The 144,179-nt window shown below is 38.6% G+C and overlaps 6 protein-coding genes, 2 long non-coding RNA genes and 2 pseudogenes across 21 annotated transcripts in view; 3 read left to right on the top strand and 7 right to left on the bottom strand.

The window, feature by feature from the left end:
• Positions 1–11,617: 11,617 nt before the first annotated feature.
• LOC148723329 (uncharacterized) lies at positions 11,618–14,847 on the bottom strand (annotated as a pseudogene).
• A 3,177-nt stretch (positions 14,848–18,024) lies between these two features.
• LOC111334598 (uncharacterized) lies at positions 18,025–20,634 on the bottom strand. The gene is made up of 3 exons (XM_088734425.1): positions 20,279–20,634; positions 19,732–20,056; positions 18,025–19,533 (listed from the first exon to the last, which is right to left on the bottom strand). Exons 1-3 carry the CDS (start codon positions 20,632–20,634, stop codon positions 18,025–18,027), a joined length of 2,190 nt encoding a protein of 729 aa, XP_088590551.1.
• Positions 20,635–29,365: 8,731 nt separating this feature from the next.
• Positions 29,366–97,562, bottom strand: LOC111347088 (uncharacterized). Of its 5 annotated transcripts, XM_088733206.1 has the most exons (49): positions 97,360–97,559; positions 84,650–84,760; positions 83,839–84,012; positions 82,348–82,806; positions 81,825–82,217; positions 81,293–81,408; positions 80,063–80,345; positions 79,619–79,809; positions 78,425–78,591; positions 76,422–76,594; positions 75,798–75,884; positions 75,105–75,280; positions 74,374–74,440; positions 73,938–74,027; positions 73,477–73,742; positions 73,087–73,189; positions 68,231–68,455; positions 67,810–67,920; positions 67,382–67,477; positions 66,528–66,665; positions 65,870–66,129; positions 65,344–65,443; positions 61,761–61,844; positions 59,668–59,948; positions 59,143–59,251; positions 58,408–58,557; positions 57,099–57,266; positions 52,819–52,962; positions 52,115–52,355; positions 51,691–51,836; positions 50,702–50,941; positions 45,030–45,298; positions 44,437–44,545; positions 43,764–44,111; positions 42,779–42,808; positions 42,252–42,369; positions 34,786–34,857; positions 34,517–34,588; positions 33,943–34,014; positions 33,565–33,636; positions 33,398–33,469; positions 33,140–33,211; positions 32,959–33,030; positions 32,387–32,464; positions 31,727–32,111; positions 30,936–31,089; positions 30,468–30,662; positions 30,153–30,304; positions 29,366–29,699 (listed from the first exon to the last, which is right to left on the bottom strand). In XM_088733206.1, the coding sequence occupies exons 2-49, from the start codon at positions 84,732–84,734 to the stop codon at positions 29,592–29,594; spliced, it is 7,773 nt and encodes a 2,590-aa protein (XP_088589332.1). In that variant the 5' UTR covers positions 84,735–84,760; positions 97,360–97,559; the 3' UTR covers positions 29,366–29,591. The 5 variants fall into 5 exon arrangements, with proteins under 5 accessions (XP_088589332.1, XP_088589329.1, XP_088589331.1 ...); XM_088733203.1 differs by having other exon boundaries at positions 30,468–31,089; XM_088733205.1 differs by lacking the exon at positions 97,360–97,559 and adding an exon at positions 92,021–92,160 and having other exon boundaries at positions 30,468–31,089.
• LOC148723330 (uncharacterized) lies at positions 68,727–70,002 on the top strand. Its single transcript, XM_088733274.1, has one exon. The coding sequence runs from the start codon at positions 68,950–68,952 to the stop codon at positions 70,000–70,002; it is 1,053 nt and encodes a 350-aa protein (XP_088589400.1). The 5' UTR covers positions 68,727–68,949.
• Positions 97,563–102,451: 4,889 nt separating the features above from the next.
• Positions 102,452–105,726, bottom strand: LOC148723331 (uncharacterized). Its single transcript, XR_015991746.1, has 2 exons — positions 105,512–105,726; positions 102,452–103,460 (listed from the first exon to the last, which is right to left on the bottom strand). It is a non-coding gene; the product is annotated as an uncharacterized LOC148723331 (long non-coding RNA).
• On the top strand, positions 103,414–114,006 carry LOC111343829 (uncharacterized). 6 transcript variants are annotated; one of them, XM_022951019.2, is made up of 6 exons: positions 103,414–103,496; positions 107,400–108,378; positions 109,344–109,851; positions 110,345–110,538; positions 110,780–111,124; positions 112,711–114,006. In XM_022951019.2, exons 2-6 carry the CDS (start codon positions 107,414–107,416, stop codon positions 113,144–113,146), a joined length of 2,448 nt encoding a protein of 815 aa, XP_022806754.1. In that variant the 5' UTR covers positions 103,414–103,496; positions 107,400–107,413; the 3' UTR covers positions 113,147–114,006. The 6 variants fall into 6 exon arrangements, with proteins under 6 accessions (XP_022806754.1, XP_088589439.1, XP_022806753.1 ...); XM_088733313.1 differs by having other exon boundaries at positions 103,480–103,496; positions 107,397–108,378; XM_022951018.2 differs by lacking the exon at positions 103,414–103,496 and adding an exon at positions 105,865–106,003 and having other exon boundaries at positions 107,397–108,378.
• Positions 114,007–117,309: 3,303 nt separating this feature from the next.
• Positions 117,310–121,016, bottom strand: LOC111343826 (uncharacterized; annotated as a pseudogene).
• A 2,067-nt stretch (positions 121,017–123,083) lies between these two features.
• On the bottom strand, positions 123,084–125,456 carry LOC111343825 (melanocortin receptor 5-like). Its single transcript, XM_022951013.2, has one exon. It carries the CDS (start codon positions 124,433–124,435, stop codon positions 123,494–123,496), a length of 942 nt encoding a protein of 313 aa, XP_022806748.2. The 5' UTR covers positions 124,436–125,456; the 3' UTR covers positions 123,084–123,493.
• A 5,258-nt stretch (positions 125,457–130,714) lies between these two features.
• Positions 130,715–144,179, top strand: part of LOC148723332 (uncharacterized) — a 19,915-nt gene continuing 6,450 nt past the window's right edge. Inside the window, exons 1-3 of one of the 5 annotated variants that reach the window (XR_015991714.1) lie at positions 130,715–130,852; positions 142,407–142,521; positions 143,412–143,972. This is a non-coding gene — a long non-coding RNA (uncharacterized LOC148723332). Of the gene's footprint in view, positions 130,853–134,155; positions 134,300–137,960; positions 138,506–139,853; positions 139,920–140,185; positions 141,235–142,406; positions 142,522–143,411; positions 143,973–144,179 lie in introns of those variants that run through there. The other 4 variants (XR_015991715.1, XR_015991716.1, XR_015991718.1 and 1 more) reach the window with 4 other exon arrangements.
• Positions 131,950–143,846, bottom strand: LOC148723333 (uncharacterized). The gene is made up of 19 exons (XM_088733215.1): positions 143,714–143,846; positions 142,982–143,110; positions 142,395–142,814; positions 142,153–142,236; positions 141,660–141,695; positions 141,320–141,376; positions 140,613–140,731; positions 140,151–140,233; positions 139,577–139,659; positions 139,054–139,140; positions 138,417–138,504; positions 138,036–138,111; positions 137,490–137,636; positions 137,234–137,359; positions 136,780–136,815; positions 136,264–136,327; positions 135,732–135,763; positions 134,317–134,359; positions 131,950–133,870 (listed from the first exon to the last, which is right to left on the bottom strand). Exons 1-19 carry the CDS (start codon positions 143,826–143,828, stop codon positions 133,626–133,628), a joined length of 2,070 nt encoding a protein of 689 aa, XP_088589341.1. The 5' UTR covers positions 143,829–143,846; the 3' UTR covers positions 131,950–133,625.

Below are 144,179 nucleotides of genomic sequence, written 5' to 3' on the forward strand. Positions count from 1 at the left end.
CCAATTTGGACCCTTTGATATACAAAGTGTCACCTTTTACCGGAGGAATACATTGGTACTCCAAGTACGAAGAGTTGCCTCTCTTTGAACACACAGAACTGGTAGATTCATCGCTTTGATTGCGTGAAAAGATCGACACTGTGAGAGGTCCGAGGATAATTGTGTTCTCGGAATTTTTTATGGTCACTTTGTAGATGTAGAACCTCTTCCCTAGCTTTATTTCGAGCCATGGAGCCTCTTCCTAGCCACAAATGTTGAAAAAACATCAGTATTGCTTTATGTAAAACAAACTCAAAAATGATGTTTGAATAGGCATCGTTTGTATTTTCTTGGGTTTCTCTTCAGTTTTAGGCGGTAAAGGTGATATTTTGGTCAGCAATACGATCCCACCTCTTGATTGGTGACATGCTGCTCTGGCATGACTTTCTACTCTAATTAATGAGTTGCCAGTAATCGAGTCCGTGTGTTTGCGTAAAGATTTCTGGCAAACCTTCTCATCGTCGCAGAAGAATGGGTTAGTTTCAAGCCGACTGTCCAAGCTTATTCGTGGTAATTGTTCACAACAAAGAACCAATGTAGGAGTTTAATCACTTTATCGCGATAACATTAAATGCACAACCACATAATTTCAATTGCCCGCTGCCTCGAAGTCGGTGTTGTAGCGCTCTTATGTGATACCAAGCCAAGAAAAGAGCTAGAAGGAGACTTAACACATGGTGAATGAAACTGAAAAGGCTCTAATGAGTTATTGTTTGGCGATTTATAGCAAATTTTTCTAAATTTTGAGAGATCATTACGCGATATCAATTTCGCACTAAACTTTATGCATGGACAAAGTTTATCAGTAGATTTTGTTTCATATTTCATGGCTATTCAAACAAAAACTTACGCTTCCCTTGTATCAACATAACCTAAATCCATTTCATAATAAAAAAGCGGCGAAAAAGGGATGATTCCTGTCCAAAATTGTTTATTTGGACGTCAAATAACCTTTCGCCATATATTTCCTTCTAGCAACTTGCAACGCTTGCCACGAGGTCATCCAAGAAATCTTTGCGCAGACAAAGGATACGATTACCAGCAACTCATTCACTGATTGGCCTTCTTGATCCTCGAGCAACGATGGTGTAAGGGCGCTTACCAGGTTAAAAATATACCAAGGTATGTAGATGTTTCTACTCTCTTACCACTTCAGAGAAGAAACAAGTCGTAAGATTGTCATCCACTGCAAATGACGAAATGCTTCCTGTCGCCAAACTTGAGTGGTCTGTGACACTTCCAAATGCAACATTTGCTATGATAGCTGAAATAAAAGAAATTATGAAGAGGCTAGAAGATTGAAAGATCATCCAGCATTTTTTGATAATTTACTTTATAGTTGAATTCTGCATTCTTTAACTGTTCATACTCCAATTTCACAGGGGGCAGTTTAATTGGTTCATGTCTCTCGCGTCGTGAAATCTAAAAAAATTAAACTGGCTTAGTATTTTTTAGGCTATGACCATCCCACCTCTTGGTGCTATTTCTGTCCGCCTCGTACCTTTCAAATAAGCCAGTTGAGCCTGATGAACACAAATGGACTCTTTAGGCACTGTTTTAGAAAGGACATTGAAGCCTTATCGACATTTCATAAATAAACAGACGAAAGGTAAAAAAGAATTTCCCAGTACTGATACAGTCTTGTAATTACCAAATCCAAGGTATAAACCTGTTCACTTACCTTGAGCACTTTGACAGGCGTAGGAATAAGCATTGTTGCACCCTGCATTTTTTATGTCAGGAGTGTACCCAGAAAACGCTATACAATTTTCCTCCCTGTCCCTTATCTTGGGATATCCAGTTTGAAAGAGAGATACATCAACTGATGCTCCATCAAGCCATGACCAGCTGCTCAGATTCCTTACAAGTCCAACGAAAAAGCTACTTGGCCACTTCACCGTTGCTAGAAGTGAGGCAACACTTTCAAGTTTTTCTTTGGTGTTGATAACTGCTAAGCTGCTATTTTCGGTTGAGCAGTCCCACTGGGCATCCTCCCAGACAAGACGAGGAGTGGTGACTATCTTATAGCAGCGATCCTCTCCTACTGAATAGCCTTGTTGGCAGGTTCTGTTGGCTGAAAAAAAACTTGGTCCTCAAGCTTCTTTACTCCAGATCCTAATACTACTAACAACTCACCGAGACACTCTTTATACAAGCAATGTTTCATTAAGAGTAAAATGTATAAAAATCCTTAAAACTTACTCAATGGAGACTCGCAAATGAAAGCCCTTCTTATCTTATCGCAGGGCTTTGTTGCTAACCACCAACCACAGCCTCTGTCAAACAACCTCTTTCCGAAATTCTCAACCACTCCACATCTCCTATGTACTATTTTTGGTTCTCCGTTTCCCCAAAGAGCTGGATCAACCTCAGTACCGTCAAGCCATTTCCAGCGAGGATTAAAATCCTCCCTTGATCCTAAAAACAGAGGTCTACGTAAAATAACTCCAGTTTCGTAGTACATGGATAGTAGTCCTTTTAAGTCTGCTTTATCTCGCACGATCATGAGGTCCGCTCCTTTCTCGTTGCATTTCTCACGCGCCTTTCTCCAAGGGGTAACGCCATCTTCATCATTAAGATCGAGACGAGCGGGATTTTTTCCTATGAAAACGCAGCTGCTTTTAAGACGGTACCACCCTGAAGGACACCAGCTTTGTTGTACTAAGCAAAGAAAAGGATAGATCAATGAAGCGAAAAACGTTCATCAGGTATTTTTGTCAGTAAAGGAATACAATTGGGGAGAATTTCCCATAACGCGTGTCTAGCAGGCTACCAGCCAACTCCCTTTCAAGGACCTTGTAGCTGAAACAGAATTCGTGTTTAGGAGCCATAAAAAGGCCAAGTACCGATTTGGAATACGTTTTTTCGGTTGTCAAATATTGTTCAAGTATTTTTTAGAAGTAAAGTTCTACCTATGGGAGATAATTTTCCGAGGTGGAACAAAAACACTTTTTACACAGCTCACGCAAAAAAGTGATGATAGCAAGAGTTATCAAGGTCTTTGTTTGTTTTATTTGCCTTAGCTTTGGCTCCAAGAAAATAATACAAACCATTACATTTATTGCGCTTGCATGGGGGCTCGGCGTTAACATTGGAGAGAGTGGCAGAAACCTCGCAAAAGGACTGACTGAATACAGACTGGTGACGAGGAAAGATGATGTAGACAATCACACTGCTGAACATCATCGACGAACCACAACATTGACTGGGACTCTGCGCAATGCCTAACCAAAAGCACTAACTACTTTCAATGACTGACTCTAGAAGGCTGGTTTACTAACTTAGAACAGACTCCCCTAAACAGGTGTCAACTACTACTGGCTCCATACAAGCGACTCATTCACGACATTACCATTACAAACGAACCGCACAGAACGACCTGACTTTACCGACGGATCGAAACAGACCAATCACGACCGACTTACGCCACTTGAGTCTTACAGCCAATAACATCACGGCAAAACCGCTCAATCATCTTACACGAACTGTAATAAGAACATTCTACTGACAACAACTATTCATTTGACTCTGATAATGACTTACGAACAGGTTGTCGAAACGTCAGTCAACACCACCGCCAGCAGTCCTTCTCAGAACTACACTCACCCGGACGATCACACTACACTGTCAAACTTTATAACTGCAGTAAACTTTTAGCTCATCAAAGATATAAATTTAACGATTGTATTTCAGTTTCTGGCATGGTTGATCCACTCTCTGGATCATCTATGTGAGGTTGCTGTCGATTCCCAATAACCTCCATATACATAAAGATGGTGTCACGCGATAAGAAACTAAAGTAGAGGGAGTTTACCACTTGGCGTTTTATAGGAATTGATCACGTGACCGATCTCCCCATAGCAACCCCATGCTGACTGGCAAGCTATTCTCCAGTATTGCATGACAACCAGCTGTTATCTTTGTATCGAAGTGTCTTTCAATGGCGTTTAAAGTGATTTTAAGGTCGATCCTAATCCTTTTTTCTTACAACTGTATAATCTCTTATTGCCAGTGCTTAGTATATCGTGATTTTTTTGAGAGTTTTGACGAGGTTTTGACTTTGCGATGTGAGCACCAACAAGACAAACATGACGGACACAACAACGAGTAAGTATCGCAATTTTTTCCGTATCTCTCAACTTTTTTGAAGTGTTTTGTAAAAGAATAGTAAAAACTTATAAAACGATCTCTCTTTTAATAGCTAATGGGACTCAATAATTGTCTTTCAGTATTCCGAATTTAACGTTCCCAGACGTCGAAACTTACGCCAAACAAAAGTCTGGATGTCAAAACACAGTGAAAGCGTACAAATTTTTCGCCGAACCTGGGTTCTACATGGAATAAAAAGGTATTTATTTACGACTGAAATATAGGATAAAGGCTTTACATTATTTAATTTTTAAGTTACAACGTGATCACAAAACTTTTGGAGCGAGCTATTTGAAAATCCCTTTTCCGTTCGTGAGGCACTATTCTGATAAGCGTATTCAGCCTTTGTTTCACTTACTTACACAGCTGACTATGCTGCTCTATCGGCCAAATGCTTTAGATCAATGAGAAAAACTGAGTCCCGCATAATATCTCAGCAAATGTCGAGTTGACAGATTGATCATCGAGCGGGAAATGCAATTGTGGTGCTGGAACAGATTAGTATTGTTATTACGTCATTAATTTGTTTTTCTACCTGGCACTCTGAAAACAACTTGGTCTTAAATCTCTGCCTGATGACTTGAAATGTACTAATATGAGATGGAGCATTCCAAGAGAGAAAAAAATCGAACAAAAGCAAATTCGAGACATTCTAGTTAAGAAACCTAAAATAAAGGCAAATTATTCAAAGTTGTACTGTTGTCTCGATGACGTCCTCGGACGTCGAATCGGGATCCAAAGGCAATTCTCGAGTCCCATTACCTGTTAAAAGAAAGATTGTTCTATTAGTTGTTACTATTCTTTATAAAACATTTCGAAAAAAGTTGAGAGATTACAGCAAAACTTGCGATACTTACTCGTTGTTGAGTCCGCCATGTTTGTCTTATCGGCGCTCACATCGCGAAGTCAAAACCTCTTCAAAACTCTCTTACATTCGTCAAAACTCTCACAAAAGTCATAGTATACTAAACACTGGCGATAAGATATTCCAGCTGTAAAAGAAAGGGATTGGGATTGACGTTAAGATCACTCCGAACGCTATTGAAAGACACGCTTCGATACAAAAATAACAGCTGGTTGTCATGCAGTACGGAAAACAGCTTGCCAGTCAGCATGGCGTTGCAATGGGGAGATCGGTCACGTGATCAGCTCCTGCAAAAGGCCTGTTAAAACAAGATAAAGGACTTCCCACAACCACAGTATTCCGATTGTCCGTCTTAGGTTAAATTGGAAGTTGTGGCACACCAAGGTCTCCCGGCTGGTCTATCACCCGAACAGTCGGTGTATTGTCTGGCACTGTACTCCAATGGAAACACACACCACTTCCCCGATTGCAGGAGAAACCTGCCTGATTGTTTTCAAAGTCAAAGAAAAAAAGACTGGTTAATAATTACCCCAAGTGTGGTTTGCTTTGCAGCTGACAACAAATTAATTAAATATACCTTGCGTCAGACTTCTTGGAATCCATAGAGCCCACGGTTTTTTTTTTCTTTCTTTTTTTTTTTTGTTTTCATTTTTTTATTGATCATAATGGTTTGTTTGAGCTGTGTGCGAGGGCATATTTGCATGCATGCTCTCTTGTTGTTAAGTTTCCTGTTATACAAAGTTGATGTTATCCCTTGTTGTGAGTGGTGTTTGCGTATATCCGTCGTTTCTTTTGGGTTCATCTTTAGCGGCATTCAGATTTGTGGCTTAATGCTCTCTTCCTGATAGCTTTAATGTAAGGCTTCCTGTTTTGCATTGTTTACTCAACTTTTCCATTATATTGAGGCGCCTACACTTTTTGGATTAAATTTCATATTTTCAGAAGCGGGGTTGAAATATGAAACTTTATCATATTATAACTAGACACTTTTTTTATTGTTATTACTTTTAATCCTTAGTTAATTTATTTTAATTGTACTCACTTGCAGCTGAGGAGGCAGTCACCAGAGACAAGGTGAAAATGACAATACTTTGAAAAACAAAGCAAACCTGGCGACCACGCGGCATTTTCAATTATGGACTGTTTCAATTCTCTAAGAAAAAAAAAACAACAATCCATAAAAATAGAATACAACCCTTGATTAAGCTCTCTCCAGATTTTTCGACTGCACGAACAGCATTAATAAAATGGAGGATCCCAATTGTCATCTGTTCCTCTACAGCCCCCAACTCCACAGAGAGTTGGATGCCGATTAAAAGAAGGCTACAAAAATTGTTAAAAACAAAACAAAAAAACCAAAACATTGCTTCTCTTAGTATTATCAAGAATGACCTTAATTCTGTCAACTTACAGTATTAGTATAACATCCAAAATCCTACTTCGCAGTTTCGCAGTTTATAAATCTTATGATTCCAGGCTGTTGCTCTGATACGGAAATAACTTTTTCAGGGAATTTCAATTGCCAGCGAGTTTTGAGATTGATAAGGAAAAAAGCTGTCATTGAAAGAAACACGATGGTGTTGATTACGCTAAAATACTGTAAATCATCTTATCATATGAAAAAATAGCCTATTCAGTGTTAGGTCAAATTCGTTCCTTCAAATTATCTGCCATAGCAAATTTGACAGTTTTGTGGATCAATTTATGTTCCTGAGAAACCGAGCTCGATATACATTTGGCGTATTCGATTACCATTCTTGTTCGATAAGCAAACTACGTCAATCAATGCTGCCCTCTGGGCACGGCACTCGAAATTGAGTACAACGAGCACGTTAAAAAGCGATTATTTGAGGAATAGAGAGAAAAGCGCATAGAATAATTCTTCAAAGATATGCAGTTTATTTTACAATTTATTACTACATCATCACGTTGCTGCTGAACTGTCTTCAAAATCAGTCCATGCCGAAAACCGGATGCAGACACTTAGAATATTAACTACCGCCCATGATAAGTATGTATTGATTTTAGCTAAGAATGATCTGTGCATTAGAAAGGAGATTAAATTCAACTGTACATATGCGTTTTTGACACAAAATAAGTTGTAGCGTTGGAATATTTGCATATTGGCCGAGTGCATCAGTTGTTATTTTTTTAGTGTTTATTAACTGAGACCGTGCACTTAACCTACAGCTGTTCACTCGCTCTGGTATACATAATTAGGCGTTTAAGGATTAAGTTTGATTACCTATTACCTTTTTCATGACCCAAGTCAGTTTAATGCTGTGGTTTTTAGATTAAAAATAATACTTAAAAATGCAGTGAAAAAATAAAGTAACGTAGATCCCCCTAAACTGGCTTGTTGGTGAAATATCGTGAAAGAACTTTAATAATGTTATTTATGTTTTCCACTAACTAAATAATCTTAAATCACACGTAAACTGCACTTTCCGAGCCATGTTTACTGGGCAGGGAGACAAAGGAAACAAGCAAAAGTTGGAGTAAAATGGCTGCAGGCCTTTACCTGCAGCCGTGTTTTAAAGTGCACCTAAACCCAAAAATTTTTTTTCGCTTAACGAAATAAGCTTATTTTTTGGAGTATTTCTGTGCAAAAATTTTTTAATTTGCTTAAATCTTTAATTTTCTGTGCCTAGTCAAAATACGGAAAATCGGCCGCCATCTTGCCCCACGACCGAGTTTAAAGAGGAATGGCTCTAGCGGATAATGTGACGTCAAATCGAGAACACGAAAGTCTGCTTTTCACACATTTTCACTTGTTTGGGAAGGTTGTGGTCGATATTGTCCGAAATATGCCGACCAGGTGTATTGTATGAGGAATGTATGAAGCGTGATACCCTCTTGCAAACTTCGCACGTTGCTACATCCTCCTATAACACACTTAGTCGGCATATTTTCGGACAAAATCGACTACAACCTTCCTAAACAAGCGAAAATGTGTGAAATGCAGACTTTCGTGTTCTCGATTTGACGTCACATTACCCTCTAGAGCCATTCCTCTTTAAACTCGGCCGTGGGGCAAGATGGCGGCCGATTTTCCGTATTTTGACTGGGCACAGACAATTGAAGATTTGAGCAAATAAAAAAATGTTTGAACAGAAATACTCCAAAAAATACGCTTATTTCGTTAAGCGAAAAAAATTTTTTGGGTTTAGGTGCACTTTAATCAAGATACAATAAATTGAATAACAAGAAATCGTTGCAAATTCTGACAAAGAGAACAGTGACTACTGCCCAGTGAAGGTGAGAGCAAATTAATCGCCAAAGCAAAATGACAAATGAAATCATTCTGCAGCCCCACCCGAGCAAAATGCAGCAAAGAAAAACAGACACCTCAAATAATTAGGGAATAAAACATGAGACGGTGGCCCCTGCTAACAGCCCATGAACATTACTATTCACAATCGCATTGAAACCATGTAAGAATCGTACGCACTCAGAGATCAAATATTCAATAATGACAAGGCTGTCACCTTTCGAACAGCCCATATACACTAGAACATCGCAATGTATAATCAGAAATAAACACTTGATAATAATATGTACAAAATCGAGAGTATAACTTTAAATTAACGATATTCAATGAGACAAACACGAGACTGTTACCCCTGCTAACAGCCCACTTATGTAACCAAATCATGTATAATCATCGGAAATTATTTTAAAATATTTGATGAAATAACAGTAGATACCAATGGCAAAGCAAAGAGACAGATAGTAGTGGTGCCGCCCTATATCAATCCTTACCATCCCAGTATTACATTGACTATATAGCTCTAGACATAGGACTGATCACCCCTGTCAATCAGTCAATAAAGTCTCTAATGTTAATTGATATCATATAAAATGTATGTCAAATATTTAAGATCATGAAGTTAAGTGCTTGCATACCAGAGAGAGAAGTGACTGATCACCCCTGTAAATCAGTCAGTTTCCCCTATATTGAGGTATGAATGCCAAATTAAATTAATGTTGATCAACTAAATTAGGTAGACAACGAAGGAATCCTGATATATTTAATAAATGCATCGGATTGCCCTCCCCCAGAGTACGAATTTGAGAATCAGAAAATCCCCTGTCTGCAGCATAAGAGGCAGCAGCGATACGAAAACTGTGACCTTTATATCGTGCCGAGTCAAGACCGCAAGATTTTACAGCCCACGAAAGCTGTTCAACAAATAAATTACGATTGATGGGTTTTCAACAATCAATGAAAAGTGGACCCGGTGCAGGACCCCTGTGCTTCAAGTAAAGTAAGACTGACTCAACTGGGCAATGAGATGGCTGGCGGTTGATGACAATGGAAAAAGGGGGGCTTATTATAATTGTGTTTGTGATCAGTGAAAGTAAGTGTGAGTGACATGATCTTTCCCGTAGATTCAACAAGTTGAGTCAATTGACATAATTGAATGGGGGGGAGGGGCATGCTCCCCGAGTGGGTGCAGTCATCTCACCAACTCGCAGGAACGCATAAAAGGCTAATGAGCACATAGCACTGAACTGAACTTTGGTAAAATTTGGGCAAGAAAAACTCTCAGTCGAATCAATAAGTTTATGAAGAATAGGTAATGTAATCGGTAATCTGGGATCAATGCGTTGCCCCTTCTTCCTATATCCTTTTAGCATTTTCATAATGAAAAAACACTTAGATGGGTCAGCCTATGGGCTTCCAGTTCCTTAGCAATTTTGGCATTCGCAACAGATGGATTTTCCATGGCAAAAATCAAATTATTGGAATCACTGGAAAAATGACTCCCTTCAAAGTGGATAGAAAAACCATTTTTAAAACCACGAAAAAGAGATTCAGATATGGTTGATTCATAACCTGTTAAAAGATGTTTAAGCCGTTCCGGATTTACTGGGATCGGAAGACTTAGTGTTGGGGCGATGGGATCCACGAAATGCTGTTTTGTTAGAGGATGGAGACCTGGCAGTCTGGGGGGTGAAGGCAGTTTAAAGCAATTGTGGCTGTCTGCACAACTGTCACAATGCCCGCCCTTGTGAAATTTGAAACAGTAACCAGTAGGGACTCAACTTCTGCTTTACTGAAAAATGTATAACTGGCTTGCGATTATTCGCAAAACTAGACTGTGCACGTAGCCACAGTTCGCCATGTATTGTTCCCCATGGCATAGAGGAAGACTGTGATTCACGTAAGAATTTGAAATTTTCATCATAAAATCTCCTGTCGTGTCCCCGGCTCTACCAGATCCCTTCTTATTTCACCATACTTCATCAAACTTGGTGCTTCTCAAGGAAACTTACCGGTATAAACACGAACGAAAACCAAAAACCAAGAACTCCATTGATCAATGGTAAATATTTTACGCGGTTTAGATGCTGACTCCAAACATAAAGAAGGCGCACCACTACCATCGACCGCCTGAACAGCAATTTTAAACTTGTTTTCAAAATTCGGATTTGAAAGTAAAACCCCCAAAATCAATAAACTCATTTGCCCAGATCTTGGCCCGCACTGTATCGGAATCTTTACAGTCAATTGGTAAACTGCAGGAGTGGAAAATTCTCCCTGGAACAGGGTTTTGCTCGCTTGCCAAGGACTATCTGACGTGAAATACTGAGTGCTCCACCAATGACTTGGTTTTGTTTTGGGGGTCAGCAACTTCCTGGGCTGGTTCATGTCTGGGAGGCTGCTCCTCAGAGTTCAATGGTTCTGGATTCTGTGGTTGGAGGCGGCGAGTCACCTTGTCTGCCACTCTGCTGACAAGGGTTTCAATTAAAGCAGGGGGGGGGGGTCGTCAGTGCTGGGCAAGCTGTGGTTTGATCAATTTCCACGTTCAAACTTTCATATACACGCTGCCACTTTTCCTCTGACTCTTTATTGGTCTCAGCTGGCCGCTTGGGAGGCATGGTTCTATAGAAAAACTAAACACTGCAGAATCAAATTTTCACCGAAAAAACTGGGGGAGACCATGTCAAGACAATAAACTGCTGACGCAGAAGCTTGATAAATAAAATGTGAGTACAAAACTGTTACCTTATTATAAACACAAATCCTCCCAGTTTAAAACCGCAAAATAGGGGAACAAAAGTGTTACTCCCTATGATCAACCTCAAAATATTGGGACTAAAGTGTTAGCCCAGGTTGCAAACGAGAGCTGCAAGGATCAAAAATTGTCACCCTTGATATAAGCATCAAATTATGGAGGCAAAACGGTTAATTACAATTATAGACAAAAGGAATATGGGGACAAAAATGTGACCCCAGTTATGAACAGTTAAATAGGGGAACAAAACTGTTAACCCCAGTTGTCAATAACAGGTAGGCGGGGACAAAATTGTTAACCCCAGTTGTCAACGATAAGAAGATGGGGACAAAAATGTTAACCCCAGTTATAAACATTTAAACAGAGGAAAAAAACAGTCAACCCCAGTTGTCAACGATAAGGAGATGGGGACAAAAATGTTAACCCCAGTTATAAACATTTAAATAGGGGAAAATAACTGTTAACCCTAGTTATAAACATTTGAATAGGAGAACAAAACAGTTAACCCCAGTGAGAAAATAAAGTAACGTTATAGATCCCCCTAAACTGGGTTGTTGGTGAAATATCGTGAAAGAACTTTAATAGTGTTATTGAAAATGTCTGCCTCTCCTCTCTAGTCTCACCACATATGCTCATTGAGGAAAAATTGCAAATCATAATTCCTGACGCCTTTCCTCACTTTAACTTTGTACTTAAACCTGGACCAAGCCGACTCCACTTCTTGCGTATGCACACCAGTAACCGGGTCCACAAAATTAGCGGCATGCACTACAATTGGGTAGATCTGGACAGTTGGTCCATGGTCTCTTAGGTTGAAAAAAGCCCCCTAGTCATGACTGTGGACTTTTCCTTCGGGAAGCAAAACCCTCTGCAGGATGGGTGTCAAACTGGCTTTATCTCTACACTCCACAACTTCGAAATACCCTCGCCTGTTGAAACCACGCCAGACACCCAGTTTTCTCTTCTTGCTCTTCGTCCTCGGTTTCCCTGTATAAATAAAGATAAACATATATATATTATAAATATACTTATATAGATATACTTATACTTATATAGATATACTTATAAATATATAGATAAACTTATCCCACAAGGAATATCACTTGGAGAATTCACTTTTGCCGTGTGCTGGAGTTCTATGTTGTCCGAGTCAAAAATTTTCACATTTGAACTTCTATACGGTCTTTGGAGAATGTAGAGTTGTTGTACTCCGTGTCACTCGATATGTTTTATTAGTATACATAGATAAGCTTCACCAAAGTAGATAATTCCTTCAAAATGAAATGTTACCAAAATTCACAAGAAACTCTTCTAAATATGAAGTATCTTTTAAACAACGTTCAGTCTTTGACGCAAGTACGGCATAGTAAGATCCATAAACTACACCGTTATGTCCTCTTCCCCATGTTTCCTAGCTCATTGAAGTTTTTTTACATATCGCTATCATCTTTGCTTTGTGGTTGAATTTACTTTCGTCCACTTTTGCCACGAAAGGAGCTCCAAAGGGAATAATGGGATACTGCTAGAGGTCCCATATAACCACGTCTCTTAGCAACTGACACATTTTTGATATTTCACTGGGATTGATCTTCAGCATGCGTGCTGCCGTGGCTTGCCTCTCGTCATTTGACCACAGTTACAAGAAGACCACGACTTTCCCTAGTGGTAAGGAATTAGACCTTAAACTTCTCTTCTTTCTGCATCCTCTACAGAGCCTTGAACAATGATTAGTTTATCGAAAAGATGGATTTTAAAAATGTATCTTGAGCTCTAGTTGATGTCTACTATGTACAAAATGGCTCGTGTATACATCTTTTTCTATTATATATTATGAACATTTATTCTGAGACTGAAATCGAACATGTTGTGAAGCTAATCTATCAGTACGTATAGCGAATTCTTTAGTCGCATTTTCCGTGCCTGGTGTTCTGGTATTAGTAAGTTTACATGATTCATCAAGTTTTTCAAGAATTTTATTTAAGAATGGAGTAACGTTTTGATCGCTGAGCGCCGAAAAGTAAAGAGAGGTCAAAACCTGGACCAGAAACACGTTCATAGCTCACCATCGCTGCTTTATCACTTCTTACTTCACACCTGAAAATAAAACACCTTAACCCTTGAACCTCGCATTCCTTATTAAAACAGTTGGTAGCTATCGTTTGAAGTCAGTTTTCGGCTTTTTTATTTAGATATTTTAATTGGCCAATATCTGCTATATCATAAATATTTTAACTATAACATTTACCACTGATAGCCATCGACGTGATCTGCATTTCGAGCAGAAATAACCAGATATAGGTTACAATTTCCACAAAGAAGCGGACTTAGCAGCAATCCACTACCTTGCAACCTTATAAACTCTCTTATGTCCTCGTCTGCCAATGCTGAGATTTCCGGTAAATTCATAGCCTCGGGTTGATCACAATTATCGTGTAGCGTGAAATATTTGCTGGACTTTTTCCAGGGGAGTGGCGATTTTTGAGGTATTCGGGAACAAATTTTTGCCGCTCGAATAGACTGAAGCTTCGGCTAGGAACTAATTTTTGCGGTTTTTTTTTTTTTTTCAAGCAGCACGATATCAACAAGAAAGGAAATGTAGTATCTTTAACTTTTATAAATCTATGTGATGATTAATAACAATTCCCATAGGGCAGCCTTATCGTTGCTCCAGAAATTGTTCATCACCTTGCCTGTAACAGTCGATCTTGGGGGACCTCAAGAATATTTTGTCCTGTAACGCTTACCCTGTCGGAATTGTTAACTATTCACATGAATGATGTCATATTTTTTAATAATTTTAGCTAAAAACCGTGGCCCCCCAAATATTTTCTCACCTTGCCTTACGCGTTTAAAATATTTTCACAACTTCGCCTGTTCCTGTTCGTAAGTCCGGCCAAGCCCCTATGGTCATTGGCTCCCGTAATGGCAACTAACTTTGGCTTATAAGTACCGGTGTTTATTAATACTTGTAAAACTCCCTAAAAAAGTCTACGACAGGTAGACGAAACGCGTCGGAGAATAAAGAAGTTTTACAACTACTGTTCGCAGAAGTGCTGCTAACTAGGTCATATTTAAAAAATTAAAACATTTTTTGGTAGACTGATTGGTATGTCCTGTTCTGTCATCTTCATTCCGGATATTATTGATCTTGCGACTAAAGAATCCAGCTATGTCATCACCTAGAGCGCGATCATCACGATAATAAGGAAAACAGAGATTAGTCGTCGGCGCGAGGTGTGCTTTCATTCCTCTAAACGGCTTTCCAAGATCACAGCTATTGTCATCTACAAAGTCGGTACAAAATGTTTTCCGTGCGTTATGTATAATAGGGACGACATAATCTCTCTTTTTCTTGAGATTTAGGAAGTCCGATGTTAATTTGGTTCTTCGTCAGGTCTTTACTGCTTTATATCTTTCAGCTGTCTTTTCCCCACTGCGATCTCCTCGTTGTACCAGGGAACTTACGGCCTTGTCGTTACCCTCTTAGTCTTGATTGGTGCATGATGGTTAATCTGAAGGAACTCTGTTTTTCCATAGTTTTCAACCAACTTGTCCAAATCGTCAGGGCTACACCTTTCACTGTAATCATTACTACGCAACTCAGAAGAGGCTTGATTGTTGTGAAGATCAGCCGTGTTAACAGGTTTAAGCTTTCTATATGTGACAATTTTGACTTTGGAGACAGTCCTTTTAATCCTAAGATCACAAACATTTGAGGCATGATCAGAAAAGTACTGGTGCACCCTTGGTAATTTTTGAATGATAGTGCTTGTCTTAAATATATGTGACGAAAAGGAGGAAAGTATCAGAAAAGTACCGGTGCACCCTTGGTAATTTTTGAATGATAGTGCTTGTCTTAAAATATGTGACGAATCCGCGCCACAAAGGTGGGTGCCCCCTAACACAAACAAAACACAGAACATAAACGAGTCCGAGAACACACGCCACAATACAACTAAACGTAGGCCTAGAGATATTTATTATGCTAATAAAACAATAAAGCGACTAACAATAACGATAATACAATGATCTAATTAATTTACAGGAATACGCTAACTTAAACTACAGTACGCTAAAACTATTTACAAGATTATTACTATTAAGATAAAGAAAAGGTTTTTTTAGTTCAGTTCGGTTGGGTTTCACCTTACGCCCGCGTCCGTGTTCTTCTCTTGTCCACAAATCACCACGCTCCACCAACAAACAGTGCCCTGCCAAACCAAACTCCCGTTTCTCCAACCAGGTTCCTGTCTCACCAGTTCTCAACTTTGCTCGTTTCCTTCGTTTCAACTTTGCTTCGTCTTCTGACAACTTTGCAGTTTTCAACTTTTTACTTCTCGTAACTTGACTCGCTCAGACTTGTTATTGAATTAGTTACTATCTCTTCTTCCTTTAGCTCACAGTCTGGTAGATTCTTTGCACACCCGTTCCCCCGCAAATGGTTTTCTACCGTGAAATGGAACGATTGTTCTGAATGAATTTCTCAGAAATGATACTGTGCCGAGTCTCCGTTGACTCAAATTTTTCCACGCTCTTCGCTCGTAACTCACAAACCTTCACCTCACTTCTTCAAAAAAAAAACCACCCCGTACCAAACCACCCAAATCCTTAAATACACATGGACGCAAGGTGCCCGAAAAGAATGAAGAAAACTATTTGATATACACAATAAAGGTTAATTACACAACAGTTTACACAAGTGAAGAATAAAAATTACGTAACAGATACAAATAATCACGAACTACACTGATCCTAAGAGAATAAAAAAAATAATTTACATTTAATAAATAAATTCCTAACACTTCCATGACACCTCCCCCCTTAAATAGCTATTTTTTGGGGACATGGAAACACAAAAATAGTGCTTAATTAAAGATTACATTAATATACTGTAGAGCAATATGAGGTATTTACGCCCTACTAAGGGCATCTACGTTACAATTTTGCTTACCACTCTTATGTTCTATTTTTATGTCGTACTCCTGTAAGGTAATGCTCCACCTTAATAGTTTCCTACTCTTGTCGCGAACCTGATTTAACCACACAAGGGGATTGTGATCCGTTTGCAGCTTAAAAGTGCGGCCATATAAATAATAGCGAAATAGCTCTACAGCCCAAACAATTCCTAAACATTCTTTTTCTGTGGTAGACAACTTTTCCTCTCTAGGCTGTAACTTTCTACTAGCATATGCTATGGGGTGTTCCTCCCCGTCCTGATCTTTCTGACTTAAGATGGCCCCAAGACCTCTATTTGACGCATCTACTTGCAAAATGAACTCGTCATTCCAGTGTGGTGGCCTCAAAACAGGGGGAGTCTGCATTGCAACTTTCAAATCCTGAAAAGCTGATTCATGATTAGTACTCCATTGAACCTTAGAGGGATTTTTACCCTTAGTGAGGTCGGTAAGGACAGCAGCCCGTTCCGAAAAATTTGGGATAAATTTCCTATAATACCCGATTAAGCCAAGAAAAGATCTTACCTGCTTCTTAGTTTCTGGTCTGGGATATTCTTTAATGGCTTGAACCAAAGCTGTGCGGGGCTGAATTCTATCACCTCCAACTCTGTGACCAACAAAATCGACCGTTGACATCGCGATCTTACATTTGGACGGCCTAGCATTAAGTTTGCACTCTCGTAAACGTTGTAAAACCTGTTGGAGCTCAAAAAGGTGTTGGGGAAAAGATGTTGACGTGTCAACCTCGACATCATCAATGTAGGCATCTGCAAAATCTAACCCCTGCAAGACTTTCTCAGACATCATCCTCTGAAAGGATGCTGGAGCTGTTTTCATACCAAATGGCATAACTAAGAACTCATACAAGCCTTTGGTAGTAATAAATGCGGACTTTTCGATGGTAGAGGTCTCCAAGGGAATCTGCCAGTAACCTTTTGTGAGATCAATTGTACTAATGTACTTAGCAGAGGCAATCTTCTCAATCATACGTTCCATGGAGGGAATAGGATAAGCATCCATCTTTGTGACAGAATTCATTTTTCTGTAATCAACACACAGTCGTATTGTACCATCTGGTTTGGGAACAATGACAACAGGGGCCGCCCATGGACTAGTAGAATGGCGTATTATGCCCATTTCCAGCATATTTTCAATCTCTTTGTTAACCTCCTCCTCAAGTTTTTGAGGGACCTTATAAGGGGCGCACCTAATGGGTGGGGAATCACCCGTGTCGATTTTATGCACCGCTACATTGGTTAAATTTGGTTTTCCTGAAAATACATCAGAATACTCATGTAGCAAGTTTTTTACCTGTCGTCTTTGATCTTCCGTCAAATTATCAGAGATCACTACATCTTTACAAGTCTCATCGTGACCAAATGGGAAAACGTTGCTTTCGTGCGGCAGTGGCATCTCTGGGGACTCCGCCATTACTAAAGCAGCCATTTCATCACGGCTCTGCCATTTGCTAAGCAAATTAATGTGATAAGTGCGATGCTGTTTGTACATCTTGCCTGTATCAAGCTCATAATTCAATCCGTCCTCTAGTGCTCTAGTGACTTTGAAGGGTCCTCTTGCCATCTCATTTCTAATTTACTCCCAGGGGTGGGAAGCAAAACTAAGGCTTTGTCTCCAACTTCTAAGTGTCGTTTTGAACTATGAATATCATACAACCGTTTCTGCTTACCTTGGGCTTGCTTCAAGTTTTCTTGAACAACTTGTTGCATCGTTGCAAGTCTTCTTCGGATCTCAAGGACATGAGTTATCAGATTGTCTTCTAAAGATGATCCTTCCGACCAAGTCTCCTTGATAACGGCGAGGGGTCCTCTCACCGTATGTCCATAAAGTAATTCAAAGGGCGAGTAACCAGTGGACTCACAAGGAATCTCTCTATACGCAAAGAGTAAGTATGGGAGATACTTGTCCCAGGTTTGAACCCGCTCTCGAACAAACTTCCTCAGCATACTCTTTAAAGTGCCGTTGAAACGCTCCACTAACCCATTTGCCTGGGGTGGTATACTGATGTCTTAATCTTAGTTATGCCTAATTGCTCATACAGCTGGGCCATAAGCTTACTCATGAAATTGGAGCCCTGGTCAGACACTATCTTATCGGGGATACCCACCCTAGAGAAATACTGAATCAATGCATCTGCGACCGCTTTTGAGCTCGTTGACCGTAAAGGAATGGCCTCTGGGTACCGTGTAGCATAATCTACGATTGTTAAAATGTACCTGTAACCCGTTGTTGTCCTGGGTAATTCTCCTACAATGTCGATGGCAATTTTCTTAAAGGGTTCAGTAACAATATCTACAGGCCTCAAGGGTGCCCTTTTTGACTTCAGCTTCCTGGCTACCACCTGACATTGCGGGCAAGTTGCGCAATATTTGCGAACATCAAAGCTTAGACCAGGCCAGAAAACATGTGCGGTTATGCGTTCAACTGTCTTCTTGCTACCCATATGACCTGACAAGGGGATTGTGTGACCAACACGCAGGATTTCATTCCTATAGGATTCTGGTACTACAATTCGATCAACAAACCTTGTTCCATTATGTTCCTCGGGAAGATATTTACGGTGCATCAGGAGGTCGTTAGTGAAGAAGTACCCATCCGATTCTTGTGGTGCCATTTTGGATGATTCCTTGCGTATTTTCTCGAGAGTCACGTCTGACTTCTGATCCGCTATCAGCTGGTTTCTGTCTCTATCTAGGATGTTTACTGGAGGTTTAACTTTACTAGGTTCTATTATCAAAGTATCACTCTCAGGATTCTTCTTACTTGTCTCTTCCTGTACCATGCCCTCAAATAACCTTTGCAAATCTCCTTCCTCTGGAGCTTCAGGCTTTATTTCTTTCTTCGCTAAACTCTTGACGGCGAGTGAATTTTCCCTGTCAATTAGCTCGTCTGCTTTCAATTGGGCTTCTTGTAATGCTTTCTGTCTCCTAGTCATCACGAAGGCCTCATCTCCACCAATGTCATCAGCTAGAACATTTCTCTCCCATTGGTCCAAAACATTTTGTCTCGACAGTGTTCTTCCAAAAGACGACCTGCCAAGTAAGCAATCTACGGGTAGCCTCTCCAATACTCCTACTAATTCTACGTGTTTACCTTCTTTGCTGTCAAATTCAACGTTTGCAAGTGGGACTGTAAGACGTTCTCCCGCAGCTGTTAATACTGTGATATTCTCCCCTGTGAAGGCTGTATTGTTTACATATCTTTTCTGGACTAGAGTCCTAGTACAACCAGAATCAATGACCATTTCTGCAATTTTCCCGTTTATTTTACCTCTAACATTGCAAGGAGGGAACTGAGATTGTTCTGACGTTAGGGGTGTCATACACAGGAGGTATCCCTGTGAAGGCTTCCCACGGCCCTTTCCACAGTTGAACGACATGTGACCTGGTTTACCACATTTGTAACATTTAATTTCAGGCCTCGTGGTTCTACGGGCTGGAGGGGAGGATGGTTTGGAGGGTCTTACATGGTATTGGTCTTGTTTCTGTTCAGACAATAAGTTATCCGCCTTAACATCTGGCCTCTTCTTTTTCCCAAATTTCTCATAACTAGCGGTTGACATATACTTACCATCAACAAGTGGCCCTTTCCTAGATTGAACATGTAAATTAGCAAGGTTGCCAAGTTCTTCAGCAGTTTTGGGCTTTTGCTCCTTTAACCAAGCTCTAAGCTCAGGACTTACCGCATCAAGAAGTCGCTCCATCAATACCTGTTCAATTATCTTATCCGCATCACCAGTAGCCTCGGCAACAGCTATCCAGCGGCTGAGATACCTTCGGGTTCTGTTTCCCCACTGGACGAAGTCCTCGTCGGGCTTTTTCTCTGAGGTTCGAAACCTATATCTATAGTGATCTGCGGTTAACTGGTAGGCTTTAATAATGCTTGCCTTACTCTCGTGGTAATCCTGGCATGCAGGGTCTGGGATTTCTAAATAAATAGACTTAGCCTTTTCAGTGAGCTTGGGTACTAAATTACCAACCCATTCCCCCTCGGGTAAGGATTGCGCCCTTGCAGTCATTTCAAAAATCCGGAAAAAATCATCTATATCTTCACTCTCCCTCATTTCCCTGATTTTGATAAACTTGGGCCTTTTAACCTCATTGTCACTTACCTGTTTCCTTTCAAACTCCCTTACAGCAAATTCTTCCTTTTCAGCTCTAAGGTTTCTGAGTCTCTCCTCCTCTCGTACCAAACGCCTTTCTTCTTCTTGGGCTTTTTGAGTTTCAAACTCCCTTCTCTCCCTCTCTAATTCCCTTTCAGCCTGACGCCTTTCTCTCTCCACCTCCCTTTCTAACTCCCTCATTTCTCTGTGTTCCTGACTAATTCTCTTCCGCAGTTCTAACATCTGCAGCTCACGCTCTTGTAACTGTAATCTCTGCTCAAAACTAAGACCAGTCTCCAAAGTTTCCTCCGCAAGGTTTTCTTCTGGTGCATCGAAACTCTGACCTATGCGATCTGAAGTTCTGAGTTTGCTCGCTAAAGTCTTAACACCATCCTTAGGAGAAAAATGAATACCTCGTTTGATAGCCTCAGCTCTAAGATCTTTAAGGACCCAGGAATCATAGCCGATCGCTGCAGTAGCCATATTAAATAATCGTCTACTATTACCTTGCGTGTCTCCTGTTGAGCTGTTTATGTAAACTGTTAAGGAGCAATCCCACTCCTGACACCAAAATATGTGACGAATCCGCGCCACAAAGGTGGGTGCCCCCTAACACAAACAAAACACAGAACATAAACGAGTCCGAGAACACACGCCACAATACAACTAAACGTAGGCCTAGAGATATTTATTATGCTAATAAAACAATAAAGCGACTAACAATAACGATAATACAATGATCTAATTAATTTACAGGAATACGCTAACTTAAACTACAGTACGCTAAAACTATTTACAAGATTATTACTATTAAGATAAAGAAAAGGTTTTTTTTTAGTTCAGTTCGGTTGGGTTTCACCTTACGCCCGCGTCCGTGTTCTTCTCTTGTCCACAAATCACCACGCTCCACCAACAAACAGTGCCCTGCCAAACCAAACTCCCGTTTCTCCAACCAGGTTCCTGTCTCACCAGTTCTCAACTTTGCTCGTTTCCTTCGTTTCAACTTTGCTTCGTCTTCTGACAACTTTGCAGTTTTCAACTTTTACTTCTCGTAACTTGACTCGCTCAGACTTGTTATTGAATTAGTTACTATCTCTTCTTCCTTTAGCTCACAGTCTGGTAGATTCTTTGCACACCCGTTCCCCCGCAAATGGTTTTCTACCGTGAAATGGAACGATTGTTCTGAATGAATTTCTCAGAAATGATACTGTGCCGAGTCTCCGTTGACTCAAATTTTTTCCACGCTCTTCGCTCGTAACTCACAAACCTTCACCTCACTTCTTCAAAAAAAAACCACACCGTACCAAACCACCCAAATCCTTAAATACACATGGACGCAAGGTGCCCGAAAAGAATGAAGAAAACTATTTGATATACACAATAAAGGTTAATTACACAACAGTTTACACAAGTGAAGAATAAAAATTACGTAACAGATACAAATAATCACGAACTACACTGATCCTAAGAGAATAAAAAAAATAATTTACATTTAATAAATAAATTCCTAACACTTCCATGACACGAGTAATGACGAGTTCAAGCGTATGACCGTGAATGTGTGTGGTCATATTTACATCCTGGTGAAGACCAAATGAGTCTATCATATCCAGGAACTTCGAGGCGTCAGAATCGTCTGGGACATCCGTCCGAGTGTTGAAGTCACCAATGATCAGCAGGTGTCCCTTTGAAAGAATGACAAAGTCTAAATTGATAAGGAATTCATCGAGAAACACATTCATGGCTACCCTTTGACCAACCAGGCACTTTTAAATGCGCTCGTGCACGATGCAAAACGTGTCCTTTCAGTCACAACACTGACAAAATATCGGGACCTAAGCGACCATTAAGATTACCGATCACTTCACGTGCACCTCCGCCAATGTAATTTTATTGCATAACTTGCACTTATTGCAAAAATATTTACATCGGCGAAACAGGCAGAAGACTAGGTGACCGATTCTGAGAACACCTTCGCGACGTGGAGAGGAATGACAAGGACACATCGATACCAGTCGCTCGACATTTTAATTTACCTAATCATTCTAAACAACATATGGAAATCTGCGGTCTTTCCTTACACTTAGGTAGCACGGAAAGCCGTAAAACTCTTGAACAAAAGCTCATCTTTCAAACCGGCAGTCTAAATCCCACAGGTATCAACGAACGCTTTTCATTCCACTAATTTATTCGTGTTTTTCCCGTTGCCATGTTCCCACCAATAACGTAGCTCCATTTTCTGCCTTTAAAAGCACACACAACCCACAATTCATCTATTCGCTCCGACGAAGGGCTAACGCTCGAAAGGTCAGCTTTTATAATCGTAACGGTACCCTTTGGTCAGCCGAGTACGTTGTTCAATAAACAATGATAACCCTTAGATTATTCGAAGCGGAAGGAGACACTATCCATTCTGAGCGCTCAAATGACTCTAGCTGTCCACAATTGAACGAAGTGACCTTTAAAGAATCCTTGGAAGGGAGTGTAGTTCCACCACCCCGATAGCCAACCCGATGCTTATCCAGAAACCTGTAGCCACAAGAACATAGCGGAGCTCTTATAGAATATAACCAAGTATACGTGACTACAACAAGATCGAACACTTGTCCACAGACGTAGTCCATGAAATCCGCTGTTTTGTTTCGATAGACTGAGTGTTCATCAAGCAAAAGGACAAAGAATGATTAACGTCATTTAGAGAAGGCTCACAGCATATGTTGACAAGGCCAGCCGAATTACGTGACTGGGTTTGGAGCATCCTTTGTGGTCTGTAACACGTTCCACCAATAGGGCTGAAGTACCTTCAGCGCTTTCTAATGATGGTCGTGCTTTGTCTATTCGTTCCCCGTTGTTTTTGTCTCTTTATTCCTTCCAAGATGTCACAGCGAGGAATTTAACCCGGGTTTACAAACATAACTATCCAGGAAATCGATTCGGCGAATATTTGGCTCGGAAATGTACTAAATTGCAAGAAACCTCGCTTTTAAAGTCTCGGTCACCAAAACCTTGGCCAGTTTGCTAACACAGGTCTGATGAAGCGGAGGCGTTACAAACGTCCATGTGTTTATTATGCAAACACCACCGCCACATTCCCCGTATTATTAGAGGATGATTTGGTTCTTAAACTAAATCCTGGCCCTGCTACTGAGCAAATAAACTCTATTGTCACAACGCGATGCAGACCATAAAGGATGCTTTCAAACTGTGCACGTAATTTTGCCAACCTCGTCAAGATTATGCTGAGAGCCTTCTGCAAGAGTGGTAAATTACGCTAGCTCTATAGTCTGGGAAGTGTTCATGAAAGAGTGGGTAGAGAGCTACAGACCAATGATAGATCTCTCAATTCTATGGCCGCAGGAGATCTGTTTTTGTCCAACGATTAACTTGGTAGGGACACGAGTATACAAAAATTCTATAAAAGTGTTGGACTTGAACCAGCACAGGTTTATGATTACGGAAGCGACTTGGAAAGTGAATTCATGGAAAATGAAGACGAACAGTTGAGAAACTCTCCTATAATTAGAATTTCCCCTACAAGATCTGGAACTCAAATCGAGGCTTCAGCAAAATTTGATCTTTGAATATACCTCACCAGTCCTTGTCGCAGCGTTCAAAAACTATTTAGAATCAATACTCTTGTGCTGTACCACCACTTGAACTGGTACCATCATAAAGTTACGCCATAACACACCATACATATATGTTATTGACCAGCATAGGTCGATCCGTATTGAGAAAAACTGTGCCCGAGGTCTTGAATACCGCCCGAGGCCGTAGGCCTCGGGCGGTACTCAAGACCTCGGGCACAGTTTTTCCCAATACGGATCGACCTATGCTGGTCAATAACATTTTTATTTTTTTCTTACACATAAAAAAAATGATTGCCATAAGAACCCGAATGATTTAGGGCTACAATTACGAGTTTAATTACGGGAAAATCCTCCATTAACTTAACACTTCGATAGCGAGTGGATGATAAAGAAAACAGACGTTATCCAAATTAAAGAGAAAACTTTCACCGAAACATTTTTATTTGTAAAGGTAACTTAAAAGGCTTCCAAACAAACTTTGAAATATTTTTTGATAAGTAACTGTCAAGATGCGACACCTGCCAATTGAAGAGGAAAAAATCGTACGCCTCCAAACAACAACAGTACTGGTATGACAAACACGCTCGAGTTAAATGACCATGCGACGATCTTCTCGTAAAAAAAAAAAAAAACACGCGGAGATCTTACGAAAAGTATTGTTTATTTCTAACGACGATTAATCTTCGAAAATTTACCTCTGTTCCGTTTTAAAATGTCACGGAAAGTCAAATTGTAAGTGAATGCAAATGTGTGCTTTGGAGTTGTCAGTCTCCTTGTTTGTTTTCTGTAATGGTGTGTGTAAATCGGTTTTTCTTCCACCGAAAAGCTGAAGTCATTGAGACTCTTTCCAGCTAGAAACAAGGGGATTTAATGCGACTTTTATTCATCGAATTCCTTCGGTTACTGTGGTGAAATTTATGGTAGAAATGTCCAAATTCAAGGGACTTGCAAAGAATAGGCGAAAGTTTATTTATAGAAGAACTCAAAACTTCGCTCAACTTTTAACAAACGAACAATTTGTGTTGAAGAATTCAGATATCAAAGATTGAGAGTCACATTGATTAACGTAATCGTTAACTGCAACTACTTCTCCTTTTAACTTTCTGAGTTACTTTTTGTGAAGGACTGTCAAATAACAAATCGTTTTTAGGCCGCGTTTCAATCTTTTTGTGAACAAACCTAGTACCACAAAATCTATTTCGAGATCAATTTTTGCCGAAAAACCAAAGTGATTTGAGAGCGAGAGAGAAGAAAGAATTAATATTATTTATCGCCAAAAGGTTGTGATCGAAGTCTTTGCCGAAAAAATTCTGCCCAGCTGGCAAAATGAGATATATTTGTGGAAAATTGCAAAGAAGCTTGAGATGTTCTGAAAAACAACTCAAGCGAAACGGATACCGCCCGGTGTGAGCGGGCCGGATGGGGAGAATACTGCTCGCTCTCGGAACCAATCAGATTGCAGGATTCGTAGAATACTGCCCGCTCACGAACTGAGAAAAAAATAAGTCAACTTTATCCACCTTCCATAATGAATCAGATAAGATGAAATTACTACGTCAGCAGTGAAGCTAGTATGGTAATTGGAAAAAGGAAAGTAAGTAGAGTCGACTTGGAAGTTTTGGCCGTGTCATTAGGATGGGTGACAACAGCTCAGAGATGGCACTTATGTCGAGTGAAATGTCCACGAACTGTCACGATATGAAGGCGTTCTCGAATATGATGTTACTGATCACCAAACGGAATAGCTGCAGAAAACCGTCTTGACAAAAGCAGCTTGAGGAGTCAGGTCTACAAAAAAAATCTGCTAATTTCGTTTTGTAACAGCAGGAAATAAAGTATTGTTTGAAACTATTCATAAATTATTGTTAGAGGTTATGGAGCTCACTCCATTACGTCATAGGAAGACTGAACAAGTCTAAAAATAGTTAACAATTTATATCAAATGATGAAAAACTTAATATTAACAAACTCATCGAAGAAATATATTTCCAATTACCGTAAGCCCTTAAATTTAAACGTCAGCCGTCAAAAACCCTCTAATTTAACCATCATCTGTCACAGTTGGATAAATTAACCGTCAAAGCTACCCCCCCCCCCCCCCATTGAGACCCTCATTGAAGTCTCATAAACTCCGTTTTCGAGATGGTTTGGCACAAACCGCCGTTGCAGGCTCTAGTATTTTCAATGTTAGGTTTAAAACTCGCTGGCAGAGTGTGATAAAACAAAGCAATAGCACAAACAATAACTTCTGAGACCTTTGTTTCGTAACTCCGCCCTGACAAGCTAATGAGCTACAGCAGTGGAAGAAAGGACGGAAGAAAGGACGCAAGATCTCGTCCAATGAATAGCAACCAGTGTATGCTTCGCCGCTAATATTACAGATCTATAACTTTTTTGCAACTGCAAATAAATGTCGCGAGAACAATAGGCACTCTGCCCAATGTTGATACAATTTTCCTGCCTAAAGTTGTTGACGCAATCTTTGTTCAAACTTAGCCTCTATATTTAGGGAAAGAAGTCTCTATTACAGAAAAAGCATTTATAGCACTTGACGGATGGATGTCTTTATTCAGCATCCAAAAAGCCTTCAGCAACCAATAAAGATCGCTCGAGGCTACAACAGGAGACTTATTTCTCCTAGTACCATTCAAAATTACGTTAGTTTGAATCAGTAGCATATCCTTCAAAGAATTTGCCATCACGTCAGTTACTAATAGAAAGTCAGGATTTAAGCAAAGTGAAAGTTAGTTAGATTAAGAAAGATATTATTCGCCATGTCATAGGCGGCCCTGAGTCCTTTAAGAAATGAACCCCAGACCTTCGTATTCTGCGCTCAGGTGACCACTGGACCACAATAGACAATTCTATGATGAGTAAGGCCATTACCAGGTTCACGTATGACAACCTTCCCGCTTAAGGATTAACAAAGGTCTTCAGTTTCTCCTGTTGGTCCCATGCTTGTGAGAAAACGAAAAACATCTTTCTTTATTACATTACCAAGCTCAAAATTGCTCATCTTTCATATTCAATTGTTGTTCAATTGTCTCACGTCTAGTTTATCAAAACAAAACTCTATTTTTGAGTTTCAATTACACTGAAAAGTTCAATTGGGCGACCACTTTACGCAGTGCAGCCTCCAGCATGAAAACTAATGTTCTATGCCATGACAATTTGAGTTAAATCTAAAATTGTGTTTCCTTGTCTTGGATTGGTGTTCACAAACAAAACAAACAACGGAAATGACAAGCTCAGAAAGAGTAATAAGTCAGTTACTCATGATAATGTTGCTCAGTTCTCTTTTTATATATACATATATATATATATTTATTAAAAACTAGATCATTGGATAATGCAATTCAAGACTTTTTATTGGCTTAGCCATTATGGTATATCAGCCAATATACCATAATCTACAAATATGGCAAGCGGACGTGTCAGCTTAAAATTAAAAGGGAGCTAAAAATTTAATAAAATTTAATAATTTAATTTAACGTTTTTAATAAAACAATTATTCCACTCGCGCTTGTTGGATATGAGATGATTATAGCCAACGAGGCGCGTAGCGCCGAGTTGGCTATCTATCATCTCATATCCAACGCGCGCTCGTGGAGTAATTGTTAAATATATATATATATATATATATATATATATATGCGCATGCTCGCTGGTTTACTCTAGTTTGAGCACTCTGGCATGGCTTAGACGATACCACAAAGGTTGGGTCGTTTGGGGTGACCGTCTCGGTTCTCCCCCATCCTAGCATTAGCACTGCACTGATGAGACCCACGTCTCGCATGGTAAGTGTTGCTTCATACTCTTGTAGTTTGAAGTTGGTTCTGGTGTTTTTCGAGGTCTGAGTTGGATAAGTGAGTACCTGCCGGGAGGGAAAACTTGCGACTTTTTCCTCCCTGGCAGTGGTTGTTTTCTTTGGTTCCGTTTTGGTCGCCCATCCCTTTTTTTGGATTTCTCGGTCGATCTGAACTTGCTTTCCTTTTTGCTTTTTCTCTGTTTCGGTCACCCATCCCTCTGACTTGTCTTTGGGTTGGGTCCGAGTTTCAGCATGGTCGTGTCCTTTAATAGGACCATCGACGTTGACTGTCAGGGGCTCCCTGAGGAGGTACTTTTCTCGGAAGCGGTTGGTTTGTTGCTGGGTTTTTTTGACCGTGAGTCTGACCATCGGGTGGCTGCGGTGCAGGCATGTCCTGGCCGTGTTGCGAGAGTCACTTTTGCTGAGAACGGCGATGCTGCTAAGTTATTTTTTGAGGAGCTAGGTGTCATCAAGTTGGGCGATGTAGAGTGTAGGGTGGTTAAACCCCCTCCTCCTCCTCCCCAGCTTACTACTGTTGTAGTCTCTTGGTTTCCCTTTGAGGGATCAAACGACGCCATCAGCACAGCTTTGTCCGCATATGGTACGGTCAAATCTGTTCGCAATCAGGTTTGGCCCGGAAGGCCTTCAGTGTCCACCGGGTCACGCATTGTCCAAATGGTTATTAGGAATGTCATTTCACCGTTTATTTCTATCCGTGGCGTCCGCTGTAAAATTTGGTATAGGGGGCAACCCCTCCAGTGTACTACTTGTCATAAAGTTGGTCATAAGTCGGCGGAGTGTCCCCTTAGGGGCAAATGCTTCCGATGCCGTCAAGGTGGACATCTAGCTAGGAACTGTCAGGCGACCGTGGGTGCTCAACCTGCTGTAGACACATCAGTAGAGATGGACATACCCTCGTCTGTAGCTCAAGAAAAGGATGTGACAGCTGAGACAATTGCTCCCGTCCCTAATGACGTTGTTGCTGAGTCTGAAGAGTGCGATTATAACCTTGAGGCCAGCGAGGACCGTTTTCCAACCTGCACATCGGTTGACCAAGTACCATCAGACAATGTCTCCCGTAAACGCGCTGCTCCCCAGACTTCTCCGGCTTCAAAAGGAACTGTAAAGAAGCCTGCTACAACGGATACAACCCAGTCGATTTCCGTACCAGTCGCTAATAAGATAACCGCGCCACCCTCCGTTACGTCGGTCATTTCTTCCAAGTCCAGAAGTGAAATTCTCGAATTGCTATCCACACCTCCTGGCCTTTCAGGTGATAGAGTAGACCTCCTACGGTTAACATCACACCTTCAAGTTCCTCCTGGTTCAATTGCCTTTGTTCTCAACCCGCAAAATGGTCCTCCTAGACATGTGCTAAAGTACACTCCGAAGAAATAGTTTAATATTAGTTTAAAAATTTAAAACCTAAAAATGAAAACTAAAAAGTAGTTTAAGTTATTTAAGTTATCGAGTGTGTGTGTTCAATTTTTGGTGTGAGTGTGTTAATTTTTGTTGAGGTGGGGTTCGATTCCCCAGCGAGTTTGGTGTCTGGTGACCCTCGTTTCTGGTGGACCCCAACCCTAAGGCATTGCACGCAAGCCATGGGTGGGATTAGTCCTGTTGGTCGGCGGGCATTGCACACGCCCTTCATCGGGGGCCCGGCCGTCCACCTTAAACATAAAAAAACTGCACTGATGAGGCCCAGAAGGCCGAAACAGTACTGTCTGCAGTTAGTTATATATATATATATGTAGATTTACTAATAAGCGTTATCCATGTCTATGTCAGATTACCCAGTTTCACCTCCACGCTTCACTTTAAGTTGTAGAATGATGAGTTTTAATTAGAAATCTTTCTCAAGACATTGAGATGATTAGGATACTCACACAAAAACAACAAGAAAGCGGCAAATATTCGTGAAAATATTACTGCAAACGAGGATTGCTGGCGACTGAGTTTTCTCTACATAACGTAATCATGCATAAGATATACAGAGTTCCAACGATTATCATGATCAGAGTGAGAAAATAAAGCTTATTGCCTCAGAGGCGAGTGTCGTAAGTAGCACTCGAATTATCTTGTGAGGAGCCATTTTCTACCAAAGCCAGACGATTTCCATTTTCTGGGGGCGAAGTATCGTCTTGAAAACCCTAGTGAAGAGAAAATTCACACGCAAGCTAATCTTATGAAAAATGTTCATATCATTTAATATGTACCGTAAACTTTAATGACTCACTGTTACTTTAAAAATGAGGGACTGGCAGACGTGTTGCTTTGGCTAATAAAAAGAAGGTCGTGGGCGTAAACTCATACTTTCGCCAATCAAGGAAACTGCAACTTTAAAAAGTTCTTGGGGTGCGCTACCCATTAATTTTACGGCACAGTGTGTCCCATGCAAACCAAAAAAGGATTACCCTGAATATTTGACTATCAAATCCGATACAATGTCTAAGTAACAGTGAGCTTTGAGTGGAAAAAAAGAAAGGCGATTAAATTATTTGTACTCCTTTAACCCTCATATCTAACGCGGTATGTGGAAGTTCAATCTTTTCGAACCATTGATCCGCTCAATGAGAGGTTAGAAATATGCTCTGGCAACCTACCTTATTGATGCATCCACTACGTTCCAGATTGGCGACGTTCAGTGAAGGCAAACTAAGCTCAGTCGTTGTTATTTTAGTTGCAGGATTGCTCGCCGTCGCGGATAAAAGGGCTCCTGGTTTACGCAGATAGTGAACTCCTCTTTTTCCATGCTCTGAGCAAGACAAAAAACCAGATTTTGAAATATAATTGACCACCATTTTTAAAAGGTATTTTTGTCAGAAATCTCTCGCGTAAAACCATAACGAAAAATATATGGAAAGAGGAGATGAACTCATCGCTTCTGTTGACCATGACTAGTTATAAATGGCACTTACCTTTACTTTTGGAATGCTTACAAAACCAATCCCGCATTTGAGGCGTGGAAAGAGTATACAGTATGGGATTGACAGAGGAATTGAAGGGAAGTACAAACACCGCCATCCATACATATGCTTTCTTCTCGGGATCATGGAAACTTCCACTCAGCGATAAGATACCAATGATAATCACAGGCATCCAGCAACAGAAGTCTGTTAAAATGATAAAAGCGACTCGTTTGGCGAGGGTTGATTCTCGTTTAACATTCGTGGATCTTATCGAACTGGATGATTTCACAGCAGACAAAAATATAGCTACATAGGAACACGAAATGAACAGAAATGCAAGTAAATTGAGGCCGATGAATATGCTGACAGAGTATTCCCAGCCAGGCGGCCTGTCATTGGACAGCTGAAGAGCCAGGCATACAGTTGATCTTCCATAGAAGCCATTCCCCTTCCCTTCAACATTGAAATAGCTCAGACCTGACATTGGTAGAAAGGACATGACGAAGCCCAGTAACCAGACCACTAAACAGATCAAATAGCACATCTTAAGACTCAAAGGCTGTACACGAAAATGGAACACGATACAGATGAGTCTGTCGGCGGTGATGGCTGTAAGAAGCATAACCGATACCTGATTAAGAATAAAACGAATTTGATTACCTGTGCGGAAAATTGATACTTTAAAGGCAACCCTAGAAAAACGATCATTTGTCTCCTGTGTTTCTTTCTTTGTCTTAATACAAACACTACCGAGACTGATAATTTGACTCTGATGTCTCAATGCCGTTTAGTATAACCCTCTTAATCAAGGCTATGTCAGCGATCCAGTTGTGTCCGTATCGGCAGATTTGACCATAATAACCTTGCAAAAATTCTGGAACTTAATATCTAAAACGTAGACCGCTGGATCCAAGATACTTTAGTGCGTGCCAGGGATTGCCTTCTTGCGAGGTGTTCCACACGCGCCATTCCTTCTTTTTTCTTCTTTTTCATCCCCTCTTTTTAGAGACTTACGTCTTGTTTTATTTTGTGGCCCTCCACCTGTTTGCCATGAGCAAGGCATTATGGTCCAACCCTTCGTTTCTTAAAAGGTACAGAACTCTCGAAAATTATGAAGCAACCATCGAAAAGCCTATAAAATAGCCTAGTGTAGTACCTTCAGTCATCCGAATCTTTTTCACATTGTAGCCCGTCGTTTCATTTAAAGTAAGAAAAATTAATGACTTTTGAGGACAAGGATTAAAAAAAAAAAACAGACACAAAATTACCTCACCAGAGAGCATGGACAAAGCACCCGTCACCTGACACAATGTACCACCTCTCCACTGCACGTCATGCTCGAAATACTCTCCCTGCCAGCGAGTGTCCTGTACAGCTAAAATAATGAGGTAGACACCCATAAGAAAGTCGGCCACTGCCAAGTTTTTTAAAAGAAAGGACTGAACTTTGCTGTCTTCGCCATAGAAAAGCCTCCAGAAAATCACTGACAGATTGCCGACTAACGCTACAATGCCAAGAATCCAAAGGCAGAACCTAATGATTGGGTTCTTCATCATATCCTCGCAACTGGAAAACTCGTTTTGAGGAGTAACACACATCAAGCCCTCTGTAGCTTTTTTAGCATAACAGCAGACAATGAAGCTGTCCAATGATCTAGTTAAAAAAAAGAAATAATTGTTATATTGGAAGGATGGGCAACGTCATTATAGTTCGGATTATATTTCAAATTCACCCTCAGTTCATATGGGTGTGGGAGACTCACGAAAAGAGACGAAAAAATCTGTTCCAGTTACATTGAAGTTTTCACCCAGTGTGGGAAGAAATATGTCCTTAGCACTGGTGAAGATGGCGTGACATGTCAAATAATCATTGATTGATGAATTTTAATGCCTCGTGTGCAAAGGACCTGGTCACTTTAGCATACTTACAAAATCCTCAGTTTCACCAGACCCTCGAAGATATCTGTCGCAATTTCACTTTCAAGAATGCCATTTTCGTGAAGACGACTGTGAAAGTATTACATACTTCAGTAACATACTAAAATATATAATTATGAGCAGATGACATAAGCTCTATTCTGCCACTTTTGTCGTTCTCGAAAATCCATGGCGTAGTCATTTTCTAAAACTTTTGATATCATCGAGCCATGTCATAAATGAGAAAGGAAGAAGCACTTTATCGACCAAGATTAACAAACTACTTACGTGGGTGTCTATGTTTTCTGTAAGATGAAAACGTAAAACTCTTCTTGTCGAATAACGAAAAAGAGCCGTTTTACATTTAAACAAAGGTTACAAACGCTATTCTTACTCCCCACACCCTACTCTTATGACAGAGAGAATCAAACCGTCAATTTCATGACTGGCTTAGGCACGACCCTCGTGTCCATGATCACCGAACAAAATTAAAGACTAATCTCTTCATTTTAAGCGATTTAACTGATTGAGATACATCACATATATGTATTACCTAAACATAGCCACAAAAACGATAAACTTACAGTGCTGTGAGTGATACCAAGCCAATGAACACTCCTTTAGAAAGTCGTTTCAGTCGATTATTGTGCAAATGTCTGAACGCCATAGAGGAAAAAAAAAATATTTCTTTTAGGAAAGTACTATTTGGTAATCATTGTATGAGCTGCTATTACCAATTCTGTAAGGTAACAAAGCAAAACTTACAAGTATTTCAGTCGTGAGAGAGACGCAAATGCTTTTTCTTCAATCATAGTTATCAGGTTGTGATTAAGATATCTGGAGAAAGGAAAAGAAGTATAGGGACGTGAGATAACCAAATATTCATTTATCTCTGTTTTGGCAAAGCAAAGAGCAACAATCAAAATCGGAAACAGCTAAATCTAACTTTTCTTTTTTATAACCAATGTTCATTCTACGTACAACCGGAAGGGCAATAGACAAGACAACTTGGAAAACACTTACAGATGAGTTAAGTGTATTGTGTGTTTAAAAACGTCTCTCTTGACCTGTCGGATACTGTTGGATCGCAGGCTTCTAAGAGTAAAATGAAAAGAAAGCAAATAGCAACTTTCACAAAAATGAAAATAGTTTGAATCCATTTTGATTCTAACGTCTTTCACGCCACTCACAAGATTTGCAAGTCTGTCAAATTGTCGAAAACGCCTTCTTGAAGGTGAGCAAAAAGGTTTTCTCCAAGATCCCTGCAAAATACAGTAATAGAAATTTTTGAAATTTTTCATCGTATACCGCTCTTTCTGCAAGAAGCCAACGTTTGAATATTTTAACCAAAGGTGTATTTGATGAACAGACCAGTATTATGGGTATCCCACACGAAGAGCGAATCAACATTAGAAAAAGTGTTGTTATATAATCTTTTAAGTAAACTGATCGGAAAAGTTGTCGAAAAATGACATTCATGCAGTTTGTCATCTATAAAAAATTTTTATCATTTTTTTCCATTCATATGACTTACTTCGCGTCTCAGCTATTTAACGTTATTAACTCACAAGTATTGAAGCCCCGTTACTTCTCCAAAAACGTCACCATGGAGGTCCCTCAAGAAATTATTGTTGAGTCTCCTATGTTAAAATGCAAGAAAGCAAAGGTTATTCAAGCTCGTGTGAACGAAACATTATGATTCAAGCGGACATAAAACTTATGGTAAACATATCAAAGTCTTTAGCAGCACATTCCTCTTTGTTAATGAGCAAAACACATCCAGTACGTTACAAATGATTATTTTTCGTCTCATATGTTTTCTTGTATGATTCTATTGCAAAATTCCATCGGATTTTGCTTGGATAACAACTACAACTATTTTATCCTTGGGTTTTGCTGGATAACAACTATACCGAACAGGTAGTGACGCAAGAGCTCACGTGATACTAGCAAGTGATGGGTTCTCGGTCTCCATAGTTTTATTTTACTTTTAGAGTTAACTAATACATTTCAGAGTTTAACCTTCAGTCTCAGCCACAATTTTGGATGAAGGTCGGAGAGCTGACGTGGCCTTACATTGCTGGACTTTACGGTCAAACATTCCACGAATTACACTTACAGGGTTATTTCTAAGCAACTTACAACGTTTCTAGAGATGATAAACCTTCAAATGTTCCAGATTCCACTTGAAAAATTTTGTTGTGGCCTAAATCTCTGAAATAAAAGAGTGGGATAGTTGATGATTGGCAAATCAAATGATGCATACTTCAAATCCCTTTATGTACGATTGGGGTTTTGTGTTTTTTATATTTGGCATGATTAAGTGTGCTGTGATACCTATCATATGGAAAATGAATCTTTTTGATAGCCGTTGGAACTTTCAAAGATCAAAGCAAACTCTGTTGACTTACATGTAGGTAAGAGATGACAGAGAGTAAAAGTCTCCGTTCGTCAGGCGTGTGATTTTGCTTCCAGCAAATAAACTGAAAGAGATTAAGAAATAAATTTCGCCTGAGTACACTCATGGTTTTAATGGGTAGGTATAGTCATGGAGAACGTTGGAAAGAAAATTTATGTTCACCATCTGAAGGAGCGATCCCTTTTCGTACAAATATTCTCTGGGGAAATGCCTCCTAACTATCTTACCAAAAGGAGTTTAAGGAAAGGAACTAGCGGTCCGGCCTTGGTATTGTTTATACAAGCCCCCACTTCAAACCAGCTTTAAGCTGAACTTAGCCAGCCTGTCTAAATATCACAAATAGATAAATACATAAATATATACATAAACAACAAGCTTTAAAGGAAGTCAGTGGAAAATAAAATAATCAACAAGATATTCTTCACCCTGAAAAAAATGATTCGCATATTCATTTCAAATGGGTGTGAGCATAAAGTACACATGCACCAGAGGAGGTAAAAAAAACTATCGGCTTCAGGGTTTACCATATTCTCTTAAAGAGCTTGACTAACGCGCACAGAGCGCTGTAGCTCCGCTATGTGTGCTCAAAAATTTCTTTTTTGTTCATTTGCCAAACATTGTGCGGCAAGCCCAATCCCTGAACTATTTAACTGGGATGGAGTTTTTAATTATTTTACCATGAATTATGTCCGGCCGTGATTGAACGCAATTAATTTACCAAATGCTGGAAAGGTGACAATCGCTGCTTTTACCCAAATAAATTTGACAAAACAACTTAATCGTTGAAAGCACTCCTCCTAAAAAAAAAAATACTTATCGAATCACTTCACGTTTTACCTGACTGGAATTACTTTATGACGCTTGACATTTAAAAGTTTACCCAGGAATTCATTTGTCCCTCAAATCATCTCTACGCCATAACGCATTATGACCTTGCTAACAATACGTATGATGTATATGAGCACGATCCTTCGCAGTAAAGCACTATTTGAGCAATAGTGAAAATCAGACATATGTTTCATATGTTTGTTGTTGTTTGATTTATCATCTACGGGTTTATGTCGAATTAATTTAATGGCCTGCTCCCAGTTGGCTTGTTAGCTCAATTGGTAGAGCGCTGCACTAGAATCGCAGAGGTCAGTGGTTCGAATCCCGTACAGGCCTGAAATTTTTTTCAGGTCTGATTTTCACTATTGCTCAAATAGTGCTTTACTGCGAAGGATCGTGCTCATATACGTCTCATAACCGCAGTTCACACATATGTTTCATATGTTTTTTGTTGTTTGATTTATCATCTACGGGTTTATGTCGAATTAATTTAATGGCCTGCTCCCAGTTGGCTTGTTAGCTCAATTGGTAGAGCGCTGCACTAGTATCGCAGAGGTCAGTGGTTCGAATCCCGTACAGGCCTGAAATTTTTTTCAGGTCTGATTTTCACTATTGCTCAAATAGTGCTTTACTGCGAAGGATCGTGCTCATATACGTCTCATAACCGCAGTTCACACATATGTTTCATATGTTTGTTGTTGTTTAATACGTATGATGCACGATCCTCGCAGTAGAGAGCGCTATTTATGCAATAGCGAAAATCAGCCCTGCAAAAAATCAGGCCTGTACGGGATTCGAATCACTGACCTGTGCGGTACTAGTGCAGCACTCTACCAATTGAGCTAACAAGCCAACTGGGAGCAGGCCGTTAAGTCGATTCGTAATAAACCCGTGATGATAAATCAGATACAATGAATATATGAAGTTCATATATTTTCGTACAGGCCTGATTTTTTTTTTTTTTTTTTTTTTCAGGTCTTATTTGCGCTATTGCATAAGTAGCGCTCTCTACTGCGAGGATCGTGCATCATACGTATCTACAACCGTAGTTCAAAATATATGAACTTCATATATTTATTGTATCTGATTTATCATCACGGGTTTATTACGAATCAACTTAGCGGCCTGCTCCCAGTTGGCTTGTTAGCTCAATTGCTAGAGTGCTGCACTAGTATAGCAGAGGTCAGTGGTTCAAATCCCGTGCAGGCCTGATTTTTTTCAGGTCTGATTTTCGCTATTGCATAAATAGCGCTCTCTACTGCGAGGATCTTGCATCATACGTATCTACAACCGCAGTTCAAAATATATGAACTTCATATATTCATTGTATCTTGCTAACAATGTTAGCAGAGGAAACCAATTATGGCTAATTGACATCTGCCACTAATCTTCATTGGAGGTTATTCATGCATCATCAGGTAAATTATATTCTAGGTAGATTATCGACCAGGAGAGAAAAGAGATAGGTTGGGTTTCGTTAAATCGTTTTTTTCTCTTTTGACTAAAGTGAATATTCGTAAAGTCAACTTTATCCCAATTTCGCGTAGGTGAGGGTGCATCAATTGGATCAATCTTGCAATTTCGCTGAAAAATATGTAGGCAGATTGTCTTGCACTCAATGCGCTGTACGACACTTGTTAATCAGCATACATTTTAAGTTGTCAAGGGAAGATGTAATACACGTTTTCTTGACAGGTAAACCTAGAAAACGTCAACTTCAGCGTGCATCCAAAGGCTCGGAATGAGGTACTGCCATGAACTGAATGACCATCAATCAATTAAGAAAGTGGATAAAAATATAAAGGGAAAACATTATCGTATAGGAAACGAGTGACAAAAAGCCCTTATCGGCAACAAAACTGTTTTCACATTAACATTTTTAACCCCCTTTATACATCATTTAAAACTCTTTTTGCCTTGCTTACTTATCCTTTTCCTCCCCACTTCCCACAAAGACTGCTATGCTTCATTCGTAAGATCCTCTACGACAAACAGGATGCAATGACTGGCGCAAGGTCTTTCCCGCAACTTTGGCATAAGATGTAAAGTTCGTAAAGCTAGGCATATTAGGGAGACAAGGTTTCTAGGAATAAACCATGTGATTTGGCTGTACTTCATGGAGTAATGGCTTTTAAGTTTAATATTTTAATTGTTTATTTTTATTCTCATTTTTAGGAGAAATGCGAGTTTTAGTAGTTCCTTCATCGACTTTTGTTTAGCTAGTTTTTGTAGATTGACCAGTTTTTTCGAAATTAAAAGTGAAATTTTCCAAGCTATCCGTGTCCAATCATCTACTGAGAGAACTATAGCGTGATCAAAAACTGTTATTTGGCGTTTTAAAAGTTTTATTGAAACACGCGACAACCAATTATCCGTAGCACTTAGAAATAAGTGCGGTTTTTCTCCACCATTTTATTGAAAACGACGGTGGAGCTAAACAAAGTGCCTGATAGAGTGACCAAGGTTTGCCATAAAATACGCGGGAATAATAATCCCGTTGATGAAGACAAATGGACCATCCGCGAGTTCTTACAAACCTGCTCACATTTAAAATAAGGCAAAGTGAAAAATCTTTCTTGTTAAATGAGTTACATTTACCAGACAATTAAAAATCATTTCCATATCACAGGCATCACAGATGCCCCCGTTTAAAAACAGAGGCTTTACGTATCATGGACGGTGAAGCTATATAAAGCGCCACAAAAAGTGACCAAGGTTTGTAATAAAATGCTCCGGCGAAGGGCTAACGCTCGAAACGTCAGCTTTTGTAATCGTTACGGTGGCCAATTTACCATTTCAACTTTGTTGATATATCCAAATTATTTCGTTACCCCCACTGACGCAGCCCCAAACAGTTTCTTTAGAAACTATCAGCCTTAAGCCATTTATTTAAGACAGGTAAAGGAATACTTGGCAGTTTGGCTTTTAAAGAAAACAACTGAGTGAAGGAAAGCGAAAAGCTTTTAATTTTCCAGGACAATTATCGCATTTCACGTAACTTTTAAGAGTCAATTTCCAATAAAATACTGGTAGATTTTTAATAAACGGATGGTTGTTTCATGTCCATCTTATAATTGAACTGTTTTGGCAGGAAAAATATATCAAATATCAAAGTAAATGAGCGACTCTGAAAAAGAGGGATTTTTCTCTCGTCGTCTCAAAGCGTCTTAATGGACTAACCTAACATATGTGATATCTCAATTCAATGTAACGTGGAATTCTCGCCCACTCTCCGTTTCAATCAAAATTAAACTTTCATGATTCCCGTTCACCTGTCCAATCCTAAATCATCAATAGTACAACCAATATGATGCACGACAACGATAACAGACATTTATCATTAACTTGGTCAAAAAAGTATAGAAAGCATACTGTAAAGATTTATTGTAACATCCTTCCACCTTATCTTCATTACATGTAAATGTGAAAGCTTTATAGTCGCCTGAATTCCTAATGTATCTTTATACCTTCTGTAACACGTCCTTAGCTGCTGAAGATAATGTCATGTAATAACAGCTTTAACATGAATAAAATCCTATACCTCCTACAAAAAAACCCTGAGTGTCTCGGAAACGAAGTAAAAAAGGAATGAATGAGGTCGAGTTTCGTTTCCAAGAAAAATGGGTTTTCAAATTTGAAGATTATCTTAATTCGTTCTTTTCTTTCCATTTCATCTCAAGCTCCGAAGCACGGAATCTAAAATCTCCATCTTTCTACTTCTAGCACTTCAAAGACAATCTACTTGTCTTCCAGAAGTGCAGTATCCTCGCTCAGAAAAAAAGAATGGACTTTTGGAAAAAATAAAAAAGACTACTTCGATTCATAACCTCTTTATATTCCAAGTAATTCTGGTATATAAAACAGGAAAGTTCGGTGATTCGATAATTCTTGTATGTTTTCTTGTACTCTCCATTAATCTCAAAATTGTGCAAGTAACTTTATGCCATTACGCTGGCATATTTCAATTTTTTATCAGCCATTACACCATTTTCTACCAAAAGAGAGACTTTACTTTCTTTTTTTTTTATCTACACAGATACTGAAGCAAAAACTTCCCTTCCTCGAAGTTGATGAATGTGTGGTCGTCGGGAAGGGGCTGTAACCACAAAGGAGCTGTCAACATTAAGATATCAATCAATCAAATAATGAATCACCATCTGTTCGCTTAAGGTTACTTACCGCCTTCGCGGGTGTCATTCGGGAAAAAATACGTTCAAGAAAACCCTAAAAAACTAACAGGTAAGAAATGAAAATTCGTCATGGAATCCTCACTAGAGCACTCGAGGAAGTCCGCCCACATGTGAAATTCCACAACAATTCCAAAAGCAAAGCATTGGAAAGGTTCATAGGAATATTTCAAGCCAATGGAAAAAAAAAACACAAAAGTTGGTTAAGAAAACAGCAATTAGAAGAAAAAGGCGTCACAGCTGAATACTTCTATATGGCCTCTTGCATTAGATTCTTTACAATTTAGCATTTGTAATTTTGCTCCAAAATTTATTACGCTCTGCTTGCAACTTTTCTTTGGTGCTCTACTTTGTCCAAAATGCTTACCGTGTGAGGAGATCACATTATTTATATCCATCAACTCGGCGGTTTTTCTATTTATCGACAGCGGGATTGCGGGAGCTAGTCATTCTACAAGATATATTCTCATTCTCCTTCGAATCCATGACTGCTCCTACTGACTCTGTAGCGTGTCCACGAACCTTTAGTTTGGGTGCATTTCATCCTAGCATTGGAAATCTTAAAATGTGTTGTAAGATTGTCGGTGATAGCCTATTGATATCTCTCTATATATTAACACGAACACTGCAAGTCCACTTGTTGACACGACAAGTTTAAAGAGTTTTATTTATGTGAAGAATAAAAGTCCTATATTTAAGTTCACAAAGCAACCAGGTGGACGATCAGACATGATTTGATGCTTCTCTGGTTTAAAGTTTTATTGAATGATTTAACGGAGAAGTTAATATCCACAGACCCAACGTTTCGCCACTTCTCTATTGCCTTCATCAGGGGTGATCTAATCGTTGCAAAAAGCGTCCTTTTATACCCTCACTAATTAGCTGTCCTTTTTCTGGCGAGGTGTAGATAGACATCAGTTAGTAAGACGCCATCATCACAATTTAAAGGAACGTGGGAAGAGTTGGACCTTATTCCTGTTTCTAACGCACTCTTAATCATTGACAGATTCCCCTCCCCATTCAATGTTGGTTAAAAGTTCATGGAATCACTCTACAACACTGTTTTGGGGAGAAGGGGGCGAAATAGGTTAATTCAACGAAGGAAAAAGAAACAAAACTGAAGTAATATGGGGTTTAAAAGATCAATCTGTCGACAATTTTGTCGTCCATTGTCTTAATGACCCTATCAGAAATTTCTTTAAATGAAATTTAAAGCGAAGTATGTCTTAATATCGTTTTATCTACTTTACTTTCGACTGATTGAGCTTTAATGTGGACAGCACTCAGTACACTCTATTTCGTATCGATCCTGTAGTTATCTTGCGACGTTGCAGTCGAGTTTTTAGGCTCAAGAAACTTTTGGTAACATGGTTTTTCAAGGGAAAATCTCTGAACAAGCCTGTGCACTTGTGCGAATTGCACAAAAGTATTAAGGCGAAACATTAACAAAAATCGCGGAGAAGTTTGGCCCCCTCCACCTTTCATAGGATTTTAAACGAGATAAAACGAACAATAAGAAGAAACTAAAAGTAAAAGGGGCTAGTCAACCAAGAAAGTTGGACAAGTGCCAAGACCGTCACCAATTGACGCAAGGGAGATGCTAATTTCCCTGTTAAGAGACTAATGGGAAGAGAAAATTTCAACATTTCACAAGTTTCTTTTAGAACCATTCAACACTTCCTTCATTCGATTTTGTCGCCGATTAGGTCACACGAAGAAAATATAGCTTTACTAGCCAGTCAAGAACAGGTGCTTCAAATTGATGATGATGATGATGAAAGAAAGTGCAGACGGCCTTTTTGTATGGGACATAACGCGGGTGGCGTTAATGGGAAGAGAAAATTTCAACATTTCACAAGTTTCTTTTAGAACCATTCAACACTTCCTTCATTCGATTTTTTCGCCGATTAGGTCACACGAAGAAAATATAGCTTTACTAGCCAGTCAAGAACAGGTGCTTCAAATTGATGATGATGATGATGAAAGAAAGTGCAGACGGCCTTTTTGTATGGGACATAACGCGGGTGGCCACTGGCTACATGTAGATCGAGCTAAACAGCAAGGCTTCATGATTGTGTCATTACGCTTGCATTCCTTTTGAATAGTCACAACATTCGTTCGACCAACTTTGGGGACAATTTCTTTGCTTCAATGGCCCTAGAAAAAACTGAAATTTATTTGAAATAAATTTCAAATAAATTAAATTCTACCGAACAGGCGTTCCAAAGGCGATTTTGAATGCGACTAAGGGCGAGACTTTGAAGATTTGTTATCCGGAGAAGAGGAAATGATCAATGCGGGCTGTGATCAACGGATCGAGTCAGCAAATGAGGGTATCTTCTACTCGATTGTTCGCGGCTTTCTTTTTAAGTTAAGCTAAGAAATATCAGCTTCGTATGTTAAAGGAAAAGTGAAAAACAACTAAATCAATCGTTTGACTTACAGGACTGTAGTAAGGCCAGGTATGTTCCGTGGTATACTTTCCATGTATTCTGCCCCTTCCAACACGTAGTGCGGCGGTGGTCCTTTAACCATGTAACATGCACAACCCAATGGACAATCTACGCAAAGAAAGTACATTAAGTTTTATATGTCACCAACACTGCTAAGTTTTTCTAGTCGTTGCAATCTAAAATTAAAAGTTCCCTTCACGGTACCAGAGTCATAAAAAAGCGAATTCAAATAAATTATGAGCCACACAGTTTGGAACCAAATAAGCTATTCACCGAGACCTTTTCCATTTGCCGATTTTATTTTTTCCTTCTTTTACTCGATATAACTTGAGAGTTCCTAGACATCCTCTTTCTTAGAGAATAAGTACCTACATTTCAAATTCAGTGAGTCTGCCCTGTTAAAGAAATGCTCATTCGTGCGTGAACGGACCAATTAACACTCTAAAATAATTTCCTAGTTAAAAATGGTTCGCGGATGAGTGAGGCTGAGGTCGAAAAATAAGGAAGAGGCTATTACCTGGCTTCATCCAACATTTATCCCTCTCATCTGAAAAGCAGATCGGAAGGATTACCATAGCTTTGCAGTGCTTACAAAAAATTAAGATATTGGACTTTCCGCATGTCGTTTCGTTGCTGTTATGTCTTGAATGTCAGCACGTTGACCGATCACGCAGATTTGAGGTTGGAACTACATGAGGATCCTACATTCTTGTGGCGCTTTTTATTTCGTTATCTCGTGATAGTGAGTAATATTAGACAAAAACATGAATTTTTCACATGAGACACAAAAGAGCAACAATCATATTTCACATCGGGACAAACCTCGCAAATGAATCTGAATGTCAGAACGTCTCTGTTTCACCTCAAAAATTAAATCCAGACAATTTTTGATAAATCCCAAACGTTAAGAATTGATAAATCAGTCTTTTTCTTTCAGTTGACAGGTTAACGGCGTTTCAAAAGTATAAAGTTTGTTATTCACATACCGGACGATGAAAAGGTTAGATTGAGGGAGTAACAGAACAGAGTTTTGAGGTTAATGGAACGGTTACATATTCTTGCTCAAGGATATGAAACTTACTTGATATTTGCAAATTGTCTTTATATATTTGAGAAAATTTCGGTACCCTGTTTGCAATCGATAAAAAACGTTGAATCTTAAAAAAGCGTTTGCAATGAACGATGAGACCCCACTACCCTTTGAGCAATTGGTGAAAAATGGAAGGTATCCAGGCTTTCTTGGGAGAAAAGGGATATCATAACAAAGGTTTTTCATGAATAGCGAGAAAAGTGGAGCACTGATTATGCATCTGCAAGATGCAAGCCATTGGATCATTCATGGATCATGAATTATACTCTTAGGGGGTCAACGTTTCCGCAATTGAGCTCTGCTTCAATTTTTCTTTGCACTTAGAATTGCCTCCAGAGGTCTTGAACAATACTTATTTTGTTAAAATAAGTTCCTTAGGACGATGTATTTCGTGAGCAAAAGGGCTTTTTACCTTTCCTCATTTCGTAGTAAACTTTGAAACCCGTCCGCACCCCTTTGTTATCAGATTTAAACACGACAAGCAAATTATTAAACGAAGATTCCAGCATTGCAGGATACGTATGACCACAAAATCTGCCAAGCGAAGTAGAATATGTCGAGTTGCCGTCAAATACTTCGACATAATCATTTAAACATTGAGGTTCTGTTGCTTCCAGGTGAAAGTAAAGAAATTCAAGTCTGATTACGAGACCAATCGGAGCGGTGATGCGCCATTCACACCAACTGTCGTTTGCGTAATATCCGGGGTAGTATGGTGACACGATATAACCACTTTTGTCCGTAGAGAGCTCCCTGCAAGCTGGAGATGAATTATTTTATAAAAGGTTTAGTGCGGTAACGTTGTAGTACAATCGTGTTTCTTGTTTTCTAAAGAGTTGGCGTCAGAAGATGCAGTTGTCAGAGAAGAAGAAAGATTTATCATATATATTTTGGGTATACAAAAATCCTTGATTGACCAAGCTTGTTAGGTCAAAATGGCTGGATATTAGCCTCAATCTTTCTTTGCGCTTTTCTGGACGTCGACTTTGTCTCATTCCAGAAAAGCCCCAGAAATGAACTCAGCCAATATCCAGCCATCTCGACCTCACGCTTGGTAAATGATGCATATATTTTGTGGACTTCACCTCTTCTTGCAGCCGCTTCTGGCTCTGGGGAACAATAACCATCAGTGAAGTAAAGTGCTCCAATGGAAATAAACCCTGTTCGGTCTTCCATATTTCCTTCAAAAATCAGCTGTAACAAAAGAAAGCGAGAGTGCACTAAATTTTCTTCAGTAGGTGAAAGTTGAAATGAACTCGAAAGTGTAATTGTATTCCAGAGCTACTTTAGCTGACGTAGTTGTCACTCTCGTAGTGAAAAACACGATAGAGTAATAAAGCTGTGCACGTGTACGAAAATTACACGGACAGGAAGTCTCTTTATCCTTCGTTTCAAAATTTCCTAGTGAAAATTGAAGGCAAATTGTGACCAGCCGTAGCAAAAGTTCTAGCCACAAGCTTTTTGTTTGTTCGTTTGTTTCCTATGACAAAAAATTACTTACGGCTACGTTACACCTAGTAAAATTATTAGATGCCCATTTTCTTCTTCATGCGAATTCATTTTGTCATTCAAGAAGATAAAATGAACAAATATGGCCATAAATATTCAATTTTATTCACAGTTTATGTTTACCATTAATCATTTTGTGGTTATTTCGATAACATTAAAATAACCTTACTTGGTGTTCTGTGACCCCAGTCACTGACACTTGTCCATACTGCCAAGAGTCGTCCCCTGATGAGTCTCCTTGCCAAATTGTACTTTCCTTTGAGATGTTCCCTGTTATTTGGTAAAGCCGTAAGTTGTTTTTTCCTGCTCCAAGAATCATGTACCGAAATTTCAGGCATCTACCATTACCATTCGCTGATCTGTTATACCATGGGCTCCATACACGTGCATGTTCTGTTGTAATGTTTCTTGAGAGAGGAAACGCCGCAAGGCGATCACCTGTGATGAAACATGCTGGGCCTTATTTACAGTCAAACTAAGTGAAGCGTACCCCTCAGGATTACATTAATGATTTGATTATGAGAATATTGAACTCGCTAATCGTTTCAGGAGCCCAATAACGAATTGAATATTTGAACATGGAACCCGCTAACCGTTTCAAGAATGCAATAATGGATTGATTATTTGAATATTGAACCTGATAGCCGTATTCGTTTTGAAAAGGCGCGGATCATTGTTCAAATCAGAAGTCCATTTCTGATTGGATTACGCAAAGACGTGATGATGGATCGGAACTATTTCAACATGGCGTCAGACATGGCGGGAAAGGTGAGTTCTAGTGTTGTGTAGAACTTCTTGTAAATGTTGTAAATGGGATGTTATCGAGAGCTTTTTTCGCCTATTTAGATAGATAGATAGACGTTTATTGAGAAGAATACCTTAATAGCAGCTGGAAGCTGAATTGCAAAGGTGTACAAATTATGTAATAGAACTATACAATAAAATCAAACCTAAAAGGGAACTAATTTACATATACAATTGTAATAAATGTTAGTTAAAATGTCTTGCGCTTGCTGGAATGAAAGTATCTCTGAACCGATTTGTTTTAAAGGAAACTCTAAATGGTCTGCGTCGTCGTAACTCCATAAGTTGATCTCGGTTATCGAAAGGCAGTAAGTGGTACAAACAATCCAAGGGATTGGAGACGATGTTGTTAAAGAATTTCAAGCAAAGGTCTTCTCTCCGATCCCTTAGGGTTTTCAGCTCTGCCATCTGAAGCACTTCTCTATAATGATTATCATAACGGTATATAATTTTCAAGGCTCTCTTTTGGACACGCTCTAAACTTAAGCTCAAATAATTGGGGAGACTATAATGGTAGACCTGACATCCATAAAGTAAGACAGATTGAATACAAGCAACATAAAAATTTACTAATTCTAGTGATGGTACCTTAGCTCGCTCTAACTGAGTTAAAATGTAAAGGCGCTTAGCGGCCTTTTTAATCGTCTCAGTAACTTGAGTGTTCCACTTGAAGTTGTCTTGAAAATACACACACAGTAATTTCACGACACTAACGGCACTAACCTTAGAGCCATTAATTTCTATGAGATCGTAGGAAGGAGGGGAACGCACAAAGGAAACTCTTAGCTCATTACATTTTTTTGGATGGAGTTGAAACGAGTTGAGTGTTGACCAGGTAGCTACTTCGTTTATCATAGACTGAGCATTGCTAGGACCACCCTTACTTATGATTTCATACACTGTCGTGTCATCTACATATTTTATACAATCACTGGCTGATGGTACTTTCAAATCGTTTATCATAACCAAGAATAGCCGCGGTCCCAATTTTGTTCCCTGCGTACTCCTGCTAGGACCGATCCCCACTCTGAGAGACAATCATGTGCAAGTTTGACCCTTTGTTTCCTATCTTTAAAGAAGGCTATTATCCAATTAATGATGTAAGGGTTGATGTTGTAGGTCGAGAGTTTCGATAGCAAGAGGCTGTGATCTATCAGATCGAAGGCTTTTCTATGGCCCAACGCAAAGATCCGCACGGTGTTCCCCGTTCCGTCTGTTGCTTGCGCCCAATTGTGCATCAGATTTATTAATGCGTGCGCGGTGGAGGATCTTGACGAACTTGTAGAAATTCTTGTGTGTATTTATGGTCGATAAAAATAGTTTACGGGCTAAGCCATCGCAAGACTTTTTTTATTTAGTTAATATTTGCGATCGACTGTTTTTGCAGTGTTTTTACAATGCAGTTTGTTCATTTTCAGGATTCCTCGTCAAATAGAACGATCTTATTGGGCTTCAGAAATGGACCTCTAATTTGAACAATGATCCGCGCCTTTTCAAAACGGATACGGCTATCGGGTTCAATATTCAAATATTCAATCCATTATTGCATTCGTGAAATGGCTAGCTGGTTCAATAATCAAATAATCAATTCATTATTTCAGTCTTGAAACGACTGGAGGGTTCAGTATCCAAATGATCAATTCATTAATGTAATCTTGAGGGGTACGCATCATTTAGTTTGACTGTAAACGAACTTTACCCGTCCTTTGTTCAGTAAAACCGCTTCTCAGTGATCTTTTACTTGCCCAGTTTTTAGATGGTGAGAAAAAATCCTTTTAGATAACTCTGGAAAAATATTTGTTTCCTTAAAAAAAACTGCTTATTCTAGACCTCCGGATCAAAATGATGCCCAACATTGTGGTCAAACCTAGACTTTGCTCAGAATAAGCAGTCATTACAGCCGTAATTTGTAAGTGAGTGTATGTAGGTATGTATGTATGTATGTATGTGTGTATGTATGTATGTATGAGGGTCTAGATGGGGCTGACTGAACACAGACAAATGGCCAAAATTTTAACTGAGAACTAAAAAATCGCAGAAAATCTAAATGACAACTGACATCTGTGGTGAGTTTTGACTGACAACTGACAAAAGACCGGATCGCCCAAAATACCCTTAAATCTGGATGTGAAATAAGGATAGTTGATGTATTTTGTCCAATAAACGTACGTTTATTATTACATATCAGTAGGAGTACGCCAGAATGTTGTATTTTGCTAATAATTACCGTATGGACCATCCACAGGAAGGTCATAGGTCTGTTAAGTGATCTTTGATGCTAAAATCGATCGTAAATTTATGCGATGGTCGTCAATGCTGATATTTTAAAGACTGTTGTAAGCTTTTACCGAATTTATTCGGAAACGGTGTTTGATCGTCACAGAAGCTGCATTCCTAATAATGATGTAAACACTGTACTCGCGATGAAAATGCACCTTATTTCGTTCCTTTGTCTAATGGGGTTGTCCAGTAAATATGGTCGTGGAGATTTTGTTTAATGAAACTTTATCACATGGCTCCGAAATCAGGAGGGAAGAACGAATTCGGAAACTCGAAGCTTGTCCAGGTTCGCCTTCCTTTAGAAAAGCTAACTTCAATCTATGCTGCTAATGAAACATTCTGTTATGCCCAGAGAGGAATTATACAAGTGACATTACATTGCAATGGAGTTGGCATTGCTGGTACCGCGTACACTGACTCGAGAGATCGAAAGGTAAAGTTCTTCTGTCCTTCTGAGAAAAACGTTAAAACCTCCATGGGTTATTTTCAGAAAGGAGCAAGTGATGAAACGGATGAAACGTGTTCTTTTACGCAAGTTCGTGGCATCTATTCAAAGGAGAAGGCTTTATTCGTATCAAATCCTTGGAAGTCTCTATAACAGTTTGGTATCAGAGCCAAAGAATGGAGGAAGCACACGTCTCTTCAAGATTCCCTAGACAAAGTATCGTATGTGAATGACGACATCACAAAGACCGTTTCAGAGGTGAAACAACGGTACAGTATAAAGGAAACCACAGTGACCAAAGACCCTGAAGGAAATATATCTGATAAAACTCGTCTCAATTAAACATCTCAAAGAAGGAATGCGCCGCCTGCTCAACAGCATAGCTTCAATCAATAACGATTATCTCGAAGACATTGGATTGTGTACACTACTCACAGCAGTTGTTGAGAATCTATTCGCAATTTCCCATTTTAATCATGAAACCTTCTCCACATTTTAGTATTCCCAAGACTTTGGAATAATTACCAAGGAGTCGTTGAAGAGAGTAACAAAATGGGCAACCAAATATTTTATTTATGAAAAATCAAACTATCATGTCCCTCAGACCAGTATGAAGTTCGCAAATGCCAACAGAAGAGATCAAACTCTGAGACTGAAAATGTTTTGAGAAAATTTGTGAGGAAGTATCTCCCGTTGGACACAGGACAATTCAGGAGGAAACTGCCAAGGTCAAGGCAGGGGTTTTTCCACCGGCCGTCTTCACGAAGCAAGATTCCACCAAAGTGGACCTTTTGGAAGGACTAGGGAACGATTTTAACTCTGGAAATCGGCCAGTAGGGCTCAGCAGCGACAGTGGAACCGTTCAAGCTACTTCGGGAGGTGGGAATGTGAGAGATGCCACATTTTTTGACGACTTTATCGTTGAAGTGACAATTGCTGAGGTACGAGCTTAAGCAGAAGAATATGACACGGACGTAGAAAACGAATTTTCTGACCGAGAGGATGAAGATACTACCCCAATTACGGTTTCTACATCCGGGCGCCCCATTCACGCCCATTTTTGCTTGGACTTCGAAGGTACGCAAACAGTAGATATCTCTAATAACCTAACTGAAAAGAAGACAGAAGAACACTCCTTTCCGATCATTTCGTCGGAGCAATCGACACATTGTAAAAAAAAACATAAAACCAATACATTGTGCTAGAGGACTCTTCACAAGTTTGCTCTCTTTCTGACAGTCTTCTTTCCAACATTTCGACCGGCTAATTGGTGGAAAAGGAGTGTTTCAATGTTGCGCACGGGCAATCAAAAGTTTTTGTGCAGAAGAGTTGTAACTTACTTAAACACCCCTTAAAGAAAGATTGAAAGTCACTTAAAAGATCTTGGAATTATTTTATTTCAGAATTGAGAACAAAATAGTTCTTTTTGTAACAATTTTCCACTTAATTTTTGAGTTTATGCTGTGTGCTTTTTTAGTCAAAAATAGGGTCGGAAAGTAAGATTTAACTCGCCAAGTTATTTCTTAACAGTCATTTAACTGACAAATGACAAATGGCCTAAAATCTAACTGTCAACTGATGAATGGCCGAAATTTTCATTGACAACTGACATTTGTAACCCCCCCTCCCCATCCAGACCCTCATGTATGTATGTATGTATGTATGTATGTATGTATGTATGTATATATGTATGTATGTATGTATGTATGCATGTATGTATGTATGTATGTATGTATGCATGCATGTATGTATGTATGTATGTATGTATGTCAAGCTCTATTGGGCAAGATCAAAAAATTAAAATATACAAACATAAAGAGTTAAAGCCCCGAAAGGGACACACAGACCCATGCGGGCTGTCTACCCCAGGAAAATATTATAATTTAAAATATAGACCAAAAAATAATAAATTGTAGTAGAAGTGAGAGGAAAATCTAATTGTCGGAGAATCTAATTATAATGAGGGGTCAAAGCAGCAATACATGGAAAAACCAACAGGGAAAGGGGGCCCAACCGAAACCAAAACATAAAAAGTATAAATAACAGGGTCAATGAGCGAGAAAATTCCATCACCTTAAAACAACAGTACATTTTCGATCCCGTGGTGAGCAGTTATGTAAATTAATTGGTTGAAAAGAGGTAAAATAGTTCAAATCTCTCAGGACGGACTTAGTACATAAACGTAACCGCCTTTATTTTGTTTTGGTGACAAAATGGCCTTAGTGGTGACAAGAGAAAACTCTCTCTCTGAAGACGCTACTGTTTGTTTTAATTTCCTATAAAGTACTATATGGGTCTGTGCATCCACCTACCAGTCACGTCTCGACATGAGGAAGTATCGTAATGAACGTGGGCGTCTCCTATCACTCCACTACGCATGCTCCTCCAAGCCTTGAGATCACCGTCCCTCCTTTCACACCCTAAAGACATCCGTTGAATTTCTTCCTCATCGAGTACACCATCCCATAGGTTAAGATCACTTATACTACCAAGAGCGTCTTCTTTTGTTGCATTTTTCACATCAGGGCAACGGACAATAAGGCGACCTACGCCTAGTAAAGGAGATGAATCAATAAGCGTACTCCCCTCAATATATTGGAATACATTGTTTGTAGGGTTCGAGATGCTTGGGAGTGTTCTTAAAAATTTCAATTACAACAAAAAACATAATATGAATTAGTTATCGATACATTCAGTTCTTAGTTAGCCATTTTCCCTAAACCTAAGGAAAGCAACTGTTTTATTATAGTTAATCAGGTCATGATGAGAATATTTGCAATTTTTTTAACTTACCAGTTCCTTTGTAAGCCATTGACGCTGAGGTGGATAGTTTTTTATGTATACTTAAAGTGGGGGATAATATAGCGCAAAGAGATGAATTTTACAATATTTTGTCTGGAAACTACTTGGAAGTGCATAGCAAAGGATGTTATATTTTGAGTAGTCAATTAGAGCGACCTCTTCCTGATGATAAATGAATCACTTAACTTTTATCATCAGCAGTGGAAATAAAACTGTGTTTAAGCAAATCATGATGTGTTTGATAGTTATTCATCGAAATGCAACTATGACATTCAAAGAATCATTGATTAGTTATGAGTCAGTATCCATCCAGTACATATGCATTAATTACCATAAGATTTGGTAATCCGTGAAATGTTGAAAAGCATATATAGATATTAATTAAAGTTCACCTTTCAGGGTTAGAAGCAAGAGTTTTTCCCTCGTTTATTTAAGCCCATTTAAGTGATATCGAGGTTGGACACTTTTAAAGAAACTTATGTTTGCTGCTCAATAGTACCTCTGATATGGACAAAGTCGATGCTAGACTCAGCCGTGCTGACGAGTTTCAGTCCGTCGACAAAAACTTTGAGGAATCCACCAAATGAAGACCAGGTCAGACAAACATGATGCCACTCCTTATCAACCACAAATGATGGGACCTCCCTGTGGTTAAAAGCGGAATTTTTTTCTCTATCAAATTATTTTGAATAAACAAACCACAATCTCATCGCCCAAGATTTACATCCAAACTACCCAACTGCTTCAATTAGAGCATTCTCGCTATAAATGGACAACGTTTGAGCAGTTTTGGATGGACATTTTAAATCATCTACGAAGAAGAGCACTGAAATATAATTCCAGTAAAGAAGCGGTATTCCAGTATATAGTGGTCCACTGACCTAAGATTTCGGTTCATTTTTTTAAGTATCAATACTACTCACCATTTCTGTTTCAGGACAGTAACTGTGATGGTGCTATTGAAATGTATTCCAAGGGCTGGTTTTTCTGGACAATCTGCCAATTTCGTCCAGTATGTTATGTCAACGATGGATTGGTTTGTTTGGAGCCAAACACAGACAGTTACAGCTTTCAAATCATTTTCGAATACAATTGGAACTGTTATGTTTCCAAACTGGAATAGTGGTAAGATAACTACGAATTCGTCCTTCTTTTCAGATGTCACTGCGTACAAAACCAAAGTGTACTAGTGAATATTTTGTCCTAAGATGTAATATAACTTAAGATTTTTACAAGGGAAGGCTATTTTCAGCATGTAAGTTTAGTTTTGTGCGTCATAAAGACGAGTAGGTCTCTTTTCCTAAATTCAGTCAAAACTAGAGGAAGTCAACTGGGATTAGAGCGAATAACTTGGCACCGAGTGGAAAAAAGACTTGGGATCAAGGAAGGTAGAAAGGCCAGGTCCTCAGCTCTTCATCCTGGTTTAGACTAAGACGCCGGTCTTGGGGTGAACTCGGTTTTGAATCGTGCAGCAAACTAAGTGAAATAGACGAAGCGTGATTATATTGAAAGAACCGACGGATTATGTTTCACAGTTCATTAGCCATAAGTAAGGGTGCACTATTTAACGAAATTATCATGATAACATACGTTTTCAAATTATCTTAACGCATTTTCATTATCGTACCCTCAAATGCTTTATTAGTGACATTTAATCCTGATTTGAGTTCCTTTTTCCAATCTTCAGTTTCTTCACGACTGACGGTCTGCCACGTAGTGTAACTGCCATGAACTTTCCACTGACACAGCTCTCGACCAAGGCCACAGTAATCTGTAAGTATAGCTGAACTTTGTAAAGGATTTGCATCCAGCGCATTTAATTAATCAATATGGAAACAATCCTTTACCTTCTTTGTTTGAACGAATATTTCAATCCATAAAGAAGCAGTATAACTAAAACCACAAGTTTGTGAATTATGCTGCGGCATTTTAAGAACGGGTCTCTGTAAGAATCAAACATCTTGGGAAATGAAAATTTTCAACCACCCTTCCGAATTTGCATGCAGTTAGGCACTCAGGAGGGATGCACAAAAATGCCCTTTTTAAAGGTTGCAGCACTCTTGTTGCCAAGGTAGCGACAGGTGCTTGCTCGAGGCCTGGGACCTCATTTTCACGCAAAAACATCTAAAAAAAAAGAGTAAAAAGTTTATTTCTCTATCTCAAACTAAATACAACACTACAGCTTCGCATTTCTACCATATATAGCGACCCTACTTGTCTTCACTTTGGTGCGTTCAATTTTCCCTGAGAATGAATGTTAACATACCAATAGATTATTTATCTCGGTACAGTTTCGGTCATTTTTGATGTAGGGTAAAACAGAAAAAACGTTCATCTGAATTTCTCCAAAAGGCCACCGATTCTGGAACTGAAACTACCCACCTAGCTGCTCATAATATTCTAGTTTCTAAATATGTAAACATCTCTGCGGGCCAGACTCTACTTTTCATAGGGGCAATTCGCGAACGAAGCTCAAAAATCAGATTTTGCATAATTTGGCGATGTCCACATCTAATGTTCTCAACAAAAAACGTCTCAGACAAAGGAAACGTGCAAGGCTTGGAAAAAATGTTATCTTATGAGCAATATCCCGAAGAGATTTCTCGCCCCTGGTTGTCATCTTTCAAAAAAGTTGATCAGCCTTCATGGAGGGTTACTCGACATAACTACAAACATATCGTGTTCAAAGCGTGTGCATACCATCCATATTCCGAGTGTTGCACCTTCTTTCACGAGAACTTGAGCAATCTAAAATCTTTTGAAGATACACTGTTATACTTGAATGTCATTTGAAACATATTAAAGTCGGCTGATCTATACGAAACCATCCCATCACAGGTCCTTTGTCTTAAACGTGTACGTTATCACGATGGCGTGACACTGTATTTCTGCATAAAGTTTCCATCGGTCGCTCCAAAGAAGACGAGAAATGGACATTTTTCGATATTTCAACAGATCTCCGCGAATTCTGAAGTAAAATCAACCAAAAACATAAGAAAGGGAAGAGGAAAACTTTGATTGAACACTCGTAGACACTGAGAACCCGAGAGCATAAATCGCAACTTGTCAGCGGTAGTACTACATGGAAAACCCAGTTGCAGCATAGGCAACTTGTACGACTCGCACGAAAACCATTATAAAGTGGAGATTTTGAACAACTAAGTATATCCCCGCAGTACAGCAAATGGAACAGGGATTTCATCACGATCAATTTCCAAAAATTTAGCCTTTTTCAGGGAGTCTCTAGCATGACCGAAAGCTATCTTGACTTTGAGCCTTGAGATTTACTGACTTCCCTTGATAATAAAATGCTATGGTAAGTGCCTACAAAATTACAAAGGTTCCTTTGTTGGTTTCGTTTTGACCATGGAGTACAGAATTGAACTAATTAATGCTGTCACTGACGAATCAACGGGCACGATGTTCTCAGGTATTAGCTTGATAATCTCCACAGACAAACGTTATTGGACCGAATGATCTCCTTCTTCTTCTGGTGAGCCGGCTACCCAGGGGCAAATTAGAGACCTTTGACTTCCTCTCGTGTAAATCACCGGGAGATTGCGTTATATTCATCTTTCTTTAAGCTTGTAAAAGAGATCCAGGAGAAAATTATGGAAAATAATTGTAATAAAATCGCTCTTCCTTTTCCTGAAGGACCTGAAGCAATCCAGATTACATTTTAACCACGGGGAGTTTCGTTCCAGTGACGAGCTATGATTTGTGTGTGGATAATGAGTAGTTTGATAGGTGGAATTATGACATTATGATCTCATTAAATCTTTATATCGAACTTTGTTATGATTTTTTCCTTATTAGGACATGGAAGGAAACATTGATTGACTCGATTGCAATGCGGCGGTTACAAGTCTCCCCTCATCATACTTTTTGCAAATTTTCTAACAATTTTCTAACAGTTTTCAGATGATTCGAAATATCTCAGTTCCAGTCACTAGGAAATAACTGCTACCCGAATCTGCTCTTTGAAAGGGAATGCCTGCGTCGTACAAATAGCTAATGTTGCAATTGGGTTTTACATGTAGTACTACCGCTTACGAGTTGCGATTTATGCTCTCAGATTCTCAGTGTTTACGAGCGTTTAATCAAAGTTTTCCTCTTGGTTTTTTTTTTCCGTTGTTTTTACTTCAGAATGCGCGCAGATCTGCTGAAATATCGAAAAATGTCCATTTCTCGTCTTCTTTGGAGCGAGCGATGGAAAATTCATGCAGAAATACAGCGTCACGCCATCGTGGTAAAGTTCACGGTTTTGACAAATGACCGGTGATGGAATAGTTTCGTGTAGATCACCCGACTTTAACATGTTTCAAATGACATACAAGTATAACAGTGTATCTTCCGAAGATTTTAGATTGCTCAAGTTCTCGTGAAAGAAGGTCCAACACACGGAATCTGGATGGTATGCACACGCTTTGAACACGATATGTTTGTAGTTACGTCGAGTAGCCCACCATGAAGGCTGATGAACTTTTTTGAAGAAAGATGACAACCAGAGGCGAGGTTTCTCTTCGAGATATTGCTCGTAAGATAACATTCTTTCCAAGCCTTGCACGTTTCCTTTGTCTGGGACGTTTGTAGTTGAGAACATTAGATGCGAACATCGCCAAATTATGCATAATCTGATTTTTGACCTTCGTTCGCGAATTGCCCCTATGACAACTAGAGGCCGGCCCGCAGAGAAATTTACATATTTAGAAACTAGATTATGAGCAGCTAGGTGGGTAGTTTCAGTTCCAGAATCGGTGGCCTTTTGGAGAAATTCAGATGAACGTTTTCCCTGTTTTACCCTACATCAAAAATGACCGAAACTGTACCGAAATAAATAATCTATGAGAATGTTCACATTCGCTCTCAGAGAAAATTGAACACATCAAAGTGAAGACAAATGAGATCGCTATATATGGTAGAAGTACCAACCTGTAGTGTTTTATTTAGCTTGAGATAGAGATAAACATTTTACTCTCTTTTTGAGACGTTTTTGCATGAAAATGAGGCCCCAGGTCTCGTGCGAGCAGATGTCGTTACCATGGCAACAAGAGTGCTGCAACCTTTAAAAAGGGCATTTTTGTGTATCCCCTTGAGTGCCTAACTGCATGCACAATTGCAAGGGGGGTTGAAAATTTTCATTTCCCAAGATGTTTGATTCTTACAGACTCGTTCTTAACTATGCTAAAATCTCGGGGTACATGTAAAGATCAACCCAACAGGAAGCGAGTATTTAGTAAATAAACCCCTTCGGGGGTAGGTAGGTTGGCTGATAATGTCCGCGACTGCGAGATTGTCCGAAAATTTAATATTAGGCCGAGAAGAGAAGCAGCGAGGGCAAATATGAAATTTTGAGGACGATGTCTCAGCCAAGGACAATATCAGCCGACATACCAGCAAGCCAGAACAGGGTTTATTTATTTGATAACCCTCTCATTAATTTTCACATCACAAGTGAACTGCACGTAAACGCAGTAAAAAAGCGAGTGGTAATCTGATGACGAATGCGCGTGATTGACGAAAGGAAGCAAAAAAAGACGATTTTGGTTTCCTTCCATGGAAATAGGAGAAAGGAAAAGATGAGACTCTTGTGTTGACTATGTTTCTTTTTCATGGAAAAAATCGGAGGACAAATATCGAAGCGGACGGGGATTATTGCATAATAACTGCCCTGCGATTTTACACCACGTGACGTAAAGTAACCAATAAAATTGCGCCAAAATTAATGAGTGGGTTATAACTACAAATAGGTGCTTCTCTTTGCAAGACCCAAAATATTGCTACTACATAAAAAATAAATCAAATTGTAAATACATCTGTTACTCGATGTCGCAGTACAGCGCTATTTTGAGGCTCATTTCTTTTGAAGGACCGTAATTACAAATAGTCGACCAACTATTGTATTACCTTTGCAGAAGTCCCAGTATTCTACGCCTTCTATCTCGTAGTACATGCTTGTTGCGCACCATGGTCTTGGCTTTTCTGGTGTCGTGATACAGGAAGAGTAGGTCTTGTCGTTGTACTCAAACGGAAAGGCACAACATTGTCCACTTTCTGTTGTCCAAAGACATTTATCTATAAAATGAAAGAATAAATCTTCTAATTATAACGATGAACATATCTTTCCAAGTACTGAATGCCATTTGCTTAGCATTCTCATGTGACCCGCTTATTGTTATTGGCCTTCTTTCTGGGCTAAAAGTCTAATGCTCCGATTTGATTGGATAGCTTCGTAATACTTAGGTCAACGTTTTTGTTGGTTAGTTCCAAAGTGTGAGAATTTTTGAGGTGCATAACTGTCAATTGTCATCTTTTCTTAGCTCTGCTTCAGAGATGTCTAGTTAACAAATTCAGTTTTAAGATTGAAAATCTTTTAGACACATCTACTTGTGCACGTTTCCGTATGGTTCTAAAGAGGTTTTTTGAATTTTTTGTGTGTGTTTGTGTGTTATAACATCATCCAGAGACGAAAATGGTGATTTAAGGCTCAGAGACTCCACTCAATTTTATTTGATTGAGTATATCGTGAGTTTGCGTTAACATTTTACAATAAAAATCTGCGATAAAATATTAGAAAACATTACACGACGTTTCGACGTTTCCAGAACGTCATTATCAAGTGAGAATAAATTAACAAAACTAAGATATATATAGATGAGAAAATGAATAAATTAAGAGTCATTGAAAATCAAACAAAGAGCTCAGCCTTAGTGGAGGTCGCTCTGGGTATTTAAATTAGGTACAACATCTCGTTGACCAGGCAATCCCATTTCGTGCTGCATTTTTTAAGCACCCGAAATTGTTCCCACGAGCATCTTTCAGCTGATGACCAATGGCAGAATATCGATGATCAGCACTGCGTTGAAATAGATGGCGTGTCGTATATCCGACATTATTTGAATCGCACAAATCACATTTATAACAATAAACACCCAAAGCGACTCCATTAAGGCTAAGCTCTTTGTTTGACTTTCAATGATTATTCATTTTCTCATCTATATATATCTTAGTTTTGTTATTTCATTCTCACTTGATAATGACGTTCTGGAAACGTCGAAACGTCGTGTAATGTTTTCCAATATTCTATCGCAGATTTTTATTGTAAAATTTTTTCACAAATCTTTACTTATTCGAAATTACTTTGAGAACAAGAAATCATTTTAGCGGTTTTCAACCACTCAAACGTTTCTGTTCGAGTTTAAAGATTGCATCTTACCCTCACAACCACCTTCTTCGTAATCATTGTCCCCATAAGAACACCACTGTCTGTCGTTATCGTCTCCAGTGCAGGAGTTATACAAAGTATTTTCATAGACAAAAGGAAACCTACAGCAGGATCCGTAACCGGTCACCCAGGTGCAAGTGCCTGAAAGAGCATAAGAAGATAATTGACACCTTACCGATCATGAACGAGACATCGATAACATATAGCCAGATATGAAATCATTGCACAAACGTTTATTTCCAAGTTGGAGACTTGGAAGTGCACGGTTTCCTACTTTCAACCCAAATTTTTCTTCTGAAAGCTAGAATCTTCCACAGAAATGCCTTTAATTTGACCTAGCCTTCCCTTAAGTAACAATTGAATATCTCATTCTACGTTTTAGCTATGTCTAATCACTAAATAGGGATGGGGGTATTGTGTCAAAATTTGTTTTAAATACTGCCCTGGTGGTAGAGGTTTTAATGTTTGACCAACATTTTTCTTGGAAAATATCGTTAAAAGAATAATGCTTAGTTTGAAATGGAGAAAAATAAAAATCGGCCTCCATAGGTCTACAGTATTTTAAAATATTCGCTACAGCTGTCGTTACCAGTTTTGAAGACAGAGCGGAACCTCCTGAAGTATGAGGTAATTAAACCCCCGATGGGCAGTTTGACGGTTTTTGGCAACATTGCAGGTCCCGAAAGTGCGTTCGTGAAAAAGAATTCTGAACTCGCTTAGACATACCATTTTGGCCATCGTTCGGAATAGCGTTACACTTCTCTTTGGAAAAAGATATGTCATCAATGCCCAGGAATATAACTTCAGCAGACTCTAAGGTTCCTTTGAAGAGGATCTGTTGTTAGAACAAAAACAAAGAAAAACGGTATTTTAAATGCTTTATTTGACCTCGAGTTGTTTTTGGAGAAGGAAAAACCTCCTCTAAACGAAATTCAAGAATAAAGTAGTTTTGTCAGTCCAACCTGTTGTATCTTTACCAAAACATTAGACTTCCGCTGAAGTAAGTAACTGCTAGCATGGCAACTCTAATTGCGTGGCCAGTTAACATAGATTTGAGTATCACAATTTCGTGGTTATTATATAGAGAATTTTACGTAATACAGATAGAATATAAACTTTTCAATGATTTGCGTGGCGAACAAATCCAATTAAACTGCCCAAGATAAACAACCAATTGAAACTACTATAATTATGCACTAAATCGCGTGATTCCATCGTAGTGAGCAAATTTTTGTACTTTTCTATTCTCACCCTAAAACTTCTCTCGCTTTGGTAAAGAGGCAGCTGTACGTATGTCCAGCGGTTTGTACGATAGGAAGTAGACCACATTGTAGTCATGTTGTTGCTATCATCAGGATAAAGAGCAGAAACGGTTAATTCCACCAATATATCACTTGTGTGCGTCCTCTTTTCCTCGCCAATGAAATACCAAAATGTTAAGCACCGCCACCCCTCTTTATGGTTTAGATCTTTTGTTGTCAAGGCTCTAGTAACTGATTCAGTGCTATCCGTTTTGAAATAAAGGAATTTACCTGATAAGGCAACGGAAAATTTGAAAAAGTTAAGAATGCACTTAAAAAGACGTTATATAGTATGGAGTCGAGACAATTTAAATATCAGCTAATTTGGTTTTAGAGGGCTTTTAGCAAGGATCATGGTCACATACCCTGTACAAAAGGTGGTAAACAAAATGATTTTTCTTTTTTTCAAAACCATATTTCTTTGGGTAAACTTAAATAATTTGGCACAGTCTTTTTATAACGGCAAGCTCAGCTTAAAGCAGAAGTCAATTGTCAATCTTCATGATCAAAACAATGCCCCTTTTTGTAACTTTCGAATGCTTGTGATGATGGTGATCATTGGGGTGTTTCCTCTCATCGCCTCCTACCTCGATGATCCGTAATTTTAAACTCATAAAACCACCAAGCCTATGAATGTTTCAAGAGGTCACGCTTTAAACAACAAATATATATGAAATACATATATATGAAGTGCGGTTATGAAACGTATATGTGCACGATCCTTCGCAGTAAAGCACTATTTAAGCAATAGTGAAAATCAGACCTGAAAAAAATTCAGGCCTGTACGGGATTCGAACCACTGACCTCTGCGATACTAGTGCAGCGCTCTACCAATTGAGCTAACAAGCCAACTGGGAGCAGGCCATCAAATTAATTCGACATAAACCCGTAGATGATAAACCAAACAACAAATATATATGAAATACATATATATGAACTGCGGTTATGAAACGGTTATGAAATTTTTTTCAGGTCTGATTTTCACTATTGCTTAAATAGTGCTTTACTGCGAAGGATCGTGCACATATACGTTTCATAACCGCAGTTCATATATATGTATTTCGTATATATTTGTTGTTTGATTTATCATCTACGGGTTTGTGTCGAATTAATTTGATGGCCTGCTCCCAGTTGGCTTGTTAGCTCAATTGGTAGAGCGCTGCACTAGTATCGCAGAGGTCAGTGGTTCGAATCCCGTACAGACCTGAATTTTTTTTCAGGTCTTATTTTCACTATTGCTTAAATAGTGCTTTACTGCGAAGGATCGTGCACATGTACGTTTCATAACCGCAGTTCATATATATGTATTTCATATATATTTGTTGTTTGATTTATCATCTACGGGTTTATGTCGAATTAATTTGATGGCCTGCTGCCAGTTGGCTTGTTAGCTCAATTGGTAGAGCGCTGCACTAGTGTCGCAGAGGTCAGTGGTTCGAATCCCATACAGGCCTGAATTTTTTTTCTTTTTTCAGGTCTGATTTTCACTATTGCTTAAATAGTGCTTTACTGCGAAGGATCGTGCACATATACGTTTCATAACCGCAGTTCATATATATGTATTTCATATATATTTGTTGTTTGATTTATCATCTACGGGTTTATGTCGAATTAATTTGATGGCCTGCTCCTAGTTGGCTTGTTAGCTCAATTGGTAGAGCGCTGCACTAGTATCGCAGAGGTCAGTGGTTCGAATCCCGTACAGGCCTGAATTTTTTTTCAGGTCTGAATTTCACTATTGCTTGAATAGTGCTTTACTGCGAAGGATCGTGCACATATACGTTTCACAACCGCACTTCATATATATGTATTTCATATATATTTGTTGTTTAATTTATCATCTACGGGTTTATGTCGAATTAATTTGATGGCCTGCTCCCAGTTGGCTTGTTAGCTCAATTGGTAGAGCGCTGCACTGGTATCGCAGAGGTCAGTGGTTCGAATCCCGTACAGGCCTGAATTTTTTTCAGGTCTGATTTTCACTATTGCTTAAATAGTGCTTTACTGCGAAGGATCGTGCACATATAGGTCACCCTTTGTTACCGTTGTTTAAAGTGCTCTTTATTTGCCAGTCTTTTTCGCCAATCCAACCACACAATCCATTTTCAAAGTAGCAATCCAGAGTTTCTGTGGAAGACATGATAAAACTGATTTTAAATAAATGATCTCAAGAAAAAGATTACTCTGTTGATCGTAGGGAGGGATAAAGTTTCTTGATTTGCCACATCTACCCAATATTGCCTTGCTTCAATCCAGTAAAATAACTATACATATTTGAAATATGGAAAAAGGTTTCCCCTTAAGAGCTCTATAATAAAGTAACGCATTCTATAATAAAAATAACGTATAGAGCGTTTTCACATGACGTCACATTTTTCGCGGGAAAGTTGAGTCGCCATGTTAGTGTTCCACATTTTTAAACATGGCGGGATATCCTCTCTCAGATTATGCGACACGCTAGATCCCCAAGTGAAAACACGTTATTTAGAGAAGATTTCATGTGTTGAAATCGATCCTCTCTGGTTATCAGACAAAAAATACGATCCAGAGTGCCTGCTTCTGGTCGAATCCATGGATTTATTGTTGTTTTTGGTGCTTGACACGAGTTATTACAGTAAGGACCATTTTAAGGCCTATAGAAATCTACAGGACATGGTTGTAAACATGAAAGTGTTGCTATTGAAACTTATGAAAAGATCATGAAGGAAAAGCACATCAACTTTCAGGTAACGAAATGTGGCACGTTTATCAATAAACAATATCGATGGTTACATGCCACACCTGACTTTTTGTGTAGGTGTGATTGCTGTGGGAATGGATGTGGGGAGGTCAAATGCCCCTATTGTTTAAAAGATACAAACTTGGAGCAGTATATTAACAAAAACAACTCTTGTGTGAAGTCAGAAAATGGAGAATCAAGTCTGAAAACGGAGCATGCCTACTTTTATCAAATCCAACAGTAAATATTCACTACTGAAAAGCTTTACTGTGACTTTGTTGTTTGTGGTTTTCGTGAGCAAATTGATCTCTTCTGCGAATGAATTTTGCTTCATGTCAGCCACTGGCACTCTGTTGTTTCCAAACTTAATCACTTCTGGAGATACTGTGTGCTACCAGAAATTTTGGGAAGGTGGTATACTCAAAAGTGAAGTTTGTCTCATTCATCCCCTGATCCCAATTCTGCTTGTTTTTGGAGACTGACAACTAGAGGGCCTGTGGTAACATGCACAAACCAAGCATGTCCCATCTCTACTTTTCATTTATTTTGTTTGAAAATTGCAAAAATACCTAACAAGTGGTTTTGTCCCCTATGAATAAAAACACCAGCAGCCAAAAATTAAAAATGAAAATGCAAACAGACGAGAGATATTTTGGATGAAGCTCTCAAGTTAGATTTTATCTACATATGCAAATAGAAGCCACTGTGTTCAGATAAACTGCTGAAATGCCACAACCCATTTTGTCAAGATAGAAAGTTTTTCATTTGCCCTGCTTATACTTCAAGCGGATGCTGAACAATGCAATGACAACTTGGGAATTTATGGTGTGTAAATCAGGAGGAAAAACTGAATAAAGGTTGTTAATGACTCTTTCAATACACCTGATGATAGTGTTGTGATAACTGGTGTTTCAAAATGCTCTTCAGAAAAGTCAGCATCACTTGCAAAGCTGAATGATGGGCATTACCAATTGATTTCATCAGAAAACATTAGAAGCATTAGAAAGATAAGGTACTGCCTATCTCTAGCAGATACTGAAAAGCTACTTCATGCATTTATCACATCTAAGCTAGATAACACCAACTCGCTACTATACGGACAACCCAAATTCCTGATAGATCACTTACAAAATGTCCAGAATGTCGCAGCTCGTGTCGTCACTCGTACAAGAAAGTACGACCACGTCAAACCTATCCTAAAGCAGCTGCACTGGCTCCCAGTTCGCCAGCGCATAGATTACAGGATACTACTTCTGACCTACAAAGCGCTCAACGGCTTTGTAGCACCGACTCTATGGAACTCCCTTCCAAACAACATAAGAGTGAGCGGCTCGCTATCACATTTTTTAAAATGTATAAAGACATACCTTTTAAAAAAGTATAAAGACCTGTATAAACACATACCTTTTTAACAAATTTTATAATTAGACTACTGCTTAGTGAGTTATTTAATTATTTCAGTAGTAAGATAGGCCGCTAGACAGTTAGCTAGTAAATTAGTTGATTAGTTGGTGAGCTAGTTAATTGGCTAGGAAATTAGTTAATTTCAATATAAGTTTAAAGTTTTTACTCTCATTATTACAGACTACCTTATTAGCTAGTTTCTTCTACTCGTGTTTTAGAGATTTTTATGGTTTTTATAATCTTATCGGTCCGATTTATAAAATTACTGTACAGCGCTATTGGATAGCGATAGAAATAGCGCTATATAAATACCGTACTATTGTTATTATTATTATTTCATCACCCAATGGTTGGCTTGACTGTGATATTATCCATGAAGTACATGTTTGTCTAAGAAACATTAATCCAGATGTGGAGGACTTTCAGAGACAAACTTTGGGCCCTGTTAGAAACTTCAATCAGGTTATTGGTGAATTTATTCAGATTCAGCATACTGGTAATGCGCACTAGGTATGTGTAAGCTGAATAGGGTGTGAAGATGGCACTGTCAACTTGTATGCAGGGGCGTAGCCAGGATTTTTCAAAGGGGGGGGGTCACAGAGGCTACTCACCATTTACACCGCTGCTCTCCCGCGTGTATCAGCGGGCTCAGTCGTATTATCGCGGCATGAAGGCCCATATCAATGGCTTTTACGGCCAAGATATTGTCATGGCGTCTTCGCCACCTGAATATTGTTGGTTGTTTGCTCTAAAAAAAACCGACCAAGGGGGGGTCACGGGCACCCCAGGACCCCCCCTGGCTACGCCCTCGGTATGACAGTTTGTATCATAACATTATTCTAAATGAAGTACAAGAGCAGGTACTCAATCTTGTTGGACGTTCAAGTTTTACTAGCATTCAAGTTGTCCCTGTGCGACAACAGGCAAATAGCAGTGACTGTGAAGTATTTGCTGCCGCCTTTACTACATGCCTTGCTTATGGTATACACCCTGAAAAAATGCAATTTGATGTCCCTAGAATGAGAAACCATTTATACCAGTCTTTAAAATTTGGTGTATTGAAAATGATGACAAGGCAAACTACCGTTATAAAGAAAATATAAATATTACACTATTGTCTTCTCAAAACCGTAAAATGTGCTCCAAATGTTTCCTGTCACACAGCTGATTGTCATGGAACACCAACATGGCGGATGAAGTCGGTTACCATGACGATAAAGAAATTTGATCATGTGAGTGAAAACGCTCTATTCTAGGCCAGCATGTTAAGGTCAAGATTAATGGCCAAAGTTGCCTCGTGGGTGTGGTTTTTCTACAACCATACGAAACAGTATTGTGAGAACTCCTGAATCTAGTCGTGTATCTACATGCTTAAGTGATAATACTTTCGGTTACAGGGATTAAAAAATCTCGCCATATGCCAGTTGGGCACTAAAATAAAATTCTTTCAAACACAATTTGCCTTCCCAGTTTGATTTTAACTCTTTGGGAAGTTTAGCTTACCCTGTTTCACGATTTTAATGCAGATTCCAGTTAAAACAGTGACGTCATCAATAGCTATATCCCCTGAGCTTCCACCTTTTATCACACCCTCTATTAGGATCTAAAATCAAGTATACAATGTTGACATGTCATTTTTCATCAGAAAAAAAAGTTGAATTTAGCATAAACCCCTGTTATCTGAACCTTTATAGGGTCAAGGATATCGAGAGTAATTTTGAAATAACTAGGAATTATTTAGCTGTATGACAAGTTACTCAAAATTTCAGTCTAATTTGATTTAATCTCTAATCACCCCTGATGATGTACGTAAATTCCTGGCCATTGAAATTCGAGTTTTTTCAAAAATAAATATAGGAACATGTCGATGCAGCGGAAGGTGAGCAGCTTTCATCAAATGGACCAAAACTCTTGGGACATTTGCAGGGATTGATCGACGGCATAGTCTCTGTTACTGCTAAGTAAAAAATACTTTGAACATATAGGCATCTCCAGTGAAGTATTTTGTTAGCACGCAATATCTTTTCACCTGAAATTGTCTTTCATGTTCTCCTAAATTTACTGGAACTTGTGCAAATATCCATTTATCTCCCTGATCCCCTTGTTGACTCCAAACCTTTTTTTCTGAGTTCACTGCTTCAATGTAAATGTTAAGAGTCCCTATATCTTTTCCATACATGTGGTACCAAAACTGAAGACAAAGTTCCGGAGCATTTATAAACCAGCCACTTCGTAATCGCGCCTTATCACCATTTTGTCTGCTTGAAGCTTCGATATATAGGTAACGGCCTAACAAAATAAAGGTGTATCCCTTTTTCAGATGTTCATTTATCTATTATTTTACTTTTTGGTGTTGAGAACCTAACGCGTTCATAAATTGTGAGTAACCTCTCGCGATACGCGAAAAAATTATGCCAGACTGAGAAATCTGCACAATGTGTCAGTGACAATTTGATAAGAGTCATCCTCTGCATCAATTATAGCAAGCAAAAAAGGCCCTGATACAATATCTTCACTAAAGTCACTGCTGAATCCGCCTTAAAGCAAACTTTACATTTAATTTTCGATCATATAATGTTCTAGGAACTCTAAACGTTTGATGATATTCTTAGTGTGAAAGATTTTCCTGGCAATTGTAATTCTTATTCAGGATTATATCTAAAAATATGGGATATAGAACACAACACCTTCGTATGATAACGTGGTATGGTCGAAGGAAGGTCCCGTGCCCCCTGATAATGTTTTTCCAGTTTCTGTTTTCCACTGAAATTCACTGTTGATATCATTTTGAAATCCACATAATCCAAATTGAAAACTGCATGGCCCTAAAACAGAACCAGGCCGACAACATATTCTTAGAGGAGTTAAATGGTAAAAGAAACAAGTCTAACTTACTGTGTTATAATGTTTGAACTCATCCTACCCGGATATAAGAGCGAGTCAGATTGACAAATTTCTAAAAATTTACATTCATTTCATGAGCCGGTTAAAAGGAAACATTTATAGGAAATAGATTAAAAGGAAAGGCGTGTCGTGACCTTGGTGAAATGCTGAGGGTAAAAACTGAAGAAATTTAAAATTTACTGCTGGAATTGATTTAAGATTCGTTTTCACCTAAACAAGTTCTGTTGTGACAATTCAGGACTAGACACATCGTCAACATATGTTTGGCGAGTGCAATCAGTTTGTAATTGAGAGTTGACAAATAACATTTCAATTATTGAAACCGAGATATAAGTAAATAACCAGGAATTACACAACTTTATTTTAGTGTTTCTTTCATAACCATAAGGAAAATAAGATTAGACTAAATCTTAGCCAAAGTGCAGCACAATTTCGCTAAAATGTTGTCATTTAGCATTCCGGGAAGAAATCTTTGCCCCAAATCCAACTGTAGGTCGAATGTTATGAAATTGTAATTTTGAAAGTGGAGAATGAACAGAAAAGTATCATTAAAATCGTTAAAACAAAACTGCAATAAGGCAAGACATGCCTTTGACATTGGTACAATCCTCTTTCTGCCAATTTTTCATATCCTCACCTCGAAAAGGAATCTGACATGTGTTATACTCATTCCTCTTCAAATCCCCTGTCTGCTTTGAGCAAGTTAAGTCATTCAGCGGGCATTCGTTCTTCCCTTTACAGAATAAGTGACAACAAGGTTGTAGTATTAAAAGGGGAAGTTACTCGATTCAAGTCTCTTTATCATTATTATCAGTTCAGCTTTAATTTCATTTTAAAAAGAACCGTTATGACTATTGATAAGAGTCTCGTCATCTTGAGATCCGAATCCAATAACCCCCCATCTTCAATAAATAGGAAACTTTTCCTTGGCTAAAACATCGTCAGTTGTAAGCAGTGTTAGTCATATGCAGAAGGGCATTTTGATTTCTTGCGATTAAATTGACTTATTTTCATTAGAGATCACATACAAGAGATAAGGTATCCAGACACCGTTGTGAAACTCACCACAAATGGAAGAAAAGTGGCTGCCGTCTGCGCAACCTTCTGTGTTTTTACATGTCTGGGACCAAGAGATCGCCTCACCGTCAAAACACAGATAATTGTAATTGGGGTTCACTCGAGAAGAGAAAAAAAAAACAGAAAGAAACCTTTACTACAATGAGATGTCAGAATGAAAAAAATAGGTAAATAGATAAAACAAAAGAAAAATTTGTTTTTGCCTTCTTGTACCTAAATGCACATCGTTTCCTCTCATGCGTTGTCTGCCAAAATCATCGAGCATATCAGCTTGTGTTCAAATTATTTATCAATCAAGGCAAGCTTAAGGGAAGAATTACTACAGTTCTTCAAACAAATGTCAGCTTCACTGAAATGCAGCAAATTCAACGCATTGGACGAGAAACAATTTTTGCAAAAAACATTTTACCTTCTCCTTCCTTTTCATCTTGTCCGTCACCACAGTCCTTTGAGCCATCTCGCAGTTTTTCTGGAAGCAAGCATTCCCCCGATGAACACGAAAACTGGCCGTTTAGACACTGGCAGTTTTTTTCATCAGAGCCTTCCAAACAATCCAGTGTGCCATCACATCTCAAGGTACTTTTAATGCATTGCAAATTTTCACACTGAAACTCTTCTTTGCTACAGCTGTATCCTGTAAAAGCGTTTCACATCAAATTATAACATCTAGTGTAAACCACAGTTATATGGAGACAATTACTCCCTTCAAAAACTAACCTATTCAATAACAGCAAGAAGTTAATGTTGGTCCTATTCCAACCAAACTCTCGACTCTTGAGGCCGCTCAAAATCCTAATAATCAAAATATAAACTGTGGACCGGTTCTCTGATCGGTTGTGTTGTATTTATGCTTTAAAATACTATACTATTAAGTGTTTGTTATTGTTGTAATATTGAAATCTTTGGGCCTAAATGACTTCACGGGCACCCCGAACACGGGAAGCCATGTGCGCGTTAGACGATCGAACTTCTTCGTTAGCGGGCATTGAAAAGCTCAGTTTATTATTGATCTTTGACTGAATGACATTATAACATGGTGTCAGGAGTGGGATCCGAATTTGCCGCATTGTGAGACAAGTTGATAGGACAAGCAAGTTTCCTGTGAGTTTTATTTCTGTATCTTGTATAATGGCCGAGGGAAACTCTCGAACGCCCGGTCCACTGCTCCTAGACGCGAATGCTGCTGAGAATTGGAGGAAATTTTTTATGCAATTTGAGATTTTCCTTGTTGCGAAAGGAAAGGATAATAAAGCGGACAAGCTAAAAGTAAATTTGCTGTTACATTGTGCTGGGCCAGAAGCTATCGAAGAGTACAGTCACTTCGTGTTTACGGGTGAAGAAGACAAAGATTGCTATCAAGATGTCTGTCGCAAATTTGAAGAATTTTGCCAAGGTGCCAAGAATGTAATTTATGAGCGACTGGTGTTTAATCAGCGAAACCAGAAGGAAGGTAGGAGGATTGACAGTTTCGTCAGTGAACTGAAAAGACTCTCTTTAACTTGTGAATTTGGCGACCTCCGAGATTCACTCATTCGTGATCGTATTGTTGGAGGAATTTTGTCAGCCGAATTGCGAGGTGAACTGCTGAAGAAACCAGATTTAACGCTGCAAACTGCTCATGATTATTGCCCTACATTCGAGGCAGCCGAAAAACAGAAATACAAATTCAATATACCAACCATGGCGGGCTCTGAACGGTCACTTCACCCTCTCGAGAAAGTCAGGGTTCAAGAAAAGACACCTGCTCGTAACTGTAAGTTCTGTGGTTACAAGCATCCATTTACTCAACCACCTCGCTGCCCAGCTCTTGGAAAGAAATGCAACAATTGTAAGAAGGTAGGACATTTTGCACAAGTGTGCAAAGAACTAAGAGGTGAAGGTTCCTCGCTTGCACCTGTGCAGCATGATCCTCCAACGAATCCCGATGTGCACGCATATTTTGATTCAGTTGAGCTGGGTAGTGTCTCTGGCACTCGAAAGAAATCTAGGAGTTTGGTTACTATAAAAATTTCTGGGAAGCATGTACAGATCAAGGCAGATACTGGTGCAGAAGCTACAGTCATTCCCTATGAGCTGTACAAGAAAATCACAAACAAGCCTCTTCAGAACATTCAACAACCTTTGAAGGGGTGGCTTGCACCTAAACCCATCCATCCAAAAGGATCTGTTTATGAACGTTGAATTGATACCTACTCCAGCGTCAACACAACCTGAGCCAGACCTCCCAAGTGTCTTCCAAACCGATCCTGTGCTGAAGGATTACAAAGATTGCTTTAGTGATAAACCTAGCAAGCTACCGAACAAAGTACATTTGGAAGTTGATCCGTCAGTTCCTCCACTCATCCATCCTCCAAGAAAACTTCCAATTGCACTTCTTGAACCAACACGAGAGAAGCTCACAGAGATGGAAAAGGATGGGATTATTATAAAAAGAGGGGGAACACACCCCTTGGGTTTCGTCTATGTTAGTGATTGACAAACGGAAAGTAGAAGAAAAGAACACTCCACTCTCAAAGAAAGATGTTTGAATTTGTACTGACCCAAGAGACCTAAACAAAGCTCTTAAGAGGCCGCACTATCCAATGGTTACTGTAGAGGAGGTTGCCAACCGATTATCGGGTGCAAAGAGTTTCATGTCCCTGGATGCTTGCAGTGGATACTGGCAGTTCCCTGTGGATGATGAAAGCTCAAAGCTCTTAACATTCAACACCCCATGGGGTCGATATCGCTTTACAAGGCTCCCTTTTGGGATCTCTTCTGCCCCTGAAATTTACCAAAGAGAGATGGACAAACTCTTTGAAGGAGTTTCTATGGAGATTATAGTGGATGATTTCCTGATACATGGTAAGGATCAAATTGACACTGATCAGAAATTGAGAAGAGTACTGGATAGAAGCAGAGAGGTAGGATTGAAGTTCAATCCAAAGAAAGTGAAACTTCGTGTTCCTGAAGTAAGCTATGTTGGACATGTGTTCTCAGCCGAGGTATTGAAACCTGACCCTGATGAGATCCGCGCGATCAGTGAGATGCCTCCTCCTTCTGACAAAGAAGGTGTACTTCGAATACTAGGAACTGTCAATTACTTAGACAAGTTCATTGAACACAAAGTTGATCTACAAAAGCCAATTTCACAGCTTACCTAGAAAGATGTGGCATTTGTGTGGGTGAAGCCACAACAAGAGGCTTTTGATAAGCTCAAGTCTGTCATCACTAGTTCACCAGTGTTAGCATACTTTAATGGCAGCAAAGAGACAGTGCTAAGTGTTGATGCCAGTAGCACAGGCCTTGGTGCAGTAATCATGCAGGAGGGCTAACCAGTTGCCTTCAGTTCCAAGACACTAACTCCATCAGAGAAGATTTATGCAAATATTGAAAGAGAGTTGTTAGCCATTGTAGGGGGAGTACAAAAATTTCACACATATGTGTATGGGCGCAAAGTTATTGTTGAAACAGACCACAAACCATTGGAGTCAATTTTTCGGAAACCACTGAATGAGGCCCCTCCAAGGTTACAGAGGATGTTGCTGAAGCTCACCAAATATGAACTTGTGGTGCATTACGTTCCTGGAAAACAGCAGGTCATTTCAGACTGCCTTAGCAGAGCACCTCTCAGTGAAACTAAACCATTCCGCGAACGTAAAGATGTCATTGGAGTTAGTCTTCTTGAGGAACTTGGATTAGAAAGCAGTACTCTCAAGAGAATCAAGGAGAGCTCAAGTGGTGATGAGACTTCTAGAGTAGTTATGGAGTACGTTTTGAGAGGATGGTCCTCTGCGAAAGAACAAGTTGATGAACTTGCCCGGGAATATTGGAGTTTCAGAGAAGAGCTAAGTGTTGAGGATGGTATGTTATTTAAATCAGACAGAATTGTAGTGCCACGACCATTGAGAGCTGAAGTGCCAGATGAAATTCATGGTGCCCACATGGGAGAGAGCAAGACCCTTTCCTTTGCGAGGGATTACGTTTTCTGGCCTTCCATGACTGCGCAAATCAAAGACAAAGTCAGTTCCTGTGCTGTGTGTAATGCGTTCCGCAACCGACAACAGAAAGAGACACTATATCCTCATGACATTCCAGGATTACCTTGGCAAGTAGTTAAGACTGAGCTGTTTGAATATGGTGGCCAAACATACCTGTTAGTCACTGACTTCTATTCGAAGTACTTTGAAATAGAACTACTTCGCCAGAACAATGCTATTTGTGTTATCAACAACATGAAGAAAATATTTTCCAGGTTTGGAATCCCAGAGAAAGTTGTCAGTGACAACGGACCGCAATACAGCAACACCAGACATTTGTTAAGCAGAAATCATGAGTTCAAGAGATTCGCTGAAGAGTGGGGATTTTCCTATATAACCAGCTCACCAGAGTATCCCCAATCCAATGGTGCAGCGGAAAGAGCTGTACAGACTGCAAAACGCATTCTTAAGAAGGCTGCAGCAGAGAACAAAGACCCATTTGAGGGACTGTTAAAGTATCGTAACACCCCATTCAAAGATATTGGTGTGTCACCTGCACAGCTGCTGATGATTCGGCGCACTCGCACAATGATACCAACCCATCGACGTTTCTTGTTACCTCAGCCAGTGGATCGCGATTATGTTCTGAAAACGCTTCATCATCGACAGCATAATGCCAAGTCTAATTACGACAAGCAGAGTAGAGATTTGCCTCCACTTGACGTTGGGCACAGGGTGCGGTTTCGTCCAAATGGTGAGAAGGAATGGCGCAAAGCGGACAATATGCCAAGATCACATATGCTGGAAGATGAATATGGACGTACTTACAGGAGAAACAGAAGGCAGATCATCGCTGTTCCAAATGACTCTCCCATGACACCGAGGGGAAGGGCTCTTCCCACGAGTACACAACCTCATGACTCTCTTGCGAGTACAAGACCGGCGCCTGCACTTGAGAAGCTTGCGTCAAGTCCAGTCCCATCAGAGAGACAGGCAGAAACAATCGAACCCCCTCCCATTAGAACCAGATCAGGGCGTCAAGTTAGGGGGCCGCAGAGACTCATTGAATCATGTTAGGGGGGAGATGTTGTAATACTGAAACCTTTGGGGATCCCCTTAGGACTCCTGAATGACTTCACGGGCACCCCGAACACGGGAAGCCGTGTGCGCGTTAGACGATCGAACTTCTTAGTTAGCGGGCATTGAAAAGCTCAGTTTATTACTGATTTTTGACTGAATGACATTATAACAGTTATCGTATCTTACCCAAGTCGATGAAATAAATTCAGTAAATTGCTTTACAAACCTGGTATGGCGAACATAGGGAAATTTCCGCAGTCATCGGTGATAATTTTTAGTTCCTGAATTACAGCTGAAGCTTTTCCGTGGTTAGTTGCTTTCAGTTCAATCTAAAATGAAAGCGTGGTCAAAATGACAACTTACAATGATGTGATCCTTAAGAAAAAGTTCATTTAAACAAAGGACTAAATCAAGGAAATTTATTTTCGTCTAACAAAAACATACATCATTAAACAATTCATGTTAGGTCTGTTTGGATTTCTGCTGACTGAAGTCCATGACAATGTAAAATACTCCATGTTTTTCGTGTACGTGAATTTTTTTTTCAAGGAAATTGAATTTTATGAAAGAATCAATGCGCTAGTTTAAAGGATCGAAAAGAAAAATAAGCTATCACCATAACATCTTTTTTTGATTCCAATGATAGGTTAGCTCTCGACGATTTGTTTCCATGGTATCCTTGAACTTTCCAAAGCAGAGTCTTCTGTTCCTCGTTACCGACGAAAACTTCCAAGGTAGAATTTCTTCCCTCGCTTGTGGTGTCTGGTAAGATGTACTTAAACTGCAAACATGTATATGTTTCTTTAAACGACTCTTTCCAGGGCAACTTTGGACTTTCAAGAGAGGCTGTGCTGACGCCCAGTAAATAGGCACCTTGATAAACTGAGAACAAAAATAAACAGTTGTAGCAAAGTTGGCAAAGTAAAAGAGATCTGTCAAAGTGAATCAATAGTTACTGTACTTTCGACACTGGCTTTGTTCGGTATGTTATTTTATCAAAAGGGCCTCATCTACTTCATATTTTATTCAAAACAAATCTTGATCAATGTCAGGTATTTACAACCAGATATCTGTTACCTCCTCCTATTTTCCACGAAGATCCGTTTGTGGTCTTTTCTTTCCATCGACAGAGATCATTAGCAAAACTGCATTGACTTAGAACTGCAGCTGAAAAATGAAGGCATTGATTCGTTTTTCTAACCAAGTACCTTCCAGAAACCAAAATTCGAACCGAAAAACTGACGAGGATTAACCCTTAGGAGTCCTACTAAGAATTCCCAATAAAGGTTGAAAACTTAATCATGAAGATCATTATTGTTATTCCTGTTATTCCACTTTATGATTATGACTATGATCGTAATGTTTCTCGGGTAGGGTTGAGCCTGATAAAACATAAGAAGAACTCATCACTCACTCCAAAATACTTTACATTAACAACTGCATTCTTCCTTTCCTTTTTTTTTTCTTTTTTTTCCTTTTTACTGCTTTCAATCAAAAACAACAGAAGACTAACCTGTGACGGATACTTGAGCAATTTCAAGATGTTTGGTGGCATTTTCATCAATAAAAGAATAATGGGCCTGAGCAAGAATAAAAAGACCTCATTAGAATTAAAGTATGAGTTAAAACTTACATGATATCTGGACTTTCGTCTGTCGCCATAAAAGCTATCATGGTTGAAACTGGACATCCTTTCTCAAAATAGATATCTAACTATATTCTGTTCACTCCATGTTTTTTGGGTTTTCAATCATCACTTTCAACAGTTCGACATCAAACAACTTCTTTTAACACAATAGTAAAATGCTGGTAGAGTTGCCAATATATCAAAGATACATCTTACTTTACGGGAACTTGGTCAGCAGGAAGGCTTTCCTTAATGAGTTTTGAACAAGAGCGAAATTAGCTGTCAAAGTTTGATTTTTATCGAATGTTAGAGTTTTATTTCTGGTAAAGATGCTATTTGTGAGTCACAAGATTCCAACAATGACATTGATATACACGTAAAGATACAATAGAGCATTTTATAGCTGAGTGTCAGCCTTCTTAGATAATTTTCCAGTTCCACTGCTGGGAAACAGTATTTCATGTACACAATTGAATATAACCTTCGACGAAAACATGGAAGATTGCTTCTTCACTGAAGTACCTCTTTTGGATCAATTTGCACTAGAAAATTAAAGGTCTACTTGATCAAAACTACGACAAAGGCACCCAGTTACATGAGAAACAATGTGTGCTCACCTGAATGCGGTAGGATCCTGGTGGCACACCTGCTTCCAGTGAAATGTTGAATCTGTTTTCTCGGCAGTTCATTGACAGAGAGGAATTGATGACGTGCTCGGTGTTGAACGATGATATGGTCACTCTGAGATCACAGTCAGGACAGAAAATCCCTTGACAGCAGTATCTGTAGGAGCCTGTTTGGATGGGATTACATGAATAGGATAATTTTGCAGATCTACTAAGTTACTTTTCCAGTTCAAGTCTTGAAGAATTCCGTGACATTTCTTATTTCAGGTATTCATGTAAACAGAATCAACAGAAACATTAGAAATTTGAAAGAATTTTAACAGGCCAAACGAGTGACTCGAATTCGTGAAAAAAATAAAATCCTCCTTTCGAGGTCTTTCAGGTATATGTCACCAATCTTGTACGCATTGTGTTAACCAGCAAACTAGATGTTTTAAGTCCATATATGGTTGACGTGACGTTGAGTGAGAGAAAAAAAGTGTCGAGAAAATTTCGCTAATGGTTAATTCAGCTAAAGTTTTAATTCTTGCTTTACAAACATCGAGGCTCGAAAGTTCCTCTGTAAAACGAAAGCGTTTTTCCGACGTGTTAGCTTTTGTAGTGCACTGAGTTGATTACTGAGCTGCCTTTGAAAAAATTTGTTAAGCCAATTTAGCCATTCTATTATGAGATATTTGTGCAAACCTGCTATCGATATCATAGATCCAACTTGCGCAGTAAAATTATTACCGGGCTCAAATCGCATGTTGCTGAAGACGAGGCTCCGCTCACCTAACACAGGATGCAAAAAAGTTTATAAAGTTCATAGCTTTTCAAGGGTTCTGATTGGTCTTAATACTGCGTGATACCTTACCATAATCATCACGAAACGAGGTGATCATCGAATTAAAGCATATTTTCTGAATGATGTTTATAAAAAGAGAAACAAAGTGAAATTGAAGAAAATTAGTCGCCTTGATAATTTTCTACATAATTATGCCGAAGCTTTTTCCCTGAAGTTCAGTCTATAATGCATAGAACTACCACACCTTCAACTAGGCCACAAATAAACAAAAGTTCTTGGACTGTCATAAAAATTGAGGTAAATAAAAGAGAGAGATGAAATGAAAGCCCTATTTTAAACACAACTTAAACCACAAAGTGACTTTCTCCGATGCTTCCCTGGCATCATGAGTGGATTTTCCGACAAGGGTGAAGTTTATTCTTTCTCGTTCCCGAAAAAAATGTACCTACATCTTAAAAAATTAAATCAAAACTGTATCACTGGCTATTACAGGTTGGAATCTTAAACAAAAGCGAAAGTTCAACCTGGGTTTAGCCAGAATAGATTTTCAGCATGAACAGGTTTATCTTCTTGACCGTTGGGAAACTTGATTCCAATAGACAGGTGATCATCGTTAACAGATTCCCTCATGAAGACCTCAATGTTATAAAGATAACAACGAGAAAGATACATGGGTTTTGAAATTTGGTTGAGCGACCTACAAAACAAAATTTACATTTGAGACAATTTAATTAATAATGGAACTAGGAATGATTGGAGTTCAATTCGGTCTGTAATCATACGAGTGATTAACAAAATCGGACGACCAAGAAGCGGGAGTCCGATTCTTCAATCATTTCAGACAGAATTGGGCGATACGAAATCCTGTTACCAATTCAACGTGATTCCTCAGAAAAAAAAAGTTTTCGCAAAAGTTTGTTTAAAATTTCCTTAAATGTTACCTACTAATGTACAATAAAAAATGTCGGTGACCGTGCTTGTTTGAGAAATATGATGGGCCAATCGTAGCCTGTTTATGCTTGTACTGGCACTAATTACGCGCTTAATAATAAAATAATAATAAAAAAAATTAACAGTTTTTAACGTGGAGAAACACTTAGCTAGAAGCTAGTTTACAGGTTTTCCACCAAACAACTGAAACAAATAATTGAAATTGAAAATAGCATTATTAAGAATCCCAACTGGCCGAAGGCAAACCAGTTGGCTATATTATAAGCATGGCCGAGCATTTGAAACTCGGGGCTACCGTGAAACAAATCCAGGTAGTGGCCAGGGCGGGACTTGAACCTAGGGCGGGACTTGAACTTCATTTTATTGGTTCACGGTACATGTTGCTGTAGCCGGAGGCAAGGGTTTTGAAAGTAACACTTGAAAAAAACATCATCGGCAGAAAGTCACAAGAGTATGGAACAATTTTATTTGCAATTTGCGGGAATTACGCAAGTTTAAACAAAATCGACCAAAAAGTTCTCACGTTCTTCATAAATTGCATCATAGAGGAACGGGCCTCGTGCACACTTTTGAATATATCTTTTTTTTTCCTTCGATGATTTTGTTTATTTGTGATTTCTCCAATTTAAAGAGGATATTTTTATACCAAAATTGTGCAATAAAAGCATGGGTCACCGTACTCGTTCAAGAGTTACAGACTATCGTACTTTTTTACCTGGTCCATTGATTGAAAAACAATACTGTTTTCTCGGAATGCGTGCGCGCTTATTCGCTTTATTACGTCATTCTTAAGCGCAGTACAGGATGCGCAATGCCACACTGAGAAATCACCTTAGCAAAAAACTACGACATAAATTGAAAAAGAAACTACGTATTGGTCACGCGTCTTCATAAAAATAAATAACAGCTAACTCGTAGAAATACGCGACAACGGCCCACACACATGACGCGTATTGTCCAGTTACATAGGCATGACGTATCAACTGTCCTATTACATGGACCAATTACACGCATGAAGCGCACAGTCTCTTTAACGCTCAAATCGGGTTGGTGATAAAAATCGCGTTCGAGAATTTTTTTAGTTTTGGTTCGGAATAAAACTAGGACTGGGTGAAGTCCAAGGCGGTCTGTAATCATACTAGTGGAATTCAAACTACCACAGAGCACTTGTGGGTCCGATTTGCCAACAGACAATTCATATTTTTTATTGGCTCAGAGAGAAGTCCTTTGTGAAAATAGATAAAGTTTCCTGCATAGATTGATGAAATTTTTAGTCAGCAAAGATAAACTATTTTTAGACAGGTTAATCGTGAAAAGCGTCAACGAGTCTTTCAAATGTCAGCAGGTTTCACGAAAGAAAAAAAGGACTGGATTCATGATTATTTTGCAGGAGATGACGCAAAAGTCAGAAGGCCGCAAAGAACTAGCAATTGAAAATCTACAAATCTCAAAATACGATAAACGTTGTGACCTAAATCATGTTAAAAGCAGTTCAGAAGATTCTAATCTATTTACACGACACAAACGAAAAAAATTATCTCCAGTGATTTACTCCAAGATGACACTGAGGACATACCTATCCCAGTTCAGACGCTCTAAGCTCTTCATGTCATCTAGCTTTATTAGCATTTTTCTCTCAGACTGAGTAGCTCCCAAGCCTTCCAGATCTTCAACGTCATTGAACCATAACTCACATTCATCATTGCACGTCATGTAAAATGTGTGGTAGCCAGTAAAAGGGACCTGAGATGAAAAAATGTAAACGCGTTTAATGAAACTTACAATAACTCTACGACACCTCTCCTGACTTTCTAGTGTTATGGATAATAACTGTATGAAATATTTCTAAACATTTCTAGAATGCCTGGTCATGCTGACATGCATGCACGAACTTTTTACTGTCATTCCATGGAACCTTCTAGAATATTCTATTGAGTCACGTAGTTATGATGTAACACTACAAAAATGGTTGTGTTTTAAGCTTCCGGAATGTTCTGGAGTACTTTGTAAATGTAAAGAAGGACTCAGTCTCGTAGTAGAAGTTAACTGATATTGTCGGGAGTGACTGATGGTGTGGAAAGTTAAACCACGAGAGAGAGCAACTTTGGAAGATCATTCAATTCAGGGAACTTTGGAGACAATTTTGAGATTGTGTCAGTGCTGAGCTAAGTTATGGTTTTATAGATTATTAAGGATAATTGCGGTGCTGCCTTCAGTAATCATTCCTTTTTAAGAATATCACACGTTGTTGAATTGTACCGTAACACTACTATTTGCCGTGGCTGATGATATGCAATCTAAGATAACGTTCTCGTGCATTTCATTTACTGGGAAAGGCTAAGAAGTACTGTTGTCCACTGCAGTCCCCCGTTAGTGCGTTTTGAAAAATTATAGTGATATTTCTCTGTGATACTTCGCGTATTTTTAAGTCTACTTCCATCGCATATTTAAAGGAAAAAGTCTGGTGTGTGTGTATATGTAAAGAACAGCTAAACGAGACTAGTCGGTTTACCGTTTTATTTATATATCTATTCCTTCTTTTATTCCTTTTGATTTGCTTGTTTTTTTAATTCCAAATTCAGTAGTCAATATTGTTGAGGGTCGATGAGGTCCATTCAAAACTTGGGAAGCACATTCTGATGAAAAACCTCTGCACCTTTCCTCGAAGCCTATCTATAGTAAACTATAAGAAAGCAATCTCATTGCTGTTGCATTTTTGTTGTTATTATAACTGTTATTGTTATTATTATTACTATTATTATTATTTTACCTTCATGTAAACATTTAGTTTTTGGGCATAATATTTTCCTAAATTAACCGTCGCATCCATTGTTCTTATTATATTCCAAAGGTCCCTCTGTCTGGCGAAAGCACTCAATTCTCTGAGCAGGAGTGGGGTTTCGTCAGTTCTTTCTGTATACCAGACCTCTCGAAGTACGCCTTTTGCATTTACTTCTGATTCTGTGGATAAGAAGAGTTATTCGAAAGCCTTGGATAGAACAAAGTTTTCAGTTTGGCTGAGAGGTTTTAGTTTTGATGATAAGTTGGAAAAAAAAACAAATGCGAAGCCATATCATATGTCTGGATTCTCGTGCTTCCTCTATTAATATTAAAATTCTGGGCGACAATTTTCCTGCATGGGCTGGACATTTCCAAAACGTTGTGTTGTACGTTAAAGCGAGGACAGTAATGACAACCTAAAATTCGAACTTACCAATTGCCAAAACACGGACATGACACAAAGCCAGCGCTGTATCCAATTTGGACCCTTTGATATACAAAGTGTCACCTTTTACCGGAGGAATACATTGGTACTCCAAGTACGAAGAGTTGCCTCTCTTTGAACACACACAACTGGTAGATTCAGCACTTCGATTGCGTGAAAGGATCGACACTGTGAGAGGTCCGGGGATACTTGTGTTCTTGGAATTTTTTATGGTCACTTTGTAGATGTAGAACCTCTTCCCTAGCTTTATTTCGAGCCATGGACCCTCTTCCTAACCACAAATGTTGAAAAAGCATCAGTATTGCTTTATGTAAAACAAACTCAAAAATGATGTTTGAATAGGCATCATTTGTATTTTCTTGGGTTTCTCTTCAGTTTTAGGCGGTAAAGGTGATATTTTGGTCAGCAATACGATCCCACCTCTTGATTGGTGACATGCTGCTCTGGCATGACTTTCTACTGTAATTAATGAGTTGCCATTAATCGAGTCCGTGTGTTTGCGTAAAGATTTCTGGCAAACTTTCTCATCGTTGCAGAAGAATGGGTTGGTTTCGAGCCGACTGTCCAGGCTTATTCGTGGTAATTGTTCACAACAAAGAACCAATGTAGGAGTTTAATCACTTTATCGCGATAACATTTAATGCACAACCACATAATTTCAATTGCCCGCTGCCTCGAAGTCGGTGTTGTAGCGCTCTTATGTGATACCAAGCCAAGAAAAGAGCTAGAAGGAGACTTAACACATGGTGAATGAAACTGAAAAGGCTCTAATGAGTTATTGTTTGGCGATTTATAGCAAATTTGTCTAAATTTTGAGAGATCATTACGGGAAATCAATTTCGCAATAAACTTTATGCATGGAGAAAAGATTATCAGTAGATTCTGTTTCATATTTCATGGCTATTCAAACAAAAACTTACGCTTCCCTTGTGTCAACATGACCTAAATCCATTTCATAATAAAAAAGCGGCGAAAAAGCGATGATTCCTCTCCAAAATTGTTTATTTGGACGTCAAATAACCTTTCGCCATATATTTCCTTCTAGCAACTTCCAACGCTTGCCAAGAGGTGCTCCAAGAAATCTTTGCGCACACAAAGGATACGATTACCGGCAACTCATTCATTGATTGGCATTCTTGATCATCGAGCAACGATGGTGTAAAGGCGCTCACCAGGTTAAAAATATACCAAGATATGTAGATGTTTCTGCTCTCTTACCACTTCAGAGAAGAAACAGGTCGTAAGATTGTCATCGACTGCAAATGACGAATTGCTTCCTGTCGCCAGACTTGAGTGGTCTGTCACACTTCCAAATGCAACATTTGCTATAACAGCTGAAATAAAATAAATTATGAAGAGGCTGGAAGATTGAAAGATCATCCAGCATTTTTTGATAATTTACTATATAGTTGAATTCTGCATTCTTTAACTGTTCATACTTCAATTTCACAGGGAGCAGTTTAATTGGTTCATGTCTCTCGCGTCGTGAAATCTAAAAAAATTAAACTGGCTTAGTATTTTTTAGGCTATGACCATCCCACCTCTTGGTGCTATTTCTGTCCGCCTCGTACCTTTCAAATAAGCCTGTTGAGCCTGATGAACACAAACGGACTCTTTGGGCACCGTTCTGAAAGGACATTGAGGCCTTCTCAAAATTTGATAAATAAACAGACGAAAGATGAAAAAGAAGTTCCCAGTGCAGATACAGTCTTGTATTTACCAAATCCAAGGTATGAACCTGTTCACTTACGTTGAGCACTTTGACAGGCGTAGGAATAAGCACTGTTGCACCCTGCATTTGTTATGTCAGGAGTGTACCCAGAAAACACAATACAATTTTCCTCGTCATTCCTTATCTTGGGATATCCAGCTTGAAAGAGAGATGCGTCAACAGATGCTCCATCAAGCCATGACCAGCTGCTCAGATTCCTTACAAGCCCGACGAAAAAGCTACTTGGCCACTTCACCGTTACTAGAAGTGAGGCAACACTTTCAAGTTTTTCTTTGGTGTTGATAACTGCCAAGGTGCTATTTTGGGTTGAGCAGTCCCACTGAGCATCCTCCCAGATAAGACGAGGAGTGGTGACTATCTTATAGCAGCGATCCTCTACTACTGAAAAGCCTTTTTGGCAGGTTCTGTTGGCTAAAAAAAAGCTTTGTCTTCAAGTTTCAATACTCCAGTCCCAAATACTGCAAACAACTCATTGAGACACACTTTAAACATGCAATGTTTCATGAAGAGTAAAATGTATAAAAAAAGCCTTAAAACTTACTCAATGGAGACTCGCAAATGTAAGCCCTTCTTATCTTATTGCAAGGCCTTACTGCTAACCACCAACCACAGCTTCTGTCAAACCACCTCTTTCTGAAATCCTCAACCACTCCACATCTTCCATGAACTGTTTTTGGTTCTCCGTTTCCCCAGAGAGCTGAATCAACCTCAGTACCGTCAAGCCATTTCCAGCGAGGGTTGAAATACTCCCGTGATCCTAAAAACAGAGGTCTACGTAAAATAACTCTAGTTTCGTAGTACATGGATAGTAGTCCGTTTAAGTCTGCTTTATCTCGCACGATCATGAGGTCCGCTCCTTTCTCGTTGCATTTCTCACGCGCCTTTCTCCAGAGGGTAACGCCATCTTCATCATTAAGATCGAGACGAACGGGATTTTTTCCTATGAAAACGCAGCTGCTTTTTAGACGGAACCACCCTGAAGGACACCACTTTTGTTGTACTAAGATAAGAAAAGGATAGATCAATGAAGCGAAAAACGTTCACCAGGTATCTTTTTCAGTAAAGAAATACAATTGGGGAGAATTTCCCATGATGCACATGTAGCAGGTTACCAGCCAACTCCATTTATGGGAGCTTGTAGCTGAGACAGAATTCGTGTTTAGAAGCCATAAAAAGGCGAAGTACCGATTTGGAATACGTTGTTTGGTTGTCAAATATCGTTCATGTATTTTTAGAAGAAACGTTCTACCTATGGGAGATAATTTTCAGAGGTGCAACAAAAACATTTTTGACACGGCTCATGCAAAAAAGTGATGATAGCAAGAGTTATCAAGGTCTTTGTTTGTTTTACCTGCCTTAGCTTTGGCTCCAGGAAAATAATACAAACCATTACATTGATTGCTCTCGCATGGTGGGTCGGCGTTAACAGATAAATGCAAAGTCATGCACGAAAGATGAAAGTCGGATTTCAAAATGGTTTATTCTAACGCTCAAACTGAAAATCAGAAGTGATAAACACTTTTTAACTGCAGTAAACTTCAAGCTCATCAAAGATATAAATTTAACAATTCTATTTGAGTTTCTTGCATAGTTGATCCACTCTCTAGACCATCTATGTGAGGTCGCTGTTGATTTCCAGTAACCTTCATGTACATAAAGATGTTGTTACTCGATATACGGGATATTATATCGTTCGTTTTTACCTGTCTATGTGTTACGCGATAAGAAGCTAAAATAGAGGGATAAAGGCTGATAGTTTCGAAAGAAACTGTTTGGGGCTGCGTCGGTGGGAGTAACGAAATAACTTGGATATATCAACAAAATTGAAGTGGTAAATTGGCCACTGTAACGATTAAAAAAGCTGACGTTTCGAGCGTTAGCCCTTCGTCGGCGCTCCGGCCAAGAGCTAACGCTCGAAACGTCAGCTTTTGTAATCGTTACGGTGGCCAATTTACCACTTCAACTTTGTTGATATATCCAAGTTAAAATAGAGGGAGTTTATCAGTTAAAAATAAGATGAAGGGTTGCCCACATTCACAGTATTCCCATTGTTCATCTTCAGTTAAATTGGAAGTTGTGGCACACCAAGGTCTCCCAGCTGATCCATCAACCGTACAGTCAGTATATTGTCTGCCATTATACTCAAATGGAAACACACAACACTTCCCCGATGGCAGGAGAAATGTGGAACACGCTTCTGTTGGTGCTGAAAATTGAAATGAAACAGTTCAAGGTATTAGTTCGAAACCTGATTGTTTTGCAAAGTCAAAGAAAAAAAGGGTTCGACTGATAGTTACTCTAAGTGTGGTCTACTTTGTAGCTGACAAGAAATTAATTAAATGTCCCTTGGGTCAGACTTCTTGGAATCCATAGAGCCCACGGTTTTTGGTTTTGTTTTCTTTTTTTTTTTTGTTAATTTTCATTTTTTTATTGATTATAATAGTTTTTTTGAGGTGTGTGCGAGGGCATATTTGCATGCATGCTCTCTTGCTGTTACGTTTCCTGTTATACATAGTTGATGCCATCCCTTGATGTGAGTGGTGTTTGCGTATCTCCGTCGTTTCTTTTGTGTTAGCCATTAGCGGCATTAAGATTTGTGACTTAAAGCTCTTCCTGATTGCTTTTTGAAAATAGTAATGTAAGGCTTCCTGTTTTGCATTTTTTATTGAACTTTTCCGTTATATAGAGGCGCCTTCACTTTTTAGATTAAATTTCATATTTTCAGAAGCGGGGTTGAAAGATGAGACTTTATCATATTAAAACTAGACACATTACACTGTTGAACGTGATTTTTTTAATGCTATCACTTTTAATCCTTAGTTAATTTTTTTAATTTTACTCACTCGCAGATGAGGAGGCAGTTACCAGAGACAAGGTGAAAATGGCAATACTATGAGCAGCAAAGCAAACTTGGCAACCACGTGGCATTTTCAGTTATGGACTGCTTCAATTCTCTAAAAAAAAATACAGCAATCAATGAAAGTAATACACAACCATTGATTCAGCTCTCTCCAGATTTTTCGGCTGCACGAACAGCATTAATAAAATGGAGGATCCCTCTTAGCAACTTTTCCTCTACCGCACCTAACTCCACAGAGAATTCGATGTTGATTAAAAGAAGGCTAGAAAAATTGTTAAAAACAAAACAAAAAACCAAAGCATCGCTTCTCTCAGTATTTTTAAAAATTACCTTAATTCTGTCAACTTACAGTATTAATATAACATCCACAATCCTACTTCTCAGTTTTGCAGTTCATAATTTTATGATTCCAAGCTGTTGCTCTAATATGGAAATAACTTTTTCGAGTTTTGAGATTAATAAGAAAAAAAGCCGTAATGCAAAGGAACACGATGGTATTGATTAGGCCAAAATACTGAAAATTATCCTACCATATGAACAAATAACCTAGTCAGTGTTCGGTCAAATTCGTTCCTTCAAATCACCTGCCATAATAAAGTTGACACTTTTGTTTGTAGCAGCAGTCGCATAGCGCGACAGAAAATTCGTGAAGAGGTCTAATATATTTATTTCCAACATCATCCGTTTTCGTTCGCCTCGCCAATTCTTCTTTTCTTTTTTCCCTTCTTTACATTGTCTCAGCCATCAACTATTTCAAGGCTAACATTTGAAAAGCGAAGGATATATCGAGACCTCCGCATTTACAATCGAATCTGAGGTAGAACCTGATTCATAAGCAACATTTTTAGATGGACGCGTACGTGACCGGGTTATTCCTTGCTCCTAGCTGCTGTTTGCAACTTAGGAGTAATAGTCTTCTATGAGAGGGTTTTAAAGATGACAAACTGTATCTTGAGGCACGTACCTTTGAGTTTCTTATCACTTGTGATATTGGACAGAGTAAAAGAGAAGTGGTGAACGAGAAACATGTAAGCTTGTTTCTTTCAAAGCTTTCCTGCATCTCGACGCAATATTTCGTAATCGGAGTTCAACTTACATATCTGAAGGTTTGTTATGATTCCTTTGGTTCCTTATCAAAGACTAAAGCGGCGCCTATTTTCTGTAGATACCGGGCTAAAGCTTCTGATAAGAAGACCAATAACGGACGATTTTTTTGACGGCTTTACCTGTGCGTCAAAAAAATTAATTATCATTTGAGAAAAAAAAAAGTTGAAAACTACGTCACTTAGTCCACGCAATCTTTAAATTTTACGACAATTCCTCACTTAATGAAAATCTTTACCTTTTGCAGCAAAAGTACGGTATTTTTGCTCAATGGAGTAGAACTGTTCGGTCTTTTTCCTGTCATAATTCATGATTATTCAGTGTATGGGAAATATTGTTAGCGTCGTTTTAATCAGGAAATTGAAAGCTCGGAAGAAACTGTTTGTGTAGTGCGTGGTAAAATGAAAATATGAAACAACCAAGGTAACTCGAGGGCTGATAACTACGATCAACCTATGAGATTAACTAACGTAATCATTAGTCAAACCATAATTTATAACAAATAGGACATCGACAGTATGAAAAAATATCATATGACCGGTTCGCAGCTTTTCCCAAATTTAGAATATCAGAAGATGGCGTATCGTATTTCGCAGACTGCACTGGACTGGACTGGACTGGACTAGTAAAACGAGGACTAGTAAAACGAGGACTAGTAAAACGAGGACTAGTAAAACGTGGACTAGTAAAACGCGGACTAGTAAAACGCGGACTAGTAAAACGAGGACTAGTAAAACGCGGACTAGTAAAACGCGCACTAGTAAAAGGAGGACTAGTAAAACGCGGACTAGTAAAGCGCGGACTAATAAAACGTCGACTAGTAAAGCGCGGACTAGTAAAACGTCGACTAGTGAAACGCGGACTTAACAACAACAGCAACAAAAAAAACAATTTCATACAAAGGCGATTATAAGACTATAATGGCGAGCCAATTTTAAAAATTTTGTGCATTTAATGTTATGCCACTGCATTTCAACGGTTTGGTGAGTAACAATCCCTGTTTGACCTTTAAGCTACAAATGGATTTGACACGGCGCCAGATAAAAACGATTTTGTAAGTTTAGGCTAAGAAAGAATTTTATTCAGCAACCGTTCAAAATCCTAAAATAAACTTTCGTCGTAAATTTCACGGCAGAAACGCAGGAATTTGATGAATAAAAGTCGCATTAAATCTCCTTGTCTCTAGGTAGAAAGAGTCTCATTGACTTCAGCTTTTCGGTGGAAGAAAAACCGATTTACACACGCCATTACAGAAAACAAACAAGCAGACCGTATAACTCCAAAACAAATATTTGTATTCACTTACAATTTGACTTTCCGTGACCTTTTAAAACGGAACAGAGGTGAATCTTCAAAGATTAATCGTCGTTGGAAATAAAAAATACTTTCCATAAGATCTCTAACTGTTTTTCTTTTTACGAGAAAATCGTCGCATGATCATTTAACTCGTGTGTGTTTGTCACACCAGTACTGCTGTTTAGCGTATGCTTCTTTCCTCTTCATTTGACAGGTGTCACATCATGACAGTTACTTATCAAAAAAGTGTTTCAAAATTTGCTCGGAAGCCTTGAACTACCTTTACAAATTTAAAAATGTTTCGGCGAAAGCTTTCTCTTTAATTTGAATAACGTTTGTTTTCTTTATAACCCACTCGCTATCAAATTGTGAAGTCCAAGGAGGATTTTCCCGTAATTAAACTCGTAATTGTAGCCCTAAATCATTCGGGTTCTTTTGGCAATCATTTTTTTTTTATGTGTTCAAAAAAAATAAAAATGTTATTCACCAGCAGAGGTCGGTCCGTATTGGGAAAAACTGTGCTCTAGCTAGGTCTTGAGTACCGCCCGAGGCCTCCGGCCTCGGGTGGTATCCAATACCTCAGGCACAGCTTTTACAGGATACGGACCGACCTATGCTGGTGAATAACAACAACAACAACAACAACATCTTTTATTTATAATCACAGTTTAACTTCTAGATTAAGACTACCTGCAATATAGCGAAGCTAATTGAGGCAGGTAGTTGAAAAACGTGTCAATTACATATTAAAAACAAACGTTATTCAAATTAAAGAGAAAGCTTTCGCCGAAACATTTTTAAATTTGTTAAGGTAATTCAAGGCTTCCGAGCAAATTTTGAAACATTTGTTTGATAAGTAACTGTCACGATGTGACACCTGTCAATTGAAGAGGAAAGAAGGATACGCTAAACAACAGCACTGGTGTGACAAACACACACGAGTTAAATGATCATGCGACGATTTTCTCATAAAAAGGAAAACAGTTAGAGCTCTTACGGAAAGTATTTTTTATTTCCAACGACGATTAATATTCGATGATTTACCTCTGTTTCGTTCCAAAATGTCACGGAAAGTCAAATTGTAAGTGAATGCAAATATTTGTTTTGGAGTTGTACGGTCTGCTTGTTTGTTTTCTGTAATGGCGTGTGTAAATCGGTTTTTCTTCCCCGAAAAGCTGAAGTCAATGAGACTCTTTCTATCTAGAGACAAGGAGATTTAATGCGACTTTTATTCATCGAATTCCTGCGTTTCTGCTGTGAAACTTACGGCGAAACTGTATTTTAAGATTTTGAACGGTTGCTGAATAAAATTCTTTCTTAGCCTAAACTGATGTTATAGAGCATTTTCAAGGATTGATATTTCGAGTGTTTTCAGGTTTACCTTTTGTTTTATTAAGTCTCGCTTTTTCGCCCCTACGTGCTATTTTGACGAATCTAAAGTTTTGATCATTTATTTTTAGTGTGTGCTTGAACTTGGCTCAGTTCTCACCGTGCTAGACATTTTAATCGCTTGTTATGGTTGAGGATAACTAGTTTGCTAGGTGGTCATGTTTGGGTTGGTAAAACTGACCTGAGTTTTACCCACACTGAATATCTGTTTTGGAAATTCCCACGGTTAGCTAACCCAAACATGTCTGTGATTTTTGTATTTAATACTGGGGCACTCCTTGCTAAAAGTAGTAGAAATAAGCAGTGGAGAAAGAGAGAGAAAATTAGCTGTAGTAGAAGCAGCAGTATAGGAGAATAAAGAAGAAAATTACAGAGTCTCAGTACCTCTTGTTAATTCGCCAAGCGAGTGGTAAAACCCCCACAACACTTATAAAATCGTTTGTATCTGGCGCATGTCAAACCCATTTGTAGCTTAAAGGTCAAACAGGGATTGTCATTCACTAAACTGGCTCGCCATTAAGTCTTGTGATCGCCTTCGTATGAAATTGTTTTTTTTGTTGTTGTTAATGTTGTTGTTAAGTCCGTGTTTTACTAGTCCGCGTTTTACTAGTCCGCGTTTTACTAGTCCGCGTTTTACTAGTCCGCGTTTTACTAGTCCACATTTTACTAGTCCACCTTTTACTAGTCCGCGCTTTACTAGTCCAGTCCAGTCCACGAAGTACCATATGCCATGTAAAACACCATCAACGGGCTTTCATAATATCAGCTTATCAGAAAAAGAAAAAAAAAGAAAGAAAGAAAGTTAAGAAACATTTGGAGAAATTTGGAACTTTGTGTCCTCCTGAATGAAAATAATAACGAAATATACTGTTTACTACAGATACATTTATTTTCCTCTTTTTATCATACCTACACTAACTGCTTCATTTATCAGACTAGACGCTCGAGGAACGTTCACTCAGGCTTCGTTTATAGCTATGGCGTTCACACAAAACACGAGTACAATTGGCCATTTCAAAAACGAGTGGGGGAGTAGGTCAAGTTCGCCGCGCAAGGTTGTCTGGGATCGTTACTTGGGACGCAATTCTTTGTTTACTTCAGATTTGTGTCCCGAGTAACGATCCCAGACAAACTTTCGCGGCTAGCTCGACCCACTCCCCCACTCGTTTTTGAAATAGGGAATTATAGCATACATAATTTACATGACGAGATTTGAATTGTTGTACTTTTATTGACACTGTAACATCATTATGTTCATGTGCATTAGTCATACATATTGACAACTTTTTCTAGAAGATCAGTGTTTATCACGTCTTCAACTAAGCACATACAACTCCATGCGAAGAGCAAACCAACATTCGCGATCGCTTGTGCAATAATAATTGTGATTTATGTAGGAAACACCAAATCGTACTTTACAAGTATTGAACCCAACGAAATACCAATGACAGAAACAGAATATCTAACGGAAGAGCTAAGCTTATATATTTAACCTTACTATTCAAGTTCCTTCTGTCAGCATCCTTATCCAGTTCGCTGTTGTTCGCGCCACCTTCGGAGTTGTGTTCACGAAACATTCTTGATTTTTTAAGCAAGTGAGGTATTTGTCTCAGTATCATAGTTCCTTATTAAATCGGCCGTCACAGTTTCGGCACTATTTTCGAAGTTTGAACTCACATACGGCTCATTTGTTGTTTCGTGAGAACTAGTATGAACTTGGCACATTTGGCTAGCTTTCAAGCTATGAAGTTCGTGGACAGGCTTACTCCGAAAACATTCGACATCATTTAGCGTGGGCCTACCAAAAAAGGCGTGTGCGTTTGCATGTGGGATGAGCGTATGAGACAGGAATCTTACCAAAGCGGTCTTCACAAAACACAGCATGCTGTAAATTATGTTCTTTACGAAGAGCGAGCACAGGCTAAAAAAATTTGTTGCACGGTTTACACAAGGAACGCCTGGGACCATGACACCTCTTTTTGCGACCAAGAACGGCTTGCATTTTAAGACTCGATTTGCTCTGAAATATCGTATAGACTGGAAATTTTTCAATATATGCAAGGGCATTTTTGCGATCTTATAGCGAAATGGTGTTTTTAAAATCAGCATTTGCTTACCTCTTTAAACAACGACGAATTTCCCTCTTTTAAAATTAATTGCTTTTTTAAAAAACGGGAGCGGTGACACTAATCTGACCTAAAAAATCCTCCAACTTTACTCTGATTTTAAATTTCCTTGAAATAAGCTTTTTATTTCTGAATCTGAATAATCGTCGTATCTTCTGCTAGCCGGTTGACTTTCGCAAGGAGGTAAACTGTAAACAGTCTTCAGAGTAACAACGAAAGCGTTAACTTCTCAACACTGACTTTTTATTTGACGTAAACGAGCAAACAAATTGAAACTTCAAATGCAAATAAAGATAAGTTAAACCACGATAAACATGTTGCAAACAAAATGAAAATGGAAAATACTGAAATTGATAGCACGATTGCGAATATGAAGAAAACTTCTAGATCACAAAACTTCGGTAACCCAGAAAAAACCGACTAACAAAACTGATTATGCTAAAACAAAACAAGGTTTAAATATAAGAGGATTGCTTAATTACGTGCGGTATAACAGCGTGCAAAAGTGGAGGTGTAAATAACGATAACAAACTGAAAACCTAACGAGGAAGTATAAAAAAGAAAAATAATAATACATGAAAAACTCCACAAACTGATTAGAAAGTGCTTAGGTCTTACATTCAGCTCAGTAAAAGCTTAAATGCAAGTATGTACCTAACTTTGGTTTTTATGTGCCAGCATTTGGGTAGGCCGGTTCCCTCGAACATCGAATGAAATTCAATCGAAGACAGGTGGTGCAAACTCTGTCGATCACCTTTCAGGGTATGGCTGACTGAAATTGATTAAAATACATTATTTTTTTCTCAGTTGGTGAGCGGGTGGTATCCTTCAAATCCTGCTATCTGACAGTTCCGAGAGCGGGCAATATTCTCCCATCTGGCCCGCTCTCAGCAGGTGATATCCGTTTCGTGTTGAATCGCTTTGCAGTACATCTCTAGCTTCAATGCAATTTTTCATAGATATATTTTTTTTTTCCGACATTAGTCACAACCTTTAGCCGATAAATAACATTTTAAAACTCTCTCTTCTCTCTTACTCTCTCAAATCACTTTGGCTTTTGCGCAAAAATTCATTTCGAAATAAATTTTGTTGTTCTAATGTTGTTTTTAGAAAGATTGGCGCACCGCCTAAAATCCATTAATACACTTTCGCGTATTCTTTGCAGATCCCTCTGATTTGGTCATTTCTATCATAAATTTCACAACAGAAGTCGTAGAAATTTGGTGTGCAAAAGACGCATTAAATCCCCCTGTGTCTTACTTCAGTTTTTCGATGAAAGAAAGACAAGGTTTACACACGCCGTTGTGGCAAACGAACGTGCAGACTCTCACAACTTCAAAACACGCATTTAAATTCACTTACGAGTTGACTTTCCAGGACATTTAAAACTGAACATTTTACATCTGATCTACAGCTTATTTAACATAACATCATCTTACCATCTAAATTGCTGTATCGCAAAAGGGGATTGCGGTCCTGAAATCGTTGCATCACTCCCATAAGAGCGATATAATTTGGCAGGATAGCCAACACCTGATAACATTGTATACAAAGCGTATCTCGGAGTTTCTCTATTTCCATTTCGTTGAAAAGGAGGCTGTCACTTCACATATGAGATCTTTGTTTAAATATGTCTTCAACCACACCGCGAACCAAACTTTAACGGAATGGTGCTGTTTCTTGTGTGAATAATAACGCTAATTAATTCAAGATTATGTCCACCACACTGAGTATCTACAGAAACACTTGGTGCTTACTTTGTATAAGAAGGAACCGGTCGAGATGACAGCTGCCTTGAATAGAGGTATGGATTTTTCAAAATCAGAAAAGGAACCATTTTAAAGGATGGCGCTTATTTCTGGTTTCTGTCATTGTTTTTCCTTGACGACCCGCGGTTCCCGACAAAAGACTGGAAACTGCGATGGTATAAAAATTTCCCACGTTTTGTTTTCACATGTTTTTGTTCGTTGATCAAATACTTCAAAGTATTTTTTAAGACGCTGTAAGATTGAATCGTACTTGTTTTCTCTTCCTCACTATTTTAATCACTATTGATTGTTTGAATAATTAAAGAAATTACCTTGAAACTGGCAATTTGTCCCTCGCTTAGTGCAAAGCTTGGTTTGGGGTGGACGAGAGGTTCTAGTTCGAGGCGCAGAGTTCCTTGTGATATATCAAACTATGCTCAATAATATATCGCTATTTAATGCATTGATTGGCTTTGGACTTCAATAAGTAGTCATTTACTTCTTAAATTTATCATTTTGGAGGGAAAGATTAAGGAGATAGGCACAACACGGGTTTTTTTACTTTCTTTTTTCTAGTTAAATCTAGATGTCAGTCTTTTCCCAATGGGCGTGAACATTCTGGTCTGACCAGACAACAGGCTTATGTTAAATTTGTTATTACGCATCAGCTACACTCTATAATATATCTCCCAATAATGCATTGATGGCTTTGGACCCGACCGCAGATCACTGCTTACTTGGCTAACTTCTCGGGCAAGAACACTAAATAACTAACTAGCTGAGTTGATTTTTTAAAGCCACTGTTTAACAAATGTGACTGATGTGGGTATACTGACCCGCGCTCGAGTCTACTGTATCAGCTGGTGTAATGATTACTCGAAGCGCTTCTTGAATTCCGAGATACGCAGAAATGGTGTTATTTCCAGACATGAGCTTTTTTGGACGGCTGCTGGGAAAAGATGAATGTAAATATGAGAACGTGCTACTTGGGTCGTAGTGTTACTACCGTCGTGAGTAACTAACAAGGCACAGTAGCCTTTGGGGAAGAAGTAATATAGGAAGACTGGGGAAAACATAAAGCTGTTGAACGTTGGCTAGTACAAACATTTCAGCGAAAGTTGTGGTTTTCCATGTTTGACCCTTATAAAACTTCTTTTAAATAAACAAATATTCAAACACTGCACTTTTCTCTGTTGCACATCTGCAGGGATATACCATGCCCTGTGCAGATCTTTCGCTCTTTTTGTCCTAAAATGAACTTTACTCTTCGAAGTACCATGAAACATTCAATTATGATACATTAAATTATGATCGGAGTTAGATAATTGTTTGCTCCTCTTTCGTATATGTAGCACTCGGCCTTAGTTCCTGTAGCCACGTGCTTAACAGTCCAATGTTATATTTTTTGCGTTTTCAGTTTCAGTAGACCTCATTTTGAATTAATTATTGTTATTCCGCACACAAGAAACATGTTTCTGAACTAGCAATATTTCGCTTACATTTGGTTTAAGATTCGGTTGTAGACTTGTATTTAAACAAAGATCTCTTACGTGAAGTACTTCAACGAATTGGGAATAGAGAAACCCCAAGATACGCTTTGTAAACAATCATTATCAGGAGGTGTTGACTATCCCGCTAAGTATTATCGCTATTATGGGAGCGATGTAACAATTTCAGGACTGCAATCCCCTTTTGTGATACAGCAGTATGGACGGTAAGATGATATTATGTTAAATAAGCTGTAGATTGGATGTAAAATGCGAAACAATCAAGTTTGCGAGTGGATGTGTACATTTTCGACTAACTGACGGCACCGTCAAATCCGCTCATTTTATCCAACTTTAAAATTTGATTAATTCGCCCTGAATCATTTCCCAAAAAAATTCCTTTGGAAATCAAAAAGAAATATACTTTGCCTTCTAAAAGCCAGATTTTCAGACGATCATTTTATTTCGCACATAGCTAAATAACGGGTTACTTTTGACCTATTTTTAATCTTGTTAAAAGTAGGTCGGATAAATTCAATTAGATTGTGTAAATAAACGATCAAGAATTGCTCAAATTGCTTTCAACATATGTATTGATGTTGTTTTTCAAGAGTTGGTACTTTTTATCAGTCGGAGTGTTTTCAATTCGCGGCGCAGCGCGACGCTCCGAGATTGGTCTGAAATTTTGAGCTTCAAAAGCAGCATTTTGGCGAAATTCGGTTATTATCGACTTTCTCCAAAATAAATCGATATTCAGCCAAACAAAGTATGCAGTGCTCTGTTTCACCATAAGGCCTACCTAACTTGAGAATATAAGTCGCGAATCGATTTTTTGGCTTTTGCCAACGAATGTTTGACCATTGGTAACATTCGCTCTTAAAGAGGACGATCTTCTCCTTATAAAACTGGTAATTGTAGCCCTAAATCATTCGGGTTCTTTGGGCAAGCATTTCGTTAAGTGTTAAAGAAAGACAAAACTATTATTCACCAGCCCGTCCGGTCCGTATTGGGAAAATCTGTGCCTTCTGTCTTGAGTACCACTGTCGGCCGTATCCAAGAGCTCAGGCGCAGTTTTTCTTGATGCGGACCTCTCGGCTGGTGAATAACATATATGTACTAGCAGTTCGAATTCGGAAATTTATTTACTTCGCGTGTAGCACTAAAACAAATTAACAGACGCTACGTTAGGGAGAAATCGTTTTTGCCTTTTCAAGTAGAGTATATTTTTGTGTAATCCGAGCCTAAAACCGAGTGAGACTTGAAAACAGTCTTAAGAGCCCCAGTAGGATGTTGCGACTTCTGTTGGCTTCAGTCTCTCAGTGAGCCAATTTTAGAACTACCAAGATACATATCTTATGTATAATTTCCAAATGGCAAATTCAAAGACATTCCTTTTTTATATCCAAATGATTTCTAAAGGATTCCAGCAGAGCACTAAAAGCTTCCTTCAGATTTATATGCCTTTCAGCGACTGAAAGTTTACACTTTCCCTCGAAAAAAATGCTGTGATCTTGTCTTGCAGGTACAATATTGCGTCGAGGCAAAAGATAGTCGACAATATTTGAACAACATTTTCATTGGAGTGACTGAAGAGAAATATGTTCAGAGAATTAAAAAGAAGGAAGTATTGCTATGTAACAAGTAGGAAAATTGTACATTAGTAAAGAAATTTTACCGAAAGGACGGAGAGGAGGTAATAATGGTACGTATATGTCTCACATAGGAATAGTGATTTTCGCGCGCACCGGGCATTTCGATTCGCCGGTTATCAAAAGGTCTATAAACTGCGCGACAAAAGTCTTGTTCCGATCTTTATTTCAGTATTTTGACAGAAATAAACAAGAGGAGTTTTTTGTTTTGTGTATGCTAATTCTATTATTTACCTCAGTGTCGGGGAAAATAGTTTCACTCTACCTCCGTTTCGGTAAATAATTTGAATTGTTAAATATTCACGGGCATAAAAGTGAATCATTGTATGGAATGTAACAATTTACTTGAGGATCAGAAAATCTGTTTCTTTTTTACATTTGGGATGTTTCCAGGGTTTTCCAGTTTTCATAGATGTATAAAGTAGACACCCATCTTGTCGTCGACCATTTGATTAAACAATTGAAGGATGTGTTCACGTCTTACATTTAGATGCAAATTAGCTCAGACCACTTTTCAGCCGTGTCATTTACTAAAAATATCCTTTCAAATATAACTACCTAAATAAGAAATATTCACACTTAACCTCCGACAGTTCCACGGAAAAAGGCTGGTGAAAATTTGAAAATTTTCGTACATGCACTATAGAACGTTCACAACATTTTCTCATGACAAACGGAGTCCCACCGTCAGTTTGTTCATAACATCGCGAATGATACCGAACTGATCTCTACAATTCAACTTCATTTTAAAAAAAGTTTATTCTTAGCTTTTAACACTTCTACTGGAAAAGACTGGTGGTTTCCTAAAGGGTAAAAACTGGAAATTTCCGCACATGCAATTTTGAAGTTTCAAAACATTTTCTCATAACCGACGGAGCCCCGCAGTCATTTTGTTCATTACATCGCGAATTGTTGAATTACAATTCAACAACAATTAAAATTCCGGATGAAGCCAATTTTTAAAAATCGTTTATTTTAGGACAAAACCTGTTAGATTTTTACAAAAAAAAAACAATTTCAAGTTTGTTCATCTCTCGTGTAAAATTATGTTCCTCACCGTGCAAAGCATCTGTTTACCAAGTCAGCACACGTAGTTACTTAGTTTCCTTCTATACAAAATTATAAATTATTTCACTAAAATAACCAGGTGTTCAAAAGCTATCATGGGAAAACCGCTTATCTCTCAGCACAACTCCATCAACATTACAGAAAATGGCATGTTCTAGGACTATTTCTCCTGACAAAGAATAAACTAAACGCATCAACTTCAAGGTCCTTTCCTGATCGAGGGCCAAGTAATTATCATAAAGGAAACCGATGAAGTAAAATGCATTCTAATTTTGAAAAAAATTTTTACCATACGATAAATCCATTTAGGTGAACTAATATAAGTATTCGTTTTTATCATTAAACTGGCCGACTTTCGAAATTAGCTGTTAAGAGATGGGATTGGAGATCTCAGCGAGATCTCCAATCCCAATGGATGCACGCGGGCAGTTCTGGAGGGAAAGATAGCTCTAAGCGTAAGAGTTGCTCGAGGTGCAGCCCCAAGCACCTCTTACGCCTGTATTGAACAATTTTGTCTCAGAAAAAAATTTTTAAAACAAATAAACAGTTTTCAAATAATATTTACCAGTCCAAAGAAGAGACGAAAGGTCGCCTCACTTGTAGCCAGCCGCGATAATAATCCTTACCGAGCAAAACTTCTCTTTATCAAGTCAGCACACGTGCACGTGGCTACTAAGTTACTCATCATTTTCCAGCCATGCTTAGTAATTATGGCGTACAGCCAGAGAGCGTACAAAGCGATTTCGACCATGATGGCTCAATATGAATTTGATAGGACAAGCGTCTGCGATGCTATAATCATTGACTATTCATATATTCTACTTACATTTGAATGCCAAAATGACTTTATCTTTGATATCGTTCCATTTTTCTATCAAGCTGATTACCAGTTCATATCAGCAAACTCTCCAGATTTGATGTTTCCTTTTTCAGTTAAAATGTAGCTATTTGAATTAAATGGTGTTGTGAATGTCGTTTGCAGTTCCACAGGAACACGCTTAATGCGAAGATGACGCTAGAAATTGATAATTTCACAACACTACATGGAGCAGCTCTTAAAATACACATGCTGATCGCGGATGAATGGAGTAATTATAGGCTTAATGAAGAAATACATGTATATTCGATTCAAATATTCTTGAGACTTCAATTTGAAATGATCTTTTAAAATTTGGAAACTTAAGTAGAAGAGAATCAAATTATTTGATCTACAATCTCTAATTAAGAAAAAAGAAAAAATGCAGATGAGCCAGGAGAGCATAAGAAGATAAAGGAACTTCTGGATCACCTGTTTACAATAATAATAATAATAATAATAATAATAATAATAATAAAAGAATATTTAAACAGGATAAACCCATCAGTACAAAATAGTACTGTTATAAATGGGGTCCTGTAAATACTGAAAAAGTAAAGAGTGTAAAATGTGCACGTGGAAAATAAAGCAGTAAAAAGTGGTAGTATAGAAAACTACAAATAAAATTTGTGCGTTTACTTTCTGCTTATCAGTTGGCGCACGCCGTTTTCTTCGTCTCGTAGTGGTGTAGCTTTCGAATTATTTAATAAGTTTCATTTCCAAATTTCATATTTGCATCGAAACAAAAAGATACACATGCTGATCGCGGGTGAATGGAGTAATTATAGGTTTAATGAAGACATACATGTATGTTAGCTTCAAACATTCTGGACAATTCAATTTGACATGATCATATAAAATTTGGAAACTTAAGTAGAAGAGAATCGAAATTTCTCTAACCTACAATCTCTTTAATTAGGGGAAAAAATCAGATGAGCCAGGAAAGCATACGAAGATAAAGGAACTTCTGGATCACCTGTTTACAGTTTGCGCACGCTGTTTCTTCGCATTCAAAGTTCAGTGTTACGAGGAATTCTCTTGAAAAGGAAAAATAATCAAGTTATTCATAACCTAGTCTCGTAGCGGTGTAGCTTTCGAACTACTTAATGAGTTTCATTTCCAAATTTTATATTTGCATCGAAACAAAAAGATGCGTTTCATCAAATTTCCGGAGAAACGGCAAAAGTGCGCTCATGAAAAAAAAAAATTATCAAAACCCTAAGATGTTCAGCTGTGATCCACCAGTTTACATGCAATTTTCAAGCTTCAGAAAATTTTCTTATGACAGAAGAAGCCCCACAGTGATTTTGTTCATTACATTGCGAAAGAAAGTGAACTAATATTTGCAGTTCAAAAACAATCAAAATTCAGGATAAAGCCAATTTGTAAAAATCGTTCAGAATTGTTTTAATTTCTTTTCTGACACTCCGGTTGCAAGTCAGAATGGTGCTGTGGTTTTTGGCCAACAGCTTGAACGGAAACGGCTCGATTGCAAGCCGGAGAGGATAAGCATCAATAACTGTTTCACATCCACTTTCAGATTTTTTTTTCAACAGTATTAATACACTGTTTTCCGTCAAAACCCTCTGTTTGGTATTATTCGGACATTATTCGAATTGGCTTGATTGTTCGATTAGCCCAACTTTGAAGCGGATCGCAACACTTTACCGGGCTTTGGAATGCAATATTGGAAAATTTTAGAGATTTAATGTAGACTTGCTGTTGTCTTACTTCTAATTTGTCAAACTTTGTGGGTTTCCATGCGGTGTGCGCACTCCGATTGCATTGCATTGTGGTAGCGTAATTTCAATATGGCGGAAAAAGCGGCAGAAATCGGCAGATTTTGACTGAAAATTCCGTAAAAGTTAGGCCGTTTCTTTTCCTTTCACTATAGGTAAATATAATTTCATATATTCTGAATGTGTAGAAGTACTTTTCGTACGTGTTATAAATAATTATGAACCATTATACATGAAAGGTAGGTGCGTTGTAAACCTGTTTATTTATCTTTTGTTGTGCTAAATTTGCCATGAGTTTTAGTAGCGGCATAAGAAGTCGCACAGCATGTGAAAACTAACTTGACCTACCACATTGCAATAAACAATTGGAACATACGTTTCGTGGTCACGTCTGCATAGATTTAATAAACATATGCTTGTAAGCGTGAGAAAATCACGGAAACCTTTCCAGGCTTCTCAAAATATAACGACGTTCAGTCACAGCTCCAAACTTAGACTAGCGTAAGAGAAAACCGTAGTTGCTGGAGCCCTTTAATAAGAGTTTTCCTTTGTCCACGAATACATTTTAGGCCTCGAGCAACACTAGCTGAAGAAAGGTTACATGGGGTCATGCGCGTGGGAATTTCTCGTGGCGCTAAGACAAAAGGAAGTTTGCAGAAGGAAGCCGTCCAGAAGAATTTCAAGAATTTCTTTTTTGAACAGGTGTCCAAAACACCAGCATCCTCCTATGAAATGCACGGCTCACAGATCAGCGAAAGAAACAGACTTTGCGAACAAAAAGAGGCTAGGTCACCAATTCGTTTAGTGGATTTCTTCTTTTCCTCAGCAAATTGCAAGTCTTCAACTCTCCGGCGTTTTTAAAAATTGGCCTTCCAAGGGAACTGTAATTCTTTGTCTTTTCACGCCACGATAACTTCCCACACGCGTAACCCTGCAAACCTTTCTTCACTTAGGGCCTACCGCACGAGCGACCTTAGACAAATTTTCTTGCCATCACCAACACGTTACAAGAACAATTTTTGTCCAAGCGGATAAAGGTTCACACGCGCCGCCGTCTTAAGGTGGGACATTCCAGCGCCTAACCTACGCACAAATTTAAATTTCGTATAGATTTAAACTCCATTTACCAGGATTCATCTTAATTTTTCAGAAATTGTAAAATCCGCGAGTTTCGCAATTAAAGATAATCACTGCAATCTATTGGTAAACTGAACTCTGTATATTCAGTCGAACTCTGCAAGGTTTTACCCGGGACAAATTTTGTCGGCTGCGCGTTAGCATGGTCACAAGTGTCGGAAGTTATCGTGGCGTGAAAAGACAAAGAATTACAGTTCCCTTGGAAGGCCAATTTTTAAAAACGCTAGAGAGTTGAAGATTTGCAATTTGCTGAGGAAAAGAAGAAATCCACTAAACGAATGGGTGACATAGCCTCTTTTTGTTCGCAAAGTCTATTTCTTTCGCTGATCTGTGAGCCGTGCATTTCATAGGAGGATGCTGGTGTTTTGGACACCTGGTCAAAAAAGAAATTCTTGAAATTCTTCTGGACGGCTTCTTTCTGCTGACTTCCTTTTGAATAAATGAATGAATGAATTCCTTATTTATATTGCGCCTTTTCTATACAATATTCAAAGGCGCAGTACCCCCCATCAATTTGATAGACACTACACAAAGATAATTTGGATATATCAACAAAGTTGAAAGGGTAAATTGGCCACCGTAACGATTACAAAAGCGCATTTAAAAGTGCCTGGTTGGTCATTAGTCTGAAAAGAACTTCTGACCAAAAAATTGCCTATGTTTTTGTCGCGTTTGAATGAAATGAGCGGAGGCTGCGAAAAGATAGTGCTTGTCTCTGGATCGTTTTGAAGTAATTTAAAGTTTTTAAGAATGATGGATTTAACTGAGTGGTTCTGAGGGTGAAACGTGAGAGTGAATGGAATGCGGTCGTAATCTTCCTTATGCGACGTTTGTAGTGCTGAATGTCGATCAATAAGTTGGGCGCGGTGGTAACCCGCTTGAACGACAGAAACAGGGTAACCACGTTTATCGAAAAACTGGCACATTGACTCTGATTTGTGGTAGAAATCAGAGTCATCACTACATAAACGACGAGGTCTTAAAAACTGAGAAAAAGGAATGGAATCCTTAACGTGAAATGGATGCGAAGACGAATATAACAAGTAATTGTGCGAGTCTGTAGGCTTGTAATACACACTAGTGCATAAACCGCTGCCTTCAATTGAAACTTTGATGTCTAAAAAGGATAAAGAATTGTCAGAAATTTCCCAGGTATATTTCAGAGCCGGGTGAAAAGAATTGACTGCGGTTATGAATTGAGTGAGCTCCTCTCTGGTAGCTGGGGTAGCGCCGATACAGTCGTCGATGTAGCGACCGTAGAGTTCAGGTTTGGAGCCGTTGTATTGGCTGAAAAATTGGTGTTGGACAAAACCTACAAAAAGATTGGCGTAGCTAGGTCCCATTTTGGCGCCCATGGCTACACCATCGGTTTGTTTGAAGAAGTTGCTTCCGAATGAAAAACAATTGAGTATGAGCACTAGTTCGGCTAAGCGTAGTAGTGTTTCAGATTTAGGTTCCGTTGATCAAAAAAATGTTTAAGGGCCAGAAGGCCTTCGCCATTAGGAATGACAGTGTAAAGAGACGTAATATCCATGGTGAAAAGAAGTTTGTTTTGGCCAAGGAAATTAAAGTCTCGAAAGATTTGAAGAGCGTGTTGGCTGTCTTTGGCTGTCTTTTTCTACACAAAGATAGACCACAACACCGGGCACTACGAGCCCTACTCTTTTCGAACAGTGTGTGGGTTCTTTAACGTCCCACAAATTTTTTTATAACATACAAGGGCTTGTCAGACGGGACCTCCATTTATCGTCCCTATCCGAGAACACTAGAAAGACTAACCATTTGCAGATATTATTACAAAGGCAGCACTTTCTTCTCAGTTATTTAAAGACCCTGAGTGTTGGTCCGGCCGGATTTGAACTCACGACCTCCCGCACAACAGTCCGGCGCTCTACCAATTGAGCTAACCGGGAGGCTTTTGTCTTTTAACGCCACGAGAAATTCCCACGCGCATGACCCCATGCAACCTCTCTTCAGCTAGTGTTGCTCGAGGTCTAAAGTGTATTCGTGGACGAAGAAAAGCTCTTATTAAAGGGCTCGCAACTAGGGTTTGCTCTTATGCTAGTCTAAGTTTGGAGCTGTGACTGAACGTCGTTATATTTTGAGAAGCCTGGAAAGGTTTCCGTGATTTTCTCACGCTTACAAGCATATGTTTATTAAATCCATGCAGACGTGACCACGAAACGTATGTTCCAATTGTTTATTGCAATGTGGTAGGGCATGACATGCGTTTGCATGTCAAGGGTCAATTCCCTGTTAAATATCTCGCGTCTAGGAATATAATTTCTGACTTTGAAATTATTCATCTCGCCATCGGTTGTAAGTGTAACTGTTGCCATTTGTGTCGAGATTCTTGGGCAGATTGCAGTTTCGAATCTTTCTTAATAACGTCGGTTGCCTCCTAAGAACGAATTCGTCACGAAGGAATGACGGGAGTCGCGCAGGCCCGTCATACTTTTTATTTTTCGAAGGAACGGCAACAGACAATGAATCCCCATTACAATCCACGTATATTCACGCTATCTCGCTGCCACCAAAGACGTTCACCCAAACGCGTCGAGATGCAAATGACTCAATTTTTGTTTCACGACCATGATTCAACGCAATCAGAGTGCGCAAACCGCTTGGTGGGTTTCCTGCCTAATGGAAATGATATTTTAAAACATTCATGCTATAACTCTATTTTGCAGTCATTGTCTTTTCTGTGGTTTAGTTAGAGATCAATTCAAATATAGAAATATTAATTTACAAAAGAAATTAAAAAGGTTTGTTTGGTTCTTTTTTAAAATGAATAATTTCCTCCTCAAATTAGTTAACCAATCTAACAGTTTGCCTTAATAATACAAACAATACAAAACAGGAAAGAAGAAAAAGCCGAAAACAGTCTGAAATTATTACCATAATGTAAGAAGGGTTTTTTACACCCAAAGCAATAACATCAAAGAGTTGTGATTGATATATCGTTAGTGAAGTGTAAAACATGGTTGGCTGCGATTATTGCGTTTTAGCGCACTCCCATTGGTGCACTTCGATCTTCGTTATCTTTCCGACAGAAGAAGTTGTTTCCTTACAGGTCCGCTTTTAACCAATCAACCACTGTTGATTTTGATTGTAGGCATCCTTACTTTGGAAATTTCGATTCCGCTCTCTGTTGAAGTCATCAAGATGAAGTCTTACATGGTAACTTCTTTGACCCTAAGGATGAACCAAAGAGGGTCGGGATTAACAAAGGTAGGTTTCATTCAACTAAGTTATGCATGTGTTTTTCCTTTTACCATGTTCCCAACGATATCGTAGCTTCACTTTTCTGTATATAAACCCAACCCAACCCAAAATTCCTCTACTTTCCCTGACGAAGGGCTAGCGCTCGAAACGTCTGCTAAGAAACTCTTTACGGTGGCTAACTTACTTTTTTAATTTAGTTGACAGAACTAAATTATCTTGTAATACCCCCACTGACACATTTATTCATTGGTCGGGTTTTTTAGATAGTTGGCTGAAGCAACCACTGGATGCATCGTATCGTTGCATGCCCCCGCAGTTGAGCGAGAAATTTTAAATTCTGAATAAGTTCTTCAATTTAAAACCTTTTTTCTCGAACTTTGGCGACTTTCAATTGTCAACCGATCCTTTCTAGGAACGTTTTTCAACCATTTAAATGCTATCACTCAATAGGCTACTTTCAGCTTTCTAACGAGGCCTGGAGTGCTTGGAGGACACAAAGTAATAGTAAAGCATGTTTAAAAATCCTTCTTGAGTTTTCTTTGTGTCTGTGCTCGCTATCAAGGGTTTTTTCATTTTATTATCTACCACGGGAGTGAATAGTGTTTTTCACGCGCGCTGAAGTGATTAGCAGGCGTTACACCTTCGTGCAGCTGAACAAACAATATCGCACGTTAAGAACCTACTTCTAACCATTTTTTATTATGTATTGAAAGAAATAAACTAATATTCTGGTTTCTACGTTGTGCATACTAAAACGATTATTTACTTCGTATCGGTGAAAGTGGTGAATATTTATCTCGCCCCTTCACGGCTGAGCAAATAAATATTCAACACTGCTAACTCCCCTTCGCTGAATAGTTGTTAAATATTCAAAGCAGTCATGTAAGCATACTTCAAATACTGGTATAAATATTTATTAGCGGCTTGAAAACAACAGGTTGTTACTCGTTGTTGAGGTAACGGCTGTTTGAGTTTGGTTTCTATGATTTGGTTTCTTTCTATTTATTTCGTCCTTGTGGGATCACTTAATGATAACAGGGTCGGTAATCTTTCCATATTTTCGAATTTCGCACAAATCGCCTTGCCTGCCTAAGAAATTCCATTTATGTATACCTTGTCTTCCATTTATTACTGAAAGGTTTGCGGTTGTCAAACGGGGGTAAGAAAGAGAGCTTATGCAAAACTTATGGGCAGGCTAAAAGTATTATAGACAATTAAAAATTCCTAGCTAAATTTTGAAGCCCAAATCACCTCCCCTTAACACCGCCATACTCACCATGAGTATGGAACAGTTTCTCAATTCTGTATATCGTGAAAAAAAAATCGCGGGTTAAAGAGGCTTGAACACCTGGTAGACTTTTACATTACGTTCTTTTAAATAGTTCCCCTAGGGGTGGATACAAAGAAGATTGTAATTAGCATTTTTATTGTTCACAGGATCTTCTTATATTTTTAAGACAAACTGATTTTAGCGTTCCTAGATATAATACAGTAACATGGTCAACATTCCCTTTACTTTATATTTTAATCTCCCCAATTAGTAGAGCACCTTGGTACTCGGCAATAAACGACTTGAGACTTAAATAAAGTTATCTATGTAGCTATCTGTCTATCTAACTATCTATCTAGCTATCCCTGAGGATATACTTTTTCTTCGGTAGTGCGTTACGGCCGAATAACAATACCATGAGCGACCCACCAAAGCATTTGCACATCCAGAGTAAATAATGATATTTTAGTATTAAAATACCACCTTGTAAAAAGCTGGCGTGATTCATGAACAGAGCGAAATAACGATATCGCAATAATTTGTCTCTCTTTACAAGGTGTCGGGTGAACTAATGAAACCAATACTACTCCACTTGTATCAGAAAGAAGTGTTGCTTTTCAATATTCTACTTCGTCGTCTCCAAAATTTACACGATCTTGTGAATTCGGCAAAAGGTGGAATATTCTCACTAAAATCACATGAGACATTCAATGTGAAGTTTCTCTGAACGCTCAGTGTCTTTTGTACTTACGCTTAGTTGCGTTTAGAAACATCAATTTTCAATATTGATCAAGCGCATGGAAGTCGTTCGTGGTCTCAGCGGTTGAGCCCGCAGAGCAATGGACACGAAAGCATGCAGTTGTACTCAAATTCCCAATGTCTGGAGTCTGTGACATAACTCTAAGTGCGAGGCACTTTTACATGGCAAGATCTAGATTTGCTTTGACGATGTTCATCACCTTTATTTCGTTAGTAACCCAGCAATTCTCTCGGGTAACGAAGTAATTGCGAAATGTAATTACGCTCGAAATTTAAATACGAGAGACAGAACGACATTGTTTTGTGAAACGGTTCACTGACTTAATGAGTAGACAAATAAATCGTGTTAGGACTCTCTAAGCAGTATTTTGAAATATGCATGTACGTGACTCGCAAGTGCAAACATTAGACAGTTAAAAACGCTTCGCTTAGTCTAGCAGCAATTTTAATTCCTCAAACAAGGAGTTCATCTTTGGTTTTTGAGGTAGGGTCAGTTATGTGTTGTACGATTTTTTTTGTCGTAAAGCTTTAGAAAGAAGATATTCCCTCGTGTAAATATAGTAACGAAATTATGATGCATTCGGAAGGCCGAACAACCTAGGCAGTTTTTATAGTTGGGACTGGACATAACTGAAAGTTTTTGAGGTTAAATTCTCCATAATATGAAGCCCAGCGATGATATCATGGCATCTCATCTCTAGCTTTGCGAAACTTCGCGTGAATTGGTCGAAAACGATGATGGCGAAGAGGCCAGGCCCTTGGGTCACGTTGTTTTCCTATGACCTTAACTGTCTTGGGGTGAAGCAAAGTTTATTGTCTTTACTTTATTTGGATTACATTTTTTCGTCCATGAAAGATGGTGCTTTGTCATCTTTTCATCAAATGCTTCTTTAAGTTTGATTTCAGATGAGAGTACATGCGGTTACACCGATAAGCGCTCGAGTCAGGCTTTGAATAATTCTACCACAAACAAGAACCGTGGGCATGATCGATGATGCGGAATGCATTGACTAAAAGCGCACCTTTATAGGTTAAACTCAAAAAATATTTTTTAAACAACTGATTTAGGCCATCCTTTCTACAAAATTACTCTATTTCATATGTTAGCATCGAAGAATGTTACTCGAATAAACAGGAGTGAACAATCTGATGGTCAAGTTAGAGAATATTTCATCAGTACTTTAAACCAATTACGAAGGTGATGACAGGAAACGCTATTGTCACGTAGATTCTAACTAAAAAAATTCATCAAATAACGACCAGTAGCAACGACGACCAAGTTGACTCTGTTTATTTTCGAGCATAGACCACTTTCATAAATGGCTGCCGGATTAATATTCTTTTTTTTAAATTTAAATGAGCCCTTCTGGCCTCGCTTGAGATAATGTATCTTTTGATTTTTGTACTGGAGAAGGAGGCCAGAAGGGCTAATTTAAATTTAAACAAAAGAATATTAATCCGGCAGCCATTTATGAAAGTGGTTTATTTTTGTTATGTAGAGGAGTGTTAGTACGTCGCGGCGTTGTTTAAGAGTAATCCGAATGTTAAGGACTGTCAAAAAGTCTAGTCACGGTTTGTGTGCGTTCATCTTCAAAATTTATCCTAAATTTTATCAAACTTGCCGCATACAATCCATGTTGATCTTTCCCTTTTCCTGACCATATTTATTACTCTGTGTCTTTATTATTTTCCATATATTATATTGCTTGACATATTAGTACGCTGAATTTATTTTATTCAGTTATTTATGAATGAACTAATACCCAAGGGAAGAACCCTTTTCCTTTTCAAAACGAGACAACCTTTCCGAGAGATCGACACACAAACAACCTAGAGTTAACGGATCTCATGAATATTTCATCTTTTTTTTTATAAAGCAGAGATTAAAGTCAAGATGGCTGAAACAGGAGTTGCCTTCTCTGGAGGTGGTATTCGGTCAGCGGCCCTATGCTCTGGTGTTCTGCGCAGGCTCTTACAGCGTAACGCCAAGATCGACTACCTCAGCTGCGTGTCAGGGGGAGGTTACACGGGCACGGCCTACTTGGACTGGAAATACAGACATGGAAAGAAAGATGATCCTAAATGGCATACAGAGTTCTTTGATTACATGAGAGAGAGGGCGGGATTGATGTGCAACTGGCAGAAAACACTCGGCGGGATATTTGACACCATTGTGCTGCTTTTGCTAATGCTGTTTGTTTCCGTTATAATGCCCACAATTGTGTGGGGATCGTACGTTTGCCCTCTGGCTTACGTCATCGATTTCATATTTGGAGATCTGTTGCGAGCCGAAGACGAAGTAGAGGAAGATTGTGAAGACCCCGTACCAGGCCCAAGGAGACCTAGGCCAACTGCAGGAGGAAATGCCACAGCTGGCGAACGAAGGCAACGGTGTCGTATACGGGCTGGGTCTAAAGCCTATGCAAGAATAGTTCTGTTTTCTGTCCTAGCAATCCTTTTCCTTGTTCTCTATTTGGCGGCTAAAAAATCAAAAACTGCTTTGGCATCAAAGCTTTACATTATCTCTGTCATAAGCGGTCTCTTACTCGCCTTCACATTCATTCCATACTTTATCTATTACTTCTTTAACTTGACTCCGTATTGGATGCAACTCATAATCTTTGTGTTTTCTATTTTTGTGTGGTTTTTCTTCCCGGTTCTGAGGCGCAGATCGTCCTTTGTTCTAGTGATTTATCTGTACGCTTACTTCGTGTATTGGAAGGTGTTTGAAGCCACCTTATTTGGTGTGGAGTACTCTGATTATCTTTTCTATGCACTCCTCTTTACTTCTGGCATCACTTTGTATTTTGTCCCAGGGTTAGGAGCAATTCAACAGCGTCTCGTTCATGTATTCAACAGGTATGCGTGCAATAACTCGGCCGAAATTTTTACCACTTCCTAAGTCGAAAAAACGCGTACAAATGCACGTGAAAATCCCGAAAGGTAATGTGGGTATTTTGACCTTAAGATTTCAGGGAAATCGGAGAAAACTTCACTGTAAGAATAAGGGATAGCTGGTTTGACAAATTTATACGTTTATTTTACTTATCAAAATTTACTGATTACCAGATACCCAAATTACCTTTCGAGATTGTCGCGTGTACTTTTGTCCTTTTATCTAGTCAATCTTTTTCTAAACAGGTGTGTACCAAAACACTGCTTTGCAGCCAATTTTAAGACCTAAAAGCGGTATCTATTTACTATTTACTAACAGCACTGCACATAGATATGATATCTGTAAAATGGGCCAAAGGCCTTTTCACACGAGCTCTTGGTTGAGTCACCCCAAACAGTGCTAAAAATAGCCACTTTTCCCAAACTCGGGTTGTCAGTCTTCACTTGCAAGCGTTTTGCGTTGAGGCCTATCGAGATCACCTTTTCCATCGATCAAAGCACGCTAAACGTTGACTATAGAGGTTACAAAAACGCTTGATGCAAGTTCAGAAGACGTTCGGGTTGAGCGTTATGGTGTGGAAATACAGATACATCAGAAAAGAAAAATAAATATGGTTATTTAGCAGAAAGTGCCCAGCCGGGCTACCTTTTAAGCCACCGTTTGAATAAAAAACCTACGGATGACTCAAACTTTATTACCTGGTCAACCAAGTCTCGCTAAAGGTTCCCCGGTGAGGTTGGGGGGGGGGGGAAGGGGGTACCCGACTAAACTTTTTTTGTGTGCATGAATACTCACTAAGATCTGACATTAAAAAAAAAAAAGATTCTTACGATACTGATAAAATTGAATACCAAATCATCTAATACTAAATGGCTCTCAACAGTGAAAGCGGCTGCTCACTTTCAATTAAATGAACTTTGCTTTCCAGATGGAGGCTGCAGAAAGCTTTCTACACGGGAGCCAGCGTGGGTTCAACGGGATGTGGAGGAATTGGTATGGAAGACTTTTTCTTAAGAACATTTTGCATCAGGCCGAGCAAGCACGAACAACTCGCTGATAATGAGCAAGGACCTTTGACCCTTGGGGACCTGGATGGAGTCAAACCGCAGTACTTGTCTAACATTGTGGTTAACGAATGGCTTCTCGGTGAGACAGAGGAAGAGTTGAGATACGAACTTCTTGTGTTCTCACCAACAGAGATAGAACGCTTGGATCGACGACCAGGACAAGATCAGTTTGAAGGAAAACTTGAACCGAAAGACATTAAGCTGTCGACTGCCATGGCAACATCAGCTGCTGCAGTCGCTCGACATATGGGTGCTTATGAAAAGTCAACTGAGAGCATAAAGCAGTTGCAAATTGTGTTGGGTCTTGGTATGGGTGCATCCATGATATCAGACTTGGAAGGTGTAAAGAAAGAAAACTGTTGTTGGAAGGTAAGCACAAGTTCTTTGTAGAAGAATTCACCAGTAATTACCCCAAAATATAAGACCTTATAAAGTTTTCAGATGTTAAGAGCAACACGTTCCCATATAAATAAAGTTAACCTGAATACGTTGGTCAATGTAATTGTTTCAATTAAAAGATCATGTCAGGTCTAACTTCCACAATTTGGTTCTTATAAATGTGTTTCCTGTACTACGCGCTTCATTAGATGGACCCTAATAGGAACTATGATAAGGAAAATCCCTGGAAGTTGCGGGTCTTGCTTCGTTTTGTTTAATTCTAGGTTATCTACCGAAAACGACTATTGATACTGTCTAATAACACTAAGCATCCTTTTTTCGAACTGTGTGCACTCTGCTAGAGGTGATATTATTTTAAAAAGTGGCGCTCTTCTCTTGACAATGAATTCGGATGGTCCTTTCGTTGCAGTAGTCATAATTTTCGTTACATATGAATGAGACTTTGGTCTTGTTTAATTTACAGATGCTACCTTTTCTTATCGAACTTCTGCGTGGTCTCCCCTTGGTAACCTTTCCGTTGGTATACTTTGCTGGGGGAAGTGAGAATTGGGTCGCCATTGGCGTTTTAATTTTCTTCATCGTGCTTCTGGTAATGGTAATTCTCGCTGTGATGAACACTGGAAGTAAAACTCCAACAAAACTTGAATTGGTAGTGAGGTAAGCGTCAAATTTCCAAATATTTGTGGTCGAACGATTCCATAAGGTTTCTGCACGACGTTTGTCACATAGGAGCCTTATAATGACCTGGCTTACCTTTGAGTTTTCTTTTATTCTAGTAGTTGGGAAGGGCTGGGGTTCGATTCTTCGTAAGGGACTCAGATTTTTAATTTGTTCCTCGTTAGGGACAAAACAAATAATACGTAATTTTACCCATGAGTTGTTCCTCTTTCTTCGGTAGATGGTTCATCACCAATATCGCGTTCGTTCGCTTTATTCGCGAATTGTTGGCTGTCACCAATGAAGGCCCCATGCCGCCTCCCATCTTGCGCCTTAGTGATGGCGGCCACATAGAAAATCTTGCTGTTCTTCCTCTCCTGAAGAAACGCTTGCCCAAGATTGTTGTTGTGGATGGTGGCCTCAAGACTAAAGACATAGAATGGGGGGAAAGCTTACTAGATGCCTTGGAGTTGGCTCGTAAGAAGCTGCACTGTTCCTTTAATGGCATGGATGGCCGTGACGTCATCGAAGACCTTAAGGAGAAGTTTATTTATACACCAAAGGGTCACCAGCCGAGAAGCTACAGGTAGAAAAATAAACGCGTTTGTCTGTACAGATAATTTTCTAGTGGTAACAAATTAAACCTATTTGAGCTAATAATAGTTATGTTTCACCGCCGCTGTTCTTAAGTGAGCGCTTTCCAATTCAAAATGCAAAAGAGAGCATCCATTTGTCGCTCAAAAGTTTGAAAGTTACATTCTATAGGAAAATTCATTACTTGACGAGGGAATTCCGCATTAAATTACACGCGAAAACCGATATGGTACGAATCGCGAAGCGACATCGGTTTTCAAGTCCAATTTAACGCAGATTTCAAGAGTCAAGTAGTGGATTTTTCTTGAATCGCATAATTGACTAGAAATAAGAACACAAAGAAAACAGCATTACTTACTGTTGTGTAGACGTAGATACGAAACAATATCACTTAGCCTCGTTTTAAACTCGCAATTTTACGCTAAATACCTCGCTTAGTTAACCAATCAGAATGCGAGATTTTATGCAATGATGCGATTCTAGATGAAATGAAATAGCTTAAAGTGCACCTAAACCCAAAAATTTTTTTTCGCTTAACGAAATAAGCGTATTTTTTGGAGTATTTCTGTGCAAACATTTTTTTATTTGCTCAAATCTTCAATTGTCTGTGCCCAGTCAAAATACGGAAAATCGGCCGCCATCTTGTCCCACGGCCGAGTTTAAAGAGGACTGGCTCTAGCGGGTAATGTGACGTCAAATCGAGAACTCGAAAGTCTGCATTTCACACATTTTCGCTTGTTTAGGAAGGTTGTAGTCGATTTTGTCCGAAAATATGCCGACTAAGTGTATTATAGGAGGATGTAGCAACGTGCGAAATTTGCAAGAAGGTATCACGCTTCATACATTCCTCATACAATTCACCTGGTCAGCATATTTCGGACAATATCGACGACAACCTTCCCAAACAAGTGAAAATGTGTGAAAAGCAGACTTTCGTGTTCTCGATTTGACGTCACATTATCCGCTAGAGCCATTCCTCTTTAAACTCGGTCGTGGGGCAAGATGGCGGCCGATTTTCCGTATTTTGACTAGGCACAGAAAATTCAAGATTTAAGCAAGTTAAAAAATTTTTGCACAGAAATACTCCAAAAAATAAGCTTATTTCGTTAAGCGAAAAAAAATTTTTGGGTTTAGGTGCACTTTAAGTCGCAGCATTGTTTGTAGGCTGATGTTTCTGGGTTCTAATTGATGCGTCAGAGATTAAGACCTGTCGAATTCCATGGGTCGATTAATTCTCGAGAAAGTCAAAACTAATTGCCAAAGTGTAATGTAATAAATAACATGACAAACAAACAATTTTTAAGGCCAAAGTTCAAAATGGTAAATTGGCCACCGTTACGATTATAAAAGCTGACGTTTCGAGCGTTAGCCCTTCGTCGGAGCGAAAGACGAAGGGCTAACGCTCGAAACGTCAGCTTTTATAATCGTAATTGTGGCCAATTTACCATTTCAACTTTGTTGATATTTCAAATAATTTCGTTACCCCCACCGACGCAGCCCCAAACAGTTTCTTTAGAAACTATCAGCCTTTATTAATTTTTATCGCCGTTACTTAAGATTTTATCTTCACATCGACAGGTTTAAGGTTACCTACTATGAAAAAGAAGACGAATACTCAAAGGGGACCAAAGTTGGCGAGGGTGAGATTCTCCTCATCTCGCCAAGACACCCTACTAAAGGTATTCAGAAAGAAGAACCATTGTCATGGAAAGACGCTTTGCGTGACATAGATGTAGATCTCGAAGCTGCCAAATGGGGAGAGAGTCCTCAGCAAGATACCGATGAAGTCGACGATTTAACCTTTTGCTGCTGTGAGAGCTGTCATAGTTTCAAGTACCAAAAGTTGTCGAATTGCCTGTGTGGTGTCTTCCCGCAACACATCACAGCCAATCAGTTCTTTACTCCGCGTATGTTCGCGGCGTACCATCGAGAAGGATACAACGCATGCGTAGAGGCTGAAGCTGCTGAATTCCTGGCTGCTGACATCGAGATTGAGGTGACAGATACAGCTTAACTTCACATGGGAATCTGAAAAAACTGGCTGTCTCTTAAGAAGTAGTTAACAGCTAAGATTTATAGCATTGTAAGGGAGGATAGTGTGATAGGAAAGTGTGAAAGATTGACTTGGTAATTGTTTAAGAACGAGATATCATCTCTAAACACTTAATGTTTCTTCAAGCAAGACTGAAGTGAGGTACTTTAATATCTTAGACAAGTTAAAAACCATAAAACTATGTTCTCTTGGGTAACCTAATAGAACTGCTGATCACAAGAAAGTTTGATCGTTGTTTTTCATTAGCATAAGTGCGTTCCAAACGCAACCACCCGATCAGGATTCTCAAGGTCAGAGAATTGCCTTAGACGTCGGTTCCATGGCAAGCTTTCCATTTCAGTTGTGTTATGTGTAATTAGACAATACCAAGTGGATGGACTGTAAGCATTAAATGTATCATTCATTATCGCAAGGTAAGACCTTTGCCACAGCCAACATTGACGGTAAAACCCTATGATGTGTGGAGGAGATTTTAGAGGTCCTAAGTCTCACTTCCTGAAAGTAGCATATATTATATCTTGAAATCGATCCTTGGTGTCAGGGCTCGACACTAACGGTAGCCAACTAGCCACAGACTGGTAGAAATTCAGTTTTGGCTAGTGGTTTTCGATTTCCACTGGCCAGTTTGGCTAGTAAGCAACCTGAAATTGTCGTGACATCTAAGTTGTCACCAGCCACTTGGCTAGTTAGTTGAAAAGTTGGTGTCGAGCCCTAGGTGTCTAGTTTACCATGCCATGGTCGAATTTTTCATTTTAAAGAAAACTTTCAGGGTGTTAGGTTCCGAACTGTGTTAATGATTAAATCTGCTTGATCCATTTGAATTTTTTCTACCCTCTTAGTGTTTGTCCACCTTACAAACTGGTATTTTCAGGTTCATATTCCATTTATCTAAAATTTTATCAGGACACCAACATCACTCTACTTAGATTTACGTGAAAAAACTGATGGAGTGAGAATGGTTTACAAATAAGGGTGTGGTTGAGCTATGGTTGTGTGGGATCTCATCTGGAATGAAATGAAAACGTGAAACTGAAGGAATGAAAATGAGAGGAATGAGTTAAAATTTTATATAGCCACTGTGAAAGGGGTGAAACGCAAAATGCATAAAACGCAAAATGCATAAAAGGCAAAGAAGCTACACAAGATTTACTTATTAACTGACAGTGGGTTCGTTGAGGGAAGTTATCAAATAGAGGCCTGATAGTTTTCCGTGGTGATAACACGGATTTTAGATTTGCAAATAAAGTCTGAAAAGAAAATTTCAATTCAGTTCAAAATCAAAAGCTAAGATCTTTTCAGCAAGGTTGGACGATTTCACTCATTTATTTCCTTTACGTTCAGTGACAGGCAGTTAATACAGTAGACGTGATCAGCATTATATTCCCCCTTGAAGAGAACCATTTATGTCAAATATTTCAAGTTCAGTAGTTTAAGAGACATAAGTGGATTCTGGGCCTTCTTAAAACTAACTATTCCATGTAAAGGAGTGTCCATAATAAGGCATGGTATCGCAAAATCCGAAAAGCGGGAGTAAAAAGCTATTCTGTGCTTTACTTGTTGTGGTATGGTGGCCGATGCTTGCCATTCATATTTTTCGTTGTTTTGTGAAGAGTTTCCAAAAATATCTGATATAAAATCAAAACCAACTCAATCAGAAATTAAATTGGATAATCAAAGTAGAATCAAAATTAAATCACTAAGCAGTTACAAATGCAACAAAAAACCAATTATAAAGCAAAACAACTTTAAAAATAAAGTGCAATCAAAACAAAAAATTGATTGATGTCAAAAATAATTGGCTGAGGAAAATTATAATAACAACTCTCTTCTGTCCTAAAACGAGAGCGAAATGAAACGCATTTGTCAAGTAATTTCTAAAACAAAAGCAAAAGAAAAAGTAAAACGCAAATCAATTTAAACTCACCGTGGCCTACCGTTGCCATAGCCCAGAAGGCTTTGCGATTTTAAAAAGAGGAAAAATGGCCGCGGCGTGGAAAAATTTCAAAACAGCAATGAAGGAGAAAAGAACTGGTAAGAAGGGTGTTGTGAGCCATGACATACTGGCAAGAGAAGAGGTTGTTATCCAACGGCTAAGCGCGGAAATGTCCGGAAAAGCGCAAAAATATTCACGTATTGGGCCGAGAGAGTTTGTACCATATGACTACGAGGAGGTGACATAAGCTAACATCAAGAGTGCCTGCAAAAAACATTTCGCATCAATTATTGGGAATGACACGCTGCGTGATATCTTAGCTTGAGAGCAAGGTCCATCCTGCTATTCGTTGGCCCAAATACCCGATATGAGAGTCGTGTATATCCGGTTCATCGAGCCAGCTCAGTCGTATTCTGCCACGAGTGGACATGAAGCTGCCGACCCCGTGCCAGGAATTAAAAGAAAACAACAAACACAGTTTAAGAGTGAGCCTTCACCAAAAAAGAAAGAGTCATGTGTCAGCGAAATGGTAGCCAAAAGTCTCTCAGTTGTTGAGATGCTCAATCTCGGGAAAGTTATCCATGACAGATCTACAGATATTATCCAGTTGTACACTTTCGACGTCAACCAGATAAGCTGGTCTAGAAATCCACAAGAGGTCGAGTTCGCCATTGAAAGGGAGCCCTTCGGAATTGGGGGATTCCCAAGAGTATTTAAAGCTAGCAGCACAACACCAGGTTTTCATAATTGTAAATGGGTCGTAAAGAAATATCTGCAAGCTGTTGTTGATAATATTGAAGCAGTAAAGCAGACAGTAGAGCAGCATACGAAAAAGGTCGTTCAAATGCAAATGTTAGCTAAAAACATTGCTGCTAAGTTGCAGAACGAACTTGCCAAAGAGGACGCTTTGGTGTTGTACGGAGAAACTCTTAAGTATTAAAAAGGTTTTTATGGGTAAAATGGAAGGGGGTGAATTTGTCACTATTGAAGAATTTCTTGAGGGGAAGTTCACCAAGTATATAAACAACAATGGGGAATTGAGTGTCAATGACTCACAAACCTTGAAGAAAGCAGAAAGTCTTGCTCATTTTTCTTACGAGCACTCAGAGAAGGAGCTTATGATACTAGGCATGCAAGGTAGTGGATATGACCTCTTTGACCCTGAAATAGCATCCCGAAAATTGATTGAAGATGAAGAGGTTTTATTTTCTACTGGAAATCTGTCAACTACAGCCATCAATAACTTCATTAGTGCGCACAATTGCAATGTGTATTGTAACCTGTTAGGTTTACAGGCCTTGTAAGTTAAAAGCTGTCTTTGAAAAAGAATTTGTCCTTGAGAAGATTAACACTAGGGTGTATGCATCAGTAAGTGGCTTTTGCCTAGGGTGGGGCTCTCTTTGTTCTCTTGCAATTCCACGTTAAAATCATGCATTTGTGACTTCAAAAAGCCCACACCTTCCATGCAATACAAGAACTTGTGAACCATACACCCCTGACCTATAATTAGTTTAGGCTAAGTATTACAAACAGTCCCTAGGGGTCAACCACTTGGTATGCTACTGATGTTTACTCCCACATGCCTGACAAATTTCAACAAATGCCCCCCGAGTCCGTCAATGGGAAGCCATTGAAAAATGTATCACCTTTCAACTAAATACCCTTTCACGCCTTCATATGTTACACTGAAGTGTAACCAGGTTTGTCATACAGGTTCTTTTTACAGTTGGTTTGTGTCCAAGTATTGTACCTTAATACTTTGACTGCGTAATGTTTTAGGCAATTAATAATAGAAAGTTATGGCACTCCACAATGCTGTTTTTTCTAAAGTTTAACAGTATTGAGTTGTTATAGTTCTTTGGACAGTTTGAGTAATCAGTGGTTCAAGCAACATTGTGAAATTAGTTCTGTACAACATGTATACCTTTGAAAACCAAAAGATTGAATCTAGGCTTTAGACTTTAACATGAGTTAATATTAAATAGAATGATAATTGCACGCTTGTTACAGTATGTTGGGATTGAGATTGTATGAGACTATCATGAATAAGCTGTCTTTTACCGTGTCGAAGTCAGAATATTCCTGACAAAAAAAGGTCTTGGACAGTTTTTTAACAGGAGAAAACATCACTTGGCTCCTCCGTGGGGGTTTGGACTATGGATGGGTGGTTAACGTGATATAGTGCAGGCATTCACAAAATAATTTTGAAAATTGGTAAAGGTCTGTAAAACGTATTATTACAACCATACACTAAACAAGACATTTTGAAATGTACGCAGCCAACTTCAAAAACATAGTTGGCATTGTAGCTTCTACACAAATGTATATGAAATGGGAAATTGTTCTTCAAGTACAAAAACGCGTCCATGCAGTGTTTTGGCTCAACCTCTTCAGGGGATGGTATAAGGTCCTCGCAAGCTTTCCGGAGGTTAGGATGAAGAAAATCTGATGGAGTTTGTAGTACCCCTGAGTGGGAAGCAACTTCCTTTAGCTGGTCTTCTGTCACAGGCCATCCTGAAAGAGAGCATGTCTGTTCAAATCCGTTTACAATAAAATATTGGGTTTTCACCTGCTAACTACCCAGTTTCAGTTACATTATCACTAGTTTTATTAGTCTTCCACTGTTATGCTTTTCTGCATCCTTCACTAATAGTGCAAACTGTCCTGCACAATTGTAATGTTATTATTTACATGAAGAAGTTTCAGGAAAGGATTGAAGTGATGATCGAGATTGAAAACCCATTGACACTTTAGACTTAGTTTTTATGAACTCAGCATTCCATGATGCAATGTGAATCAAAATGATAAGGAATTGGTTTCGTTCATGACTCTATTCGAATAAACTTTGCTTTAGTAGGGCACAAAATGACAAATCACTACTATGAAAGGTAATTCATTATAAAATTATATGATACAGGGTGAACCAGAGTCGTGAAGTGTCAAAATTGTTCAAGTCTCATTGCATGTGATAGAACTACTAGCAGCATCTATTTTATTGCCTGATTGAAGGAAACTGATTAGGATTTTCTACCGCACTCTTCCAACCCATATTCTTGTGGAAAGTTGGAAATGTGATCCGGCACTCCATCAGGAAGAGAACTATTTTTTTTGTCTTCTGATTCTGTGAGTCTTCCAGATAGTTTCTCGAAATGAGTCTAGCTGTTTTTGTATGATCGGAATTTTAATGAAAGCCAACAGCATCCTGAGGGGAAAAAAAAAAAGAAGGTAAAGGTTAGGTACTACCATAACTGGAACTTGCATTTGGATATGAACAAATTATGCCCAGGCCTTGTTTCATACTGTTATTGACAAACCTGACTTCATTTAAAACACTTTGAGAAACCATGTTTGTATTTTCTCACTTTAGTTGAGCATTTCAAAGAGACACTCATCTCACCTGGAAATACCATATCAGCTATGTATGTAAACAAATCGCTAAATCAATAGGTATTATATTTAGGTCTCGCTTTTCCCTATCCTCTGCAACCAAGTTCACTTTGTATTACACCTTAGTTTATCCTTATATCGTCTATTGTAACTCCGTCTGGTCGTCCACATACGTATCTAACTTAAATAGAATTTATTATTTGCAAAAGCGAGCTGTGCGGGCTATCACCAACTCAGACTATCGAGACCACTCTGCCCCTTTATTCTCCAAACTAGGAATTTTTAGATATTTTCCAAGTCAATACGTTTCAAATCGCTAAATTTATGTTTTATTTCAAATATAACTTATTGCCCCCATTACTTCTCGATCTTTTTGTAAGGAATAGCCAAATTCACAACTATGGTACCAAAACAGCCAGTAATTATCGAACGCATTTGTGCCGTAAAAATGTCAAGCAGTTTACAATTCTCTACCAAGGTCCTAAAATTTGGAACTCTCTTCCTATTTCAGTCACTCGTTCGTCAAACTTTCTTGGCTTTAAAGCGAAATTGCAATAGTTTTTACTTAAATAATCACTGAATTGGCCAAGCCGCACATTCGCAGCACTTTTTCTTTACTTAGTTTATTATTCTAAGTGAGGTGGCTCTCCCATAAGCCTGGTGGCTTCTTGGGTCTCCTCGCCTTCTAACTGTTATCGCTGTAATTAACTATTTTTTAATTGTTAAAATAAGGCAAATAAAGATGGTGATGATGACACTAACAGAAACTTTTGTCATGAGCTTTGATACTTTTTTGGCCCCAAGTATGGTTAAACCACTTGTAGATCCATGTGAATCTCTTCTTAAGCTACAGGTTCCCAAGGAAGATGTCCTCTGCAATCTTATTCTCAGAGGATACACCATAAGCAATACTCTTCACAATTTTGCAAAATATGCATTTTTTCCACGTTGGTAATGCATGTCATCCAACAAGGAAAAATTAGATGATTACCTATGGGTCTCATTGTCTGGGTCATATAGGCCTTGGTCTTTCAGCATGCAGAGCTGCAATTTAAAATATCTTTCTAATATCTCGTGTAACTCCCTTCACCAACGCTCGATCTGTCAATTAAATACTGCAATAAGTATGAACGCTTACAGTTGTCTTTACATGTATATTACACTACTTCTTGACTTCTTGATATAAACTACACATCCACATTATATACACACACATGTATCTTTATCTCAAACCAAAAATTTGTTATATAGCATATACCTGATTTGCTGTTGATGGTCCATACACAACTGTATCAGTTGGTTCTATAACGCCATGGTTTTGTCTTAGAAATGCCTGCATGGTAGCCATAATGCCAGTTTCACTGCCCCTGTCAACTCTTATGATTGACGGCATTTTCCTAGATTCGTAAAGGTACTCCAAATACCATAGACTAATAAGCTTTGGATCAGAGTTAGTCACCCATACTCTTAACCATAGCAACTTAGGACTTGCGGTATCAATGCTGCCATAAACTGCAAGTGAGAATGTCCTGTTTCGATATCCCATTAACTTGTAATGACCGTCCATGGAATGGACCCAATTAACTCCTTTTGTCGTAAACTGCCCCCCTAACTTTCTCATTCCTATTGGTGGGACATCTTGCAGCCAGACCAACAGGGTCGAGATCAAACATAACATCGTGCACTAAATCTCTGGGTACATTGAGTTTGTATTCTTGCCTTAACTTATTTTGCATTGCTCTATACCCAAGAAGACATCTAGGACCACCAAGTTCATTCTTGATTGCTTCCTTTACTTCTTCAACCGAAATTCTCGTGTCAGAGAAATGTATATCAAATTCTCGAAGTCTTCTATCAAGAGTACGAAGACTCCACGCATACTGTGGAAAGTCTCGTACGAGAAAGTTTAATATTTCCTCTCGTCGCAACCCTCGACTGACGTATGTCTCCATGTCTTCCCTTAGTTTTGCGTCAGATCGCCAGGTAGGATTTCGAACATTGGAAGCCATTCTGTTCCATCCCTATAATATTTCCCAGTTCCCCTCCCCTTTTTAAAATCGCAAAGCCTTGTGGGCTATGGCAACGATAGGCCACGGTCAGTTTAAATTGATTTGCGTTTTACTTTTTCTCTTGTTTTAGAAATTATTTGACAAATCTGTTTCATTTCGCTCTCGTTTTAGGACAGAAGAGAGTTGTTATTTTCATTTTCCTCAGCCAATTATTTTTAATATCAATCAATTCTTTGTTTTGATTGCACTTTGTTTTTAAAGTTGTTTTGCTTTATAATGCGTTTTTCGTTGCATTTGTAACTGCTTAGTAATTTAATTTTGTTTTTACTTTGATTATCCAATTTAATTTCTGATTGAGTTGGTTTTGATTTTATCTCAGATATTTTTGGAAAATCTTAACAAAACAACGGAAAATATGAATGGCAAGCATCGGCCACCATACCCTTGTGGAGCAGAAATGAATTAGCCTGATCGATCGTAATCAGTGATGTCCACTCGACGGTCTAACAATGAATTCAACGATAGATATCTAAGCAGGTCACAGGCATAAAAGGAATAATGATCTTCGAAAACTAAGTTAATATTAGCCAGTAGGCTGATTATACCACCCTTGTTCTCGACTGATAAAAAAAAATTTGCAATTTCTCTGAAAACGGAGACTCTTTGGATGGGGATCAATAAGGAAAGTAACGAGATTCTATGGCCGGAAAAAATTGAAAAGCGTTAGGAGTCTGGTTTTCCACAAGGCTGTTGGGAACTACGAATGCTATCTCTGCTAGATAATATCACAGTGCTAGAGAGTCTGATTGTTTCTCGACTAGTCCAAATCCCTTCCCCCCTTCCAATAAATCATGAAGGTTTGGGGGAGTCCAATTCTATATTATTTATTTTCTTAGGGAGTGGTAGTGTGGGATAAAATAAAACAGAACACAATAATCAATGATTACACTGAAGGTGGTCTGAGAAATCATAGACTTAATATCCTTTATTATTATATGGCTGTCTCACAAGGACTGGGAACTACCGAATTCGCGAATTTGATTGGTTGAAATCAATATTGAAAGCGGTCTAGATTTTCCCATCAAGACCGGCATCTAGACCGGTCTAGAAAAAAAAGGTACAAAGAATATAAAGAATTGGCATATAAGACACAGCCACATAATAAACATCTTATTAACCGAGCTAGGTCGGTCTGTATGGAGAATCTTGACCAAGGTCGCCAGTACAGACCGAACGCAGTGAGGTCTGTACCAGCGACTGAGGTCAAGATTCTCCCATGCAGACCTCCCGCTCGGTTAATAAGAACTAAATAAAGCACTGAAATCCACTTGGGTTCAAAATAACATGGGAACACATATTTGACTGGCAACTAAAACAATATAGAAGCACGGACATTTTCAGGGGCAACTTAAAGTGCATCTGAACCCAAAAACTTTATTTTCGCTTAACGAAATAAGCGTATTTTTTGGAGTATTTCTGTGCAAAATTCATTTTATTTGCTCAAATCCTCGATTTTCTGTGCCCAGTCAAGATACGGAAAATCGGCCGCCATCTTGGCTCACGACCGAGTCTAAAGGGGAATGGTTCTAGCGGGTAATGTGACGTCAAATGGAGAACACGAAAGTCTGCATTTCACAAATTTTCACTTGTTTGAGGTTGTAGTTGATATTGTCCAAAAATATGCCGACTAAGTGTGTTGTAGGAGGATGTAGCAACGTGCGATATTTGCAAGAGGGTATCGCGCTTTACACATTCCTCATACAACATACCTAGTCGGCATATTTCGGACAATATCGACGACAACCTTCCCAAACAAGTGAAAATGTGTGAAATGCAGACTTTCGTGTTCTCGATTTGACGTCACATTACACGCTAGAACCATTCCTCTTTAAACTCGGTCGTGAGCCAAGATGGCGGCTGATTTTCCGTATTTTGACTGGGCATAGAAAATTGAAGATTTGAGGAAACAAAAAAATTTTTGCACAGAAATACTCCAAAAAAATACGCTTATTTCGTTGAGCAAACAAAAATTGGGTGTTTAGGTGCACTTTAACAAAAAAAACGATTTAACAAAAAAATTATAAGTAACTACAACGGTACTTTACATTTATGGTCAGAAATAAGCTACGAGGAATATATAAAGTCTATTGACAACTTCCTCTCTTTGCCTCTGCGGCATAATTTTCTCGTTAAAATAGGTAATAGACCCGTTTTTTTAAGTCATGGCACTCTCAAAGTATTCAGCATGTTGCAAATTTAAGACTCAAACACCTTTTTAACCATAGATTGACTGCGATCTTCTCTAAAGTCGCTCATAGAAACATGGGACGAAACATGGGAAGAAACATGGGAAGGAAAGCCAGATTGCTGACAGTTCCGAAAACTCCCTTGAGGGATTCTGAAAATCTGTAAAGGCCATTTCCGTCCTATTTAAAAAGCTGGTTTGTATGAGGCACATGTGTTCTACTCAAAGTCAGAGAAAATGGATTGCGGATTGCAAACTTGAAAACAACGAAATAATCGTTGGGGGAGAAAGCGGTCTACCTATCCCTATTCAAATGCACAAAAGTAACAACCTAATCGTTTATCAAATTAAACTTTTACACCCACAACTGGCTACAAACTCTTTTTCTCACAAAGGTAGGAATAAAAAAAGCTGAATATTTTAGTTTTAGAAAATCCGGAGAGGAAAGTCCGATCCATCTTTTCTGGTCCTGCATAGTTACCTCGCATTCTTGTCAAGAATGTAAAAACTGTGTGATGATCAAACATGAATTTATGGGAAAAAATTTACAACATAAACGTTATCAGGCTTAAAAACCTTCTAGTTTCAGGAAGAGTTCTTTCTGTCTCCACTTTCTTGCCAGATATTTAATTTGGTTATTTATATGGAAAATTTCATAACATTCAAGCTTTCTTTCGATCTGTTATTGTCATTCTTGCAAACATCAATTTATCCATAACTAGGGCAATATTACTTCAAAAACAGCAAACTGCTTCTCTGATAGTCTGCTTTACTGATTGTCTGACCTCGCTAATCTTCCAGCAGTAAAGGAAAGGATTTAACGTCGAGTTGAAGTAAATTAAGGAAACTGATATTTCCCTAATGCTGGCTAAATGTGATGAATGTATTTTGCTACGGCTGATCACCACATCCACAATAACAAATGGCAAATAACAAACAACTAATGATAACTGTACCCATAGTGCACTGTACACTGCCTTTCTGTATCGTGCAATGTTCAGTGTGTTTGGTTGGCTCAGCTGTTGTTCAACATGATCTTGTACTTGAGCGTGATGACGATTGAGATTGTGGAAAATCTTTGAGTAGCAGACGACCGAGATAGCCAAGCAAAATGGTACACCTAAAGAGCTATACCAAACGACGATACGGTGATCTAAGATGTAGGACAAAGCAGCAACGGGGTTTACCGCCCAAAATGTACCCATACAGAAAAATGTGCGCTTCAAAGTAACAATTTGTTTGTATCTCAATCCCAACAACAGGGCTAGAAGTCTGTCCACGCTTATGGCCGTCATCGTCGACAATGACACCCCGCATAATGCATAGCTTGTTATGAAAGCTGCGTCCCGTGCGTAACGACAAAGACTCCAATGTTCGTAAACTATGGACATCCAATATGTAGTAGTGAGAGGCTGGCTAACAAGTCCAACCAACAGATCAGTTGTTGCCAGACAACGATACAGGAGTTTGGATGGCGGATGAAGATAAGATTCTCTGCGAAAGGCAACAAGGATAAGAGAATTCCCAAGAAATGCGCCAATAGAAAGGAAAATGTTGACTGCCGATAGGTAGTATAAGTGTTGTTGTAACCCTCCTTCCAAAGAGTGAGAACAGTGTGCTTCTTGAACTGTTTTTCTTTGCGTTCCACTTCCTGTTAGATTTGTAACTGCCATCATTCAGTGTCTTTTTTTTCTTGCGGGTAACCTGTGATTACGACGAGGGAGAATTTTTTTGAAACAGCACCTGTTCAGCCACGACCAATTCAACTGACTTTCCTTGTTCATTCAAGAAAGAACTTCCTAAGCAACACTCACCTATTTCAAATGCGCGAAAAACTGTCTGTTGCGTTAAAATTTTACACTGTACCCCTTTGTGGCAAGACTCAGATTAACTGACTTCCAGCGTTTCCTCGATTGAAAAGTAAATGTATTGAGAAAATACCCGTCACTTTCTTTCTTATTGCGTGATTGTGCTTTGCATTTTGCAGGTATCGGAGGACCCCATTTATCTATAATTAGCCACTCGGCTACTTTTATTTTGTTAGATTCCAAACAATTCTTTAGATAGTTCTAACACAGGAAAAATTTACTTTCACAAAAAAAAAAACCAGAATAACCAGAAATGATACCAAATTTGTAATTATAAGGCTTATGAAGTATGATCTTTTTTGTCTTTTGAATATTTACACCGAGAAAGCTTTTCTCGACAGTGTCTTGTTACGCAGAAAAAAAAAACAGGAAGCTTTGAATAATGCTGTTTACTTGCGCGTTTAATGAGATTAGTTGGCATCAAGGACACATATAGACCTTTAGGACATTGATATTATAATTTTACCTCTTCCTTTGAGTGATATACTATCCCAAAAAATGAAGATAACGATGTACATGTAATATATCTGGATTTTTTGCTCGTATTTTCTCCTTTTTTCTTCTTGCGCAGATCAATTTTAAGCAAGCGATCGAGCATTAAAAGCGGAATACTTCTACTTACCGTTTTCTGAAAAGGAACTTTTAATTGATATTTCATCCAGGACAATTACTTTAAGCAAAATTTATCCTAGAAAATATTTCCCTCCTTAGAAGCTGTTTCGTTTCTCCTGCAGATTATTTGTGACTGCAGTAAACGAGAGATAACTTCGTCTCAATAGCACCTGCCCAACCAATATCACGTACACCTCATTTTCTCAATAACATTTAATTTAAGAGACCTCCTCGGTGACACTCACTTGAACACGAAAGCTTATTCTGTCACGAGATGCAAATTTTTTTAGGGGTTTATGAAAATGCCTTGCATAAAATATAACTATTTAATCAATTGTAACAGGTGATTCTACGACACCTTAGTATGTCTACATACTCTTTGAGGTCTAGTCCATAGGCCCGCTGGTTATATTTCCATAACACCATCAATAGGGACCTTAAGAAACCACGACGGCGATAGCAACGAAGACGTGGAAAAACAAGAGATCTAATTGGCAGAACAATAGTTTAGCACGTGCGTTTTGAAACTTTGTACATTTCTTGGCCGTCCTATGCAAAACAACAACGTGAAATCGTCAAAATTTGCGTCGTCTGCGAACCGAAACCGCGACGGCAAATTATTTTAATTTCCATTTGGAACTCAAAGGCTACTTTACACGTCATGCTGAAGTTGAGCTGTGGCGCTGTATGAGACAGTAAGCTCCTGCAGCCATTTTTTAAATTCTAACTAAGAGTAAAAATTCATTTTTTGATCGAAGTCTTCCTTGGCGTCGCCGTCGTGGTTTCTTAAAGTCCTTACTGATAGAATTATTCCTCCCCGTAGGAAGGTCCGAAGCTTTCTGGCAAATTATCTTTGATAATTAAGGGGGGCAGGATGTTTACAATCTCTGAATGGTTTGCGTCGCAACGGCGTGTTTATCCAACCGGTCAAGTCTATTTTAGGAAGGAATTTGCACTAAGAAGAAAAAGCAGTTTAGAATTTTAAGAAGTTACCATCATTCACAATACAAAGAAAGATCAACGCATACATAGGACGACTGTCGTTGATAGGATGAATCGCTAAGTGTTTATATCAGTTTTGACATCTCGAAGCTACGAGAAAGTGATTGTTGAAGGGAAAATGTTAATCAGTTTTGAGCTTTTTTAATTCAAGTTTTGGACTTATAAAAATTACATTTGTATGTAGAGAGGCAAGCGATTTAAAACTGTGCTTTGTTTTTTATGTAACAAAGCCTTCCTACTTGTTTTTTATAATCACGCTTCACAAGTAATTAAGATCGAAAGCGGAGACATTACTCAAAGTTTAAAGAAATAACATGCCACCAAGTGAATGTGCCTTTTACACCATTCGCTGATTTTTTAATCCTTTCAATCTGGATTACCCTTTTCCCTTCTTCTTCAACTATACTCCTCTTTTAAGATGTTATATCTATTTTTGCAAGTACAGGTAACTTAAAGGCGAAGGAAAACACCGTTAATTGAACTGCGAAATTATGGCGACATTACATTGTAAATGTGCACAGGTAATCACATGATTTCGAGTGCAATTTGGGATAAATCAGCTCAAGTAAATTTTTGAAGGGCTAGCCAAATTGCAAATTGAAGCATGAAAAATGATCACTATAATAAATCTTTTTTGAAACCGCAAAGTTTTGTCGCTGAAGACAAGTTTTGATCCTGGTAGTATATTGAGCTGGTTTGTAACAGTTGTCTCTTATTTTCCTGAAATTTGATGGTTTCTTCAAACAAGCCTTGAAATTGGACTGTTTGATGTGTTTAGTAAGGCTGTCTCGCTGCCTGGGGAAAGATGCGATTTAGACCGTAAAATGGTGCAAGTTGTGAATAAATCGCACCAGCCAATCAGAATGTAAGGATCACAAGTGATTTCAAAATTGGATGTTAATTCCAAAATAGCACGAGGAAAAATTATATGATTATTTATCATAACAGCGGAGCTCACGACGCGCACATCAAAGCCCCATACGTTAGAAAATGGTAGGAACCCATCAAACCGAGGATTTGGTTTATCAGGTAACCGTACGACTTTCCGTACGACTTTCCGTCCGTACAAGGTGCTACTTTTAGCATGCGCGGCCCACTGTCTTGTAGGCAAGTCTAAGCCGTAGCTTTCTCTCTTCTTCAGTGGGACGTTTCGGAAAACACCTGTGCAACACCTGCACATAGCAGAGGAGACTCCGGGTTCGAGATGAATTTCTTTGACGGTACTTTAAGCAATCGCGGCAAAGTGCCTTACGGGCAATACAGTATATAAAAATATCTTTCCTCACCCTATAACATGGATCGGCTTTCGGTAGCATCCCATGTATAGCTAGTACGAGTAGCTTACTCAATGCGCGAACAAGGAAACCATCACAAAATGTGTTACATGGTGAAGTGCGCAACGCAAGTGCAGTGTAGTGTGAGTGTTCTGCATGCACGAGATGTCGAATTATCCACGTGGGTTTCACCACTTCGGTGAAAAGTCATTAATTATAACACAGCAAGTAACCTCAAGTACTCAAATTCAATAGTCCTTTTTACAGTTGTGGGCTTGGTGGCCAAGCCTTTGAACAAGAGTGAGGCTAAGGGTGACCTTGTTATGATAGAGATGTTGCTGCTTTTCAAATGCAAATTTCTTTGTTATCATGCGAACTAGATACAGGTCTCTATCACAACAGGGTCACCCTTAGCCTCACTCCTGTTCAAAGGCTTGGCCACCAATCCCGCAACCGTAAAAAGGACTATTGCACGAAAGTGCTTTGTACTGCTTTATACTTCTATTGTGCACGCCGGCGCTTTGACGTTAACAACAACAAAAAATGCTCTAGGTTCGAAATTTTCCTCCGCGATTGACTTCGAAGTTTCTGTCCAGCTAGATCATGGGTTTGAGATTTCCAAGATCACACGTGTCGCGGAAAACGTTTTCCAGGTGCCAAAACAAAGCCGAAAACAGCTTCCGAGTGAAAAATACTACGATTCCCACGCGCAAAACGAGTTATGGTGGGAAAATGAAAAGTGAATTTGCTGACTGATGGTGGCGTTTCGCCACCTTCAGACAACTCTTTGGGCCGTTAAATATGATTTTTAAGCGTTGATATGTATTTGAAGTATTGTGCTACATCAATTTTGATTGAAATCTGACAACTTTCACAATTTTCAATTTTCTGGCCATGAAATTCTAGTAAACAACGATTCAAGCATGGTCTATCCACTGGGTGAGTCACCCATACGTAAGAAACTCTGACTTTTTTGCTTCTAAATAAAATATTTAGTATTTCTTTGAATAAAAATATTTCTTCTTATTTTTGCCTTGCATTGTAGTTATAACTTGGGAATGAGTAGTAGTTGATTCCCTAAATTGAGAATTGTCGATGTGTTTAATTTTTTAAAGGCTGATAGTTTCGAAAAAACGGTTTGGGGCTGCGTCGGTGGGAGTAACGAAATAATTTGGATATATCAACAAAGTTGAAAGGGTAAATTGGCCACCGTAACGATTACAAAAGCTGACGTTTCGAGCGTTAGCCCTTCGCCGGAGCGAATAGAGAAATTGTGGGTTGTGTGTGCTTTTAAAGGAAGAAAATGGAGCTACGTTATTGGTGGGAACTTGGCAACGAGAAAAACATGAATAAATTAGTGGAATGAAAAGCGTTCGTTGATCCCTGTGGGATTTAGACTGCCGGTTTGAAAGATGAGCTTTTGTTCAAGATTTTTACGGCTTTCCGTGCTACCTGAGTGCAAGGAAAGACCGCAGATTGCCATATGTTGCGTAGAATGATTAGGTAAATCAAAATGTCTGGCGACTGATTTCGATGTGTCCTTGTCATTCCTTTCCACGTCTCGAAGGCGTTCTCGGAATCGGTCACCTAGTCTTCTGCCCGTTTCGCCGATGTATATCTTTTTGCAATAAGTGCAAGTTATGCAATAGATTACATTGGCCGAGGTGCACGTGAAGTGATCGGTGATCTTAATGGATCGTTTAGGTCCCGATATTTTATCAGTGTTGTGAATGAAAGGACACGTTTTGCATCGTGCAGGAGCGCATTTAAAAGTGCCTGGTTGGTCATTAGTCTGAAAAGAACTTCTGACCAAAAAATTGCCTATGTTTTTGTCGCGTTTGAATGAAATGAGCGGAGGCTGCGAAAAGATAGTGCTTGTCTCTGGATCGTTTTGAAGTAATTTAAAGTTGTTAAGAATGATGGATTTAACTGAGTGGTTGTGAGGGTGAAACGTGAGAGTGAATGGAATGCGGTCGGAATCTTCCTTATGCGACCTTTGTAGCGCTCAATGTCGATCAATAAGTTGAGCGCGGTGGTAACCCGCTTAAATTACTTTAAAGAATCCCTTCCAACCACAATACATTGCGCGCGCGATACGTGAAATCCGCCATTTTCTCTGCCATCCGGTATTGGACAAGTCGTGAAGTGGAAAGAAATCCTCGTTCATCCGAGTACATTTGCCTCACTGAGGTCTTGAATTTCCTCAATCGCGTTCCAAATTTATTGTTCTTTCTATTTGACTAGTTATTTCTTAATTATTATTTTCTGTTTGGGCGCGCAGGGTATTGTGGTTGGAAGGGATCCTTTAAGCTCATCTTTCAAACCGGCAGTCTAAATCCCACAGGGATCAACGAACGCTTTTCATTCCACTAATTTATTCATGTTTTTCTCGTTGCCATGTTCCCACCAATAACGTAGCTCCATTTTCTTCCTTTAAAAGCACACACAACCCACAATTCCTCTATTCGCTCCGACGAAGGGCTAACGCTCGAAATGTCAGCTTTTGTGATCGTTACGGTGGCCAATTCACCATTTCAACTTTGTTGATATATCCAAATTATTTGTTTAATTTTTTTTCACGTTAGCTCTTGCAGATTTGATCCTAATCATTATCTTGCAGCTAAGTCTTCAATTCCTTGTTCCACTCTGATTTGTTTCCGAATAATGTTAACACTTGCGTACTGAAGTGCGATCCTCGGTTTTTTCTTTAATAAACAGCACATTATGGACTGCTGATATTTGTAATAAAGTACGGATATAACGCACGCTGTCATTGGTCGAAAGAGCGTGCTGTATCAGAGTACAAAACACAGAGCTGAGCTCAATGTGTCAAGCCATCTGCCAATTTCTCTTATAATATGTCCGACCATTTCCCTGATTTCTCTCTGACGTTTTTTCGTTGATTACAAGAGAAATTTCGGGATCATTCAAGGTTTCCGGGAAACGAGCCCAAAAGCACCTGATCAAAAACGACCACGATTCCTCGTTTTGCCAAGCTTCGACATACGAGCCTCGATTATCCGATCGAGCCTCGATTTTGCAATCGTGCCTCGATTTTGCAATCGTGCCTCGATTTTTCAATCGAGCCTCGATTTTCCAATCGAGCCTCGATTTTCCAATCGAGCCTCGATTTTCCAATCGTGCCTCGATTTTCCAATCGAGCCTCGATTTTCTAATCGAGGCTCAATACAGGAGGGAGGCTGGGGCGAGCGAGAGTAGTCATGTTCTAGCAAACTTGTCGTCGCGAACTCAGGACTTTTTTGAAATTTTAAAAAGAACGCGAGAGGGAGAAAGAATATTTTTACGCTGCTAAAGAGATGGAGGAAATGGTCCTAAGGTAAGCATTGGTTTCTTCTGGTACATTGTTTTACCGGAGGGTGTTTGTTCCTACTTGCTGCTTCATAGTTTTCGGTTACGTAAGCTCGATAGATTTTCGCGTTCCTATTTTAATTGGTCATTTTTAGCCAAAAAAGGAACATAACTCTTAGGAAATGTTAAAATGGTTTGGACAAAAAAGACTGAGTAGAGGATGAGTAAAACTAACATTCTGGCACCAGAACTCAAGACAGTGACGCGTATGCATAGCTACCAGCTGACGTTCATATTAGTGGGAATGGAAAAAAACAAAAGCAAAATTTTCTCATCTTGCAAACAAATGGTAAGAAGAATAATGTTAACTATACTTATGTCCATTTTCCAAGACCATAATAGCTCAGCAGCATTTCATGGAACATGTGAAAGTGTGGTGGGATACTATAATTTTTTTGAAGCTAAATTTGTTATCCAATTTTGTGTTTCACTCATTCTATTCAGATAATTTTGTGAAACACAATCATACTGTGATATTTTTTATAGCAGAGGAATCTATTTTAAATCAAAATTGACTAAATGTTCACAAGTGAATGAACGTTGGAGGTTTTTAAAGAAACTGTAGTGCTGTGTCAGTGGGGGTAGATCAATTAAGATGAAATTGTAAACTGGCCACCCTGAAGATTCAAAAAGCTGACGTTTTGAGCATTAACCCTTTGTCAGAGTTAAAGGCCAATACTTGAAACTTCAGCATTTTGACCCTCTACAGTACAGTGGCTAATTTATAATTTCAACTTAGTTGATATAACCAAATTAAATGTTGACTTGTAAGATTAACATGGACTTGACAATTAAGTTAAAAGAAATTAAATCTTATGAATTGATTTGATAGTTCAGAACAAATAAGATTCCTAAAATGTTAAATATTAATTTTGTAATAGATCCACCAAACTAATCAACTGTAAAAGCTATGACACAACTGCAACAGTTCACTTTTAACAAAATAATCAAGTGCTTGTTGAGCTGACCTTAATTTTCATATAGCCTGACCTAGCGCACTTTATTGACTGAAAAAAAACCTTAATCCTTATCTGCGATCATGACTAAAAAAAAAAAAGCAAGACATTTTTGATATTAGTAACTGAATTGAATATTTTAATACCTATTAATTTAATAAATACAAGTTGATTTTACCATAGTAAATAATAAACTTAACATCAAATCTGCCATGTTTGTTGTTTAAGTTGAACCTGCTTTACATGAAATAAAATATCAAAATATCCACAGGTAAATTAAAATAAAGGTGTGACTAACTAGGGACCTTTTTTTGGTTTGCATGCATATGGATCATCTTCAAAATATGAACAAGTTTTAACTTCTTGCCACAATTTTTTATATATACATATATATGTATGTACTGTATAATGTAATTTTAACTTTGCCTACTCTTCAGTGTAAGGCAAGAATTAAGCCAAGGGGTCCCTACTCTAGATATTAAATCACTGTGCTCTCACCCAAGGAAGCTAATTTCACACCTTTCAGTAAAGTAAACATGGTTGTGGTTAAGGTTTATAGTTTCATAGAAGCCTAAATTTTTGCACTCTTTTAGAGGTCTTCTATATTGCATGTGCAGCATCAACTATTAAATTCAAATCATAACTAGTTCCAGTATTCGATCTAGTTCATGTTTTTGTTTCATTTATTTGGAATATTCTATTCTGACACTAAATGAAATGGTTGTGGACTCTTACTGATATAAAAACAAACTAAAAAACAAAGAAACAAACAAAAAGCAAGTTACCTCATATATATTAAGTACTTCCAAAACAGCTGGCAATAATTAAAGAAAACCAAAAAAAAAATGTGCTTACTATCCTTAGATGAGGGCACAATATTAAGATGACTAGCATTTCAGATTACGTGGGTATGAGTACAATTTTAGTATGAGCCTACTTAGATATTTTGCATATGTTGATTTACTGATCGTTTGATGCCTCATCTGTTGTCTTTGTTCTTGTGTTTATGTTTTGTTATGAAACAAGGACAAAAGCTTAGTGTTTTTCAAGGAAAGAGAATGGCAGTTGAACCTGAAAACATGATTTGAAGTTGAATCAGTTACTTGGGGTCAGAAAGCATGAAATGAAAAATATATTTTACTGTTTTTTGACATCTTATATTCAAGATTGGTCTGTAATTTTTTAAAATAAGGATTCCACTTTATGATGAATTGTTTACCACAATAAACAACTAAAACTTTGAAAAGCATAAAGACTCTGACATACTGGTGATGGTTTGAATGATGTCAGTTCTTGGAAGTTTGAAGATCATAGTTTGACCCAGACCATTTGTTTTTCAAATGACCCAATATAAAATGTCATGCAATACATATGACCCACTTTGACTAAATTCTAAACTGAACACTTTTAGTTCCTTATAACACTAACCATATTTACATTAGGAACTGAAGTTTTGGGGTCTACATTTGTTGTTTATCATCAAAACATAGAACATTTTTAACTTGTTGCTTTATAGCAGCCTCTATTGAAGAAATTTTGAAGGACTCTCGCCAGCCTCTACCATTTTTGATGACCATGAAAATATGTGAAATGTATGGGAAAGTGAAATTTTATTGCATTGTCCCAAGTTGTGTTTCTGGAAGTCTTTTAAATTACCCTAAGCAGTTTGATTGTGCATTTTTATATTTGGATCTGCTCTACATGAAATAAAATATGAAAACATCCACAGGTAAACAAAAACAAAGGTGTGGCTGACAAGGGTCCTTTTAAAGTCTTTTTAAACTTTTAACATTCTGGGTGATTTTCCACCATTGGCTTTTTTCTTTTTGAGGTTGTTCTCCTGTCCTTCTTTTTCCTTTTCCTTTTATGTTTAACATGTTCCTTCCCCTCTTCATCTTTATGTTCCCTCTTTTTCTCTTCTTCTGTGTGCTCCCTCACTTCGTCTTCTTTCTTTTGCTCCTTTTTCTCTTCTACTTTCTTCTCCTCCTTGTTGATGTCTACACAACTTTCCTCTATTTCTTGTCCTTCTTCTGGGGAAAAAGTTATAATTTTAGACATTGTAGGCTGATCAGTAATTTTCTTTTTCTTGCTGTTGACTCACAATTATATATTTCTCTGATAATTATATTGTCCCAGTTTGGAGGGAAGTGCTTTATAGATTGCCAGGTTAAGTAGGGGCCTTAGTTAAAACGGTCAGTAGGAAATTTCCATAAACCATGGTCTCCAGGTCAAGAATATACATTTCCATGTTCTTTCAATATCTTCTAATAGAGTCTAATCATTTTGTTCAATCTTCTGATTAAATTCTTTTGTAGCTCTAATGACATCCTTATGCCATGTTATCCTCTAAAATGCAGTAGGATGCCAGTGGATCAACCATCATCAGAGATGGCCACTTTTACCAACATTAAAATCAGTATCCTTACTGGTTGGTAAAATACTGGTTATTTTACTTATTAGATAATTTGCTTCTCACCTGCTTGTGCAAAAATAATTCCAGATGTACCTGGTAGTGGTTCCTGAAACAAGATAAAAAGTAAAGGGAAGTATGCCATCCACAAGAGTCACGTGTAACTTACTTTTAACAACAAGGGACAATAGCAAAAACCAAGATGCCACTGCCTCAATCTCTTACTTTCCTTAATAACCATGACTATCATAACGTAGATATAGTATTATGAAATTAAATAGTCACTAATGAAATGTACATGAACTAATCTAATTACATGACCTCATATTTCAATGGCAAATTATAATAGGGCATTCAATACCTTTACTAAACACACTTGGAAAGTGATGTTACTAACATGATCTCTATTTACTTAGTTCTTTAGGTTGATAAGTTGTTTACATTATAGCATGACCCTTATTTAAAACTATAGTGATAACAGATACTGTCAGTTGTTCCACCTTGCTGTTGTTAATATTATTTGGTCAGGTGTTGATGTTAGTGTTATGCAGGAGGAAGCCATGACAGTTCATTTTGTTCAGTTGTATGTATATTGACATATCTTAAATTATTTTGGTTAAAATGAGAACTAGATCACATGAAGATCATTAAGTAAGTCTGCACAAAATAATGCTTCTTGCAAAGAACCTTGTCCCAAGGGACCCGTCAGTCTGCCCCAAGTGTCGCGGCTCACGAAGAACCTCGTCCCAAGGGAACTTTCAGTCTGCCCCAAGTGTCGTGGCTCACGAAGAACCTCGTCCCAAGGGACCCGTCAGTCTGCCCCAAGTGTCGCGGCTCACGAAGAACCTCGTCCCAAGGGACCTTTCAGTCTGCCCCAAGTGTCGCGGCTCACGAAGAACCTCGTCCCAAGGGACCCGTCAGTCTGCCCCAAGTGTCGCGGCTCACGAAGAACCTCGTCCCAAGGGACCTTTCAGTCTGCCCCAAGTGTCGCGGCTCACGAAGAACCTCGTCCCAAGGGAACTTTCAGTCTGCCCCAAGTGTCGCGGCTCACGAAGAACCTCGTCCCAAGGGACCCGTCAGTCTGCCCCAAGTGTCGCGGCTCACGAAGAACCTCGTCCCAAGCGACCTTTCAGTCTGCCCCAAGTGTCGCGGCTCACGAAGAACCTCGTCCCAAGGGACCTGTCAGTCTGCCCCAAGTGTCGCGGCTCACGAAGAACCTCGTCCCAAGGGACCTTTCAGTCTGCCCTAAGTGTCGCGGCTCACGAAGAACCTTGTCCCAAGGGACCCGTCAGTCTGCCTAAGTGTCATGGCCCACAAAGAACCTCGTCCCAAGGGACATTCGAGTTTTTTAAGTTTAAGTCAACTTTTTTTGGTCAATGATCTATGGAACATACAATGTAACATGTTATGGTAGGGTTTTCATAATGTAGCATACTACCAATAATTTTACGTGACATTTTAATGCGCACTACTTCCCTTACCTCATTTGTTTTGCTTGTGTTAGGATCTTCATCTGTTGGTAGGAGAACTAGTCTCAGTATGTAAAAATACACAATTTAATATACCTATATTTTACTGTAATTGCTCAAGCAATACAGGTGATGATGATTTATCCAGTAAAATTAATTGCAGAATTGTGTGGCGACCCTCATTGTTTATCAGGTAACAAATATGAAGTTAGTAAGCCCTCAACAGATAACTTAACATATATGACCAGTGTTGATTTTTGGCATTAAGGCAATTTCTTCTGAAATTTTTTAAAGAAAGATGTTATCTCTGTTTTTAGGAACATCATGTAGTCCTAATGTTTGTCCTTATTTTCCGCTTATTATCACTGAGCAAGGCAGATTACCTGTAATTTTCTTGTTGGGTTGCATTACCTTTGATAAGACTGGGTCTGCTTTTCATGCATGTTCAGTTTCATTTGAAGGTACACTTCATTTTTATTCTTTACATTGTTTTTTTCATTTTTTGGTAATTACTAGTTTAATACATAATATTTGTATTCCTCACCTAGTATTGTAGATGAAGGGTCACCTTCCAACTGCAAATCGGGAATATTTCCTTTGAATGTCACCTGCAGGCAAAATGAGGAAAGCCATCATGTGACCCAGAATTAACATTTCTTATTTCCTCACCATTAACAATTTCAAAATTTATGCTTAACTTTATGAATAAAATTCAGGTCATAACCCAAGCTTTCAACCTGGGTATACAAAATGAATAGTCACAAAAGATGATTTTGTCTTTTAATAATAATCAAACTGAAAAATTAGGCTGTGTGGAGAAAGAAACGGTTTATACTAAAGACTGGCTATGGTGATAAGAGCTTTCCAGTTTACTTCTTCAATAATACACATTCTATTTTTCTGTTTTGATCACTTGTGCCATTTTGCTTCATGTCACACACTCATAGGCAGATAATTTGCAGCAAATTGACCAGTCCGAACATACACTTTACTTAATATGTGGTGTTGTATCATACATTCAAAGATAAGTTGTTACTATGTGTATTCACTTTTTTCTAACCTCTGATCCCAGAAGGGATTTAATCTCTGCCTCATCCTGGATTAAAAAAAAAAAAAAAACAAGTTAACAGAATCAAAGATAAGGTTTAATACATAAATTCCACAGTATTTACCAGGGTAGCTGTTTGAACACTTTACCACGGTGACTTTCAAACCTCATGCAGGCACATTGGTGAATATGCAAGCAAAAATTCCCTCAAAATTCATACTTGTATTATGTATCTCATAATGATTAATTTTGTGTGCTAAGAAATACCAGGAGATAGCATATCATTTGCCATATTTTTTCCACCACCTCTAAAAATCAGGATTAAAAGGGTATTTTGAACAAATTTGAATTCACCAAAGGCATTCCATTGCCTTCTTGAAATAACACAAGTATATTTTAGACTCCAACTCCAGATTTCTAGTACTGTAGTTGTTATTTGTTTTATGCAATACTATTATTTACTTACTCTCTCGTGAATATGAAGCACCTCTGCTCTCTCCAAGAGGTCTCCATGTTTTACCACTTCCCTACCTCTTTGGATAGAGAAGAATAATGGGAGAGCATCGTTGGAGCCTGCCCAGTCATATACTTCCTATATCATTTAAACAGGAAAAAAGGTTATTTCTTTTTATAAAAAGCTATCTGCCAATCACTGTATGTCTACATAATTTTACCAAAGTGCTATTTAAAGTTTAATAATTAGTATCATTGTTTATATGTACCTGGAAGAAGGCACCTTTGATGAACTGGCGCTCTTCCTTGCCGTTTGAGTGGCGGAGGATGATTTTCACTTTCTCTTTTTTTCCTTCCCGACTGACATCTGTAACTCTGGCTTGTCGGGCCTTCCTTATCTTGCTTGATTCTTTAATCTGACAGAATAAATACATGACAACCTCAGTAATATTTCATTGATAATGTAGAAAAAAGATCTTGAAATTTCTGCTGCTAAGTCTTAAAAGAGAAAGTGGTAATTATAGCAGTTTTTTCGGTAACAAGTATTATTTATGTTAATCACTTCATTTCACTCATTTCCTTTCCTGTTTGGGGATATGTCTCTGAAACTTGGGCCATACTTTGATGGCTGGTGCTTGTTTTGGCTCCTGAAGTCTTAAAGGAAGCCTTCTAAAAATAATCCTCATTTCATTGCCTGACTTTCTCCTATTGTGTTCTTCATTTTAGTTTATTTGCAACAGGTAATCATGCCATGATTGACATAATTGATATTGGCATTATTTGTGCAATATAAGTATTTGGGAAAAGCTATTTACCTTGTCATCCTCTATTGCCTTTTGCAATGCACTCTCCTGCTCCCTCTTAAGTGAACGATCCTGCTCTAACCTCTCCCTATTGGAAACAATGAATAACTTATGGTGAATCTCACCAGCATTCACTTTGATTTGCTGCATCTGTCTGGATAATCAAAACATATTAACCACATAATTTGCATACACCTAGGTTTTTTGAATGTTTGTTAATTGTGAACAAGACATTGTTTGACACAGCTTAGTATCTGATGTATGAATAACACATCAGACTTGAGCTATATGAGTTTATGAAAATTTTCTGTAAGATCATAAGGTTGTCAATGGGTAACAAGCTGGAAATAATTATTTCTACCTTTATCTTATGGAATATTAAAGACCTCCTACCATTCCCTTGTGAATGCATCCACAGCATCTGCTGCCCTTTTTACTGCATCCACCACATCTTCCTTTGTTGCTAATTTTAGGTTGTCTCCTTGTTATAAGAATCCAAAATAAAACAATTTTGTTTCCAGCCATCTTTAAGTCAAATCAGATCAATATTAACCTATGATGTTCAATTTTTAAAAAGGGGCCAAAAAGAGACATATTAAAACAATTTACCAAAAATTGGCAAAATTTATGCAAGGTCAAACTGGTATGTAGGTAGTATACTGGTGCCCGATGATGGCTTGGGATATTGTACATGACTGCAAGTCAACCTTAAAATTAAAGAGTACATTATATTTAAATTAATATAAGACTTAAGGTAAGGGAAGTGCCTTTAAAGCAATGGGAGTTTTTCCTCAAACTTCCTTATGTTTATTGTTTGTTTTGACTTGTGCCCACACATAGTGATGACATTAAAATTGAATGAATACAGACTGACTTGCAGGCATGGGATCCTTTTTAAACATTCCAAACTGAATGTTATTTGCCAAGAAAAGCTTATTACTATTATCAATACAAAATTCCCTTCATTAACATTTACCAACCTTTTCAACAAATTGTATTTTGAGGCTATTTACATTCTTAAAATGCTCACCACAAAAACGCTCTATGAGGATAGGCTGAGAAGTTGTGGGTGCCATTATGAGTAAATCGGACCCTGCACTTCCAAATTTTCTTTTCACTGTCATAAAAAATAACATAAAATGGTAAGAAGAGTTTGAGAACATTGACAATTATGGGCATTATTGCATCTATTATTGGTGCGTAGAGGTTGTTATGGGGCACTAAATATAGCACAAGGAAACACAACATAGACTAGAAGATAACAGGATATTTTGATATGCTCAGTACTACAGAAAGTAAAACACCCTATTATAAGTACATCCTGGAAGGGAACAGGAGATGTCAACATCCCTTAATAATGAAGAAACATATCTATGCACACACTCTTTACAGTACACAATATCAGTACTTCAGATGTATCCATTTTTAAATATTAGTAAAGTGTGAGAATTACATTACAATCTTGATGGTTAGCCGTTAAGACTTAGGAAACTTTTTTAACTTTGACCTTTTTGTCTCATTAAACATCCAAAACACGGATAGTAATTCAATACCTTCTCTCCCAGATCTGGATTTTTCTTTAGTTATCCAAAAGTATAAGTTTCCATGATTGATTCCATGTAGAATATTCAGAATCCTGATGATTTAAGAGAGAGATAAACATATTTGATTACTAATTAAAATTAATTACTCCTTAATGTGAAATATAGCATGCATGCATTATACAGTGGATATTAAAAATCTTGAATACCCTTTGTGATGTTTGTGAGTGATGTTTGTGCGTGATGTTTGTATTTCAAATTATAATGTAATTTATGTTTGAAAACACAGAAAACAGTCAGTTGGAGTAGCCTTCTATGTACAAAAAAATTGTCATGTGGGTACACATTGCACCAGGTAAGCATGGTCACTTTTGATGTCTCCATGTGTTTTTAAGTTATATACACAGAAAAGTTTAAAGGCACGGTTCATGCATATGTCTCTCAATAAGAAAAATTACCTATTATGAACTATGATATTAACCTACTTATTTTGTCACTGTAACTTAGTGTAATCGGAAGCTGTTTCTGCAGAGTGCAGCCTGCTTTTAGAGATAAAAATAACCTTTTATTAACTATTGATAGTCACCTTATCACATCAGGTATGTTGTCACCTTCTTGTAGGATCACTGTAACCATGCTTCTCTGGTCAGACCTGGCCTGGTGACACATCTAGATACACAAATTTATAAATTAAAGTAGAGTTAGATTTAATGTTATTTCTTTTGGTGTTATGATGCAACACAGTGCATTGTTGCAATGCATGCATTAGGACTATATGTCACCTAGAGAAATTAAAGTTGACAGACAGTAACTGTAGTATACTTTTCCAAATGGGTCTGTTCCTCAGCAAGTGAAATTGACATATGACAAATGTGGCTTCACAAAAGTTTACAGGCTATTTTTATTTCAAATGTGACTGCTAATATATTTTACTTCTCATTAACTCAACACATTGACACCTAGGCATGCTAACTGTATTTATTTACAACAGTTTTCTTGAAAATTGCAAGCCATCCGGGCAAACATAACATCGCTATTTAACACAAACCTCCTCATATGTCAAGTTCAAAAAGATTGGTAGGAGAATATCCTCATGGGCTGATGCTACCTCCATCAGCACTTGTTCACAGTAAAGCACATCCCATACTCTGTCCACACACCATTGCACTGCAAAATTATTATATTGTGGTCTACAAATAGTAGTGGTATTCAATCAAACTGTCATCCTTTAAGGACATCTGTGTCAAAATCTTCTAAGGGTTGGGTTCTTTTTAAAATTTTCTTCCATTTTCCTTCTTGAAATAACAAGTATATTTTAGACTCCAATTCCAGATTTCTAGCACTTTTGTTATTTGTTTTATGCAATATTATTATTTACAAATAGTAACGGTGTTCAATTGAACTGTCACCATTAAGGACCTGTGCCAAAATCTTCTAAGGGTTGTTGTTTTTTTTTTGTTTTGTTTCCATTCCCCAACTCTTGCTGTAGTTCGAAATATGAATCAGACAGCTACGTAGGGTATAAGCAAGGTGAAGCTTTCTATTTTAGGTTCAAATGCTACTTTTGACATGAATATTGTTTTGTATCTGGTGGAAATTTATCTAATGTCATCATCCAGGGAGAGCCCTGCATGTAATTGCATTAAATTATTGACAATAATTCCAACATACCTTGATTATTCAGATCCAGAACTTCTAAGGAACTCATAAATTATTGAAAATATTATTAAATTATTGACAATATTTCCAACATACCTCGAGTATTCAGATCCAGAACTCCTAAGGAACTCATATCCTCTTCTACAACCCCAGCTTAAATGTAATGGCACAAAATTGAATGACTTTCAAGAACATTACTTATTGTGCATTACTTCATGCTACAAAACTGCACGAGTCAGTCAGTCTATCCGTCTATATCACACTGTACTCTACCATAATACTGTAGATTATCCTATTCTTCATCAACAGGAGACCCAATTGTTCATCTCTCTTGTTTTTCAATTAAATTATTGAGTAAATAAAATTATGTTCAAGCTAATCCCACTTTGGCTTTTTTAAGTGTATCTGTTTTTTAATCCATTTTATAGAAACATACCTGTTTCCCACTGTTCTGTGCCAGTTAAATGACATGCTATAATAAATGTAAAAAAATATATGGTGTAAAAATTTCCTCCTTTTTGATTTAATTTCTTGATCAGTCTCACATAAATATTGTTGATTTACATCATACCTAATGTGTAAATCTGACTTGGCTTACTTTGTTAGGGCACTTTCTCAGTGTTAAACACTGGCTTTTAATAGTGCTCTGTAAATTTGCCTTATAAATGGTATTACATGATATAATTTGAAATCATCTATGTAAACTATCTGCAGTTTTAAACTTGATTTCTAGTGTAATGTGCATGCTTTTTTCAGAAAATATCCTTACCCACCCCGGAGATAACTATTAGATATTCCAATCAGGATTGGGTTTTTGGTCTGCAATAGCCAAAGATCATGATTTTTTGGGGGGGAGGGGGGGGGGTCATAGAGGAAAAATGAAAAAAAACAGCATTTTGATGCTCTTTAATCATTCACCATGGTATTACCTGAGTCAACATTTACTGGGTTACTAGCTAAATAGCTCCTGTCGAGGTCACTGGTATCCATGTCATCAAAAGCAGAAACACCATCTGTTCAAAAAAAAACACAACACAGTTTTGAATTGTGTCACATCATAATCATATACGGGCAGATGGGTCACCTGCTTCCAGTCAAGATGCAAATGGAAGATTGAATAAAAAACATTAACTAAGTTTATAACTAGTGTGCAAATCAATCAAACACTTACATTCACTTGTAGGCAATGTCAAGTCCACTTGATTAACAACACCACTTGCCACCCTTGCTTCATCACTGGAAGTCCCTGGGTGGATGACTGAGTTTGTCACACTTGTTTGAGATGAGCTGGGATTTGGGTGAGTGGTTGATTGTTGAGAAAGCAAGGAAGGGTTGGAATTGAGCTGAGCAGAGGGAAGGGAGGTTTGGGATTGGTTTGTGGAGGGTGGGTTAGAATTAGGCTGAGCTAGGAAAATGGAGGGCTGGAATTGGTTGGTGGATGGTGTGTCTGAATTGGGCTGCTCAGGGTGATGGGAGGGATGGGATTGGTTTGTGGAGGGTGGGTTGGAATTGGGCTGAACAGAGGGAAGGGAGGGTTGTTGTTGGTTTGTAGAGAGTGGGTTGGAACTGGGCTGAGCAGAGGGAAGGGAGGGTTGTTGTTGGTTTGTAGAGGCTGGGTTGGAACTGGGCTGAGCAGAGGGAAGGGAGGGTTGTTGTTGGTTTGTAGAGGCTGGGTTGGAACTGGGCTGAGCAGAGGGGAGGGAGGGTTGTGGTTGGTTTGTAGAGGGTAGGTTGGGATCAGGCTGAGCAGAAGGAAGGCTTGTGATTGGTTTGTGGAAGAATGGAGGGAGGCAGCATTGGAAGTGGGATTCATTTGAAGAGAGAGAGAAGGGTGGTTGGGATTGGTAACTCCTGGTGTTGGTATGGACTCAGGGTTAGGGTTAGATCCTGAGATGAGAAATAAAACAAAGAATTTAAATCAGCCATTTGAATTACCATTAAAATATTGGAAAGATGCGAGAATTACTAGTTTTTTATTGATAAATCTATGACAAACAAATATTGAAAATTTTTAAGAGGCAAAGATCCTTATTGCCAGTCGGCCAATCAATGGTAATGAACATTAAAAGGGTAAATATTGAAAAGTCAGAATTTAAATATCAAAGTTTTTATTTCTCAGCAGATTAATTGGGTTATGTTGTTGCTTTTGTCTTTCAAAGACCACTGGTGATTTTCTTTTTAATTGCAGCGAAAATGTATTTCCACTTCAAGGAGGCTGTTATTTCCAGAACGCTGTTATTGCAATTCTAACAGGCATTTGTGGGTACTGCAGCCATATATTTTACTCCACTACAGTTATATTCATGTCAACATGCAAATTTGCTAAAGACCAGCCTTTGCAGCACAGTTATCTCGTGGCTTTGCCAAACTTGGCTTTTACTATCTTTACTTATGGGTCACATGACACAGATGTGTATGCACTCAATGCGATCTTTTGGTGCTGACTGCAATGACACAAACCCTTGATTGATTATTAAAGTTTACACTAACCTCCATTTCTCGGGTGTTGCAAAACCATGTATATGCGCCTGGAATTGGAACTCCCCTTGCCATAAATTCTAAATATTTCCTTGGCGTCTGGTATGCCTCTGTAAACTTTTTCCATTTTGCTCCCACGGCTCGTAGACTTGTATAGACGAATTCTAAGGAAAGGAAAGTTCAACATCGACACTACGTACAGTTTACAGTGGCTATATGAAATAACATTTCAATTCACTAAATAGTAAATAAAGTATGGGGCAAATCTAAATAGAGATGATCAATGATAAGTTTCTAGACTTGTTTGGCATGTATTATTCCAGTCCATATTCCCCTCTACTCCTTTACCCACTCCCCCTGCCTCAATGATTAGCCTCCTGTCAATTTGGAAATTCTAGTTGAGATTCCTGCTTTCCTTAATTAAATAATTTTACAAATTGCCTGTTTTCACTGTGTAACCATTGCACAGGTAAAGTCA

This window comes from Stylophora pistillata, chromosome 9 (assembly GCF_964205215.1).
Source record: "Stylophora pistillata chromosome 9, jaStyPist1.2, whole genome shotgun sequence".
NCBI classification, from domain to species: Eukaryota; Metazoa; Cnidaria; class Anthozoa; order Scleractinia; family Pocilloporidae; genus Stylophora; species Stylophora pistillata.

Coding starts and splice junctions, on each gene's coding strand:
- LOC148723333 (XM_088733215.1), bottom strand. CDS start 143,828: ATGGAAAAAGTTTACAGAGGCATACCAGACGCCAAGGAAATATTTAGA. Junction 142,237..142,394: donor GACATTGCCTACAAGTGAAT/GTAAGTGTTTGA, acceptor TTTTTTGAACAG/ATGGTGTTTCTGCTTTTGAT. Junction 134,360..135,731: donor ACACAAGCAAAACAAATGAG/GTAAGGGAAGTA, acceptor ATCTTGTTTCAG/GAACCACTACCAGGTACATC.
- LOC111343825 (XM_022951013.2), bottom strand. CDS start 124,435: ATGATGGCAGTTACAAATCTAACAGGAAGTGGAACGCAAAGAAAAACA.
- LOC111334598 (XM_088734425.1), bottom strand. CDS start 20,634: ATGGCTACTGCAGCGATCGGCTATGATTCCTGGGTCCTTAAAGATCTT. Junction 20,057..20,278: donor TTAGAGAGGGAGAGAAGGGA/GTTTGAAACTCA, acceptor AATGACTGCAAG/GGCGCAATCCTTACCCGAGG. Junction 19,534..19,731: donor TGGAGCGACTTCTTGATGCG/GTAAGTCCTGAG, acceptor TTGTCTGAACAG/AAACAAGACCAATACCATGT.
- LOC111347088 (XM_088733203.1), bottom strand. CDS start 84,734: ATGCCACGTGGTTGCCAAGTTTGCTTTGCTGCTCATAGTATTGCCATT. Junction 42,370..42,778: donor TAAATGTTGGATGAAGCCAG/GTAATAGCCTCT, acceptor TTCTTTGCGTAG/ATTGTCCATTGGGTTGTGCA. Junction 32,112..32,386: donor CTGGTGAAACTGAGGATTTT/GTAAGTATGCTA, acceptor TTTTTTAACTAG/ATCATTGGACAGCTTCATTG.
- LOC148723330 (XM_088733274.1), top strand. CDS start 68,950: ATGGCCGAGGGAAACTCTCGAACGCCCGGTCCACTGCTCCTAGACGCG.
- LOC111343829 (XM_022951016.2), top strand. CDS start 107,061: ATGTTAAGGACTGTCAAAAAGTCTAGTCACG. Junction 108,379..109,343: donor CTCGTTCATGTATTCAACAG/GTATGCGTGCAA, acceptor TTTGCTTTCCAG/ATGGAGGCTGCAGAAAGCTT. Junction 109,852..110,344: donor AAGAAAACTGTTGTTGGAAG/GTAAGCACAAGT, acceptor TTTAATTTACAG/ATGCTACCTTTTCTTATCGA.